This window comes from Macaca fascicularis, chromosome 4, assembly GCF_037993035.2.
Source record: "Macaca fascicularis isolate 582-1 chromosome 4, T2T-MFA8v1.1".
Taxonomy (NCBI): Eukaryota; Metazoa; Chordata; class Mammalia; order Primates; family Cercopithecidae; genus Macaca; species Macaca fascicularis.
Genome location: NC_088378.1, coordinates 45979938 through 46124116, shown reverse-complemented (window position 1 = coordinate 46124116; position 144179 = coordinate 45979938). Strand labels below are relative to the sequence as shown.

At 36.4% G+C, this 144179-nt stretch overlaps 1 pseudogene; it reads left to right on the top strand.

The window, feature by feature from the left end:
- The first annotated feature begins 94789 nt into the window (after positions 1 to 94789).
- LOC102129804 (high mobility group protein B1 pseudogene) lies at positions 94790 to 95684 on the top strand (annotated as a pseudogene).
- The last annotated feature ends 48495 nt before the right edge of the window (positions 95685 to 144179 follow it).

The following is a 144179-nucleotide window of genomic DNA, read 5'->3' as shown; positions in this document are numbered from 1 at the left end:
CAATGGAAACTTCATTTGGTGTCTGCTTCCATTTTACAGAGCTGAAGTGATTGCAAAAGAGATGTAAAGACAGAATAACTCTGATGATTAGCATCATAGATAAAAACGATTGCTTTCTGTTCATTTAGAGACTTGATAAAAAATGATTAAGGGGTACATAAATTAGTCATATTAACCAGAATAACTGTATTATATAACCATTTCAGAATTTGATTTATTTTAGGTTACCAGACACTTGATAAATGACAAGAATTTTAAGTATACTTGACTAAGCTCTGTCTTTTACTTGGGAAAATAGAAAAATGAAATCTCATATTAAATGATACTAGATTTTATGGTAATCATTTGAACTGTAATGTAATTCTAATTGGTTTACCAGTGAATTTTCTAGCGTTCTTATACCTAGCATTTTTGATGATCAATTTCCATTTTCTTTCATGTATTTCATTTCTCCTTTTATCATCTGTCTTTTAATATTGTGAAACTTGGTAATAATATATTCATTTGAATTTTATGAACCCAGTAAGTGTCTTTTTATGATGCCTTTTTCATTTCTAGAGAAAAAGGCATTCCCAACCTTAGGAGGTTATTCCTTTAAGCTTTTTATAAAAGCCAATAAAATTGGTTTAACTGACCTGACCCCTTCAATTTTAGTCAGGTTTTCATTTTACTGTCGCAAATAAAGGTACATATCAAGTTTTTAGTGGCTATCACAAGTTGAAGTACCAAAAATAAAAACTGAAAAAAATCCTGTGATATAAAAACAGATCCTATAAATGACAACATAGTATAATTGCAATGATATTATCCTCATTTGGATATAAAAGAGTGAAAAGGGGGTGTAATTTTGTGACTGCCCAGGGGTTTATATTATGACACCCTTATCCTCTAGGTATTTTGACATGTTTTATGTATTTATAATAATAGCCACCATCACTGAAGCACTTACATGAGATACCACCAATCTAAATGCAAGTGCTGGAAGATTCTGTACAGTGGATAGTAATAATTTTAGCACAGAACAAGTGCTCAATAAATGTCAGCTATTTTTATTACTCTTCTTATGCCATTTTTATAACTTTCTTTCTAAACTGAAATTAAATTTATGTATGGTGACGTGCACAAGTGTGCATTCTAAATGTACAGTTCAATGAGTCTTGATAAATGTGTATGTCCACATAACCCATACCAGCTCAAGACATAGAATATTTTCATCCACCTAGAAAAAGTTTTTCTTGCTTCTTTCCAGTGACTTTCTCCCACTTAGTAGAGGCAACTTCTATTCAGACTTTTTATTAGATTAGATAAATTGTGTTTATTCTCAAACTTAATAGAAGTGGAATTATATAATTTGTATTCATCTATTTCTGGCTTCTTTCACTTAAACTTTTTGAGATCATGCATATTATTATACATATTGATAGTTTGTTTCTAAGTAATATCTCATTGTATGACTATAACATATTTTGCTTATTCATATACCTGTTGATGAATATTAGTTGTTTTAATCTTTTGGGCATTCTGAATAAAATCCATCAAGTACATTCAGTGAAATGTAGGGAGGTCCATATAGCAGGATTTTTTTAGAACAAGGGAGGAAGTAGCGAGAGTGACAGACTTTGAATAGTTTGGTAATGGAGTTCGGTTTTAATCATTGGAAGGATGTGGGACCACTGAGGTAATAGTGTTTCAGATTATTTCAGAACTACTACTCTGGTGACAACAAGTTGAAAAACAAAACTTTCTATAAACTCTACCTCTGGGAAGGAAAAATATGCTGCTCAGAATTAAAACATGGGTTAAATATTTCAGGTGACAGCATAAGCCGTAAGGTGTGTATTTGGGGAAGGAGTTTTCTTTGGCCACTGTGGTACATGAAATAAGCAATGCCCAAGGTACCCAGACTAAGATGTTTGGGAATCTCTTAACTGAAGTGGAGACCATTGAAAAATTTTAACCAAGAGAATCATGATCTTCTTTGAGATTTAGAAAGATTATTACTGTGTTACTGCATGATGTATAGCAATTGTTCATTCACAGTAATGATGGTAAAGTTTCTGAATCAGGACAGTCACAGGTGAGTTAGAAATGAAGGTATAGATAAAAGATAACTAAGGCGTTAAAGCCAACAGAATTTAGTGTCATATTAGATGCAGTCAGTGAGGAAGAGAAAAGAACATTGAATGACTTTTGCTTGTGTTTTTGGTGAGCGATAGATACCATTAAAAATAGTACATATGTAGGAGGAAGAAAGGAAAATCATTTTCAAATTTGTAAATATTGAATTTAAGGTACCTGTGGTGTTTCTAGATGGACTGGCCAGTAGTTATTAGAATATTTGTGCTTGGAGGGCAGGAGACAAGCATTGTTCTAGAGAGTCATGGGCTTTTAGATGGTAATTGAGATCACTTGGGTAGAGCATGCCAACTGAAGAATGGTGGAGGCTAAAGATGGAACCCTTTCAAATAACAACATTTTGGAGTTAAGGAATTGAAGAATGTCAAGTAAGGTGACAGAGAAGGACTAATCTGTGAAATATTTCACTGAAGCCAGAAGAAGAAAATGTGATTTTACATATATCTCCTCTTGACCCTCTGACCCTTATTCCAGATGTTACTCCCTTCTGAATCTGTTAAAATCCTAAAGTTTCTTGATATTTTATGAGGTAGGATTTTTTTTTAATACCTTACAGAGTTCTTCCTAACCTCTTGAAACTTAGAAACAAGATTCTATTTCATTCTATATAGTCACAATTCCTCTTGTTAAGAACACACACACACACAGATGTATGTATATATACATAGGCACACCACTCCCTCTCACCCTCTCATCCCCTAGACCCCATATGTTTCCGATGTCTCTAGCACTTTATCCACCCTTATCTGTTCATCTGATCTATTTACCAGGTCAAAAGCACTTCTGCAGTTTCATAACCTTTCTGACAAAGTCAAATTCCTCATTATAAGTTCCCATTAAGAGTATTTACTATAAGCACAACTTTATTCTTTTCCCCCTGTTGTTAAGACTGTTCCTTAAAGCTTTTTTTAAGCAATTTGATTATAATAAATCTTGATGTGGTCTTTACACGTCAGGTTCCTTGAGCCTTTTAGATCTGTGGTTTGTAGTGTTCACATTAAAAAATTTCTGTTATTATGTCTTCAAAATTTTGTGCCCCATTTCTCCCATTTTTATTTACAACAAAGGTTACAACACCTAATATTGTTCAAGGCTTTTTTCTCTCTGTGCTTCATTGGGATATTGTTGTGCCTTCGAGTTTATTGATCTTTTGTTTTGCACTGTTTACTTTGTTCCTTTTTTATTATTATACATTAAGTTCTGGAATACATGTGCAGAACGTGCAGGTTTGTTACACAGGTATACATGTGCCATAGTAATTTGCTACACCCATCAACCCGTCATCTACATTAGGTATTTCTCCTAGTGGTATCCATCCCCTCGCCCCCCAGGCCCCCAACAGGCCCTGGTGTGTGATGTTACCTTCCCTGTGTTCGTGTGTTTTCATTGTTCAACTCCCACTTATGAGTGAGAACATGCGGTGTTTGTTTTTCTTTTCTTGTGTTAGTTAGCTGAGAATTATGGTTTCCAGCTTCATCAATGTCCCTGCAAAAGGACATGAACTCATCATGTTTTTATAGCTGCATAGTATTCCATGGTGTATATGTGTCACATTGCCTTTATCCAGGCTATCATTGATGGACATTCGGGTTGGTTCCAAATCTTTGCTATTGTGAACAGTGCTGCAATAAACATACGTGTGCACGTGTCTTTATAGTAGAATGATTTATAATCCTTTGGTTATATCCAGTAATGGGATTTCTGGGTTAAATGGCATTTCTGGTTCTAGACCCTTGAGGAATTGCCACACTGTCTTCCACAATGGTTGAATTAATTTACACTTCCACCAACAGTGTGAAAGTTTTCCTATTTCTCCACATCCTCTCCAGGATCTGTTGTTTCTTGACTTTTTAATGATTGCCATTCTAACTGGTATGAGATGATATCTCATTGTGGTTTTGATTTGCATTCCTCTAATGACCAGTGATGACGAGCTTTTTTTTCATATATTTGTTGACCAAATAAAAGTCTTCTTTTGAGAAGTATTTGTTCATATCCTTTGCCCACTTTTTGGTGGGGTTGTTTTTTTCTTGTAAATTCGGTTATGTTCTTTTTAGATTCTGGATATTAGCCTTTTGTCAGATGGATAGATTGCAAAATTTTTCTCCCGTTCTGTAGGTTGCCTGTTCACTCTGATGATAGTTACTTTTGCTATGCAGAAGCTCTTTAGTTTGTTTAGATCCCATTTGTCAATTTTGGATTTTGTTGCCATTGCTGTTGGTGTTTTAGTCATGAAGTCTTTGCCCATGTCTATGTCCTGAATGGTATTGCCTAGGTTTTCTTCTAAGGTTTTTATGGCATTAGGTCTTATGTTTAAGTCTTTAATCCACCTTTAGTTAATTTTGGTATAAGGTGTAGGGAAGGAGTCCAGTTTCTGTTTTCCACATATGGCTAGCCAGTTTTCCCAACACTATTTATTAAATAGGGAATCCTTTCCACATTGCTTATTCTTGCACTGGGTTAGAACATGCTCCTTCAGCTTGGAGGAGTTTGTTATTACCCACCTTCTGAAGCCTACTCTGTCAGTTCATCAAACTCATTCTCCATTCAGTTTTGTTCCTTTGCTGACAAGGAGTTGTCATCCTTTAGACAAGAGGCATTCTGATTTTTGGAATTTTCAGCCTTTTTGCACTGTTTTTTCTTCATTTTCATGGATTTATCACCTTTGGTCTTTGATGTTGGTGACCCTCAGATGGGGTTTCTGTGTGGACGTCCTTTTTGTTGATGTTATTCCTTTCTGTTTGTTAGTTTTTCTTCTAACAGTCAGGCCCCTCTGCTGCAGGTCTCCTAGAGTTTGCTGGAGGTCCACTCCAGACCCTGTTTGCCTGTGTATCACCAGCAGAGGCTGCAGAACAGCAAAGATTGCTGCCTGTTCCTTCCTTTGGAAGCTTCATCACAGAGGGGCACTTGTCAGATGCCAGCGGAGCTCTTCTGTATGAGGTGTCTCTCGACTGCTGCTGGGAGGCGTCTCCCAGTCAGCAGGCATGGGGATCAGGGACCCACTTGAGGAGGCAGTCTGTCCCTTAGCAGAGCTTTAGCACTGTTCTGGGAGATCCACTGCTCTCTTCAGAGCCTGCAGGCAGGAACGTTTAAGTCTGCTGAAGTTGTGCCCACAGCTGCCCGTTGCCCCAGGTGCTCTGTCCCAAGGAGATGGGAGTTTTATCTATAAGTCCCTGACTGGGGCTGCTGCCTTTCTTTTAGAGATGCTCTGCCCAGACAGGAGGAATCTAGAGAGGCAGTCTGGCTATAGTGGCTTTGCCTAGTTGCAGTGGGCTCTGTCTAGTTTGAATTTCCTGGCAGTTTTGTTTACACTGTGAGGGAAAAACCACCTGCTTAAGCCTCAGTAATGGCAGATGCCCCTCTCCCCACCAAGCCTGAGCATCCCAGGTTGACTTCAGATTGCTGTGCTGGCAGCGAGAATTTCAAGCCAGTGCATCTTAACTTGCTGGGCTCTGTGGGGTGGGGTCCACTGAGCTAGACTACTTGGTTCCCTGGCTTCAGCCCCCTTTCCAGGGGATTGAACGGTTCTGTCTCACTGGCATTCCAGGAGCCATCGGGGTATGAAAAAAGAAAAGAAAAGAAAAGAAAAGAAAAAACCAAAAAAAAAAAAACCAAAAAAAAAAAAAAACAAAAACAAAGCAAAACAACAACAACAACAAAACTCCTTCAGCTAGCTTTGTGTCTACCCAAATGACTGCCCAGTTTTGTGCTTGAAACCCAAGGTCCTGGTGGCATAGGCACCCGAGGGCATTTCCTGGTCTGCAGGTTGTGAAGACTGGGGGTAAAGCATAGTATCTGGGCCAGAGTGCACTGTTCCTCATGGCACAGTCCCTCATGGATTCCCTTGGCTAGGGGATGGAGTTCCCTGACACGTTGCACTTCCCGGTGAGGCAACATACCCCCTGCTTTTTCTTCCCCTCCGTGGGCTGCACCCACTGTCTAAGCAGTCCAAATGAGATGAGCCAGGTACCTCAGTTGGAAATGCAGAAATCACCCGCCTTCTGTGTTGATCTCATTGGGAGCTGCAGACCAAGGCTGTTCCTATTTTGCCTAATTTGTTCTTAATTCCTTCTATCAATTTTTTTTTTCTTCTTTATTGCTTATCTCTATAAGTCCCTGTATTAGTCTGTTTTCATGCTGCTAATAAAGACATACCTGATACTGGGTAATTTACAAAAGAAAGAGGTTTAATTTGACTTAAAGTTCTACGTGGCTAGGAAAGCCTCACATTCATGGCAGAAGGCAAGAAAGAGCAAATCATATCTTACACAGATGACAGCAGACAAAGAGAGAGAGCTTGTGCAGGGGAACTCCTCTTTTTAAAACCATCAGATCTTTTGAGACTTATTCAATATAATGAGAACAGTGTGGGAAAGACTTGCCTCTAGGATCCAATTACCTCCCACCAGGTCCCTTCTAGAACATGTAGGAATTCAAGATGAGATTTGGGTGGGGACACAGTCAAACTGTATTAGTCCCCTTTAGGTATTTGCTTTTTTAATATCTTTCATTTCTCTTTTCATTTCATTCATATGTTCTTTTATATCCTTGAACATTTTTGTAAGATTGATACTACATATTTTAGGTCTTTTTCTACTAATTACACCATGTTTGTCATTTCTGGATCCCATATTGCTCCTAGGTGTGAATCTTATTTTCTTGCTTCTTACTTATTTCCTGGTAACTTTTGACAGTATACAATATGTTGTAATTTTACATAGTTGGTAGTTGGATTTTGTTGTGTTTCTTTAAAAACAATTGTGTTTTGGCATAAGATAAAGTTACTTGTGAATCTATTGGCACTTTCAAGGCTTGCTTTTGATATTAAATATAGCATATCCAGAAAATAATTTGTCAAGGACCAATTTAATCCCACTAATAAAGTATGAATCTTCGTTAGAGGAATGGCTTTCCCATGACACTCTGGCAACTTTGCATATCTCCCCATAGATCATGCAGACAAAGGCTGGAAATTCAGTTCATTTGAAATTTGGCAGAATGCCTTATGATTCTTCCAGCAAATGAGAGGATGGGAGGCCTATGAGGAGCTCCTAAGTATCATCACCTACTCCCCTCCCCATCTCCCCTGGGTGGCTGTCTCGAGAGAGGGTTTCTCATTGTCTCCTAAGCTCTGATAGGTCATGAGGCTTTCTGCCTTGGACATCTTAGGATGTAGCTGCAGACTATAAAACTTCTTGGCTATAGTCTACAGTTTGCTATTTAGCCATGGGGTACCATGCAGCTCATAATATTGTCACAAAGCTACTTTTATTTCATTGCAGCTTTTGTTTGTTTGTTTGTTTGTTTGTTTTGTCAGTGGGACAGGAATTATGAAGAGCTGGCATTTTGGCTACTATTCATTTCACTCTCCATGTAAGTAATAAACTATATGAATCCAAATGTGGCTCATTTTATTTTATTGGTAGAGTCAGTATGACCTTGCCCTTGGCCTTGCCTTGTTTTGTATGTGTTTGACACCTTCTGAGGATTATCCAAATGCTGTCTTCTGCAAGGTCAATGTACTCTTGTTTGTTGGGATCAATAACTTTTCCCAGCCCTGTGTGAGCTCTAGGAATCGTTCAGACTTTGGATTTCTGATGATGTTTTTCTTAAGTCATATGGAATTTTATCCATGCATATACAGATCAGTACTCAGCCAAGAATTCCAGGAGATCACCCTGCTCTGGAGTTCTCCCTATGGGCAGCACCCTCCTCATACTCTGCTACCCAAATTCCAGCACCTCAGCCTCTCCAAATTCCAATCTCTTTCTTCTTAAAGTTTGAAGACTGCCATCCTCTGCTTGTGCTCCCTATCTCCATTTGGCAAGTGGAAACGAACTCCAGGCAGAAAGTCTGAGGAGAAGTGGCGTATGGACATAAGCAAGGAGCAACACACTCCCCTCAATACTCTTTCCAATCAAAAACTGGTTAACTTACTTTATATTCTATTTTGATTCAAACAGCAAGTCATTTTGATTTATAGTAATTTATTAAGGTATTTAAATTGTAAGCTTTGTGTTTTTTAAGTCTTATTCCATTTTTTGTAGAGGGTTTTCTTGACCCTCTTCCCATCCCTGTGTGTTTTGACTATTTTAACTAAATGCATCTCATTTACCCTTAGCTCTCATATTGCATGGCTCAATATCAGTTCCTGAAGCCCAGGCATTCTTAGTTTTATTTTGGGTTAGTCCCATAGACTAGCCCAACTAGCCTACCAAGTGGAATACCGAGTAATCTTTCTCAAGTGTACTCTTGTCCTAATCTATTTCTTATTATTGTCAAAATTTATCTTAGTAAGGCAGAGCTTTTACCAAGGATTACTTTTAAAAATATGTGTCATGGTGAGCCATGCTTTAGTAGGTGAAGTCTACACCCTTTAACTTGGCATTTAATTCCTCTGTTTTTCTCACCATGCCTCCCAATTTTTCAAGTACATATTTCACTGTATCTTTACACAGGCCTTATTCCAGTTGTTCTCAAATGTAACCAATGTTCATAATACTCATGCTGCTAATGACTGAATCCTAGGTTGCACTCCATAGCTACTGAACCAAAACCATTGAGAGTGGAATTCACAAATCAGAATCTTTAAACAAAAAGATACTTTGGTGATTCTGATATTCTACATTTTTAAAAACCACTGTCATAGTGTTCCAACATGAAACAGACATCATATATCCTTTCTTATTTGATTCATTTCATCTGGAGTATCCTCCTCCTTTTCTAGTCAATGAACTCCAATTGAAATTTTAAAATCTAGCCCCTAATTCCCTCATGTTGAAGTTCCAGATATTATGCTAAGTATTGTGCTTACATTCTTTTATTTTATGTTTAAACATTTCTAGAAGATATAAACAACTGATGCTAAGAAAGCTGTCCAAGATTGTACACTCCAGACAGCCACAATATCAGGATGTGAACTAAAGCTGTCTAAATCGAAAGTCTTAGTAAGGGCAGATGATATTTTATTGGGACCTACATCAATTATGCAAATCCAAGGCAATGATTTTGTGCTAGCTTTCTTGAACCATGATTTTTTGATCTCTAAAAAATTTCTCCTTATTTAAATGTGTATCTTTTACATTTGACTTAGTTTCAACTGTGTTTAGTTCTGGATTGGCTGCTCTGTCACTAAAATCGGCATTGAGAAAAAGAATTATTGAATTATTGACCCAATTTTTCAATCTGTGATTGAATTATGATAAATTTGATTACCAAACATATAGATACATGTCCTCGTATGTATCTAAGGTCATACGAAATAAGAAAATCTTGTTAGAAGCAATACTTTATCAGTAACATCAGGGGCTCAGGAAGAAGAGCCCTGGGAAGGGCAAAGGGCCCTGGAAGGTGAATGATTCAGTTTCTCAATTTATAAGGTGTAAAGGTAAGTGAAAATGGTTTTTATTCATGTATCAAGGGCAGAGAAACCATTTTTCCATTACCTTTTTTCTTAGATACATATTGAATCTGAGTCCTTGCTCTGAACTTTGGAATAGAAATCGATCTCTCTAGGGTTTAAGCCCAGTCTCCATTTTCCCTGAGTAGGGCTTTCTAGGGGTATTTACTCAATTCTGGGGTTCATCCTGTTTAAGTAAGTCTTTGTTTCATTATAGTCATAAAAATTCTTAGAATTCTATACATTCCTGTTTGAAGTCACTGGGCTAATTTTCCAGCACTGCCTTAGAAACACATCTTCAGTCATGCTATATTGTCTTAATATTTGTTTTTATGTTTGTACAAGCATTGCCTATTTCTTAACTGATGAATGAAGAAAACTCATTTCTGGGAAGCAACAATAACACCTCTTACATGTCCTGCTTGACATTGTCCCATGCAGACTTCTTATACAGCATTCCCCACAAGCACATTATTGTCAAAGCAAGCCAGTGAGATACAGAGAGATGGTACTTTCCCACATACAAATGCTAAAACCTATGTACACAGATGTCCAAAGATTTGTCCCGGTAGGATATTATTGTGGGGAGGAGTGAGTCAATAACTTAGCTCTCATGGTGCTCTACCCATTAGTATTTCATTTTTCACTATCAGATTTGACTGATAGATATTTTGAACATGACTGAATCATTCCTCCTGAGAACTACAGCAGAAGCAAGTGACCTGACCTACCTCCATCTGCATCCCCTCCTTCCCCTGCCACCTCAATATCTTAACCATGTGAAAAAAGTGAATAAAAACTAATCAGGAAACAAATATATAGCACCATTAAAGCATCTTGAAAATAAAATTCACATAATGATTCTGGGACACAAATGTTTTATTTTTATAGATAAAAGAAATTTTATCTAGATTGAAATAAGGGAATAATGTTAGATAAAAGAACCAGAATAAAATAATATATTCATTTTATCTCCCAACTTAGGATCTGACTAATAACATTTCAGCATTGACGTGAATTTGGTAATTTACTTAGTGGTACTCTGTTATTTTACAAATTCTTAGGAATTATGTGTATTAGTCTGTGCTCACACTGCTAATAAAGCCATACCCAAGACTGGATAATTTATAAAGGAAATTACATGGTTGGGGATGCCTCACAATCATGGAGGGAGGCAAAGGAGGAACAAAGTCATGTCTTGCATGGAGGCAGGCGAGAGAGAGAGAAAGGGAGAGAGAGAGAGAGCGCACATGTGCAGGGGAACTTCTATTTATGAAACCATCAGATCTTCTGAGACTTACTGACTATCACAAGAACAGCATGGGAAAGACCTACCTTCATGATTCTATTACCTCCCACCAGGTCCCTCCCACAACACACAAGAATTATGGGAGCTACAATTCAATATATTATTTGGGTGGGGACGCAACAAAACAATATCATTCCACCTCTGGCCCCTCTGAAATCTCATGCCCTCACATTTCAAAACCAACCACGCTTTCCCAACAGTCTCCCAAAGTCTTAACTCATTTCAGCATTAACTCAAAAGTCCATAGCCCAAAGTCTAATCTGAGATAAGACAAGTCCTCCTGCCTATGAGCCTGCAAAAGCAAGTTAGTTACTTCCAAGATGCAATGGGGGTACAGGCCTTGGGTAAATACAGCCATTCCAAATGGGAGAAATTGTCCAAAACAAAAGGGCTAAAGGCCCCATGCAAGTCCAAAATCCAATAGGGCAGTCATCAAATCTTAAAGTTCCAAAATGATCTCTTTTGACTCCATGTCTCATCCAGGTCACGCTGATGCAAGAGGTGGGTTCCCATGGTCTAGGGCAGCTCTGTCTCTGTGGCTTTGCAAGTTAGATGCCACCTCCTGGCTGCTTTCACATGCTGGTGTTGAGCGTCTGTGGTTGTTCAGGCACATGGTGCAAGCTGTTAGTGTATCTACCATTCTGGAGTCTGGAGGATGGTGGCCCTCTTCTCATACCTCCGCTAAGCAGTGCCCCAGTTGGGACTCTGTGTGGGGGCTTGTACCCCAAATTTTGCTTCTGCACTGCCCTAGCAGAGGTTTTCCATGAAGTTCCCACCCCTGTACTACACTTCTGCCTGGATATCCAGGGGTTTCCTTACATCCTCGGAAATCTAGGCAGAGGTTCCCAAACCTAGATTCTTGACTTCTGTGCACTCGCAGGCCCAACACCACATGCAATTACGGGAGCTACAATTCCAAATGAGATTTGGGTGGGGACACAGCCAAACCAAATCATCATGAAATAAGTTAATTCACTGGCGATTGTACAGCAGACAGGAGTTAATCATTTTTACTAACTAAATCTAAGTGATAATATGGAAAAAATATCAGACTTGTGAAAATCACAATACGATAAATGGCTCAATTTGTTAGAACACAATATGTTTTTCTTGTTTTGCAGTGTTGTACATAATTAGAGGGTCTTTAATGAAAAGGAAAATGTAGTTGTTTATTCATCTCTTTTCTTTGAAAGTTCCCTCACTTTTTCTTTTGAAATTTTATAGCACTTTGTACAATCTTGAAGCACTTGTAACAAATTTTATTACTCTATAGTTATTTATAGTTCTTTCTACATTCTTACTGAATGCAAATTCTTTTGGCCTGTAATATCTTACCACTGTCTAGTTAAAACATATTTACGGGGGGGCCTGCCCAAGATGGCTCAATAGGAACAGCTCCAGCCTCCAGCTCCCAGCATGAGTGACACAGAAGATGGGCGATTTCTGCATTTTCAACTGAGATACCAGGTTCATCTCACTGGGGAGTGCCAGACAATCGGTGTTGGTCAGCTGATGCAGCCCGACCAGTGAGAGCTGAAGCAGGGCAAGGTATCACTTCACCTGGAAAGTGCAAGGGGGAAGGGAATCCCTTTTCCTAGCCAAGAGAAACTGAGACAGACAACACCTGGAAAATCAGGTAACTCCCACTCTATACTGTGCTTTACCAATGGTCTTAGCAAACGGCACAGCAGGAGATTATATCCCACACTTCGCCTGGAGGGTCCCACGCCAATGGAGCCTCCCTCATTGCTAGGACAGCAGTCTGAGATCTAACTGCAATGTGGCAGCGAGGCTGGGGGAAGGGCGCCTGCCATTGCTGAGGGGTAAGTGGGTAAACAAAGCCACTGGGAAGCTCAAATTGGGTGGAGCCCACCGCAGCTCAAGGAGGCCAGACTGCCTCTGTAGAGTCCTCTTCTGGGGACAGGGCATAGTGAAGCAAAAAGTAGCAGAAATCTCAGCAGAGGTTAATGCCCCTGTCTGATAGATTTGAAGAGAGCAGTGGATCTCTCAGCATGGAGGTTGAGATCTGAGAACGGACAGACTGCCTTCTCAAGTGGGTCCCTGATCCCTGAGTAGCCTAACTGGGAGACAACCCCCACTAGGAGCAGACCTACACCTCACACCTCACATGGTGGGGTACACCCCTGAGACGAAGCTTCCAGAGCGAGAATCAGACAGCAACACTCGCTGTTCAGCAATATTCTATCTTCTGCAGCCTCCGCTGCTGATACCCAGGCAAACAGGGTCTGGAGTGGACCTCAAGCAAACTCCAACAGACCTACAGCTGAGGGTCCTGACTGTTAGAAGGAAAACTAACAAACAGAAAGGACACCCACACCAAAACCCCATCAGTACGTCACCATCATCAAAGATCAAAGGCAGATAAAACCACAACGATGGGGAAAAAGCAGTGCAGAAAAGCTGGAAATTCAAAAAATCAGTGTGCAACTCCCCCTCCAAAGGAATGCAGCTCATTGCCAGCAATGGAACAAAGCTGGATGAAGAATCACTTTGACAAGTTGAGAGAAGAAGGCTTCAGTCAATCAAACTTCACAGAGCTAAAGGAGGAACTATGTAACCAATGCAAAGAAACTAAAAACCTTGAAAAAGAATGGATGAATGGATAACTAGAATAATCAATGCAGAGAAGACCTTAAAAGAACTGATAGAGATGAAAACCATAACATGAGAAATACATGACAAATGCACAAGCTTCAGTAACTGACTCGATCAACTGGAAGAAAGAGTATCAGCGATTGAAGAACAAATGAATGAAACGAAACAAGAAAAGAAGTGAGGAGAAGAAAGATTAAAAAGAAATGAACAAAGCCTCCAAGAAATATGGGATTTTGTGAAAAGATCAAACCTACGTCTGATTGGTGTGCCTGTAAGTGATGGGGAAAACGCAACCAAGTTGGAAAACACTCTGCGGGATATCATCCAGGAGAATTTCCCCAACCTAGTGAGGCAGGCCAACATTAAAATTCAGGAAATACAGAGAACGCCACAAAGATACTCCTTGAGAAGAGCAACTCCAAGACACATAATTGTCAGATTCACCAAAGTTGAAATGAAGGAAAAAATGTTAAGGGCATCCAGAGAGAAAGGTCGGGTTACCCACAAAGGGAAGCCCATCAGACTAACAGCAGACCTCTCGGCAGAAACTCTCCAAGCCAGAAGAGAGTGGGGGCCAATATTCAACATTCTTAAAGAAAATAATTTTAAACCCAGAATTTCATATCCAGCCAAACTATGTCTCATAAGTGAAGGGGAAATAAAATCCTTTACAGACAAGCAAATGCTGAGAGATTTTGTCACCACCAGGCCTCCTTTACAAGAGCTCCTGAAGGAACCACTAAACATGAAAGGAACAACTGGTACCAGCCAATGCAAAAACATGGCAAAATGTAAAGACCGTCAATGCTAGGAAGAAACTGCATCAACTAACGAGCAAAATAACTAGCTAACATCATAATGACAGGATCAAATTCACACAAAACAATATTAATCTTAAATGTAAATAGGCTAAATGCTCCAATTAAAAGTCACAGACTGGCAAATTGGATAAAGAGTCAAGACCCATCAGTTTGCTGAGTTCAGGAGACCCATCTCATATGCAGAGACACACATAGGCTCAAAATAAAGGGATGGAGGAAGATCTACCAAGCAAATGGAAAACAACAACAAAAAAAGCAGCAGTTGCAATACTAGTCTCCGATAAAACAGACTTTAAACCATCAAAGATCAAAAGAGACAAAGAAGGCCATTATATAATGACAAAGGGATCAATTTATCAGGAAGAGCTAACTATCCTAAATATATATGCACCCAATACAGGAGCACCCAGATTCATAAAGCAAGTCCTTAGAGACTTACAAAGAGACTTAGACTCCCATACAATAATAATGGGAGACTTTAACACCCCACTGTCAATATTAGACAGATCAATGAGACAGAAAGTTAACAAGGGTATCCAGGAATTGAACTCAACTTTGCACCAAGCACACCTAATAGACATTGACAGAACTCTCCACCCCAAAGAAAGAGAATATACATTCTTCTCAGCACCACATCGCATTTATTCCAAAACTGACCACATAGTTGGAAGTAAAGCAGTCCTCAGCAAATGTACAAGAACAGAAGTTATAACAAACTGTCTCTCAGACCTCAGTGCTATTAAACTAGAACTCAGGACTAAGAAACTCACTCAAAACCGCTCAACTACATGGAAACTGAACAACCTGCTCCTGAATGACTCCTGGGTACATAAAAAAATGAAGGCAGAAATAAAGATGTTCTTTGAAACCAATGAGAACAAAGATACAACATACCAGAATCTCTGGGACACATTTAAAGCAGTGTGTAGAGGGAAATTTATAGCACTAAATGCCCACAAAAGAAAGCAGGAAAGATCTAAAATCAACACCCTAACATCATAATTAAAAGAACTAGAGAAGCAAGAGCAAACGCATTCAAAAGCTAGCAGAAGACAAGAAATAACTAGATCAGAGCAGAACTGAAGGAGATGTAGACACAAAAAACCCTCCAAAATGTCAATGAATCCAGGAGCAGGTTTTTTGAAGCAATCAACAAAATTGATAAACTGCTAGCAAGACTAATAAAGAAGAAAAGAGAGAAGAATCAAATAGATGCAATAAAAAATGATAAACGGGATATCACCATTGACCCCACAGTAATACAAACTACCATCAGAGAATACTATAAACACCTTTACGCCAATAAACTAGAAAACCTAGAAGAAATGGATAAATTCCTGGACACGTACAATCTCCTAAGACTAAATCAGGAAGTAGTTGAATCCCTGAATAGACCAATAACAGGCTCTGAAATTAAGGCAATAATTAATAGCCTACCAACCAAAAAAAGTCCAGGACCAGACGGATTCACAGCAAAATTCTGCCAGAGGTACAAGAAGGAGTTGGTACCATTCCATCTGAAACTATTCCAATCAATAGAAAAAGAGGGATTCCTCCCAAACTCATTTTACAAGGCCAGCATCATCCTGATACCAAAGCCTGACAGAGATACAACCAAAAAAGAGAATTTTAGACCAATATCCCTGATTAACATCGATGCAAAAATCCTCAATAAAATATTGGCAAACCGAATCCAGCAGCACATCAAAAAGTTTATCCACCATGATCAAGTGGGCTTCATCCCTGGGATGCAAGGCTGGTTCAACATATGCAAATCAATAAACGTAATCCAGCATATAAACAGAACCAAAGACAAAAACCATATGATTATCTCAACAGATGCAGAAAAGGCCTTTGACAAAATTCAACAGCCCTTCATGTTAAAAACTCTCAATAAATTTGGTATTGATGGAACGTATCACAAAATAATAAGACCTATTTATGACAAGTCCACAGCCATTATCATACTGAATGGGCAAAAACTGGAAAAATTCCCTTTGAAAACTGGCATAAGACAGGGATGCCCTCTCTCACCACTCCTATTCAACATAGTGTTGGAAGTTCTGGCTAGGGCAATCAGGCAAGAGAAAGAAATCAAGGGTATTCAGTTAGGAAAAGAAGAAGTCAAATTGTCCCTGTTTGCAGATGACATGATTGTATATTTAGAAATCCCCATTGTCTCAGCCCAAAATCTCCTTAAGCTGATAAACAACTTCAGCAAAGTCTCAGGATACCAAATTAGTGTGCAAAAATCACAAGCATTCTTATACACCAGTAACAGACAAACAGAGAGCCAAATTATGAATAAACTTCCATTCACAATTGCTTCAAAGAGAATAAAATACCTAGGAATCCAACTTACAAGGGATGGGAAGGACCTCTTCAAGGAGAACTACAAACCATTGCGCAATGAAATAAAAGAGGGCACAAACAAATGGAAGAACATACCATGCTCATGGATAGGAAGAATCAATATCATGAAAATGGCCATACTGCCCAAGGTAATTTATAGATTCAATGCCATCCCTATTAAGCTACCAATGACTTTCTTCACAGAGTTGGAAAAAACTGCTTTAAAGTTCATATGGAATCAAAAAAGACCCCGCATTGCCAAGACAATCCTAAGCCAAAAGAACAAAGCTGGAGGCATCATGCTACCTGACTTCAAACTATACTACAAGACTACAGTAATCAAAACAGCATGGTACTGGTATCAAAACAGAGATATAGCCCTCAGAAATAATACCACACATCTACAGCCATTTAATGGCAATCATTAAAAAATCAGGGAACAACAGGTGCTGGAGAGGATGTGGAGAAATAGGGATACTTTTACACTGTTGGTGGGACTGTAAACTAGTTCAACCATTATGGAAAACCATGTGGCAATTCCTCAAGGATCTAGAACTAGAAATACCATTTGACCCAGCCATCCCATTACTGAGGATATACCCAAAGGATTATAAGTCATGCTGCTATAAAGACATATGCACATGTATGTTTATTGCAGTACTATTCACAATAGCAAAGACTTGGAATCAACCCAAATGTCCATCAGTGACAGAATGGATTAAGAAAATGTGGCACATACACACCATGGAATACTATGCAGCCATATAAAAGGATGAGTTCATGTCCTTTGTAGGGACATGAATGTAGCTGGAAGCCATCATTCTCAGCAAACTAGCACAAGAACAGAAAACCAAATACTGCATGTTCTCACTCATAGGTGGGAATTGAACAATGAGATCACTTGGACACAGGAAGGGGAGCATCACACACCAGGTCCTATTGTGGGGAGGGGGTAGGAGGGAGGGATAGCATTAGGAGATATACCTAATATAAATGATGAGTTAATGGGTGCAGCACACCAACATGGCACATGTATACATATGTAACAAACCTGCACATTGTGCAATTGTACCCTAGAACTTAAAGTATAATAAAAAAAAGAAAAAAATACTTATTTGCATATTGAAAAATTATTAAAAATAAAGAATAATAAAAACCTTCTCAAATTCCTTTCTTCAGAGCATTAACCTCACAGGATTTTCTAGGAAGACGCATAATTTGACAGCACAATTGTGTAAATTTTACACGATTACAGGATAGAATCAGTCAAGTGTTGCTACCTAATATCCTTCTGTAGGATGGAGATAGCTTGAAAAATTGTTTTCCTTGCTTTTCTAAAATGTGACTTTTACTTTTTAATGTTTAAGTATTGTTAGTAAAGTTTTTATCTTAAGTCTTCATTGTAGTTTTTGAAATATGTTTCATTAAATGTTACTGAAGTTGAGATGTGTGATGAATTTGGGATGGGTGAGGGATTCAAAGAAAAGTTTTTAATATCCCATAGAACTATAGAAGTAGAATTCTACATAGAAATGTGTGGAATTCTGTACAGAAATGTCTGACCTTGCATAAGGTTGGTAGTACACACTACTCCATAAAATATTTCTTTTGATTCTTTTACCAATAATGAATTTTTGTGGATATATCAAGGATGTTTATCTTAATAATCTGTATCAAAATATAAATGTACTCACTACTTCTTTACCCGCTGAAACCCAAGGGATAAGTTTAAATGCTAAAGAAATTGGCGTTGAAAGTGTAGCAGAAGCAAAACAAATGTTAGTTAAATGGGAGCATTAGAAAAGGCTCAATGAAGAATCTCAGATCTTCATAGGAGATGTGGCAAAAAGTAAAATATAAAGTTCACCTACTTAACAATCTTACAGCTGGCCTGGCCTGGGTACAAGCATTTCATTTGTCATTAGCTTTCCTGTCTTAGCATTTATTCTCATTTCTTGAGAAGAGACCATATCTCATAATGACACTAAAGCTACTTTTCCTCTCATGGAATCAGTGTTAACAATAGCATATCCCTTTTGCAATCACTGTGAGTGGCAAGGCAAGTCCGCCCTCTATTCTGATGCTGTCTGAAAATGTTCTTCTGCATTCTGCTAGCACCAGGTTCATCTCAAGCCTCTGCTCACTCATTGTGTTGCTCTTAGCATTATATCTGCTGCATGGCTAGGAAGAGATAATAGCAAGTAATGAATATGTATTCTAAAAATACAAGCAAAAAAGGTAAGATTGTCTTTTTGTTAGAGTAGAATCTATTGAATCAAATTTACACTTGTCAAAAGATTCTAAATGGTTTTTGAAAAGCCATGGCAGAAGAGCTTTCCAAGTATAACTGAAGCCATTTAGTAGCTGGAAAGGCCAGAAATATCAGCCAAGGTCAAAAAACTTGAGAGAATTACATTTTATCTTTCGCTTTTCATGTGAACAATGATTCACCCATCAGATACTCTGAAAGAGGTTGTATTGTGTATGACTCTTAGATTAGTTGATATTATCGGAGTTCATACTAATTTCCTTGTTTGCTGAAATCAACTGGACAAAATATCTTCTGTTTAAAGCTGCAAAATGCTATCTAAATCCTTTGTATATTTATGAATGCATCATCTCAGCTAGATCCATGAATAGAGAGTTGTGAATTTGTGTTATTTTAAAAAATTTTCTTTTTGAAGTGAAGGTCTTGGCATAGTGAAATTTTGAAGAGTTCCTATATCAATCAATGTCACAGTAGGAAACATATGGCATACATAATTTGGGATACTTTGAGCACTTATAAATAGGGGGCTATCGTAAGGTGTGGATAGAGTGTAGGGAAATCATGTTGAATAGCACAATATCTTTGGGCTTGTACCAAATAAGGCACTAATTCCCCAAGCCTGGAAGTGGCAAGGAGAGGAAGCACCCAGAATTAGAAACAGAGGCCTGTGCAGAGAAGGCTACCTGCAAACTGAAGGTTGCAGCTGTGACCTTCAGATGAGAGATCCCATAGTGATCTCTTCCCCTCTCCACAAGGTGGGGAGCAGAGTATAAATATTCTGATCTCATTCTCCTTCCACTTTTTGTTCTCTTGCTCATATCCTAACTGGCAGAACCCAGGAATCTAATGGGCAAAGAAGCTTGTGATGCTTTCAGCCATTTAGGGTTGTCTCCAAGGCATCGAAAAAGATAGAGGAAGGTGGGAAATGAAGAAAAAAATATGTGTGTGTGTGTGTGTATACATACATAATTTTTTTATGTATATGTGTGTGTATGTGTATATATATAGGTATATATCTCAGTTCCACCACTATAATAAGGTTAAATTTTACCCCATTGACTCTCCTTTTCTTTGTAAAGTTGAGATGTGTATAGGTCATTGTAACTTTCACATATTTATTCCAATTCTAATTCCTAGATCTCTGGAGTATGATTTGTTATGCCTTAAATATTTTAGAGCACTCATTATTTTTCTTCTAATATTTATCTTTTCTTTAGTCTTAACTCTCCCAGTCTTCTCAGGAATTTCTCATATAACATCTTAACTGGTGTTTTAGATTCTAAAGGTAGCAAGAGGGTGGAAATGAGCCTAGTTAAAATAAAATAAAATTACACTTGAAAATTCTTTAACTTATGTTTACAACATGTACACATATCTTAGTGTGTGAGATATTAAATTGAAGGCCCATGACAAAAACAACAAAAGTAAAGTTTATACACAGATGTCTGAGCATTCAAGCTATTTTTCCTAAGTTCAAATGCATGGAGGTGAATGAAGAATGAATGGAAAATTCTAAAGTGTTCCTAATTGCTCACTGGGTTTACTTCTATATGTTTTAATATCAAACTCCTATAAGCTTAAGCTATCTATGTTTGTTTCTTCTTGTAAAGATTGAATGAGTGAGTGAAATCATGTCTTTGGGGAAGATGAACTAATAATAAGCTAAATGTGTATATGTTATATTTCTTAGATTTCTATCATATATAGTATCTACTCTCCTCCTAACTCTAATAAATCTCTTCTTGGGACTCTTCTTTTCCAATATTCCTTTTACAACAATTCATATTTAGGCTTAGTCATGATACCCTAGTTGTGAATTCCCCACGTAAGAGTATGTTGAAAGTAATATTTCAATGAAACCTATTGAAATCTAATGAAAAGAAATGTGATATAAAAGAAAAAGTCTTCAAGCATTGGATAAATGATCATCTCTATGGGGCAATGTAGAAAAGAGTCCTTCATTACACAGATGTTGGAATTAATGGCCACAAGGATATTTTAATTCACTATAATCAACAAATATTCACTGATTATCTGCTAGGTGACTAGCACCATAAAACAAAGTCATAATTACTAAGTAATACATGATCACTCACCTCAAGGATTGTGCAGGTTAGTAGATAAACAACATGTGCCAGAGTTAGAGGTGAGATTTGAAAAAGATGAATGGTGGTACAGAAAAACTGGTGTAGTGTTCCCTAGACACGAAGGTAAGGTATGTACATGTTAGAAATTCTTCACAGAAGATATGACACTCAAGCACCTTGAAGGAAAGGAGTGAGCAAAGGCCACTATGGAGAAAAACAGTTATCAATACTGTCATATGCTTAAGGTTGAAAAAATACAATGAAGTCATTACACGACTCATTGAACTTAGTGATTAGGTGTCCTTGGTAAACTTTTCCAGGGAGGTATCAGTGGTGAAATTCTGGCAGAAGTTCCATAGTGCACTAAAAGGTGACTGTGGGCTGGGAAGACAGAGAGTAGTCATAAGTGTAAACTGTTCTTTCTAGGTGCTTTGATTTGGATAGAAGAGAGAAAATATCAAGAGAGTCTTTGTTGTTGTGCACAGACAGGTGATCACAAGGAGCCAATAAGAGGGAACAAGTTACAAAAGCAAGAAACAGAGTACCAGTGGAGCACGTCTTGGCATGAGAGTGTGAAAAGTCAGATAATGAGCATAGGAGGAGGAATGAACCTTCCATGGAAAGGCAACATTTTTGAGAACAGGAGAAATAAGGGAGAGTGGATTCAGCTTTAGGTAAGTTTGTAGATGTGAATGCTGAAGAAGTTAACTTCTGATAGTCTAGTTGTTTTCTGTTAGTTTTTGGATATTGACCATGGTTGCAATTGTTATTACAGGAATGGGATAAGAAGTTGATAAGTGAGATAGAAAAGGTTGCTGGAAGCCTCTGAGTTGTTTTGAGCAGAACAGTGTTTTTTGTGTGAACAAAGGTGAACCTGAAAGAGCTCATCCTTCAAGATGGATCCTCATTGGTAACTAGGCCTAAATTTAAAACAAAGCTAATTGTCCATTTGCTGAGTAGAGGTCACAGACATACTCTGAGGTCCCCCAAAATCCCACACCGTTTTAACCTTGGGACTTTTAGAGTTCACTAACTTTGGCCAATCAGAATTCAGCTGCATCAACCAATCAGAAGTCAGCTGCATTTACTAGTTAGAGCTAAGCACTTACATTCTTCATTTGCATAAACAGACCTGATTGGGAATCTGGGAAAGAACTTTTGCTCCAAAACCTGAACCCTCTCTTTGTTCTGTGGAATGCACCTTCCTTTTACACTGAAGGTTGTTGTGCAAAGTATTCACTGTGAAAAAAAGTCTCTTTCCTCCAAATTCCTTTTCAGAGAACTTTTGTTCACACCTGAAAATTTCATGTGGAAGTAATAACCCTCCAGTACCATAGAATGTGGCTGATTTGGAGATAAGGATATATACAAAGGTGATTAAGTTAAAATGAGGTCATTAAAGTGGGCCCTGATCCAATAAGACTGGTGTCCTTATAAGAAGAGGAAATTTGGATGCCAATACATATGTATCTGTATACATACCTAGAGAGGGAAGATGATGTGAAGACACAGGAAGAAGACAGCCATCTGTAAGCCACCAAGGGAAACGGAATAAATTTTCCCTCATGGCCTTCAAAAGAAACCAGCCCTGATGATTTTAATTTTGAACTTCCAGTCTGCAAAACTATGAAAATGTATATTTTTGCTATTTAAACCAGCCAGTCTATGGTACATTGTCATGGCAGCCCTAGCAAATAAATGCAAGGGTTAACTAAAAATAAAAGCATATTTTTGCAGTGATATATTATTTTTTTTCTTCAAGATTTGGTGCCCCAGAAATGCAGAAAATTTATATTCTGTGTAGTGTGTGGCATGCTATTTCTATTTAAAGAAGTAAGATATGTGTCTGTCCATTGTCTTCACAGGGAAAAAGACAAAATATCAAGATGATGTCAAGTTTGGACATATCCATATACATATTTAACCTCATTTTGCATATGTACATATAAATATAGTTATCTATGTTATATATGATATATCTAGATAATGATGGTCATTTGTTATCTATCTCCTATGTACATAAGTATCCATAATTAATACAAAATTTAAATTGCACAGAAGAAAGTTGGAAAAATAGAAAGAAGAGTGACAGAAAGGCAGTTAAATAGGAAAGAAACAACTAGATATTTATTGATGGCCTATCCTCAGTCAGTATGTTAAGCGCTTTCACATACATTCCTACATTTACTACTTAAAATAGTTGCTAGGTTTCATGTTGTCATTTTTACAAATGGGGGAATTACATCTCAGAAAAAGATAGGTAACTAATCAAAATCATATAGCTATTACATATCAGAGCTGGGATTTGAATGTAACTCATCAGCTTTAAATAAGTGTATAAGAGGTATCACAATGAACTATGTAATTAATTGCTCAATGAATAATTTATTTTCCTGTGGCCTCCCTGTTTGTTTTCTGTGAAAGCAAATAGTTGCACAACAGTATTAGGTTAAAACAAACTCAGACTTTCTTTTTAATTCATTTTAATTATTAATAGACAATAGGAAACCAGTCGAAGCTCCCAATAAGTTACTGTGTATTAAACTATGGTGGGAAACTTCAAGATAAGGTGTGAATCTTTTTTTTTTTTTTTTTTTTTTTTTGAGATGAAGTCTTGCTCTGTTGCCCAGGCTGGAGTGCAGTGGCGTGATCTTGGCTCATTGCAAGCTCTGCCTCCTGAGTTCATGCCATTCTCCCGCCTCAGCCTCCCAAGTAGCTGGGACTATAGGCACCTGCCACCACGCCCGGCTAATTTTTTGTATTTTTAGTAGAGACGGGGTTTCACCGCGTTAGCCAGGATGGTCTCGATCTCCTGACCTCATGATCCACCCGTCTCGGCCTCCCAAAGTGCTGGGATTACAGGTATGAGCCACCGCGCCCGGCCAGGTGTGATTCTTAGAAGTAGCAAAATAAAAAACATATTATGTTTGATTACATTTTATATTATCTGCTGTGATAGTTACAGAAATATTAGCAAAAGATCAATCAAATCAAGTCTTGTTGTGGTTGTTAAAATGAATAAACTTATAATAGATGTAGTAAGAAATTTTTATATCTAGAGAAACATACAAATTAAGTTTAATATACACCATCATCATTAGGCATCTATAAAATATGTTTAGAATTACAATAATAAGAGCATCGTACATTCTTAAAATATTTTGGACAAAGGAATAGTACAACAGTAAATCTGGTTTTCTCTCTTGGGTAATCACTATGTAGAAGCAATATGATGTGTTCCAGTGAATCCCCTAAATTTCCAGAAGGAACAAAGTCATTTACCTCTTATCTTCATTATGTAGCAGCACATTATAGCATCATGAACACTAGCGTCCAATAATCAATGACTCCTGCCAGTATAGTAACTCCTTTCTTTGTCTGCCAGTCGACCAGCATGAAGATCCCCAAATGACCAAGCAGCTGCTCAGTTTTGGATTTGGTGGAACCTTTAACAGGGATGCTGGTAAAACAGCTTTCCCCACCCCTACTCCAGGAACTAGGACCTTTATTCCAGAAAAGCCTAAAGTTGTAGTAATGAAATCACTAATTCTCCCACAGATAACTGCAAATTATAATTAGAAATACTAACCCTAATTTCACCATTTCAGTCCCAGACTAATGTTTTCTAGCTGCTAAGTACACAGTCGTATATAATGGCCATTAGTTAAATAATATACTTTACCTTGAAGCCTTGAAGGACAATGTCCCAATCTCAGAGATGTCACTTCCAAATTGGTACTTAGCTCTGCCATCAGGAGACCACATGATGTATGGTGGAAACAGTACATTCCTTGGTTATTTATCATTGTCACCCCTCCTTCTAAAAATGTGACCCTTGGTCCTAGGAGATGTTTTTCGAGATTTATGAACCTTTGACTGGTGGTGCTTTGCAAGGTGTTGTGAGAAAGACAGACGGTTCTATGCCAAGAATAATTCAAGTCGGGGCAAATCACTACTCCCTTTAGTAGGTAAGAGATCTGATGTTTTCAACTTGCCTCCAAGTGGCTAGTTGGTCTCTTTGATGGATGGTATCATCATCCATCAAGTACTCAACATTGATCTCTGCTTTTGACAGATCTGACATTCAGCAGCAGCAGTACGTAGTTCTGATTGGCACGAGGGAGCCCATGCTATTTGGCCCATGTGTATTTTTATTATGACACCATTGTTTATCTATTTTTGAGTTCAGTGCTCAAGCACTGGGGTGTATGAGTACAGAGGCTGACTGAGCTTCCCTTGATGAGTCATCTAGAACTCTTTTTCTCTAATCTTCTGATAGTGCTAGTTGCTCTTACCAACCAGTAAAGTCATTTACCACTGTCCACTGTATATTATTCCTTGAGGAAAGTGTCCAGTTAAAAGTTCTGCCAACATGGAAGATTTCTCCTCACCGTTGTCTGTCAAGGGATACCCCTGAGAGAAAATGTAATGTGAAAGCAGTCCATATTTTACTCACTGCAACTATTATGACGCATCCATGAACAAAGCCTAAGGTTTTTTTTCCCTCTTTGTTGGCTGATTATGAGGAACGTCCTTAAAACGTAGGTGTAAGTTAACAGGTGCTGACATGACAGAGGTAAGAAGGCAGTCTTGTGCCCTTAGAACGTCTCATGCCCTACCTTGAATATGCCATTTCAATTATATAATTTGGTTGATCTGAAAGTAACCAGTTTATTAAAGGTGGTGCTAGTTACATTATCACTTAACATCTTGTATGGTCAGGATACCAGCCTTTGCTAGGGCTGTATAACATGCCGCATTTGCTTTGCTAATGGTGAGTAGATCTCTGTTGCAGACAGCTTTGCTCCAGGATCTTGAGATCCATGACGCAACTCTCTATATAGGGCTTGTCAGAAACTTCACATGAATTCTTATCTAACACAAATTATTTTAGAACCAGGAATTCTTCTAGGTTACATGTGTCAAAGGACAGGTGTGCTTGCATTGTGTTTTGAACATTTTAGAGAGATTCTTTTTGCTGTGGGATCCACTCAAAACTAATATCCATTCAAGTCATCCAATAAATGAGATGGAGGAGTATTTCAAGGTGTTGAATGTGCAATTTCCAAAGTCTAAAAGAAGTCTACTAAATGCTCCATTGTTTTTTTAGTTGTAGGTGTTTCAAAGTGCAATCATTTCTCATTTCCCGTGGATGATATGGTAGTTTTTAAAAAGCTGCAACATTTTTTTGCTATTCCTTTCATTTAGAGACTGAATCAAATTGTCTTTCCTTTGAATTCGGGCTGGCCTTAGTTACTTATTTAATCAATGTAATGCAGCCGAAAGATGGGGCTTTTGACACCAAGTGATAAGTAGTCTTGCAGTTTTTTTTCCCAGGCCTCTTGAGACAACCACTATTGGAATCTAGTTGACATGTTATGAGAAATCCCAAGAAGCCTCAAGAAGAGTTCCATGTGACAAGGAACGAAAATCCACAGCTGACAGTTTCAGCTGAGTTCACAATCAGCCGTCTAAACCTGATAGCCATGTGAGTGAACTTCCAGCCCAAGGTGATGCTACATGGAGCAGAGATGAGCTGTTCTTGCTATTTCCTGCCTGAATTTCATATTCATGAACAAAATTAATGATGGTTGTTTTTCTAAGTTAAAAAGTGGTTTAATATGCAGCAATGGATAATTGGAACAAGAGACTATCTTAGTATGTCTCATGGCACAGGATTTCTAAATACTTCAACAATGTGGCCGGCACTTAGATGCTTTTAGGATTTATTTCCTACTCTCTGCTACACTCTCTGCTACATGTGGCTTACCATGATGTAAAGAATATATGAAAGTTTCTGCTTACACTTCTGATTAATGTGATGTCATGTGTATCATAGACCAATGCGACGTTTTGTGGAATGTCATACAGTCCAACTGGGGAAGTACAGTATCTTAGGGAATTAACTAAAAATTAACTAAAATTAACATTTTCTGTTAGGACCTGGAGAATGTATCTGGGAACAGATCTTGGGGATATGGAAATGGAGAGGGCAGAATATAAAAGTGGATACATTTTTTTAACTGTAAAGCCACTCTCACACCTCATTATTTAATAGCCTACCATTGATACCTGGAGGTGGTCCTCATACATTCATGGGATCACATCGTGAAGCTTGGATAAAACAACGGCTTATGGTAAAAACATGGAGGTGCTGAAATATGCAATCATACATAGTAAAATAATTCATCTACAAATAATTTAAAATAAGGCAAAACTAAGTAAATCATGGTTAAGGGGATAATTCTTGAAACTAATAGAGTTGGATATATGGACATTTAATTTTCTTTTTTAAAAATTATTTTAGTCTATATCCTTTATGTAGTGTTCTCTTTACCTGCAATGCTAGAATAAACCAATTTTTGCTCTTATGCAATTTTCCAAAGAGATACTTCCTTTGATTTTTTAGAATATTTCACTCTGCAAAGTAGTAAAGAAAAGGTGTTAGTATTCTGTAGGCTTTAGAATGGTTCATAAGAAAGAAATACTTATTCACTGCAGTCATGGTTATATTTCATTTCCTATTATGTCTGCATTTGGATCTAAAAATGTTAAAATTATTCTATATTCAAATTCTTCAGTAAGTGATGAGAGAATTCTCATTTCCATGCATTATTTGTGGATATTGAAAATTATTTTTAAAACCAGTCATTAAGTTGAGAGAAATGGAAACAGAAATTAGCAGATTAAAGGAAAAGAGAAACTCAAAACCAGGAAGACATTCAGGAATGAAATCTTTCTTTAGTTAGACATCTAAAGCATTCATTCATTCATCCATCATTTATTCATTCATATAGTCATATATTTTTTCAATAAATACTTATTGGGCATCTCCCAGACACTGAAGATTTACCAGTGAACAAAATCTACATCCTTTCATAAAGCTATAGTCTAGCAAAAAGAAATATATTAAAAAGTTACAAAATGAAATATTTAATTAGAACCGTTAAAGTGTTATAAGAAGTGCAAAGAAAGCAACAGAATTTTAAGCAATCTTCCTACTTCTGCCACTGCCCTCCAATAATTCTTTTCACACCACATCACACATGTGTAATCCTTCAAGATATGTCATACCTCTGCTCAGGATCTTCCAATGGCTTTCTGTCTCATTTAGAGAAAAATTCTGTTTTTATTAGGTATTACAGAGTAACAAACCACCCCAAAATGTAGTGGCTTAAAATAACAATTTATTACGTCAAGGGTTCTGGGATTGGCTGCATTCAGATGTGTGGTTCTTACTTAAGATCTTTCATGTGATTGCAGTCAAATGCAGCTAGGGTTGGATTCATAAGGTTTGCTGAATTCATGGAACTGGACATCCAAGATGACTTCTTCATTTAGAGATCTGGTGACTTAGTTGTGATGGCTAAAGCAGCTGAGGGCTGGCTATGTTCTCTCCCAACATGTGGCTTTCCTCTTGGCTAGCTTGGACTTTCTCAGAATATGAAAATCTCAAGGTAGACTTCTTACATGTGGTTAGTTTCTCTGAGAGTGAGCATTCTAAGAGACACAGGTAGAAGCAGTACCTCTTATAACTAAGTAATGAATGCCACACTACTAGTTACACAGGGCCAGGCTAGGTTCAATGCAGAAGGCAGCGTCACAAAAAAGATGGTTCCCTTTGGAACAAACTTCTACAAATTCAAAACCCTTTAAATGATGGGCAGGTCTTGAAATTTTTGGTTTCACTGTTATTGAAACACCAGGAGTTCTGGTTAGGTCCTGCTGCTCACCACACAGAAAACCAATCACTGAGACAATGATTATTGCCAAGGAAGAAGGCTTTAACAAGGTGCTGCAGCCAAGGAGGTGGGAGATCAGTCTCAAATTCATCTGCCTGATAGATTAAATCTGACAGGTTTAAATAACAGGGAAGAAATTTGGGAGGGGTAATGAAGAAATCATGATGAATAAAGGACCTGAGCTCCTTGTCTAGATGCGACGATATGGTGAGTTTCAGTTCTTTAATACTTTTTGAGAGGCCTAATTGTCCTTTCCTGAGGAAGAAACTCAGATGAAACAAATGTAAATTTTAAGCTTTAAGACCAGAAGGGTCAATTTATATGTTTATTGGGGGGGCAGGATGGGAGAACAGACCAAACATAACAAAAACCACGAAACGGTCTACGGGTCTATTGAGTTGGTTTAAACGCTTCCCATTACCTCTCTGTCTTAGTTCTGTGTGCCTCCTCCCTTGATCATTAAATTCAGCCATATTGGCCTCCTTTTTGTTCCTTGAAAATGCTAGGTTGACTCACATCTCAAGGAGCTTTGCACTGTGATTTTCTTTTCTTTAGAAGATGCTCTCCCAGATATCCACATGACATTTTCCCTCATTTTAATATTTTTGCTTAAAAAGTCACCTTCTTAGTGAGACATTCTCTGATTACCCTATTTAAAATAGTTACCAGTACTGTCAAACCATGTTCCTCCTATAGCATTTTGGTCTTCATTTTTAGCTTCATTTCATTCTATTTAATCAACATGATGTATTATACATTTTTAAATAAAATTTTTGAAGTACTGTATACATACGACAGTCACAACCTATAAATGTACAGCTCAATGCATACACCAAAGTGAACCAATCCTTATAATCAGAACCCAGAACAATTAACAGAATATTAATTATCCCCTTCTAGTCACTGCCATGCCAGACAATGGTAACCATGATCCTGATTTCTAACACTATTTTTTCTACCTTTAAACTCTATATAAGTTAAATAAGACATAAGATTCATATTTTATTTTTGTGTTCAAATATTATACTTGTGAGATGCATTACTATCGATGCAGTTGTACTCTGCTTAATTTCATTGTTGTATGGTGTTCCATTGTATAAATTCACTACAATGTATCCATTCTGAAGAGCATTTGGGATTTTTCCAGTGTGGGGTCAATAATATTGCTATCAACACTGCTGTATTTTTTTTTTGATATTTGATATTATATATTTGTATAAACACTACCATATGTGTATTTGATATTACATATTCCTGTTTATTATGTATATTTGGGAGTAAAATTGCTGGGTTGCTAATATTCTATTTATTTGATTTGGTTATTGTCTGTTTTTCCCTTTCAAGATGTGAGTTTAATGAGTACAAAGGTTTTTGTCTATAATATCTAGAGTTTGGATACAGGAGACTTTCTTAGAGAAGCAAATTTGAATTGAAATGTTAAAGTTTAGTAGATAGTTTATTATATAAGAAGTTTGGAAAAAATCTTTTCTCAAGCAGAATAAAAATCCTATTGAAAAGCTTGGAGGTGGCAGACTATGTGCATTTGAGAAAATCAAAGACGTGTGTGCTGTTTAGGTAGTGAGGAGGTCAAAAAATGAGAGCATGTTTTAGAAGATTATAAGGGCTTTTATCAAGTCTTAAAATATTCTTACAGTTTTATTCATTATATTTAAACTGGTGGAAATGTGTTGCTTATAGGATAACTCATATTCATATTTTCATTTTTAAAAAAAGCCCTGGCACACAAGTGGGGTTATAAGTGGGGAGACAGACCTGACTAGGAGGATTTTCAGCAGGGTTAGTAAATAAACAATCAAGGTTGAAGAGAAAAGATGTTTTGAAAGGTATTTAGTATTTAAACTGGTAATTAATTGATCATGGTGGCTGAGATATTTTTCTAGGATGCTTTAGGCTTATTTTTGGGCGGGGGAACAGAGTAAGATGTATTTAAGACACTCGAAGGAAGATGTAGATGCATATATATCTCTAAGGAAGAGTATCAGCTGAAGATACAACATTGGGCGTTATTTGTAATATAGTAATTAAATATGATATCTTATTTGAAGATGCCTAATACCCAAGATCAAGATTGGAGAATTTTCAATATCTATATCTTATCTAGGGGAACATAGGGCAGCACATATGCCTAAGAAAAACACATCCAGAGATGCAGAAGAACAGCTAGGTAAATATAGAAGGGGAATGTTCCAAAGGAGGAAACTCAGTGACTAACACCATTATCATCACACACTTATAACTATCTGACATTATTTTTGTCCATTTGTTTGATGTTCATTATCAGTCTCCCACTTACTAGAATGTAAGCTCTATGAGAATACGCATGTGCTGCTTCTGTTCACATCTGCATTCTTAGTGCCTAGTACAGTGGTAGTACTCACAAGTATTTGTTCAATTAATGTTAATGAGAGTTTTCTTATTATGAAATTTCATATTTTATTTTTGTATTCAAATATTCTACTTGTGAGATTCATTACTATCGATGCAGTTGTACTCTGTTCAATTTCATTGTTGTATGGTGTTCCATTGCATAAATTCACTACAATGTATCCATTACATCCACCTTCTTACATAATAAACTATCTACTAAACTTGAACATTTCAACTCAAATTTGCTTCTCTAAGAAAGTCTTCTCTACCCCAACTCTAGATATGGTAGACAAAAACCTTTGTACTCATGTCCATTAAATTTAGCGATATGGTGGTTTCAGTGACATTTTCAAGAACTGTGCACTAGTAAGTTCTGACTGTGAGAATAAAATACCACAGGGTGTGTGGCTTAAACAACAAAAATTTATATTCTCATAATTTTGGCCATAGAAATCCCAGATCAATATGCCAACAGATTCAATTTCTGGTGTGGCCCCTCTTCTGAGTGGGCCAGACAACCACCTTTTTACTGTGTTCTCATATGCTGTTTCTTCTACGTTTGCATGTATAGAGTGAGAGAGGGAGCCCTCCTGTTGTGTCCGGAACTGGTGGGTTCTTGGTCTCACTGACTTCAAGAATGAAGCCACGGACTCTCGCGGTGAGTATTACAGTTTTTAAAAATGGTGTGTCCAGACTTTGTTCCTTCAGACGTTCAGATGTGTCTGGAGCTTCTTCCTTCTGGTGGGTTCGTGGTCTTGCTGGCTTCAGGAGTGAAGCTGCAGACCTTTGTGGTGGTGTTACAGCTCATAAATGCAGCATTGATCCAAAGAATGAACAACAGCAAGAGTTATTGCAAAGACCGAAACAATAAAGCTCTCAAGTTCTGGGACAGGACCCACCCATCCCGGTTGCCACTGCTGACTCGGGCAGCCTGCTTTTATTCCCTTATCTGGCCCCACCCACATCCTGCTGATTGGTCCATTTTACAGAGAGCTGATTGGTTCACTTTATAGAGAGCTGATTGGTCCATTTTGACAGGGTGCTGATTGCTGCGTTTACAATCCTTGAGCTAGACACAGAGTCACAGAGAGCTAATTCGCTAGATACAGGGTACCAATTGGTGTATTTACAAACCTTGAGCTAGACACAGAGTGCTGATTGGTGCGTTACAATCCTTGAGCTAGACACAGAGTGCTAGTCCTCCAAGTCTCCACTAGGTTAGCTAGATACAGAGTACCAATTGGTGTATTCACAAACCTTGAGCTAGACACAGAGTACTAATTGGTATACCTGCAAACCATGAGCTAGACACAGAGTGCTAGAAGAAAAAGTTCTCCACGTCCTGGCTAGGTTAGCTAGATACAGAGTGCTGATTGGTACACATATGATCCTCAGGCTAGATATAAAAGTTCTCCAAGTCCCCACCCAGTTCAGGAGCCCAGCTGACTTCACCCAGTGGATCCTGCACTAGGGCTGCAGGCAGAGCTGCCCGCCAGTACCCAGCAGTGACTGCACTCCTCAGCCCTTGGGCTGTCAAGGGGACCGGGCCAAAGAGCAGGGGGCGGCAACAGTCAGAAGGCTCAGGCCGCCCCGGAGCCCACCGCAGGGGGAGGAGCTCAGACATGGCAGGCTGCAGGTCCTGAGCCCTGCCCCAGTTGGGAGGCAGCTAAGGCCTGGCGAGAATTTGAGTGTGGCGCTGGCTGGCCGGCACTGCTGGGGGACCAGGCACAACCTCAGCAGCTGCTGGCCCGGGTGCTAAGCCCCTTACTGCCCTGGGCCGGCAACACAGCCTGGCCACTCAGTGTGTGGGGCCCACCAAGCCCGTGCCCGCACCCGCCGGAACTCACACTATCCCGCCAGCACCAGGCGCAGCCCTTGTTCCCGCCTCTCCCTCCACACCTCCCGGCAAGCAGAGGGAGGCAGTTTCGGCCTCAGCCAACCCAGAGAGGGGCTCCCAAGGTGCCGTGGCGGGCTGAACGGCTCTTCAAGTGCCTCCAGAGTGGATGCCGAGAGGGAGGAGGTGCTGAGAGTGAGGACTGCTAGCACATTGTCACCTCTCACTGTGTCTCTTCTAGCAACATGAATCCTATTATATCAGGGTTCTACTCTTATGACTTTATTTAACCTTAATTACTTCTTTAGGAACACTGTCTCCAAACAGAGCCACACTGCGGATTAGAGCTTCCATATAGGAATTTTTCTGGAGACACAACCTTCATTCCATAACTAGCTGCGTAATAGAGAAGTGGAAACTCATTTGGGCAGAGTTGGAGTGAATGGTGGGCCAGGAAGCGAAGTTAATGACTTTTCTTATGAGAAGTTTGCCTGAGAAGGCATAGAGTGAGTAAAAGCAACCGTTGGGAAATGTAGATTGAAGGTGGGTTTTTGTCGTTTGTTTGTTTATTTTATTTATCTGGTAGGAAGCATGAGATAAAGATAGCAAAAGAGAGCAAGGACAATAAATATCATGTGTTTTCTGAGAAGGCTGAGGGGATGAGATTCAGAGCACAAAGTGCTTGGCATTAGGTATGAAGATGTGTGTTTTGTAACAGTTAAAATGCAGGAAAATATGGGTGTAGATACATTGAGGTTTAGAGGCAGAAAGAGTAAGACTTCCCATCTGATATTTCCTGTCTTCCTCTATGGCGAGAAGGCCTGGGCTTCATCCAAGTGTTAAGTGTTACAGATTCAGTGGTGAGAGAAGGGTTTAATCAAGGAAACATATTAACTTCATAGGAAAACTGCTTTCAAGTGCATGTAATCATGCACTAAAGATGATCTCAGTTTGTTGCTCTGTTATGTGATTTATTCTCAAGGGATCCAGCTTGGTGAGTAGAGATAAGAGAAAGTAGATGGTTTCTACAGAGTTATTATTTGTGGGTTTGTTTGCTTGTTCATATATGTTATATTTTGTTTTAAGGCAGGTTTGTAAAAGAGAGGAACAACTTAATTAGGAAATTAGAGTAGCAGTTAAATATGTATATAGGGCTCATATAGTTTCTGGGGTTTAAAAAATTATCCAGGGTATTAAAAACATCTAGGAAATAATTTTGCCTTATGTTTCAAAGGGCATAGAAAGGATTAGCTGCATTTTAAAATGTCTTCTCTGTTATTAGTTCATAGCTTCCCATTCTTTCCCTTCATAATAATTAGTACTAATTGCAATATATATATTTATTTGTATTTATTTGTTCAGTGTTGGTATCTTTTAGTAGAACATGAATCCATAATTGTAGGGATCTGCCCCTCTTATATTGTTGGTGCTCAAGGATGTTTATTATGTTGAATGTAAGGAGTTCATATGATAATTTCCTCCTGAATATTAGCATAAAGGTTCTGTTCAAGTCCAGAATTTCTTCTTGTTATGTGCTAAATTGTTTTCAAATTGGTGTTTAGTGAAAACAGAGTAGACTTTGGAGTCTAAGTAATCTCATGTAAGTTTTACGGTCTCAGTTTTCTCATTTGTAGAAACAATGCATCAGAAAAGAAAAGGTTGCTATCTAGAGAAGAAATAACAATTGAAGTCACATCTACATTTCATGGATGATGGAGAATTTAATCTAAAATAACAAGGTTATGAAAGATTAGCTCTATGTAGTCGTAGGGAAAAAGTTGAGAAAAAAACAATTTAATTCTGTATAATAAAGAACTAAGAAATTGTGAGCAATATGTTAGTTCCCAGTAGAGTTGTTTTGGGGAGGCTCAGAAAGAGATTTGGCTGGAAGAAATGGAGTCTTGGAATTCTGGTGTCAGACTAGGGCTGTGGAACCTCATAGCTGGTTAAAAACTCTCTTGCGGAAGTGATAAAAATAATAAATGATGTGTGATATTTGATTTTAAATAGTTGATGATGTGTTTTGTAATTTCTCTTCCTCATCCAGAGACCTTGATGAGTTTGTTACTAATAGCTTGTGTGTGATTTACTGCCCTAGGTGGTAACTCAGATGAAAAGGTCATGATTTCCTATGGAATAACATGATGTTGTGAGATGACAGTAGTCACAGGACTGGTAGAGAGCCAGCCAGAGTAATACACAAAATTATAACCAACAGATTATCACATCAGCTGAATACTGGAATCCAAATACATATTGAGGCCTCTTGAGTTTTCAGAATTAGGAGAATGGGATAGGCTCATATTGTTTTACGTGACTACTTAAAGAATAATCCATGTCAGAATGTTTTAGGTTACATGGAATTCATAACATCTACATTGTAGGATTTGTTGCCAGGTCTAATAGATAATGCCAACACAACTGTTAGCATGTGCAGCAATTTTGTGTAGGTTAGAAAAAAAGCGTCCTCTTTTCGTGGATGAATTAGAAAAAGGTACCACTTTGGGATAGATGCATCCTGCTGTAAAGAGCATAACCCTAGCTAGACTGTGTAGGTTTCTCTACCTTTGTGGACAGTCACTTGTGAACAGTGCCAAAACTGCACAATCTTAGCATGGAAGCCTTTGGCTAATGTAAATGCCAGGTATAGAGTAGACACGCAACAGAAATGGTAACAACTAAAATTACTCTGGATTACATAAGACCGTGATTTAATGCTTATTTCTGGACATAATAACTGGTATGCTGACCACAAATGATTTTCCATTTTTTCCTGCAATAAATCTAAGTTCAAGTATCTGTATGTGTGTGTATGTACGTGTGTATGTATGTGTGTGTATCTATGCATCATGCGTATCTTTGCATGTGTGTGTATAAGCCTGCTTACAAAGTTGATTCATTGTATTTCTTTGAACTTGCTGATATAAAATACATGTAGAATAGAAACTTTGACTCATCTCCACTAACTTCTGCAAATGCAAATACATTCTACATTGGCAATAGAGGTTTTAATAGAGTTCTTTTAGAGAAGAGCTCACAAAGTATTTCAATTTAGTTTTAATTATCACTCTAGGATAGCTTTCCTCTCTCACTACAATCTGAGCTATAAAGACAGCTCAGACTCCTGGAATTGGGGTGACCTTGAGATCAGGCTTTGAGCTTTGAATGTTTTGCTACAAGCCAACCTCCTGCAGATCTCTCTGCAGTGCTATATTGACTCTTGTGAATGCAGTTTTGACTTTTGTGCTTTTGTGACCTCGGAGCACACCTGGAGACGTGCAACCATGCACTTTTTTTTTTTTTTTTGTCTTGCACCTCTCTACCTGAAATCCACATGCTCTTACTGCTCTGTAGTTAACTATCTTAGACATAATGTGGTTACATAAATCCTAAGTAGAACTAAGGGTATTTTAAGTGAAATATTACATGATTTGACATTATAGTTTCCAATTTCTTCTAGAATTTATTTACAATTCTCCTAATTACTTAGTAAACTGAAATTTTTCAGAGTAAGGAATTAAAACAACTTTCTTAATAGATAGTGCTATAGACTGCATGTTTGTATCCCCCACCCCAGATTCATATGTTGTAACCTAATCCCTATTGTGGTGGTTTTAAGAGATTGGGACTGTGGGAGGTGATTATGTTGTGAGAGTGACACTTTCATAAATAGGATTAGTGCCCTTATGCAAAGAAATATGAGAGAAATTATTTCAGTCTTGGACATGTGAGTATACCTTAAAAAGGATGCTGTCCACCAGCCAGGAAGCAGGCCCTCACTAGACATAGCCTCTTCTGGAGCCTAGACCTGGGACTTCCCTGCTTCCAGATATGTGAGAAATAAATGTCTCTCGTTTAAGCCACCAAGACTATAGTATTTTTGTTATAGTGGCCTGTCCTGTCAAAGATGAATAGCATCAGGCATTATTTATGTTTAACCTTCCTGGGAAGGACATAGATTTAGAAAATGAGTTTTGTAGTCAGTTTTGATGGGAAATATGCTTCTAGCTACATATAAATGTGCATCTAAATTCATCTAAATTCTCATCCTGCAAGGTAGTAGAAATGACATTTGTTAACTTGAATAGTAAATAATGGAATCACAGCATTTAAAAACATTAAAAACAAAGCTGATGATAACATTACACAGTTCAAACAAGATAAACAGGTTCTGTGTACATAGTAATATGGTGTTATTGCAATTGTTTACCCAGCTTTGATTTCCTTTTTATTCTTTCTAACAGAATGCTAACTTGGTTATGTATCTATCTCTCTCCCACACCATCTATGCCTCAGAGAAATCTTCACAAACTCAGCTTCAAGGATGGGTCAGAGTCTTGGAAACTGCATCTGCCAGGTCAGTGATCAGCTCAAGTTTAAGCTTATGATCCAATGTTGTCCAGTGAAATGTGAGATTAGTTTTACTTTTAGGAGTGTTTTGCTCAGGCCTTAAGTCAGTGAACCCAGCTCTCTCCCTGTGGCTAAATATGAGCAAGGAGATATAAAGTTACTGGCAGCCATTGTACAATCTAACTTACCACTGAATCAAAACAACCTCAAAGTCTGACCTACCTCTGGATTTGCTCTCAAGTGAGCTAATGTGTTTTCTCACTGTTAATCAAGTTCAGTTCACTGGGATAAACACTAAAGGAATGATAGTAAAAACATTGTCACCCAAATCTATACAGAGATAAAAACTGATAAACATTATGAAAGCAAAACAAAGCAAAACTACATTTGAGGAGGGAATATAGAATGGGCATTAAAGAAGGCTTCTTTGTAGAGATCACATTTAAGTCGAGATCCAAGTATAATTTTGCTAGGTGAAGAGCTGGGGCATGAACATTTCATGCAAAGACTCTGAGGTGGAAAATTAGGTGACACTTTTGAGGAACTTAAGAACACTTTCCATGGCTACCATCAAGGGTAAGGAGCAGGCAGGGAAACAGGAAATTGGTATAAAATAAGACTAGGAATATAAGCAATAGCCGGACACGACAGGTCATTTAGGCATAAAGATTTTTGGAGAAATAATAAATTCAATCAAATATCACGAGATTTTGTAAGTTTAATTGCATGTAGCTCTTTCTAGTTGTCCCTGGACCCATATTAATAACCACAACAAGGGAAGGGTGTTAGAAGGCAAATATGTGAACAAGCAAGGTATACGTCCCACTTGGTTCCATTATCCTTCCATTTTCTTTTTTTGTTGCTCGTAATACAATGACCAATATTTTGCTCTGGAGTTTTCTTTCTTTTATTTCCAATTTAATTAATTCAATTCTGAAATATGAGAAAAAAATTATACTGCCCAGTTTTTAACCTAAACCAGGAGTTCTGTTTGATTTCTGTGGGTTGGTTGGATAAAGATGACAAAGATTTATGTTCACTTATAAGCTTGTATGTATCTTTCTATTATAAATATGAGAAGGCATTTAGTTTGTGGCTTACTAAGGTACTATACATATATAACTCTTGAATAAAACCCCAGAAGAACAAGTAACTCAGAACAGTGAGCCTGCCTGCTGGTCCTTCTTTATCCTTGTACTCATGAGTTTATCATGAGTATGCCAGAATATCAATAAAACACTGGTGGGAAAACAGAGAAGCAGAACTTATTAAGACTGGACCTAGAAAATCTTATGAGGTAGGAGGTGGAATAGAACTCTGCAGGCAGTGCTTAGATACCAGACCAAATTGAGGACTAGCTAAAATGGGGAAGGGGTGGAAGCAGCTTTCCATAAGACATGCCCACTAGTGTGTCATGTCAGTTTACCATTGCCATAGTAACACCTGGAACTTACTGCCCCTTGGCAGTAAGTTGCCCATGGCAACAATCGGGCAACCCAGAAGTTACCACCCTTTTCCTAGGAATTTTTGTATAATCTGCCCCTTACTTTGCATGCACCTAAAAGTGGATATAAATATGACAGCAGAACTGCCTTTCAGCTGCTACTGTGGACACACTGCCAATCGGGTAGCCCTGCTTTGCAAGGAACAGTAACTCTGCTGCAGCTGCTGCTGTACATGGCTGCTTCAATACAAGTTGCTGTCTGATACCACCAGCTTGCCACTGAATTCTTTCCTGGGTGAAGTCAAGAACCCTCCCAGGCTAAGCCCCAATTATTGGGATTGCCTGCCCTGTGTCATTTATACAGGTGAATGGCTCTTCCTTGAGTGAGATGGCTAGTAGGAGTCTAAATTATAGGGTTCACTGAAGAATGATACCTTGTTCTTCTGTGTGACAGTTGAAATATAAAAAGTCTGTATCTGAGATACAGTAGTCAGATTCCTCAGGGAGGAAACACTCAAAATTAAGTAGAGAAGAATTTTATACTTTAGTAAGAACCATATGGATTATGGGAATAAAGTTTTCCCTCCTAAGCCCTTGCCAAAAAAAATAAAAAAATAAAAAAATAAAGCAAAGGTACTGTCAAAGGCTAAAAAGAATAAAAATAGGTTGATAATCAGCCAAGACTTTAAATCTAGCGGTAGAAATGGAAAGAAAGACGGTGAAACTCTTTGGAAGATGGCCAATTAAAAATAGAACAGGAGCCAGTTGTAACATTTTATTGTTTTTTTTGATTGATTAACGAGTTAAATAAAATACATGTTCAAAAATGTAGCTATAACAACAGAACTGCAATGATAACAAAAACTACAAAAGCTGTTACTGCTACCATGTATTTACACTAAGCACATTGTATAAGTATCGTCTCTCTCACATTAGAACTACCCCTGTCAGGTAGATGAGTAAGTAGTTAGCCATTATTCATTGGAGGGGAAAGAAATCTAAAATAAATTATTCTTTGAGGAATGTCCCTTATTACCTTACTGTGATCAAATTCACATAGTTTAAATATGTTATATATCTGACTTTTTTACTTGCAAGGCAAAAAAATTGAGAATTTAACTGTATTTCTATATATCATACATAATAACAACTTCTAAAACTTGTCCCACAAATTCCAAATACTGAATTAACCTGAAGGAAAGATCACTGCTGTGGACCACAGGCCCTGTGTTGTTGAGTACAAAGTGTTTGATAGGGATTTCATATAGCGTGACAAAATTAATTAATTACCAACTGACTAAGGGTCACTAGGCGCAAAGAAATTAAGGAATTTCCTCAATATCATAATTGGGGGATACCAACAATGATTAAATATTTATAGAGAGGATTGGAAGAAAAATAAGAAAAATAGAAACAATATTTTAGATAGATAATTACTATTTTAGATAGTAATACTCAAAATCTGTTAACTAGTTGTTAAAAAAAGGAATTTCCCAAACTTAAAATCTTTGTAAACAAACAGTTCATTTATAAAGGGTACTTAAGAAAAATGAAATTATTTACAAAGCAGGGATGCAACCTGAATCCAATAAACTGAATAAATTGCTGGCACCTGAATCCATGACCAAGCTGTTTCTCATTTATGGTTTCTGTTTTTCTTGGCCTCTCTTTCTATTCTGGCAAAATGTGGTGTTGAAATTATAATTGCAGATGAAGCTAATAATAACATGTTTTGCAGAAGCTGTTTCTAAAAAGGTGTAAAATCCCACACTGGTTTACCTTGTTAGAGTCAGTGAAAGCCAAAAATAATCAATATGACATGAAAGATTACTGCATTTCCTTTCAAATTTGCATAATGTTAGGGGAAAAGAGTCAAAGTCATTTTCACATGTTTTCTGGTTGGGAAAATATATATCAAGACTATTTGACTGAATTATATAGCAATAGTGCATAACTTAATTCTGTTTTGAATAGAAGACTTTGCTCTTTTTGGGCTCAGCAGAATGCTCTAGTTGGTTAGGTTGGTTTCAGAAATATATTCAGCAACTGACTTGTGGATGGTTGTAAATAATTTAATACAAGGCATCCACTTGCTTTCTAAATTACTTAAGTGCCCTGAACATGGATGGGTGGGCATATAGTAGCTGTTAAATAATAAGTACTTGTTTAAAGAATTAAGAAAACTTGTATAAAATTGAGATTATTTATTTATTTAATGATGCCAGCAGGCTAAAAAGCCATCTGTGAATTAGTATGGGCACAAAGATGTTAGTGAATTTTATAACATAAAAATAGAATCCTGTTTTGTTAGTTCACCTCTGTCCATAAAAAATTATGTAGTTTAACCCCGGAAAAGATGATTTATTTCATGCCAAAAGTAGATTCATTCTAGTAATGTAACAAGATTAGGATATCATTGAGGCTTCTTTACTTCATATTCAGTTATAACCTTTTAATAATTAAGAGAAGGCACTTCATAATATAATAATACAATTTTACATTTGCATAGTACATGACTCTACAGGTATAGTTACTATTTTAATTTTAATATTATCAGAAACAATTGACACAGACAGACCCTTTGACATATTCAGTTTTAGAGAAATAGGCAATTTCCTGTCATTGCTAATTTCCCATTGTAAATCCTTGGATACAGGTGCGTGTATAACCTGGGGCCCTGTGCTTGGGCATTTATCCTCTGGAATGAACTCTCCCTGTCTCTATTCTATATGTGACCCAGAAGATATGTGCAAAACTGCTTAATTATGAAAGAGCCTACCTTAGTTGCTAATTCTTTCTTTTCAATAACACTATTTATGGTATGATAGTTTTTATGAATACCTATTTAATGTTATTACAGCCTTTTTTTTTTTTTTTTTTTTTTTTTTTTTTGACAGTGTCTTGCTCTGTCCAGTCTCGCTCTGCCCAGGCTGGAGTGCAATGGTGCAACCTCGGCTCACTGCAACCTCCGCCTCCTGGGTTCAAGTGATTCTTCTGACTCAGCATCCCAAGTAGCTGGGATTACAGGCACGCACCACCATACCTGGCTAATTTTTTGTATTTAGTAGAGACACGGTTTCACCATGTTGGCCAGGCTGGTCTTGAATTCGTGACCTCAGGTGATCCGCCTGCCTCAGCCTCCCAAATTGCTGGGGTTACAGGCATGAGCCACCATGTTCAGCCCTGTTATTATATTCTTAAATTTGTATAATCTACATTTTATGTTGTGCTAGGTTTAAATTTTATTTTAAAAATTTCCTTGGAAAGATACCTATGTATGTGATTACAGAATAATTTTCAGAACACATTGTTGTCTGACACAAAATAAAATGAACTGTAAGAAGATAAAATGTGAAATCCTGTGTTTAGAGCTTAATACAAATTCAGAAAAATGTATCTTAGTTTCACATGAAAAAGAAAAAGATACAGGAATGCTTGATTTATTTTATGCTTCATTTGTGTGAATAGTGTAATTGTGTTGTCAATAGTGCTAATATGATCTTAGGTTACATTTACAGAAGTGGGATGTTTAGAAAAAGTCCAAGGTTTATTAGTTATTCCATACCTCAGATACTGAAGCAGCACAGCACACATACTTCATAAGAACACTTTGAAATCACATTGCCCAGGTATGACTTTTGGCTTCTGCACGTACTAGTTATGCAAACTTCGATAGGTTACTTAGCAAAAATCCTTAAGACCCAGTTTTCTCATTTTCGAAGTTTAGATGATGTAATACTACTTTCTTTAGAGTGATGTTTAAGAATTAAATGAGATATTTATTGGTATGTTTATTCATTAATTTGTAAATATTAACATACCAAGTAAGAGAGTCTCTTTATTTTTTAATGGCCTATGGAATCCTATTCCCTGAAACAGATACCTTATATGATCAGTTTATTAATGGAATGCATTCTGTACACCATCTTCAATGCAACTTGACTTTTCACTGTAGCCATCTCTGTGAGGTTGCCTGGTTTTCTACATTCTGTAAGTCCTGTAGCATAGAATTCCCATTAAGTGCTTTCCTTACCATTTAACCCTCACTTAAAAACTCTCCCATATTTGAGAGTTTTGCATTCTTGCTATATTACCTTATACCTACTGTTATGCCATTATGTAACCTCCTGATAATGACATTCTCATCCTTTGAATAAGGATTCCCAATCACATGACTGAAAGTTTTCTCTTGAATCTGTCTCTTGATAGCTGAATGGCCTGTGAAATGCAATGTAAATTCATATTTTAATTCTAAAATTATTAGTATATTTGCACTTTAAGGATATTCTTTCATTTTCTTACTCATTTGTTGTCATAAAGGTGAATACAATATAAAGTAAATCTATTTAGTGTACTGAGAATATTGTTTTGATCAAAAAATTCAAAAATAATTGACGATCTTCATCAAATAGTCTATGATAATCTACTTATAAACGAGATTGAGAGCCAGATTTATGCACTGTTCATTCATAAGTTTTCCATTTAATATTTCCTTTCTTGTCTGTAGGATTTAATGCCCTTATGGCAATATATTACTTGTTAATGGCAACATATCCAGTCAAATATGCAATTACTTTGTCCATATTTCTTTTACATTAATATACTTAAAATTTCAGATGTATGCTTTCAAGTAAAATTATAAAATTTTAAATGAATACTGTTATAATTCTACTGTAAGCAGGATTAATAGGCATAATATTGCATTTTATTATTATAAAAAGTTGAACTATTTCTTTTAATACTCATGGAGTTCACATACTAAGAAATACAGAACTTAGAAAACATAATATAAGATGTACAAAATAGAACTGACTACAATCAAAATTCAGGTCTGACAATGTATAAAAATTTAATTCCAAAATGATTGAAATTTCTAGACTTAGAAATTTAATTACTCCTCGCATGTTTTATATGAGTCCGAATTTTTTTATACAAGTGACTAAGACACTTGCCCTTTGGGTTTCATGTGCTAATTCCAATCAAACTTTATTCCTCTATCCATTTCTACCACTTTGAAATATCTTCAGAATTAGAATATTTAAGTCATTTAAATGTAAAACCCAAAACTACAAAACCCTAGAGGAAAACCTAGGCAATACCATTCAGGACATAGGCATGGGCAAAAACTTTATGAAGAAAATATCACATGAGATCTAGTTAAACTAAAGAGCTTCTGCACAGCCAAAGAAACTATCATCAAAGTGAACAGGCAATCTATAGCATGGGAGAGAATTTTTGCAATCTACCCATCTTATAAAGGTCTAATATCCACAATTTACAAGGAACTTAAACAAATTTACAAGAAAAAAACAACCCCGTCAAAAAGTGGGCAAAGGATATGAACAGACACTTCTCAAAAGAAGACATTTATGCAGCCAACAAATATATGAAAAAAAGCTTAAAATCACTAATCATCAGATAAATGCGAATCAAAACCACAATGAGATACCATCTCATGCCAGTCAGAGTGGTGATTACTAGAAGTCAAGAAATAGTAGATGCTGGTGAGGCTGTGGAGAAATAGGAACTATTTTACACTTTTGATGGTAATGTAAATTAGTTCAACCATTGTGGAAGACAGCGTGGTGATTCCTCAAGGATCTAGAGCCAGAAATACCATTTGACCCAGCAATCCCATTAATATTCCCAAAGGAATAGAAATCATTCTACTATAAAGACACATGCACATGTATGCTTATTGCAACACTATTTACAATAACAAAAACATTGAACCAACCCAAATGCCCATCAATGCTAGACTGGTTGTAAAATGTACCACATTTTCATATACCACTATGGTATATTTTCTTTAATATACATTATGGGATACTATGCAGCCATAAAAAGGAATAAGATCATGTCTTTTGCAGGGACATGCATGAAGTTGGAAACCATCATCCTCAGCAAACTAACACAGGAACAGAAAAACCAAGCACCACATGTTCTCACTCGTAAGTGGGAGTTGAACAATGAGAACACATGGACCAAGAAGGGAAACAATACACACCGGGACCTTTCAGGGACTTGGGGGGCAAGGGGAGGGATATCCCTGGGATGGATACCTAATGCATGTGGGGCTTAAAACCTAGATTACGGTTGATAGGTGCCGCAAACCGCAGTGGCAGACATACACCCATGTAACAAACCTACAAGCTCTGCACTTGTATCCTGGAACTTAAAGTAAAATTTTAAAAAGGTTTTTTTTTTTTTTTTTTTAAAGAGAATATGTAAGTTATATAGTCCAACATTTACCTTCTATTTTGCAATGCCTTAATCAAAATTTTCAATATGTTTCATGTTTCCTATTAACTTGTATTTATATTTGAGAGCAATAAATATTATAGTCATATTTATCAAAGTGAGTCTGTAGATCACCAGTCAAGATTATCACATATACAAAGTATCATGAATGTATGTCTGATAATGAAGAGAAAAATCAACCACTTTAAAATAACAGCACTAGTAGATGATAGAATTAGCAGACATGGACACTACAGCAGTTATAATTTTATTTAATGTGTTCATAAAGTTAAGTGAAAAATGTTAGCATATTAAAAGATGTAAATTGAATGAGGGTTAAAAACTGCAACGTCTGAGGTAGAAAAATGGGTGGCATTAGTGGCTGGTTAGATATTACAGGAGAAAAAAAATCTGTAGTTTAAGATATATATATATTAAAAAATACTGTTCAAAATGAAATGCAGATAATTTAAAAATGAAAATACCATTAATGAGTTTTGTGACAATAACAAGTTGGCTAAAATATATATGACTAGAAACTTAAAAATAAGAAGGGATAGAGGGAAAACCAAAAACATTTGAATTAATAATGACTGAACATTTTAAAATTTGGTGAAAATTATAAAACCACAGATCCAAGAAGCTGAGAACTTCAAATATTAGCATAATGAAGAAAATCACAAAGCACATAATCAAGAAAATTACAAAGCACATAATCAAATATCTCAAAATCAGTGAAAAAGAGAAAACTCTTAAAAACAACTAGAGGAAAACAATGTATTCCAAAAAAAAGAACAAATATAAAGATGTCAATAGATGTAAACCAAAAGACACTCGGATAATATCATTAAAGTGTTTGAAGACAAAAAGCTGTCAACTTAGAAATCTAAGCCCAGTAAAATATAAATCAAAGGGAAGGTGAAGTAAGGCCTCTTATGACACATAAAAACTGATATAATTTTTCACCTGCAGACATATACTGTAAGAAATGTTAGATGAAAAGACAGGAATAAAATGATGCTACATAGAAACATGGAATTAGACAAAGAAATGAAGAACACTAGAAATGGTAACACATGGCCAAATTTATACATGTGTTTTCTTATAACCTAAATCTCTTTAAGAATTGGTTTAAACAATAATAATAGCATTGTACTGTGGAGGCTATGACATACACTTTAATACAATGTTTGATAACAACACGAAGGTCTGATTCGAGAACTGTTATACTAAGATAGTTTATATTGCACATTAAGTGGTATAATATCATTTGAAAGTAGATTAAGATAATGTAAGGAAATGGACACTCTGAATCTGAAAGCAACCAGTTAAGTTTAATAGCTAATAATCTAACAAAACAGAATTATAAAAAATACTCAATTTACCCAAAATAAGGCAGAAAAAGAAGAAAAAGTGATAGAGATAAAATGGACAAATAAAACAAGATGATTGACTAAAAATCATATCATTAATTGTATTAAAATAAGTGGTGTAAATACCCTCATTAAAAGGAGAAATAGTCTGAATTAAAAAGACCAAGATCTAATTGTATATTGGTTATAAGAAGCACACTTTAAACATAAAGACATAGCCATATTACAAGTATGTAAACAGATCTATTATCCCAAAATTAATCCAAAGGAAGCTGCAAAAGGAATGTTAATCTCTGGCAAAATAGATTGCGGATAAAAAGTTACTATCAGGAATAAAAATCATTTCAAATAATAAAGAGCTGATCCACCAATAGCAGATATTAATCCTAAACATTTATATCTGTAATAACAGAGTTTCACATACAGAAAGGAAAGACTGATAAAAATTTCAGGAGAAAGTGAAAAATCCACAATCATAATTTAAGATTTCAATATTCCTTTCTCAATAACTAATTGATATGGTTTGTCTGTGTCCGCACCCAAATCTCATCTTGAATCCTAGCTCCCATAGTTCCCACATGTTGTGGGTGGACTTGATGGGAGATAATTGAATCATGGGGGCAGTTTTCCCAATACTGTTCTTGTGGTAGTGATTAAGTCTCAGTAGGTCTGATGGTTTTATAAGGGGAAATCCCTTGCACTTGGTTCTCATTCTCTCTTGCCTGTTGCCCTGTAAGAAGTGCCTTTCACCTTCTGCCATGATTATGATGCCACCCTAACCATGTGGAACTGTGAATTCATTAAAACTTTTTTTTTTTTTTTTTTTTTTTTGGTTACAAATTACCCACTCTTGGGTACATCTTTATCAGCAGTGTGAAAATGGACTAAAGCAGTAAATTGGTAAATTGGCACTGGTATAGCGGGGTGCTGCTGTAAAGATACTAAAAAATGTGGAAGTGAGGTTGGAACTGGGAAACAGGCAGGCATTTGAACAGTTTGTAGAGCTCAGAAGAAAACATAAAAATATGGGAGAGTTTGGAACCTCCTAGAGACTTGTTGAACAACTTTGAGCAAAATGCTGATAATAATCTGGACAATGAAATCAAGGCTGAGATGGTCTCAGGTGGAGATGAGGAACTTTTTGGGAACTTGAGTAAAGATGATTCTTGCTATGTTTTAGCAAAGAGACTGGTGGCATTTTGCCCCTGATCTAGAGATTTGTGGAACTTTGAACTTGAGCAAAATGATTTATGGTGTCTGGTGGAAGAAATTTCTAAGAAGCAAAGCATTCAAGAAGTGACCTGGGGGCTGGGCATGGTGGCTTACACCTGTAATCCCAGCACTTTGGGAGGCTGAGGCAGGTGGATCATGAGGTCAGGAGATCAAGACCATCCTGGCTAACACAGAAAAACCCCATCTCTACTAAAAAAATACAAAAAATTAGCCAGACCTGTTGGTAGGCACTTGCAGTCCCAGCTACTCAGGAGGCTGAGCCAGAAGAATGGCGTGAACCTGGGAGATGGAGCTTGCAGTGAGCCAAGATTTACCACTGCACTCCAGCCTGGGTGATTGAGTGAGACTCCATCTAAAAAAAAATAAAAAATAAAAAATAAAAATAAAATAAGTGACTAAGCGACTTGGATGTTGTTAACATTCAGGTTTAAAAAAGAAACAGAACATAAAAGGTCAGAAAATTTGCGGCCTGATGATGCAATAGAGAAGAAAACCCATTTTCTGAGGAGAAATTCAAGGTGGCTGCAGAAATCTGTGTAAGTAATGCAGATCTGAATGTTAGTTGCCCAGACAATGGGGAAAATGTCTCCAGGACTTGTCAGAGACCTTTGTGGCAGCCCTTCCCATCACAGTTCTGGAGGACTAGGAGGAAAAAATTGGTTCATGGACCAAGTTCAGGGCCCCTCTGCAGTATGCAGCACAGGGACTTGGTGCCCTGTTTCCCAGCCTCTCTAGCCATGGCTAAAAGGGGCAAAAATACAGCTTGGGCCATGTCTTCAGAGGATGCAAGTCCCAAGCCTTGGCAGCTTCCACATGGTGTTTAGCCCCAGGTGCACAGAAATCAAGAATTGGGATTTGGCAACCTCCACCTAGATTTCAGAATATTTATGGAAATACCTGGATGACAAGGAAGAAGCTTGCTGCAGGGGTGGGACTGTCATGGAGAACATCTGCTAGTGCAGTGCAGAAGGGAAATGTGGGGTCGGAGCCCCCACACTGAGTCCCTGCTGGGACACTGCCTGGTGGAGCTGTGAGACTAGAACCACCATCTTCCAGCCCCCAGAATGGTAGTTCCACCCACACCTTGCACTGTGTACCTGGGAAAGCTGCAGACAGTCAACACTAGGCCATGAAAGCAACTGGGAGGGAGGTTATACCCTGCAAAGCCACAGGTGCAAAGCTGCCCAAGATGATGAGAACTGACATCTTGTATCTGTGTGACCTGGATGTGAGCCATAGAGTCAAAGGTGGCCATTTTGGAGCTTTTTGATTTGATTGACCCACTGGATTTCAAACTTACATATGGCCTTTAGTCCGTTTGTTCTGTCCAATTTCTCCCATTTGGAATGAGTGTATTTATCTAATGACTATACCCTCATTGTATCCAGGAAGTAACTAACTTGCTTTTGATTCTACAGGCTCATAGGCAGAAGGGATGTGGCTTGTCTCAGATGAGACTTTGGACTATGGACTTTTGAGTTAATGCTGAAATGAGTTAAGTCTTTGGGGGACTGTTGGGGAGGCACGATTGGTTTTGAAATGTGAGGACATGAGGCTCTGGAGGGGTCAAGGAAGGAATGATATGGTTTGGCTGTATGAAATCTCATCTTGAATTGTAGCTCCCATAATTCCCACATGTTGTGGGAGGAAGCAGGTCGGAGATAATTAAATTATGGGAGTGGTTTCCTCCATCCTGTTCTTGTGGTAGTAAAAAAGTCTCACGAAATCTGATGAGTTTATAGGGGGAGACCCTTTCACTTGGTTCTCATTCTTTCTTGCCTGCCACCATGTAAGATGTACCTTTTGGAACTACTGTGAGGCCTCCCCAGCCATGCAGAACTGTGAGTCCATTACACCTTTTTTTAATTTGTGTCACCCGGTCTTGGGTATATCTCTATCAGCAGCATGAAAATGGACTAATACACTGAGATAATCTGAGACAAAGATAACTGATTGAGGTAATAAGAGTTAGTCTGTAAGGATAAAAAAGACTTGCAAAATACTCTTAATCATATGACCTAAATGGCATTTATAGAATACATTCCAACAACAGAATGCATATTCTTCTCAATTATTCTACCCAGAATAATTACCAAAATAGGCCTTACTGGGGGCCATAAAAACTAGTCTCCACCAGGTGCAGTGGGTCATGCCTGTAATCCCTGCACTCTGTGATGCCAAGTTGGAATTCCTTGAGTCCAGGAATTCAAGAATATCCTGGGCAATATATAGACACCTCATCTCTACAAAAAATACAAAAATTAGCACATGGTGACATGTACCTGTAATCCCAGCTTTTTGGAAGGTTGGGTGGGAGGATCCCTTGATCCCAGGAAGCATAGGTTATATTGAGCCTAGACATCACCATTGTACTACAATTTGGGTGACAAAGTGAGACCCTGTCTCAGAAAAAAAAAAATAATAATTATAATAAACTAGTCCGAACAAATTACAGGAATATTCAAGTTCTGTGAAGTATGTTCTCTGATCATGATGTAATTAAATTAGAAATCTAAAATGTAACTTGGCAATCCTCAAATATTTAGAGAATGTAAAACACACTTCAGAATAACCTGCTTAGTCAAGGAAGAAATCAAATAGGAAATTAGAGGTTATTTTGAAATGAATAAAAATGAAAATACATTATGAAAATTTGTGGAATACTACTCAAGCAGCACTTAGGGGAGAAATTTATGCTGCTAAACACTTATTTTAAAAGATTAGATTTATGTTAAATTAAATACCTCAACTTTCACTGTAACCAAATAGATAGCAAAACTAATTAAACTGAAAGTAAGAAATGAAATCATACAGTTAGAGTAGCAGTCAGTGAAATAGAAAACAGAAAATAAAAAGATAAAGAGAAAATTAATGAAATCCAGAGCTGGTTTCTTAAGATCGGTGAAATTGTTAAACCCCCAACTAGACTTATTTGTAAGAAAAAAAAGAAAACGTAATTACAGTGATCAGACATGGAAGCTTAACATCACTACAGACTCTACAGATATTAAAATGATTTTAAAGCAATTAATAACTATGCTGATAAATTTGGCAACATGAATCAAATGGACAATTCTTTGAAAGGGACGATCTATCATGGTTCGCTCAAGAAGAATAGGCAACCTAGGCTGGGCACAGTGGCTCATGTCTGTAATTCCAGCACTTTGGGAGGCCGAGGTGGGCAGAACACTTGAGGTCAGGAGTTTGAGACCAGCCTGGCCAACATGGTGAAACCCCATCACCACTAAAAATACAACAACAACAACAAATTATCCAGGCTTGGTGATGGATGCCTCTAATCACAGTTGCCTGAGAGACTGAGGCAGGAGAATCTCTTGAACCTGAAAGGCAAAGGTTGCAGTGAGCACTCCAGCCTGGGTGACAGAGTGAGACTCTGTCTCAAAAAAAAAAAAAAAAAAGGAATATGTAACCTAATATTATATCTCAAATATTATAGTGTATCTCAAATAAACATATATATGTTATGTATGCATAAAGGTGAATACGTATATGCTATTATATACCATTAGATAGCATTTTGTAGTACATGTTACTGCTATAAATATGTATGTTAAAGTAATTAAATTTGTAGTCAAATACCTTCCCACAAAGAAAATTACTAGAAAATTCCTACTAACATTTCAGTACAAATTAATAATTCTACACCATTTTTTCTGGTGACTGAAGAGAATACTTTCCAACTGACTGTGTAAGGTCTAAATTACCCTGATATCAAACAGACAGACATTAAAAGGAAAAGTACAAGTCAATATGTAATCACGAATATAGATGCCAAAATTTAAAAATATATAGCAAATTCAATGAAATAATACAGAAAAAAGATAATTATGACCAAAGCATATAACATCAATCTGTATAATTAATCATATTAACAAACTCAAGAACCCTAAACAGTAAAATTATATAATTAACACAATAGAAACAGAAAAATTAATTGATAAAACCCAAAATAAATTTCTGTTATAAACTCTCAGCAAAATATATATATAATGAAATTTTCTAGACGTGATAGAACTGCTCAAAGATGTTTATGAAAAACAGAGTTAACATCACACATATTGGTGAAAGTCTGAAAACTTTCCCCTTAAGATCAGGGAAAAGGACTATGCTTTCACTACTTGTATTCAGCTTTGTACTGGAGGTTCTAGCTAGTAAAATAAGGAAGAAAAAAATAAAATAAAATAAAAAACAAAAGGTATGCAGATAGGAAAGGAAAGAATAAAGCTGTCTTTATCCAGAGACAACATGATTGCCTATATATCTGATGACATCTGCGAACAAAATTTACTGGGATTAGTAAGTGAGTTTAGCAAGGTGTTTTATGGTTCAGAATATTCAATCTTATTAAGATGTCAGTTTGCCCTAAAATGATCTACAGATTAAACACAACCCCAGTGAAAATCCTACAATGTGTTATATAGAAATGGACAATTTGATTCTGAAACTCACTGAAAATGCTATGACAGCCAAAGAAGTTTGAAAATGAGAAACAAAATTGAATGATTAATATCACCTCTAAATAAGAAAAGAAGAAATATAGTAAACTGAGCCCTGTCCCACGAGCCTGCGTTTAAGTTTGACTTTAATTTTCAATCTGTTTTTTCATTGTTTATTATTCAAAGTCCTCAGGTAGTTGCTTTTTGAATTCTGTCTAGAGATGTAATCAGTAGATGATATAGGATGTACTAATGAGTTTATAATACCTAGGCTTTACTACCTTCCTTAAAATTTTTTTTAAAATAACCAACTTCTGATATTTTTGGTCCTCTCCTTTGTAGGTTTGCTTTATATTTTATTAAGTTGTGTTCATGTTTATTATTCATTTTCTTATTCTTTCTTTGAATTTAATGTCTACATAATGTTTTGATGCTAACGAAAGTTCTAGATGTCTAAATTTAATAGGACAAATCAAGTCCTTTAATCCGGTAGCACACAACTTGAACAAAGTCTATGAATTTATTTTTTCATCACCATCCTTCTAATAAAAGACACATGTTTAGCCCTTATTTCTGACAGTCTTCTCATTTTGTTTTCTTTTGTTTTGGTCATTGTGTTAGACTGTCATTTTCTGCAAGTGCTGGTGGATGATCTGTGTAATTTCAAGATTTGCTTGCCAAATGCATTATAGCATATTGGATAAAAACAAGGACTGCTGGGGTAAGTTAGACTTGGATTTAAATTTGTAATGTATCACATACTGAATCAGCTTTACAGTTTTGAAAATAATCTCTCACCCTTTCTTTGAGTTCTTTATCTATAAAATTGCAGTAGTAATATCTACTGGATATGGTATGTAAGGTTTCTAGCATGTACCTAGCATGTGGTAAGTATTCAGCTAAAAGTAGCTGTTTATTAACCTTAGGCCAGTGAATGTTTTTTATTGATGACATACTTATTCTGATGGTTTATAATATTAAATGGTTTTTATTTTCTAATGTTTTGTGCTTTATTGTTTTTAATCTTGTGTAATATCTGATTGGAAAAAATAGAGGAAAACACTAGTCAGATGTACAAGTTGGGATTCTGCTATGTGGAGAAATAATACATGCTGTCCCAGTGAGCAAGACATGTAGTGAAGAAAGAAGCTGGCATTTGGTAACTTCCTTGAAAGGTCCCATGTAGAGAAAGAATATTGCTGGATGTCTTAGTCCTGCCTATGTTGTGAATCGAAATATGCCTCCCCTGTGATTATTTAATGGACCTGATTCACTGGATGCTTCTCCACATGGTAAGCATTAATTTAGAAAGCTGATAAACATCACATATAGAGCATATTAATTGTGAAGGAAAACAGAACAAAGTTTCTGAAGTGAACTGATTGCAAATGTACTAATTTGAATTAGTGTTTGCTTCACTTAAGGCCTGTTATATGTTCTAATATCATTACATGTGAATAAAGAATTGATCTTAATTCTTATGTTTGAAAAGAAATGAAACAAATTCAAGTTTGGACTGTCTTCAGATTTTTGAGTTTTTGGAAAATTTAATTTGTTGTAAATGTAAATAATAAAAATAAAATCTGAAAGTTAATACTAAAGGATGGTGTAATAAATGACTCTCTTACTTATCAAAGGCTTAAAGCCCAATCTACTGCAGAAATTAAACAAAATATCATTCATTTTAAAGAAACAATAACTATATAGCTATATTATAAAATTCTAAGGTAGCAAATAAGTTTCTTAAGCTAACACACACAATAATCAATGGTATAAAACTGAATGTCATATGATACAGTTCATTGTCTTACTATAAGGCATGTTGCTTGAATTTTTCTTCTTTATATTTTCAGTCTAAAATTTATAATTACTGCAACAAATCATAACAGTTATGAAATTCAGCAGTGCTTCTTTGGTGATTTTTTTGCAGGCATTTTGCTTTTATTTTAAACTAGATTCTAAGTGACAGCTCATTATACTTTGAGAAATTTATTCTTGTTTGCTGGCTTTCTCTCAACTACATATTTTTCTAAACACGAATGGAATTAAAAATTAAGCCATTATTCAGCTTTTAAATAAGAATTGCTTTCCTTTTCTGAATTGCCTTCTCATTAATATTAATTGATTCAATTTTTTAAACTAATATTCACTGTCTATCTGCTCTTAAAATTGTAGAAGGCTTTTGCACATGCTATTCTTTTCCTGTTGTTATATTTCACTTTCAAGATTCAATTTATCTTGGTTAATAGGTTGTGTCATACAGGTTTTTTGATTTTGCTTCAGAGCAGGGGTCAGCAAACTGCAGCCTGAAAGCCAAATTTAGCCCACTGCCTCTTTTTGTACAGTCAGTAGACTAAGAATGGTCTTGACATTATCAAATGTTTTAGAAAATCAGTGCAAAAAAATCTCCATAAGTAAAAATAATATGAAGTTCAAATTTTCATATCTATAACTCCAATTTTTAATTAAAAAATTAAATATTTGTGAACATCTGCTTTTTCTCTTTGTTATACAAGTTCCCACATAGTATCCTCAATTTTGCTTCTGGGGCTGCAAATATAAATATTTACTATTTGGTGCTTTACAAAAAACTTTGCTAACCCTTGCTATAGAGAAATAGATTATATTGTGATTATATTGCAACTCTTAGGCTGTGCTTTTGTGCCATGCTTTTTTTTTTTTTTTTTTTTTTTTTTGGTCTCCACATTGTGAATAAGCAAGTTTTCTTGCCCGGGATATGGAGATTGTCCTGTAGAGATCTACTTATCTTTTCTGACTGCAAAAGTGCCAACACTCAAGATTTCTTACCCTACATCTCTGGTAGAACTGAATTTGGCAATATCATTCAGGAGCAGAGAGAGCGGTTCTTCAGAGTTCTGTACTAAAATTGCATCTTTCATGGCATTCGCCAAGATATATGGTTGAATTTCTTACCTTTCTTTCTTCCAACTTAAAGGAAAGTTTTGAGAATATATGACTTCGATGAATCTCTCTGTAGCCTTATGGATCTTGCCTTGCCAATTGAGTGCACCAATCCTAAAAGTGTTTTTTTGTTTGTTTGTTTGTTTGTTTGTTTGTTTTTACAATTTTTGTCAAGTTGAAATTTTTCCAATAACTCACAGAGAGTGGGTCTCTGGGAGATGTAGGGATGGGCATTTCTTAGGAAAGTACATCTGAGAAACAATGTGGAAGTTTTATTTATTTATTTAATTTCTTTCTCTCTTTTCTTTTCTCTTTTCTTTTCTTTCCCTTCCCTTTCCCTTCCCTTCCCCTCCCCCTTCCCCTTCCCCTTCTTGCCTTCTGCTAGTTTTTGAATGTGTTTGCTCTTGCTTCTCTAGTTCTTTTAATTCTGATGTTAGGGTGTTGATTTTAGATCTTTCCTGCTTTCTCTTGTCGGTGTTTAGTGCTATAAACTTCCCTCTACACACTGCTTTAAATGTGTCCCAGAGATTCTGGTATGTTGTGTCTTTGTTCTCAATGGTTTCAAAGAACATCTTTATTTCTACCTTCATTTCATTACGTACCCAGTAGTCATTCAGGAGCAGGTTGTTCAGTTTCCATGTAGTTGAGAGGTTTTGAGTAAGTTTCTTAATCCTGAGTTCTAGCTTGATTGCACTGTGGTCTGAGAGACAGTTTGTTATAATTTCTGTTCTTTTGCATTTGCTGAGGAGTGCTTTACTTCCAACTATGTGGTCAATTTTGGAATAAGTGCAATGCGGTGCTGAGAAGAATGTGTATTCTGTTGATTTGGGGTGGAGAGTTCTGTACATGTCTATTAGGTCCTCTTGGTGCAGAGCTGAGTTCAATTCCTGGATATCCTTGTTAACTTTCTGTCTCATTAATCTGTCTAATATTGACAGTAGGGTGTTAAAGTCTCCCATTATTCTTGTGTGGGAGTCTAAGTCTCTTTGTAGGTCTTTAAGGACTTGCTTTATGAATCTGGGTGCTCCTGTATTGGGTGCATATATGTTTAGCATAGTTAGCTCTTCTTGTTGAATTGATCCGTTTACCATTATGTAGTGGCCTCGTTTGCCTCTTTTTGATCTTTGTTGGTTTAAAGTCTGTTTTATCAGAGACTAGGATTGCAACCCCTGCTTTTTTTTTTTTTTTTTTTTTTTTTTTTTTGTCTTTCCATTTGTTTGGTAGATCTTCCTCCATCTCTTTATTTTGAGCCTATGTGTGTCTTTACATGTGAGATGGGTCTCCTGAATACAGCACACTGATGGGTCTTGACTCTATCCAATTTGCCAGTCTGTGTCTTTTAATTGGAACATTTAGCCTATTTATATTTAAGGTTAATATTGTTAAATGTATATTTGATCCTGTCATTATGGTGTTAGCTGGTTATTTTGCTCGTTAGTTGATGCAGTTTCTTCCTAGCATTGACGGTCTTTACATTTTGCCATGTTTTTGCATTGGCTGGTACCAGTTGTTCCTTTCATGTTTAGTGCTTCCTTCAGGAGCTCTTGTAAGGTAGGCCTGGTGGTGACAAAATCTCTCATCATTTACTTGTCTGTGAAGGATTTTATTTCTCCTTCACTTATGAAGCTTAGTTTGGCTGGATATGAAATTCTGGGTTGAAAATTCTTTTCTTTAAAAATATTGAATATTGGCCCCCACTCTTTTCTGGCTTGTAGAGTTTCTGCTGAGAGATCTGCTGTTAGTCTGATGGGCTTCCCTTTGTGGGTAACCCAGCCTTTCTCTCTGGCTGCCCTTAACATTTTTTCCTTCATTTCGACTTTGGTGAATCTAACAATTATGTGTCTTGGAGTTGTTCTTCTCGAGGAGTATCTTTGTGGCATTCTCTGTATTTCTTGAATTTGAATGTTGGCCTGCCTTTCTAGGTTGGGGAAGTTCTCCTGGATAATATCCTGAAAAGTGTTTTCCAACTTGGTTCCATTCTCCCCATCACTTTCAGGTACACCAATCAGATGTAGATTTGGTCTGTTCACGTAGTCCCATATTTCTTCGAGGCTTTGTTCATTTCTTTTTACTCTTTTTTCTCTAAACTTCTCTTCTCACTTCATTTCATTCATTTGATCTTCAATCACTGATACCCTTTCTTCTGGTTGATCGAATTGGCTACCGAAGCTTGTGCATGCATCATGTAGTTCTTGTGCCATGGTTTTAAGCTCCATCAGATCATTTAAGGTCTTCTCTACACTTGTTATTCTAGTTAGCCATTCATTTAATCTTTTATCAAGGTTTTTAGCTTCTTTGCAATGGATTCAAACATTTTCCTTTAGCTCGGAGAAGTTTGATCATCCGAAGCCGCCTTCTCTCAACTCGTCAAAGTCATTCTCCGTCCAGCTTTGTTCCGTTGCTGGCGACGAGCTTTGTTCCTCTGGAGGAGAAGAGGCACTCTGATTTTTAGAATTTTCAGCTCTTCTGCTCTGGTTTCTCCCCATCTTTGTTGTTTTATCTACCTTTGGTCTTTGATGATAGTGATGAACAGATGGGGTTTTGGTGTGGATGTCCTTTCTGTGTTAGTTTTCCTTCACGACCCTCAACTGCATGTCTGTTGGAGTTTGCTAGAGGTCCACTCCAGACTCTATTTGCCTGCATATCACCAGTGGAGACTACAGAACAGCGAATACTCTGGAACAGCAAATGTTGCTGCCTGATTGTTCCTCTGGAAGCTTTGTCTCAGAGGGGCACCCGGCCGTGTGAGGTATCAGTTGGCTCCTACTGGGAGGTACCTCCCAGTAAGGCTACTTGCAGGTCAGGGACCCACTGGAGGAGGCAGTCTGTCTGTTCTCAGATCTCAAACTCTGTACTGGGAGAAGCACTAGTCTCTTCAAAGCTGTGACACAGGGACATTTAAGTCTGCAGAAGTTTCTGTTGCCTTTTGTTTGGCTATGCCCTGCCCCCAGAGGTAGAGTCTACAGAGGCAGGCAGGCCTCCTTTAGCTGCAGTGGGCTCCACCCGGTTCGAGCTTCAGGGCTGCTTTGTTTACCTACTCCAGCCTCAGCAATGGCGGGCCCCCCTCTCCCAGCCTCGCTGGCACCTTGCAGTTCTATCTCAGACTGCTGTGCTAGTAATGAGTGAGACTCCGTGGGTATGGGACCCACCGAGTCAGGCGCAGGTTATAATCTCCTGGTGTGCTCTTTGCTGAGACCGTTGGAAAAGTACAGTATTAGGGTGGGAGTGATCCAATTTTCCAGGTGCCCTCTGTCACAGCTTCCCTTGGCTAGGAAAGGTAATTCTCTGATCTCTTGCACTTCCCAGGTGAGGTGATGCCTCACCCTGCTTCGGCTCACACTCTGCACCCACTGTCTGACAAGCCCCAGTGAGAAGAACCTGGTACCTCAGTTGGAAATGTGGAAATCACCAGTCTTCTGCATTGCTCACACTGGGAGATGTAGACTGGAGCTGTTCCTATTCGGCCATCTTGGAACCTCCCTTTCTCCTGGGGTGTTTATTCTAATTGGCATTGCAAAATTATTATATAACATATGTTATATTTGTTTTCAATTAGTGAGATTTTTGTATCAAAACTTATTCAACAATTATTTTGATTACACTTTTTTTAGTTATTGGCTTTTTATACCAGAACCTCTTCATCCCAAGCAATTTATACTGTTTCATCTCATGGCCTTCTAACATACATCAAGCCATAATTCTATTTTATTTTTTAATTTTTCTTTCTTTTTTAAATAATTTTTCTCTTTCTTTTTTTTCTCCCTTTTCTCCCTCGTCCTCAGGCTCCATCAAGTCATCATTTTAGAAAAGTGCATTACTTATAGGCTTTCTGAGAGCTTCTAAGCTGACTTCCTCTAGGTGTATTATAATTTGATGTACCACAAAGAAAGAAAGAAAGAAAAGGATTCTACCCGATAAACTCTGGCATGACATTGATCCAGAACATACACTAATCTTAAGCAAGTTAAAAATCTGAAACTAATTTGCATTCTAGAGTCAATGATGAAATTTAGCTGAAAACATCTTCCTTACTCTTCTGTGCATGAAGATCAACCTGGATATAGAATCCTTTGGGAGGTAGCACAGTGTAGAGTTTAAAAGCACAGAATTGGTCCTCAAAACCCAGCTCTGCTGTTTATTATTTGTGTGACCTTGGAGAAGGTCACACTTTGCTTCAGTTTTCCCATCTTTGAAATAGGGGTAATAAAATGAGCTAGCTCATAGTGTTATAATAAGCATCAAAAGAGTTCATATTGGAAAGCATTACTCTTAAAACAGTATGGATCATAAATATTAGTAACGTAAATAACAAATAAATAACATTCTCGAACTCAGTGAATTGCCTTCTGACATTGTGCATGGTAGAGAATTTTAAAGCCAGGTAGATAATAATTTGCCTCCCTTGGTACTGTTAGAATTTCCCAATTTTTAATATTGACCAAAAAATCACACACTGTCACTTGTTGGGTTGCTTATAATGATTTTCTATTTAAAGAAAATTTCTTTAGACATTCAGTGTTCTTGTATTCAGGTTAATGTCTGCTGTTACTTCTCTCTTTTTGCTGCTATTTCTCCTGCTATAATTCCTTTTCCTGCTTTTCTTCCCAGGCCTCCACCTGCTCATCTCTTCTCTTCTTCCTATTTCCTTTACCTAATGTGGTTGCTGCTGATGTTGTTAAGGTTTATAACGCACTGCATTTGTTGCCATTAATTCAATAACCACTCTAAGGAGAGATTGGCTCTCTCTCCTCTTTCTTTTTGCTTTTGACTTCACAATATTTATGTTTTATCTTCAGAATCTTTGTTTTGGGAGTTTTCTTCAATATACAATACTTATCTTGTATTTGAAAGTTATCAGTTAAGTCTCCATTGCAATTTTAAATGGAAATTTTATACTTTGTATTTCTTATAATTTCCTTTTTAATTATTTATTGAGACAGGATTACCCTCTGTCACCCAGGCTGGAGTGCAGTGGCACTATTTCTGCTCATTGCAGCCTTCACCTCCTGGGTTCAGGTGATTATCTGTCTTAGCCTCCTGAATAGCTGGGACTACAGCTGTGTATCACCAGGCTGGCTAACTTTTGTATTTTTAGTAAAGACAGGGTTTTATTGGCCAGACTGATCTCAAATTCCTGGCCTCATGTGATCCACCTGCCTCGGCCTCCCAAAGTGCTGGTATTACAGGCATGAGCCACAGTGCCCAACCAATATTATCCCTTATTTAAGGTAACTTCTTATTTCAAATTAACTTGTGGTCCCTAGTAGTTTGCTTTTGAGAATGTTTATAATTACCAATGCAGTTTCTTTAAATGTTACAGGTATATTCAGATTTCTTTTTTCTCCTTGTGTAAGTTTTGTTATATCATATTTTTTCTAGGAATTTTTCCATATCACCTAAATTTTTGAAGTGTTTAGCATCAGGATATTCATAATGTTCTCTTGCTATCTTTTTAATCTCTACAGCATTTATAGCTATGTCCTGCCTTTCCTTCCATTAATGTCTATCTGGATTCCTCTCCTCTTTTTTCCTCCTCTTACTCCTCCTCTCTTATCTCCCTTGTCCACCCCAATGAGTCTTGCCAGAAATTTGTCAGTCTATTGGTGTCATTTCAACTGAGACACTATTGTCTATCACTCCATGCTACACCCATGTGTACACATTATTTAGCTCCTACTTATAAATGGGATCATGAACTATTGCTCTGTGTCTGACTTGTTTCACTTAAAACAGTGGCTTCAAGTTCCAACCATGTTGCTGCAAAAGACTTGATTTATTTTTTTTACAGCTGAATAGTATTACATGGTATATACATTTACCACATTTTTCCCTATCCAGTCATCCACTAAAGGACACTTAGGTTCATTACATATCTTTGCTATTATGAATAGTGCTGCAATAAACATACAAGTTCAGGCATCATTTGATACAAAGATTTCTTCTCCTTTGGGTAGGTAACCCATAGAGGGAATGTTTGGATCACATGGTAGTTCTATTTTTAGTTCTTTGAGAAATCTTCATACTATTTTCCACAGGGATTATACTAGCTTACATTCCTACCAGCAGCATTATAAAAAGCTCTCTTTTCTTTGCATTCTTGTCAATATCTTTATTTTTTGTCTTCTGAGTCACAGCCATTTTAAGTGTTGTGATTTTGATTTGCATTTATCTCATGATTAGTGATTTGAACATTTTTTCATATGTCTGTTGGTGACTTTTATGTCTTCTTTTTTAAGACGTCTGCTTTTTTCAACTTTTAGGTTCAGCGGTATATGTGCAGGTTTTTGTTATATAGGTAAATTGCATGTCACAGGGGTTTGGTGCACAGATTATTTTATGCCCAACAGATAGTTTTCAATCTTCACCCTCCTCCCACCCTCCACCCAAGTAGGCTCTGTTGTCTGTAGTTCCCTTCTATGTGTCCAAATGTACTCAATGTTTAGTTCCCACTTATAAGTGAGGACAAACAGTATTTTGTTTTCTGTTCACTTAGAATAATGGCCTCCAGCTCTATCCACACTGCTGCAAAGGAGAAGATCTCATTCTTTCTTATGGCTGCATAGTATTCTGTAGTATATATGTATGCACAACATTTTTAATCCAATTACCATTGATGGGCATTTAGGCTGATTTTATATCTTTGCTATTGTGAATAATATTGCAATAAACATACACATAAATGTGTTTTTATGGTAAAAGGATTTGTATTTCTTTGGGTAGATACTCAACAATGAGATAGCTGGATTGAATGGTAATTCTGTTGTAAGTACTTTGAGAGATCACCCAACTGCATTCTGCAATGGCTGAACTGACTTATATTCCCACCAGCAGTGTATAAACATTCCCTTTTTTCCACAACTTTGGCAGCATGTGTTATTTTTTGACATTAATAACAGTCATTCTGACCTATGTGAGATGTTTTCTCATTGGGGTTTTGATTTGCATTTCTCCAATAATTAGTGAGATTGAGAATTTTTTCATATGTTTGTTGGCCACATGAATGCCTTCCTTTGAAAAGTGTCTGTTCGTATTCTTTGCTTACTTTTTAATGGAGTTATTTGTTTTTTGCTTATTAATCTGTTTATGTTTCTTATAGATTCTGGGTATTAGAACTTTGTTGGATTCATAGTTTGCAAATACTTTCTCCCATTTGTAGGTTGTCTGTTTGTTGACAATTTATTTTTCTGTGCAGAAGATCTTTAGTTAAATTAGAATCATTTTTCAATTTCTGTTTTTGTTGTAATTGCTTTTGGCATCTTCATCATGAAATTTTTGCCGGGCCTTATGTCCAGAATGGTATTTCCTAGGTATCTTCCAGGGTTTTTGTGGTTTTAAGTTTTGCATTTAAGCGTTTAATCAATCTTGAGTTAATTTTTGTATATGGTATAAAGAAGGGGTCTGGCTTGAGCCTTCTACATATTGTCACGGATCCTTGGGGTGATGCACTTCTGGCTGGAAACCCCTGAGGCTAGTCACACCTTTGCCCAAGTTTTGCTTGGGTCTGCTGGGCTTGTTCTGCCCATTTGGTCTGGAAGGCTGTGCTCAGTTCACACTACTGGCCTGAATCCCATGCCAGCCAAGGGTGAGCAGAGTGGTAAGGGTTGTGTGAGCAAGTGAGTGTGGGGTCCAGCCATTGTGCACAACCAGGCATGCTGGCTGCAGTGGGGTGGGCAGCTCCAGGCACTGGCCCTAGTGCTGGCTCCCTATGAGGCTGCAGTTGGAGCAGGTTGTATGCCAAGCAGCTTCCACAGCTGGCACCAAGGAATGCGGTGATGCCTGGAAGCTTGGAGATTCCAGGAACCACAGAGCCCCAAAGAGGGTCTCACACCCTTGGTTCAGGGAGCTCCTAGGTCTGGGCTCCCTGAAAGACCACAGCTCTTCTCTCCTTATTTCTTCTCTCATTTTTGTCACCTGCAATGTGGTGAGCAAGGGGCATGTTTCAGCCCTGTTTGTGTTACAACTCTTTTAGCCCAGCCATTCAGCAGATCTCGAGTTCTTGTCCTGCATCCAGGAAGAATGAGGTATGTGGACTACTGGAGGGTGAACAAGGTGAAGAGGAGCTTTATTGAGCGACCAAACAGCTCAGAGGATACCTGCATTGGGTAGATCCTCTCTGCAGGCAGGGTGTCCCAGTGAGTGTTCAGCTCTCAGCAGAGAGGAGACCCTGGAGTGGGTAGCTCTTTTCTGCAGCTGGTAGTCTGACATTTGCCCAACTCTCAGTGGTAAGGTCCCCTTTATCACATCTGGTTGTGTTTATTTGGATCTTTTCTCTTTTTTTATTAGTCTAGTGAGTAGTCTGCCTATCTTATTTATTCTTTCAAACAATCACCTTCCAGATTTGGTGATCTTTCCCATGTTTTTTCCTGTCAATTTCCTTCAGTTCAGCTCTGATTATGGTTATTTCTTGTCTTCTGCTAGCTTTGGAGTTGGTTTTCTCTTGTTTCTCTAGTTCTTCTAGGTGTAATGTTAAGTTGTTAATTTGAGATCTTTCTAACATTTCAATGTGGGTATTTAGTGCTATACTCTTCCCTCTTAACACTGGTTTGGCTGTGTCCCAGAGACCATTGTATGTTGTGTCTTTGTTCTCATTAGTTTCAAATAATTTTTATATTTCTGCCTCAATTTCATTATTTCACTCAAAAGTAGTTCAGGATCACATTGTTTAATTTTCTTGTAATTGTATGGTTTTTAATAATCTTCTTAGTGTTGATTTCTATTTTTATTGTGCTGTGGTCTGAGAGTGTAGTTGATATAATTTTGTTTTTTTTTTAATTTTTTGAATTTGCTAAGGATTGTTTTTATGGCCAATTGTGTGGTCAATTTTAGAGTATGTGTCATGTACAGATGAGCTGAAGAGTCCCTTCAGCTCACTGGTCCATTTGGTCAAGTATTGCACTCAGGTCCCGAATAGCTTTGTTGGTTTTCTGCCTTGATGATATGTCTAATACTGTCAGTGCGCTGTTGAAGTCCCCGACTATTGTCATGTGGTTATCTAAGTTTCTTTGTAGGTCTCTTAAGAACTTGTTTTATAGATCTGGGTGCTCCTGTGTTGGGTGCATATATATTTAGGACAGTTAGGTCTTCTTGTTCAATTGGATCCTTTCCCATTATGTAGTACCGTTCTTTGTTGGTTTAAAGTCTGTTTTGTCTGCAATTAGAAGAACAATCACTGTTTTCCATTTGCTTGGTAGATTTTTCTCCATCCCTTTACTTTGGACTTATGCGTGTCATTGCATGTGAGATGACTCTTTGAAGGAAGCATACCATGGGTCTTGTTTCTTTATGCAAATTGTCATTCTGTGCCTTTTAATTGGGGTATTTAGGCCATTTACATTCAAGGTTAATATTGATATATGTGAATTTGATCCTGTCATCATGTTGCTAGCTGGTTGACATTGTTTGTGTAGTTGTTTTATAGTGTCAATGGTCTGTGTGCTTAAGTGTTTTTTTTGTGGTTGCTGATAATGGTCTTTCCTTTTCATATTTAGCACTCCCTTCAAAACTTCTTGTAAGGCATGTCTGGTGGTAACAAGTTCCCTTAGCATTTACTTGTCCAAAAAGGATCTTATTTCTTCTTCACTTATGAAGCTTGGTTTGGCTGGATATGAAATTCTTGGTTGAAATTTATTTTCTTTAAGAATGCTGGATGTAGGTATCCAATCTCTTCTGGTGTATAGGGTTTCTGTTGAAACATTGGCTTTTAACCTGATGGAATTCCCATTGTAGGTTACCTGACCCTTCTCTCTTTGGCATATTTTCTTTCATTTCAACTTTGGAGAATCTGATAACTATGTGTCTTCAGGGTGGTCTCCTTGTGTAGTATTTTTCAGGGGTTCTCTGCATTTCCTGAATTTAAATTTTGGTCTCTAGTGAGGCTGGAGAACTTTTCATGGATAATATCTTGAAATATGTGTTCTAATTTGCTTGCTTTCTGTCCCTGTCTTTAGGGATACCCATGAGTCGTAGATTTGGTCTCTTTACATAATCCCATATTTCTCAGAGGTTTGTTCATTCTTCTTTAATCTTTTTTCTTTTCTGAGCTGAGTGAGTTATTTTGGAGAACCACTCTTTAAGCTCTGAGATTCTTTCCTCAGCTTGGTTGATTCTGCTGTTAATATTGTAATTTTATTCTGAAATTCTTGATGTGAGTTTTTCAGCCTTGTCAGATCACTTTGGTTCTTTCTTAAGATGGCCATTTTTTTCTCTCATCTTCCATATCATTTTATTGTATTCTTTAGAATTATTGGATTGGGTTTTGACTTTCTCTTGAATTTTGATGATCTTCATTCCTATTCATATTCTGAATTCTATTTCTATCATTTCAGCCACTTCAGCATGGTTAATAACCATTGATGGGGAACTAGTGTGGTTGTTTGGGGATAAGAATGTTCTGGCTTTTTGAGTTGCAAGAGTTCTGTTCTGTTTTTCTCTCATCTGTGTGGGCTGATATTCCTTCAATCTTTGAAGTTGCTGTCAGGGTGGTGGCAATGGCATCCATTCTGGTTCACACGTGCCAGCAGCCGTGGCAGCATGGGAGGGTGCATCATTGTTAGCTGGGATGGGGTGGTGGCAGACGTGGGACTGCTCGTGTCTGTGCATTTGTTTGAAGTGGCGGTAGTGGTGGTGTGGGGCAGAGGGCAGGGCCACTGGCATCTGTGTGCATGTTTGTATTGGCAGTGGTGTTGGCATGGGGGCAGGGAACTGTCAAGTATGTAGCTGTCAGCCTCTGTGCATTCGGACCAGCTGCATTGGTGGTGTGGAGTTGGTGGTGGGGCCACTGCCATTCATGTATCCATATACACCTAGGCAATGTCAACATGAGGGCAACATGCTGCCTGGCGTGGGACTGTTGGCCTCCATGTTCACATTTATGCTGGCAATGGCAGCTTGTTGAGGGGTGTGCACTCACAACAGCAACAGTGATGTGGTGGAGGGGAGGTGAGATCCTCCCGTGTGTGTGTTGTAGCAATGCAGTGGGGGTTTCAATCTGTGTCCCTGCCCATCTTTCTTCAATCTTCAGTGTTACTCTGAAATTCTTTTACTGACTTCTTAAATCGCTCTTTAATATTCAGCAATGCCTTTCTTTCTAACTTAACATTTATTTATACTATGTACATTCCCATTCAAGTAGTACATTAACTGTACTGTAGGACTTTTCCTAAGTGTTTTTTTTTTTTTTAATAATTACGTTTAGTTTTATTTTTCCTGACTATTTTTCTTAAATGGGTACATAAGATTTCAGGTTTTAAAAAATTTTCAGAAACATTTTATTTACATTTTGTTATTAATTTCTGAATTCATTATGTTATTTTCAAAGAATGTGATCTGTGTTATATAAATTTTAAATTTTAAATTTTTTGAGAATTGTTTTACAATTCAATATGTGGTACTTTTTTCAAATGTTTTTTCCTTACTTCAAAAATATGGAGCATTTTTAACCTTTTGCTTTCTTTCATATTCCACAGCTTGTCTATCAGTGAGTGCAGAAAATATTCATAGTCATTCTACTTTATACTCATGCCCAGATGTATAAAAAATGTAAAGATGTATGCTGAAACTTTAAAAAATCTTTCTTGTTCCTAGTCTCTCTTATTGGCTCTCTCATTTCTTTCTCTCTCATATTTTCCATATTCTTATCACTTTTATCACTCTGTGTTGCAATCTAGATAATTTCTTCAGATTTATCTTCTAGATCACTATCCCTCTCTTCCACCTTGGTTAGTTGTTTAAATCATTCATCAAATTTCTAACTTTAGTTTTTTCCTTCTTGTAGAAAGTATATTTGAATACTGGGTTGTTTAATTTAATTTTATTTATATTACCATATTATAATGGAATCACATTATGTGCTGTCTGGTGCTCTTTGGTTTTACTAATCTTCCAATTCTTAGCCATTAGTTCTCACCCTCATAATATTAATTATATTTGTCTTTCTAACATCAGTTACATAGATAAAATTCATTAATTTTGAGTGTATGATTAAAGAGTTCTCACAAATGTGTATAGCTGGGTAAGCATCACCATACTTACGATAGAGAACATTCCATCACCTCAAATTTCCCCTCATAACCTTTGGCATCAGTCAATCCTCTCTCCCATCCTAGTTGTTAGCAACTACTGATCTGCTTTCTGGCACTATAGTTTTACATCTTCTATATTTTTATATAAATTGAATCATACTGTATATAGTGTATAGTGTTTAATTTTTATATTGTATTATTTTTTATTTAGCAGTTTTTGTGATTCATCCTTTTTGTGTCAGAATCTTTTTTTTTTTTTTTTTTTTGAGACAGAGTCTCGCTGTCTCCCAGGCTGGAGTGCAGTAGCGCGGTCTCTGCTCACTGCAAGCTCCACCCCTCGGGTTTACGCCATTCTCCTGCCTCAGCCTCCCGAGAAGCTGGGACTACAGGTGCCCACCACCATGCCTGGCTAATTTTTTTTTTTTTTTGTATTTTTAGTAGAGACGGAGTTTCACCGTGTTAGCCTGGGTGGTCTCAATCTCCTGATCTCATGATCCATCCGCCTCAGCCTCCCAAAGTGCTGGGATTACAGGCGTGAGCCACGACGCCCAGTCAGAATTTTGTTTTATTAATGAGTAATTTTCCATTGAATGGACATACCACAAATTTTGAATGTATTCAAAACTGACAAATTTATTAACTTCCTATTGCTGCTTTAACAAAGCATCACAAACTGGGTAGCTTAAGCAACAGAAATTTACTGTTTTACAGTTCTGAAGGCTAGAATTATGAGATCCAGGTGTTGACAGGGTTGATTCCTTCTGAATTCTGTGAGGGATAATGTTTCAAGCCTTTTTCCTTGCTTCCAGTAGTTTTCTGGTAATCTTCAGCTTTCTTGGCTTGCAGACGTATCATCCCAATCTCTGCTTTTATGTTCCCATAGCATTCTCTCAGTGTGCATATCTGTCTCCAAATTTTCCATTTTTATAAGAACGTCAGTCATATGGAATTAAAGCCCACTCTAATGTTCACATCTTAATTTTACTACATGTGCAAAGACCATATTTCCAAATAAGATCTTATTCTTGAGGTACTGAAGGTTAGGGTTTCTACATATCTATTTTGAGAGAAAGCAATTTAAGCGGTAACAAACATTCTTGTTATTCCTATTTTTGGCTAAATAAAATTGCATTGAACATGTAAACACAAATCTTCAAACATATGTATAAATACTTAAGAGTGGGAATGACGGGTCATATGGTAAGTGTACGTTTAACTTTAAATGGTACATTCTAAGTGTTTTTAAAATTTTTAATTCTTGGCCAGGCGTAGTGGCTCATGCCTGTAATCCCAGCACTTTTGGAGGCCGAGGCCAGCAGATCATCTGAGGTCCAGAGTTCAAGACTAGCCTGACCAACATGGAGAAACCCTTTCTCTACTAAAAATACAAAATTAGCCGGGCGTGGTGGTGCATGCCTGTAATCCCAGCTACTGTGGAGGTTGAGGCAGGACAATGGCTTGAACCTGGGAGGCAGAGGTTGCTGTGAGCTGAGATCACGCCATTGTACTCCAGCCTGGGCCAAAAGAGCAAAACTCCGTCTCAAAAAAAAAAAAAAATTAAATTCTTTTTAGAAATGTATAAAATCTCCAGTTGCTCTATAGCCTCATTAACACTAAGTATTTCCAGTCATTTTACTTTTAGCCATTCTGGCATGTATTCAATCATATAACATTTTGAAAAAGTTTTCTTTTTTCAAATGATGAATGAATGCCACTGTGCATCTTGTTATGTGCTTGTTTGCAACTTGTATATCTTCTTAGGTGTGATGTATATTTAAATATTTTATCCATTTATAAAAAGTGTTGTCTTTACAAAAGTGAATTTTAAGTGTTTATTGTATATTCTGCACACAAGTTCTTCAGACATAGATTTTGCAAATATTTTCTCCTATTCGGTAGGTTGCCTCTTAGTTTTCACAGGGGCTTCATTAAAGATTCCAGTTTCCAGACCTGCCAGATAATAAATTTCTATTGTTTTAAGTCACCCAGTGTGTGTTACTTGTTTCAATGGTACCGGGAAACTAAAACATATACATATTTTTAGGATACTTTGCCTTTTATTCAGTTCAAAATACTTTTATTATTTGTTTTTAAATTGTATTTTAGATTTGGGCGTTCATGGGCAGGTTTGTTACATGGATATATTGCATAATTGTGAGGTTTGGGCTTCCAGTGAAGTCATCACCCAAATAGTGAACATTATGCTCAGTAGGTAATTTTTGAACATTCATCTCCCATTCACTCTCTCCTCTTATGGAGTCTCCAGGGTTTATAATTTCTATGTCTGTGTATACCAATTGTTTAGCTCTCACTTATAAGTGAGAATGTTTTTTTTTTTTTTTTTTGAGACAGAGTGTCTCTCTGTCACCCAGGCACAATCTCTGCTCACTGCAACCTCTGCCTCCCAGGTTAAAGCAGTTCTAATTCCTCAGCCTCCTGAGTGGCTGGGATTACAGGCATGTGCCACCATGTCCAGCTAATTTTTTGTATTTTTAGTTGGGGCAGGGGTTCCCCATTGACATGGTTTGGCTGTGTGCCCTCACAAATCTCATCTTGAATTGTTAGCTCTCACAGTTCCCACATGTCGTGGGAGGAACCTGGTGGGAGGTGACTGAATCATGGGGTTAGGTCTTTTCTGCACTGTTCTCATGATAGGGAATGAGTCTCACAAGATCTGATGGTTTCAAAAATGTGAGTTTCCCTGCATAAGCTCTTTTGGCCTGCTACCATCCGTGTAAGACTTGCTCCTCCTTGCCTTTAACCTTCACCATGTTTGTGAGGCCTCCCCAGACATGTGGAACTGTAAGTCTGATAAACTTCTTTCTTTTGTAAATTGTCTGGTCTCAAGTATGTCTTTATCAGCAGTATGAAAATGGACTAATACCAGTGATGTTGGCCAGACTGGTCTTGACCTCCTGACATAAGGTGATCCACTCACCTCGCCCTCCCAAAGTGCTGAGATTACAGGCGTGAACTGCCACAGCCAGCCCAATATTTGAATTTCTATTTCTTAGTTATTTCACTTAGGATGATGGGCTCCAGCCCCAGCCACGTTGCTGCCAAGGACGTAACTTCATTTTCTTTTTTAATGACTGAGTAGTATTCCATGGTGCGACATACAATATTTTCTTTATCCAAGCAATTGCTGGCGGACACTTCAGTTGATTCCATGACTTTGCTATTGTGAATAGTGCTATGTTACATAATAAACATACGAGCACAGGTATCCTTTCGATATAATGCTTTCTTTTCCTTTGGGTAGATATCCAGCAGTTGAATTGTGAGGTAGAATGGTAGTTCTATTTTTGGTTCTCTGAGAATGCTCCAAACTGCTTTCCACAGGGATTGAACTAATTTACATTCTCACCAACAGTGTATAAGCATTCCCTTTTGTCAGCTTCTTCACCAACCTCTTATTTTTTGCCTTTTTAATAATAGCTATTCTGACTGGCGTGAGATAATATCTCATTGTGGCTTTGATTTGCATTTTTCTGATGATTAGTTATGTTGAGCATCTTTTTTTTCATGTTTGTTGGCCGCTTGTATGTCTGCCTTTGAGAAATGTCTGTTCATGTTTTTTGCCTAATTTTTAATGGGGTTATGTGTGTTTTTCTTACCAGTTTGAGTTCTTTATAGATTCTGGATATAAGTCCTTTGTCAGATGCATAATTTGCAAATACTTTCTCCCATTCTGCAGGTTGTCTGTTTATTCTGTTGATAAGTTTCTTCTGCTGTGCAGAAACTGTTTGGTTTAATTGGTTTAATTAATCCATTTTTCCATGTTTGTTTTTGTTACATTTGCTTTTGAGGTCTTAGTCATAAATTATGCATCTAGGCCAATGTCCAAAATACTTTTAAATTTGCCTTATGATTTCTTTTTTACTCATAGTTGATAGATGATTACATTGTTTAATTTTTCCAATACTTGATAAATTTCCTCTTGTGATTGATCTTTAGTTTTAGCAATACATTTACATAACTTTTTCTTCCTAAATCTTAGATACCCTCAGAGTGTTTTACACTGCTGGGACATCTGTATTTGTCCTAATGAAGATTTCAAATGTTCAACAGCCATGTTTGGCTAGTGACTACTGTATTAGCATAGTCTATGTTTTCTCATTCTTGTGCTTTTAGCTTATCCAGGTACAGACGTCCCCCAACTTATGATACATAATTTATGATTTCTCAGCTTTACAATAGTACAGAAGCTATACACATTGAGTAGAAACCATACTTCTAGTACCCATACAGCAATTCCATTTTTATACTTCAGCATGGTATTCAATAAATTACATAAGATCTTTTTTTAAAATTTACTTTGAACTTTTCTCTTTGACCCATAAATTATTTAGACGTGTGCCACTTAATTTCTACATGTTCAGAGATTTTACTATCTTTCTATTACTAATTTCTAGTTTTCAATTCATTATAGTCAGGTAACATACTCTGTATGATTTTAACTGTTTTAAATTTGTTTTATGACCTAAAATATGACCTATCATATCAATGTTCCATGGACACTTGGAAAATGATGGATTTTCTGCTGTTCTTATACAGAGTTTTCTATGTAGGTTCATCAAATCATGATGGATCATTTTATTTTTCACCTTCATTTTTGAAGACATTCCTAGAATTTATAACTTTTTAATGGTCATTTGGTTTCAACACCTTGGACATAAAATTTTAATTCCTTTTGGCTTTATTCTTGCTGTTAACCATCATTTGAGTTGTTGTTCTTTTATTAAAGTAACCTGTATTTTTGTTCTGTCATTTACAAGGAATACTTTCAGAAAGAGAAATGCTTGTGATTTCAGAATGTTGTGCATCATACATGAGCTCTTATGCTCCTCTTTGATGGCAACCCATGTTCTAATTAGGCAAATTCCAAAATAACACTATTAACTAATTAAATTTCAGCATATTTTTGAATTAAATCACTTCAATTCCAAATAAGTTAAAGAAATTCTGGTGTCAAGAATATGTAATCACTACACATTTTTGTGAATCTCTACAAACCTTCCATCAAATTAATAGAGATCAACTGAGAACAAAAACAAAAAGACAGAAACAAACAAAAATAAACAACAACAACAAAACTCAATGCATCCATTGGCATCAAGACCACTGGCTGTGTAACAATAGTTGTACAGAGAAGTGTGGAGAGTCCTATCAGCAGAGGAATGCAGAAATTACCGAGAGTTCTTACCAGCCAAAGCAGTGCTTCTTAATGAATGAGAACTTAGGTGGTAAACCAGGAACTCTGAGAAACCCTTATATGTTCCAGTGTCTGATGAGTGCTATCAGACTTCACTTAATCACTTAGCAGCCCATGAGAAAATTTAAACAGTTTTGAACCAGTCTATGCTTGCTATATCCTCAGAAATATTCAACGTATAGTCCCTTTTAGAAGGACTTTTAAAAATCTCGTTTAGAATTTTGACCTGGAAAAAAAAACCAAAAAACAAACAAACAAAAAAAACCCTGCTAGAAAACAAGAATAACTGGGCAACGTATAAAAACTGAGAATCTCTGAGATTAAAACAAAAGAGTTCAGTCAGGCACAGTGGCTCATGCCTGTAATCCAAGCACTTTGGGAGGCCGAGGCGGGTGGATCACCTGAGGTCAGGAGTTTGAGACCAGCCTGACCAACATTTAGAAACCTCATCTCTACTAAAAATACAAAATTAGCCAGATGTGGTAGTATATGTCTGTAATCCCAGCTACTTGGGAGGCTGAGGCAGGAGAATTGCTTGAACCCAGGAGGTGGAAGTTGCAGTGAGCCAAGATTGCGCCATTGCACTCCAACCTGGGCAACAAAAGCGAAACTCCATCTCAAAAAAAAAAAAAAAAGAGTTCATACACTGAGTGAGTGGAATGGACAGATGTCTATAAAAGGCAGATTTTAGTTTTAAGAGGCTAGTAGAATATATTTACAAATTTTTAAAGATGACACCATTTTGAGATGTAAGGCTTTAAAGCATGGACAATTTAAGAGTAAAAACAGAAAGTTTTCATAAGACTTTCTATTTCTGAAAGACAGGGAATTGCCTAAACAAGTGGCACATTTTTGAAAATACAGCAGCTTTGACAGAGGAGAGATTTATGGAGTCATGAAATTGGAAAAACTACTATAACTTATCTTTACCTCCTACAAATGACCCAACTGCAAGGAGTTTAGGAAAACCAGTCTAATATACAACTGGGGTAGAAAGGTTAATGATAGAACTCAAAACATAGATATTACAAGGAAAAAAAATGTATGAACATGAATTGAGTATATTCCAACAAGATGAAAGTATACCAAAGTTAAGCCCAAAAAGAGGACGAAATATATTTTTTTCTAACCTATCACCTAAACTCACATGTAATTATTAAATGCTTGTTAATATCACTCACTATTTCACTATACCTCTACAGAGTGTCATTACAATTTAGTAGTAACCAGCCAACGTTGCTGTCTTTTTAGGCATTCCCTCTCTCCTCATGTTTTCTAGGTGCCTGCATTTTTGCACCTGCTGCAGCATTTCCTGCCCCTGGACATTTTTCCCGGTCACACTGTCAAAAGCTGTAACAATGAGTCATCATCTTGTGCCAGAATGGCATCTTCTGTGAGAGGGAAAGGAGTGAGCCATTCCCAAATTACCACTTGCATTCTTGGGCTACTCCTGGTATCAATGGAGCTAGTCTTGGTCTTCCGAGATGTAGCAGGTAAAGATTTTATTGGGGGAATGCCTCTGTGAGAGAAAATATAGAGTTAACCCGAGAAGGTTGGAAGAAATGACCAAGACAGCCTGAACATTCCCCTCAGCTTCGCTACACTTTAAACATCTTTCTTCCTGACTATAGGTCCCTGTCCTCCATTTTCTTAAAAATTTACTTTAGAAAGCTTAAAATTGTAAATGCTTCCTCTGTCTTTTTGTAATGTAAATCTTCTCCCAACCTCTTGCCAGTTCTAAAACCGACGAATGTCTTCCTCAAATACCTGGGAACCAGCTCTTTGAAATATAATCATCAAGAAAGATAGTGTCACTGTCTCTCCCAGTGTCTGTGCTAGGGTAGAAGTCTGACCATAATAAGGGCCAATTAGCAAACACAGATGCCTAATCACATTAACCAACCTCTTCCTAATGTCCTCCAGCACTTTTCCACTAGCTCACCCCAGGGCTAAATAGCTCTCCCAGCTTTTCTTTCAGAGGAGTTGAATTCCATCTCTCTTTCCCATTGCAATAATCTTGGGAAAAAAAAAAAAAAGTCTTCTTTGATTAATTAAGTCTGTCCAGTGAATTTTTTCTTTGAGAGAAGCACTAGACTTGATAGAAGTCTAGCTCTGAGTGAAGGAGAGGGAGCAAAGGTTGGTGAAAGACCCCTGGATTGCCTTATAGCTTAAAAAATGGTGATTCTATCGCAGAGCACTTAAGCCAAAGCTGTCTTGCAAAGGAGTCCCATGTTTCCCAGGAATAGGTATACCTTACTTACCATTCCTCTGGGGTTCAGTTACTGGTTACGGTCAGCCTATAGGAAGCTTGGTTTTGTTGCAAATGCCATCATGGATTTCAAAGCACTGTAGCTGGGGTCCTTGGTTCATCTTTGTCACTGTAGTTGGAGTTCTACTGCAAGTATATTCAAGGCAGCTACCCTATGTTACTTTACTAAAACTTTCAGTGTTCAGTGAGTTCACTGTTGGGCACTTTCCAAAGGATACGTTGCAACTGATTGGACTAGTGCCTTTCATTCTACAGAAGGCATGAGTTTGTGTTTATTCTCGTGAAGGAAAAAAACAGATGACCATATTGTGAAAAGAAAATAAAATTTCAGGACCTTCCAAATTTATTATGCCAAGGGGAAAAATTGAGCCCTGGAAACTGAGTTATGTAACATGGTTGTTTATCTTCCCTGGTGCATGACCATTGTTTCCTGACTTTTGTGTTGAGATGTTGTACATTAACTGGACTCCTTATTCTTCATCTAAACCTAGACTGAATTATGTTGGAAATAGAGACCCTTCTGATTGTTACCACTTTACAATAGTATGTTAAGTCATCCTTTTAAAGTGTACTCAATAGAAGCCAATCAAATCTTATATCTGTATGTTAGCCTTTGAATGCAGAATGTTGTAATCCTGTTCAGCACCAGTTTTTGCATATATAAACAATTTTTACTAGGAGCAGTGGTTAGCATTATTTGGCGATCATGTTTCCTAGACAGCCACCCTCATGTTTTGCACTTGAATAAACTCTTTGAACTAGATTTTGAGCCTTTTTATTATTTTAGGTTGACAATATTTTGCTATAGAAACCAGAGATAATTAACAGGAATATACAAATATAGCTAAGAAGACCAAGAAGTAAATTAGAGTTGACACTTGAACAACATTGGTTTGAACTGCATGTGTCCACTAATACACAGATTTTTTTCAATAGATATATTGGAAATTTTTGGAGATTTGCAGCAATTTGAAAAACTTGCAGACGAGCCACATAGCCTAAAAATATTGAAAAAAATGAAGAAAAATGCCTGTTATGAATGCATAAAATATATATAGATACCAATATATTTTATTATTTACTACCATAAAATATACACACATCTACTATTAAAAGTTAAAATTCGTCAATACAGTCATGCACACACTTACAGTCATGCACATGCTTGCATGCATATGGTGCCATTCATGCTTGAGATAAGTGTAAATAAATGTAAAAATGCATTACTAAATCACAACTATAAAATTAACTGTCGTACATACTATACTACTGTAATAATTTCATAACAACCTTCTGTTACTATTGGAGTGAGGTCAAGTGTTTGCAAGTATCCCCTTAAAATGCTGTATGATGCTAATCATCTCTGCATGAGCAGTTCATTTCTCTGGTAAATTGTATATCTCAGTGAAAAGGGATCTCATATTTCTCATGTATTTTACATAATGTTTAATGCAATAGTGTAAACTTTGAATAACACCACGGGACCTATAGGAAGTGCCATTAATGATGCTGAAAGTGCTCCCAAGAAGCAGAGAAACATCCTAACATTACATAAAAAAGTCGAATCTCTTGATTGAAACTATAGATTGATGTCTGTAGCTGCAGTTACCTGCCATTTCAGAGAGTTAATTCATCTTGTAAGCAGATAACATAATACAATATAGTACTGTAAATATATTTTATCTTCCTTCTGATTTTCTTAATAACATTATCTTTTCTCTAACTTACTTTAGTGTAAGAATACAGTATATGATACATGTAACATACAAAATATGTGTGACTATGTAATTGGTAAGGCTTCTGGTAAATAGTAGCCTATCAGTTAAGATTTTGGGGAGTCAAATGTTACACACAGATTTTGGTTGGGCATGGGTTGGTGCTTCTAACCCCACCATTGTTCAAAGGTCAACCACACATATGATATAGTTTAGCTTTGTATCCCCACCCAAACGTCATCTTGAATTACTATCCCCATGTGTTGAGGGAGGAACTTGAGGGGAGGTGATTGGATCATGGGAGCGGTTTCCCCCATGCTATTCTCATGATAGTGAGTGAGTTCTCACGAGATCTGATGATTGTGTAAGTGTCTGTTGTTTCTATTATTCTCACTCACTTCTCTCAGTGGCTGCCACGTAAGACGTGCCTGTTTCGCCTTCCACCATGATTGTATGTTTCCTGAGGCCTCCCAGCCATGCAGAACTGTGTCATTAACGCTCTTTTCTTGTTAAATTACCCAGTCTCTGGTATGTCTTCATAGCAGTGTGAAAACAGACTAATATAACACAGGAATCCAACTTTGTGTGCGTCCTAGAATTTCCTCAGCAACTTGTTCATTCTGAGAATTTTAATACTTCCCATGCATAACTACTGCCATTTTCGGCACCCTCATGGAGCCCTCCTAGCTAAATAGAGTCTAAGATGAAGTCTAACTCTTGCATATCTCTCAACCTGAAAACGCTCAGCCTTATTTGAGCTGAGTTATCCTGACACATCCAGACTTGGATAAAATTATCTATTGCAGAGCACAGGATCTGGCTTCTGACCAGTCTCTTAGAAATTGATTATGCATCCTGCAATGTGGGGTGATCAACTTCCTAATGGGGAGACCTTAACCAGTGAGATACTTGAGGAGAGAAGGAACTGAGTGGATAAATGATCCCACCTGTGGGTTACACAGATGCGAGATTTTTCCTTTCAGGCTTTCCACAGATATCCCCTGTGCCCAGTGAATGGACTTGATAGAGGACCTGCAGTTTCTATTATTGTTCTTGATACTTCCTGGAGCAGTAGCTTGTGTTGCAATACACCACATCCAATTGCATTGCATCCTTTCTCCCTTAACCTCATTTCATTTTTTGTTTCATCACTGCCTTAGCATCTCTTGGGTTTTCCGCTTTCAAGTGAAGTGTTAGCATTTTAATTACTGCCTCATACTCTTTTTTCTAGAGAGCCCTAATACTGAGTCTAAGATAATTCACCCTGTTGACAGATCTAAAAAACACAAATCTAAAAGCAAAAATTGTATAGTCTTTCCCATAGATATTTAAAAATGTATTTCGCACACACAGACACACACACACACATACTCTAGCCAGAATCCTATCCTACATAGTGGAGAAATGAGCACAGGTATTCCTGTTACATCAAGGAAGAAAAGCATGCCCACAATCACTACTTTGTAACATGTGATGGGATGAGTCACAGTAATTAGACAAGAGGCATAAGAATATAAAAGGGGCATGTAAAATTATTGCACATGATATAATGTTTAGCTAAAAAACAGACTGAAAACATAAGATAATTTAATTCATTTGGAGAATTAATTTAATATATGAAATTATAAACAGGCCCGGCACGGTGGCTCATGCCTGTAATCCCAGGACTTTGGGAGGTCAAGGCAGGTGTATCACGAGGTCAGGTGTTCAAGACCAGCCTGTCCAAAATGGTGAAACCCTGTCTCTACTAAAAATACAAAAAACAAAACAAAACAAAACAAAACAGAACAAAACAAAAAACCAGATAGCTGGGTATGGTGCCGGGCGCCTGTAATCCCAGCTACTCGGGAGGCTGAGGCAGAAAATTGCTTGAACTCAGAAGGCAGAGGTTGCAGTGAGCTGAGATCACACCACTGCACTCCAGTCTGGGCAACAGAGGGAGACTGTCTCAAAATAAATAAATACATAAAAATAAATATATAAATAAATAAACAAATAAATAAATAAAATTATAAACCTTATGTAAAAATAAGCAGATCAAAGTTATCATGGAGGAAAAGAGCACATTTACAATATCAACAAACTGATAACATACCTAGGCATAAAAATTTTAAAAATATGGTAACACTGTCTAATAATTTTAAATGTGCAAATAATCACAGTTATAGAATCAACAATGTTATAGCTAGGTATAAAAATTATAATAAATATGGTAACATTATCTAATAATTTTAAACTCCTGAAAGAAACAAGTTTTTTTTTTTTTTTCTTTTTCTGCATCTAGGCTAGCTGTTTTTAAAATAAGAGGACATAGGAAAAGTAAATAAACAAGCATAATCCTACAAGCACCCTAAAAATAAGAGCAATACATTTGAAATAGTCTTAAAAGTTATTAAAACATATTGCAAGTCTCTAATTAAAACAGTGTGATATTTTTACAGAAATAAACTATAGAAGGAAAAGAACAAAATAGAAAAATCAGCAATTAAAGAGAAGGGCACATGTAAATTTAGTATATGATAAAAATACTTTCTCAAAGCAAAAAGAACAAAAAATTATTAAGTAAATGATATTTGGTTAATGTGAAAGTAGTTTGGAAAAAGAAAAAATTGGATCATTTCCTTATGTCACACATTAAAATGAATTTTCAAGAAATCGGGGATCTAAATAAAAAGGTGAAGTTGTAGAAAAGTAGCAAGTGAAACAATAATAATAGATAGATAAATTTCTTTATAACTGTCAGTAGGAAAGATGTTCTTAACCATGAATCAAAATCTAAAGGTAAAAAAAAATCCTGTGGCATTCAAAATGGTTAATTTTTACTATGTAAAAATGTAAAATAATGACATGCAAATAAACATCACCAGAGTAAAATGGAAAATGAGGAAAGCTATTTTAGTATCTATAACTGCCCTTATACATGAAAAGATTCTAAAAATTGAGAGAAAAATGTAACAACATGATAGAAAGGCAAAATATAGAAACATATATTTCACAGGAAATATATAAGCAGGGCGTAAAATGAAAGGTGCATGACATCCTGCATAATAAGAAATTAGGCAATTAAATAAATAAGTGCAAGTTAAATAAACTTCAGATACAATTTCTCCACAATCACATTGATACAAATTCAAAAGTTTGACAACATACTTTGTGGTAAGACTTTGGAGACCCCATCACTCTCATACAGTGCTTGTAGTAATGCAAAATTATCAACCCAAGATGACTGCAAATTTAGAATATTTAGGAAAATCACATATACATTTATACTGACAATGAGCAATCCTACTTCTGTAAAATTATCAAAAAAGATAGGGTTACAAAAAATTAATTAGCATATGCATGAATTTCTCATTGTGACAATGTTTGTATTAACAGAAGCTTGGAAATAACATGAGCGCCCCTCAGAAGGAATTAGATGAATTCACTATAGCAAATCCACATAATGCAATGAAAACTATACAGGTGAAAAAAGGAATTGATGACTGTCTCTACCCAGGAAAATGGAATGATCTCTGTAATATATCGTCAAGTGGAAGAAAGTAAGTTTGACTGAGGAATATTAAGGACATTTACTAACCATAGATCACAGTATAGTAAGAATTATTGATCGATACTAATAGTGTTACCAAAACACCGGGGATTCTGTCTACATTCTGCTGCTTGCTGCCCACAAAGACAAACACTGAGACGATTATTACCAAGGAAGAAGGCTTTAATTGGGAGCTGCAGCCAAGGAGTTGGAAGAATAGTCTGAAGTCCATCTCTGTGACTCAATGAAATCAGGGGTTTATATAGCAGGGGAGAAATATAATGATATGTAGGAAAATAGGAACTTGGAGGGGTAAGGATGCAGTCGTGGTGAATGAAGGGACTGGCATCTCATTGTCTGGATGTAATGATCTGGTCAGTTTTGGCTCTTTGATATTTTTGATAGACCTGGGGGTCCTAACCTGAAGAATAAACTCAGATAAAACAAATGTAAGTTTCAAGCTTTAAAACCACAAGGGTCAATTTTTATGTTTATACAAAAACACTGTCTGTGGGACTATTGGGTCGGTTTCAACAGTAGTAGCGAAAGTAATTCCTTAATGTGTTCTAACAATGTGTTTCAAAAATGTTTCAAGATTTCAAGACTTTTTCAAATATTTTAAAATTTTCTTTTCACAATATTACTTTGAGACTGGTAGACTCAGTATCTCCATTTTAGAGATGAAGAAACTAAGGTTGAGAAAGTTTAGTTATTTGCTCCTGTTTATTCAGCTAGTGAATGAAACAAATTGGGATTCAAATTCACATCTTTCTGAATTGAAAGCCCACAGTCCAAAAACTATTCCCACTACTTGATTATATGCTTTTAATATGTGATGTTGCTTTATTAATATTAAATAATTATTTTTGTTTTTCCCAAATGATCAGTGATTTTGAAAGAAAAAAGATGAATTTGAGAAAAATAGTGTACTTTTATTAATTTGTCTTTAGGAGTTTCTCATATATGGCAATTTTATGGTTTGGCTATGTCCCCACCCAAATCTCATCTTGAATTGTAGCTCCTATAATCCCCATGGATCATGGGAGGGACCTGGTGAGAGATAATGGAATGCTGGGGGCGGGTCTTTCCCTTGCTGTTCTCATGATGGTGAATAAGTCTCATGAGATCTGATAGTTTTATAAAAGGCAGTTCCTCTGCACACAGTCTGTTGCCTGCCACCTTGTACGACATGCCTCTGATTCTCCTTAGCCTTCTGCCATCATTGTGAGGCCTCCCCATCCATGCAGAACTATGAGTCTATTAAACCTCTTTTTTTTTTTTCAATAAATTACCCAGTCTTGGGGTATGTATTACCAGAATGAGTACGGAATAATACAGGCAACATGCTGAAAGTTAAGCTACCAAAACATAGAATATTCAGCAGAATAAATTAATCTGGGCTATAAGTAATCCCGTTTAAGAAACTGCTAAAAGTTCATAGTTTTCTGGATGGAATAGATTAGCATTATCCATAATTTAGTAAATATAAGTGTAGCTGACTTACATACTTTTAATAATTAATATCAGAATATGTCTCTGCAGTTTTCTGAATATATGGATGAGACATAAATATTTCCTGAAGATACAATTTAATTTTAAAAAATAGTCATAGCCTTCTTTTGCCTAAAAGATATGTGTAAGAATCCCATAAAAATGTCCATGTCATGGTGCAGGTTGTTTTTAAAAAATAATTTGTGAGAATAGTAGCATTGATATTGCATCACTGCTAGAACTGAAAAGGGAAGACCTTCTATGGACAAGAGGGAATGATTTAGGATATAATCCTAAGGAAACTATAAAGCATCAAAAAAAAAAAAAAAAAAATCCCAGAATGGGTGAATCATTGTTGAAACCTTACCGTGTATGTAGAAAAACATTAAAAATATTATTTTCTTACATGTTGAGAGACTTTTCTATGTGACATAACTTTAGAGACAGTTCTTTGAATATGATAGAAGAAATTCTAGATTGCCTCCCTCCTGAAAAATCTGGGAGATTGTGAAATTTGATGTCATGAAATTATAATATGAAAAATTATGTACTAACCAGAGAGTTTTGAATATCCTAATAGGGCACACACTTGGCAATTTTTTGATCTTTAGGAGTCTATCCGAAAGTAACACTGAAATGTATATTTAATTTTACTGAAAATTTGTATGTATGTATGAGTGTACACACATACATATATGGAAAATATTATTTATTGATCACTACTACCTCTAAGCTCTGGCACATATTAATATTATTTTATATATTAATATTAGGAATCAAATACTCACTATGCCTACATTCAATCAGAAATTGAGTTAAATCAGGGATTAGTCCTTTTGATTCTCCTCTCAGCCTCCTCCAGCATTTCATTCTGCTTTCCCAAAGCTCTTAAAAAAATGACTCGTCTATTCAACTGATGGTTGGAGAGTCAGATGGCATTTTTCTCTGAAATTTGTGATTGTTACCTAAAAGCTACATAGAAGGAAGGGGAAGAACATACTTCTCATATCTCATATTTATGAAGGGCATAGGGCCACAGGAAGTCTGTAGTCAGTGTTTAGTGCATGTTATAGACTAGCATATGCCTGTCTTCTGAAGAAAAACACTCAACACTTTCCTTCATTCCTCTTTAGTTCAGTTTAGAAGATACAAAAATTATTATGATAGCAGGGGCAGAGGGACAGAATTGCAAAGTCACTAGAAAATACTGGAATGTAAGCTGGGGACTCATATCAAGTGCTTGTGAACACTCCCAGTTTAGGCTAGACTTGGATATTTAATATTCTTTAGATGTCTTGAGCACCACAGGATTCACGCAATTTCTATTATTCTGTGAGCTGGGTGACTTTAGCCCCATTTAAGGACCTGGCTGCTAATGATAAGATACTATTCCTCGTAAAATGTAGACACATAACAAGTAATTATACAAGGTACTATTATTATTCCTATTTTGCTAATAAAAAATTGATTCTGAAAGAGGTTAAGCTACTTGAGATGGGATTTAAAGATTATAATCTTCTTGCTTTCTAAATGCAAACAGTGCTCATGGAAGCTATTATGAAAACTCTCAATTCTGAAATATGAAAAATCTGGTAAGCAGCTCACCATTGCAAATGTGATGCCTGAAGAATGTTAATGGTCTCAATGCTGCTTATATTTTATTTCTTTACATTTTAGTGCATGGGGAAGAGTGTTTCCTGTCACTCTCTATTGTAGATATACCTTAAGTAGGAGACTTCAGGAAGCTGCTCTCCATCCTCAGGAGAGTACAGATGCCTCACAACTTACGATGGAGTCACACATATATCAGTAAGTTGAAAATATGTCAGAACTGTATTTAATATACCTACACTACCAAACATCATAGTTGAGCCTAGCCTACCTTAAATGTGCTCAGAGCAACAGGAACAAGAGTTGAGCAAAATAGTATAACACAAAGCCTATTTTTATAATAAAGTGTTGACTAACACATGTAATTTATTGAATACTGTACTGAAAGTGAAGAACAGAATTGTTGTATGGGTACTTGAAGTATGGTTTCCATTGTATGTGTATTGCTTTCACACCATTGTAAAGCTGAAAAATCCTGTATTCAACCACTGTAAGTTGAGGTCTGTCTGCACTGTATTCCGTTGTGGAGAATGAGAATTGCTTTATTCTTCCTAATATTTTCACTTGTAGATTCACCTGCCGATGGGGCCGAGGACTCTCCTTTTTCTTCCACTGACATGTGGAAGCTCACCAGAGCAGTGGGGGTCTCTCATCAGTGTAACAAAATGGACAAATTGCCAAATTCATCTAGAACAAGGCAAGGAGGGATGGTGAATGGAGCTAAACACTTAGGTTCTACATATTTAAATAGATATCCCCCTCCTACATGCTTTAACTGTCAATTTTAGAATGCTCAAATCTTAGTTAATAGTGGTGTCCTCTGTTTCTGTCCTTAAAGTTGAGTCTTCCCTGGTTGAACTCTCACTACACTCACGTGTGCACGTGCTCACAAACAAGCACACACACTTTCAGGTTCCGTGGGATACTGTTAGTGTTCGTTTCTTGACATCTTGTTCATCACATTAAAGTGACTGGTATTAGACTATGTTAAGAGTAAGCTTGTTTTCCGGAGTTCCCAATCACATCCCATACATTCAAAGCACTGCTACCCTCAGGTATATTTGCTAAATGTTTTAATCTCTCAATAAAGTGATTTGTTTATGCTTGTAGCAATACATTAGAGGCAGGAGAAGGATTAGGCACTCCTGGGACTCTGATCTGATCCTTGCATGCTGCCTAAGTTATGGAAAGGAAAGTAATGAAGATTTTTGTTGAATACTTGGTGGCTAATTAGACTTTTTATTATCCAAAGACTAATTGGTTTCTTATCCATTCTATTCATTTAAGGTGAAATACTAATTAAATGTTTTCTCCCCATGATTTTTGTGAGGACAACAAAACAGCTAATGAATGGAAGTGGGAGTTTCAGCATTTTAAATGGATATAAATAAATATATACAGGGAGTTTATATATTTTATTGAGGATTTAAAATGCAGATGGAGCTTACTCTGCATAGATTTACCATTATCAAAAATCACTAACATTTATAACAGGCTAAATATGCATAATGGGAGAAGAGAATTAAACCAGTGATGTATTAGAGTGAGGCTCCTTCTACATCCTCCCTGTTTCCTTCATGCTGCCTTTCTCTCACTTCACTACATCACAGTGCTTGAAATCCCAGCAGGCTTGTCTGTTCCTGCTGTGAGTGTGTGTGTGAGTTTAGGTTCCTTCAGGAGGCAAAGTCACACTAATAATAATTTTCTGTTAGTGGCAATTTGGAAAAAGTCTTATGTTGCTAAAGACTGCTGCATGACTACACGAAGAACTATGTATTGAAGTAGTTAGTATTTAAATGTGTTTTTGTGAAAGGTGCTCAGGCTTCCTTAGAAGGAAAAAAGTGATTTCTGTATACTTGGTTAAGCCCTTTTTTGCATGATAAGATAAATAAGGAGAAGAGTATATATGTTTTGCTTAACTTTTTATCTTGAAACAGTTTAAGACTCACAGCCAGCTGCAATCATATTACAGAGCTTATCGTTGTACCTTCTACTCAACTCTCTCCAATAATAACATCTTACGTAAGCATAGAACATTATCCAAAGCAGGACACTCATGCTGATACTATACTGTTAAGTAAACTACAGACTTTCTTCAGATTTCACCAGTTTTACATATACTTGTTTCATTTTGTTTTTTGTTTATAGCATGATACATTTTTTTTTTTTTTTTGTCAGATGGATAGATATAGATCCATATAACCACCACCACAATCAGGACACCACCACAATCAGGACACCACAATCAGGACACAGAACCATTCTATCAACACAGGAAAAGTCATACTCCTAGCTTCATCACTATAATTTTGTCATTTTGATAATATTAAATAAATGGAAATATACAGTGTGTAACTTTTCATGGTTGACTTTCTTCACTCAGCATAATGGGCTTGAAATACATGCAAGTAGAAGAGTATATCACTAACTCCTTCCTTTTAATTGCTGACAAGTTGTCTATATTATAGATATTTATTTACTTTTATTCATTCACCCACTGAAGGACATTAGGATTGTTCTCAACTTTTGGCTATTACAAATAAAGCCATTATGAACATTCATGTACAGGTTTTTGTATGGACATAAATTTTCGTTTTGTTGAAATAGATACCCAGGAGTACAATTGCTGGATTGTTGTATTATATTAAAACACCATACAAATACAAAGAGACACAACAAGGAAACTTTTGGAGGTGATGGATATGTTTATTACCTTGATAGTGTGATAAATGTAACTTTAGTTCATTTCCTTTATCTGGTGTATAGGATTCCATTGCATGAATATAGTAAAATCTTTTTGTGTGTGTGATCACAGACATTTAGACTACTTCCTTTTTTAAAAACATTTATTTTAGTTTTGGGTGTACTCGTGCAGGTTTATTATATAGGTAAACTCGTGTCACAGGGTTTGTTGTACAGATTATTTCATCATGCAGGTACTTAACCTAGTACTCAATAGTTACGTTTTCTGCAGTTTTCCCTCCTCCCACCCTCCACCCTCAAGTAGGCTTCAATGTCTACTGTTCCCCTCTATGTGTCCATGTGTTCTCATCATTTAGTTCCCACTTTTAAGTGAGAACATGTGGTATTTGGTTTTCTGTTCCTGTGTTAGTTTGCTGAGAATAATGGCCTCCAGCTTAATCCTGTTCCTCCAAAAGACATGATCTTTTTCTTTTCTTCTCTCTCTCTCTTTTTTTTTTTTCCTGAGATGGGGTCTTGCTCTGTTGCCCAGGCTGGAGTGCAGTGGGGCGATCTCGGCTCACGGCAACCTCTGCCTCCTGGTTTCAAGCAATTCTCCTGCCTTAGCTTCCTGAGTAGCTGGGACTGCTGGTTCATGCTTCCACGCCTGGCTAATTTTTTGTATTTTAGTACAGATGGGGTTTCACCATGTTACCCAGGCTGATCTCGAACTCTGGAGCACAAGCAATCTGCCTGCCTCGGCCTCCCAAAGTGCTAGGATTATAGGCGTGAGCCACCATGCCCAGCCGATTTTTTGCTTTTATATGACTGTATCACAGTCCATGGTGTGTATGTACCACATTTTAAAATATCTCATCTGTCATTGATGAGCATTTAGTTTTATTCCATGTCTGCTCCTGTGAATAGTGCTGCAGTGAGCATTTGCATGCATGAGTCTTTATGGTAGAATGATTTATGTATCCTCTGGGTATACCCAGTGATGGGATTGCTGAGTTGGGTGGTAGCTCTGCTTTTAGCTCTTTGAGGAATCACTGTACTGCTTTCGAGAGTGGTTGAACTAATATACACACCTATCAACAGTGTATAAGTGTTCCCTTTTCTCCACAACCTTGCCAGCATCTCTTATTTGAACACAAGCTCACAGCAACCTCACTCTCCTGGTTTCAAGCAGTCCTCCTGCTTCAGCTTCCTGATTCACTGGGAGCACAGGCACAAGCCACCACACTTGGCTAATTGAATTTATTTATTTATTTATTTATTTATTTATTTATTTTCGGTAGAGATGAAGTTACACTTTGTTGCCCAGGCTGGTCTCGAGCTCCTGCGCTCAAGCAATCCTTCTGCCTCCATCTCCAAGGCGCTGGGATTACAGGAGTGAGCCACAGCATCCGGCCCTCCATTTTCTTTTGTTTTACAACCAGAAATTCTATGAATATTCTTATGTATGTTTCTTTGTGTTTGTGTGCAAGAGTTTCCCTAGAGTTTATAATTAAGAGTAAAATTATTGAGTCTTACAGTAAATATGCAGTTTTCTGTACAATAGGGGCAAATTATTCTCAGTTTGGTTTTATATAATTAATTTCCTAGCAAAGCCAGGTGGTGTTTCTTGTTGCTCCATGTCTATAAACGCCTGATATTGATACACTTTTTACTTCCTGCCAAACTAATGAAAGTAAAATTTAGAGTTCTTATTGAGCTCTTACTAGTGAGATTCTTCATATTTTCATATATTTGTTGGTCACAGGCTGTCCTTATTTATTTATGGCCAGTTGATATCTTTGACATATTATCCCATGGAGTTTCTGTTGTTTTTCTTTATATATTTGGTGTATTAACATTTTGTGCTTCTATTTCTTCTATATGTCCTTCCTAGTTTGTGATAGTTTTTTCTTATGATTTAAAGAACAGTACTCTGAATATGAATGTACATGAATTAGCAATATTTTATGTACTGTGTTTTTTGGTCTTGTTTAATGTATTTTAAACTATTGTGAGAAAATAATATATTCTTGTATGGTTTCTTTTGAGAGTTCTAAAATGTTTCTCTTTACATTTAAGTGCTTAAGGCGTGAGGAATTTATTTTGATATCAACATAGAGATCTATTCCCAGTCCCACCATTGATAAGTATTATATTACAAATTATTAAATACTACTCCATCCTTTTCTGAACTGAAATGCCAATTCTGTCATCTATAAAAATTCCATAAACACATATCTGTGATTTTTATTCCAATACTATATTGGTTTAATACTTTTACTGAAGCCAGTGTTGCAAATTTTTGGCTATTCTTAGTTTTTTTTTCATTTCTACATATGTTTTAAGTTATGCTTGTCAAGTTCCTCCAAATACTTCACAACTACTGAGATTTTGTTTAGAATATTGTGAATGTATAGAGTAATTGAAGATAATTGATAGTTTCAAAGATATTAACATTTCTATATACCACATCAATGTGGTATATTTCAATACATTTCTATGTAATATATCTCAATACAATTTTGTAATTTGCCTATAAAGATCATACTCACATTTTATCAGAGATATGCCTGTGATACACACCCATACACATACAGAAAGCGTGGAAAGAAAAAGAGATTGAGTTGAAAGAGTCAGTTGAGTTGAGATTGAGAAAAAAAAAAGAAGTTACTATGTCAAGTAGAATCCTTGCAAAACTATGTTTTTTTCAATTTTGTTACAGACAGAAAAACATTGATTTTTGTATATTCATTGCATATTTAAGTTGCTAGATTTCTGCATTATTTACAAACATTTTAGATTCCATTGGATTTTCTATATAGATAGTAACATACTTTGTGAATACAACAGCTTTTTTTGTCATTTTCAATTTTCATAAATGTATGTCTTTTTCTTGACATATGATAGGGACTGTACCTTCTTTTATTCCTCATCTATTTCCAAAAAATGACACTGGTTTCTTTCCTGCTTTACTGGGAAATTCTTCTCACTTTACTCTGCTTTTTCTTTTTTCATTTTTCTAACCTCTGAATGTTGGATGCTACAGCAATCAGGACTTTGACTTCTTTTTTTTTTTTATATTTGCTTTTATAATTTTATTTTTTTAATTCTAAATTGATAATTTATAAGGATATGCATTTATGGGGTACAAAGTGATGCTATGTTTCATAAAAACAATGTGAATTATTATGTGAAGTTGGTTAGCATATCCATCATCTCAAATACTTAACTTCTTTTTGCAGTGGGAGCATTAGAAATTTACTCTCAGCAATTTTGAAATGTATAGTACTCTATTATTAACCATATTTACCATGCTGTGTAATAGAACTAAAAAATATATTCCTCATTTCTGGTATTTTTTACCATTTGGCCATCATTTCCCCATTTCTCTCAATCTGCAGCTACTGTAACCACCATCCTACTCTCTGCTTCTATGAGTTCAATGGTTTTGGATTCTGCATAGAAGTGAGAACATGTGGTATTCACTTTTCTGTGCCTGGCTTATTTCACTTAGCATAATGTTCTTCAATTCTATCCATATTGTCACAAGTGACAGAATTTACTTCTTTAAAAAGGCTGAATAGTATTATTGCATTGTGCTATAGAGCATGTTTTCTTTAGATATTTGAGTTCTAATCTTCTGTATCTATGTATATTCTTTAAGTAAACTCAGTTTCACTGCTTTAAGCACATAAGAACATTAATGTTTCTCAGGGTTATGCATCTAGGTTAACAGTCTTTCTTGAACTCACGACTTGCATATAACATTTTTTTTATTCAATACCTCTGATTTACATGTATATTAAGCATCTCAAACTTACCAGGCTTGAAAATAGAGCCTACAGATGAGAGAGCTGGACAAGTTGAAGTATAAGAGCAGGTAAGGGCCATTCTGTGAATTTCATAACAGGCATGAAGAAATTTTTTCTTTGTACTTAAACAATGAAAAGTTATTGATGTACTTTAAGAAAGAAATAGTAAGTTCAGGTTTGTAATTTTCAAAACTCTAGCCATAATATGTAGAATAGATTGAAGAGTAATATGAGTAGATAAAAAGTGCAGCTCAGAGACTTTATTAGGAATCCAGGTGAGAAATGATGGTGGCTGAGATCAGGGTAGTGACTGTGGAAATGGAGACAAAAAAATGTACTGGGCAAATGACTTTTGTATGATGACCATACTGAATGCTTACATATTGTTGGCTCTGTTTCTGACTTGTGTTTTATTTTTCATTAATTTATCTCCCTATTCTTACATCAATACCACACTGCTTCAATTACTGTGGTTTTTATGTGTTTTAATATTTGGCAATATACTTAGTTTTGTGCCTTTTTTCTTCAAATAACAAAAGCTATTTGTATTCATTTACTTCCTAGAACAAAGGTTGAAAAACAACAAATATTTTCCAGCTATTTTTTAATTAAAGCAATATTTTAAAATTAGAATAATTCATATAAAAATCGGATTTTTTTTCCTACTGAAAGATCAGAAAATCCAGCAATGCTGAGACTATTTCTTATATGGCAATAATTGGCACGTGCTGAGAGAGTGCTCTTGAGAGACAGGATAATAATATTATATATATATCACATATACGTGTGTGTGTGTGTGTGTGTGTGTGTATATATATATATTCAGATTTGCATGGGATGGTCTAGGTTGTAACTCTTACCTAGACTAATAATTACTCTTATAGTGTCCAAGTTAGGAAATAAAAAACAGGTTTACCCTGTCTTTGCATATTATAAATGCACTTTCATTTGACTTGATTTTGTTAGTTTAACTACTTTGACCTTATAAACATTTGAATTTAGAGATACTTTTCTAGATGAAATTAGAACAAATTTCTCAAGTTCTCCCAACACCACTTAATTTAAATGCCTATATGGTAAATAACAACTAATTTGGAAAATGTGTAGAGCATTTTATTTTTATTTCCAACCTCACTTCTATTATTATTCTTGAATACTTGCCAAGAAATTTGGTTTCCATTCCGAAGGTAGCTCTTTATTGGCTTAAATTAATCAGCATCTGGCACTTTCTTCATTGTAGTGACTAGTTAAGAACTGGCCACATAATTTAAGGTTAGCCAATTAGAATGGATTTCAGGATTTTTGCTTGAAGTTTGTAAGAGAGATACAGCTGTCTTTCTCTCTTCTTCTCTCTCCATGCCCTGCCCCAAATTGCCCACCATGAGGATGAGGAATATTCTAGCTCAGGGAGGTTTTGGCAATTGACTTGCAATCAGGAAAAAAGTCAATTTTAGCTTTAGAATAAAGCTAAAAACATGCCAGTAAGAAAATATTTAAAAATAAATAGATTTTAGACATAATTAAGTCAACAAATTAAGCCAACCTTGAATTTCACTTTTCTTCTGAACCTCCATACACGAGTGAATAAATACTCTCATCCACAATGCCAGTTTGACTTTGTTTTACGTTATTTTTCACATAAAGTGTTTCAATGATCACAGAGGGAAGTAAAGTTTGCATTTCATCTTCCTAGTCAGGAAAGGAATGTGGCTTTCATTTGTTTGTATTTTCTCTACATGCCTCAGTAAATATTTGTTTGTTTTTGATATATCCCCTGCCATCTTTATTATGTTTATTTTTAGGGATTTTCCTAGAAAGGATTACTATATTAATTAAATTTGCAGCACTATTTGTATCTTTAATTCTATGTACATTAGCCATGCATGCAAAAGAGCAAAGGAAGGCTTTGCTTAGAAATTCTTTAAAAATTTGAAATACAGGTAATATATAAGAAATAAATGAAGCTCAGTATATTTTCACTTCTGAGTGATATAGATATGAGAAACAATTTCTTACTTGAAAAATTGTAGAAGGCATCTTGGTAATGATACATGGCTTATTACATAAGTATTATATTGCAAATGATTCACAATATATTAGCACAGACTGAACACTGTAAAGTGATGCTTAAATTTAGGCCACAGGTGAAAACAAATAGGCTTTTATGAATACCAAATATATTGAAAGGAAATTTAAACTTTCCTATAGCCCTTAGCTTTTGTCAAATACATTTCTTAAACTGCTACTACAAATTGAAAATTCTGTAGAAACCTTTGAAAGATATTAAAACAGTGTGAATTAATGAGAAATTCATGCATTCTTAAAAACATTGCATTACTAAATTAAGTAAATACAGCGAACAAATGTTTTGTTGAGTTGATCATTTGCTGAAGTGATCATTTGCTGAAATAATCATTTGATGCATAGATATTTTGCAAAGTGCACCATTTCTGCTGCTAATAACATTCTTTCTCTAAAGTTTACTGTAAAAATTATTAGTTTTTTATGTCTTTTTCTCTGTGTTAATATCCAGTAACTCTGTACTTGATATTTGTCAATGAAAGTGCAGTAGAAAGAAACTGCATCTGCTTTATGAAATGCCTATCAAACACTCTATGGTCCTTAAACAATATCTAGCTTATAAAAGAAGAATAAACAATCCTGAAGTTTTGCTGTAGATGTCTCACTTTGGAAGTAAAACCTTCCTTTCCATGTGCCCTCTGTTTTGTCAAGCCCACAGTAAATATAAATATTTAACTTACTTTTAGAGCCAAAGTCCACAAGCTTCAAGTTCAGCGTTGCAGTGTAATTAAAATTGGCTTCCGAATTCTAGAGAACACTAAACTACAATTTGGCCCAATTCTTAGTAGACGGATTAATTATACTCAAGAGACTAATTACTTTTCCCATTTTGATGTTTTAAAATTGTAGTGTGGATTCTGTGCCTTGGGGTAATTAAGCAATTGTTTAGTTTTGAGGAATAACCCAAATGACTTCCATCAAAGGACTATACACTGTGAAAAAAATTGCTTTAAAGGCAATAATGCTAAAATACTAAAATCATTTCTTTTTTATAGTAATCATAATATTTAATTAACTGAAACATAGAGACATAATAATTATGACTAATTTTTAGTTTTAACACAAATGTTAGAGAAATGTCCAGTTTAAAAACTGATATTCATCTAAATGTAAATAAATCAGTTGAACAATTTTATTCCAATTAAGGTCATTTGGACTGCTCAAAATACTCTCCCACATAAAGTAATAGGCAACTAAACTTAAATTTAAAATTAATTAATCTATTTATGTATATTCTTATGACTTATTTTTATGAAAAGGATATATAAAGATAATAAAATACGGTATCTTTTGTTTGATTTTATCTTTTGAATCTTGCCTCATTCCTTTAAAATTGCACAAGTGAATTTCTCACTTTGTAGTCTTTTGATAGTTGTATTATCTTGACAAGATGCTAAACCTGTATTTATATTCTAACTGTAATAATAATGTAGTGACATTATTCAACAGCTTATCTTCAAAGGGCTCAAAGGCTGTAGATAACATGTTATCACACTCATCACAGCATTCTTATGAACTCTGAGGCTTTCTTTTCTTTTCTTTCTGTTTGAATTAAATAACTCCAGCATAGGGTGTTGAGAATGAAAATACTTCATTTTGGAAGCATTAAGAAGAGCACAGTTAAATATTTCCTTAAAGTATAAAATGGAAAATTTGAATTTTTAAGATGTTATCAAAAGTTTCACAGACATTTAATTCAAAAAGATATTCCAGTTAATCTAATTCAACTTCTGTCAGAAAGCAGAATAACCCTTCCCATTATTCCATATATAGTATCACTCTGTGTCTTAAGTTCTTCTGTGTAACTAAATAATATCTTCTGGAATAAAGTATTTCTACTTCCCTAAAATATCTTTTTAGAATTGAGCTGAAATTGATCTAAATGTAAATTTCACTTTCAGCTGTCATTTTTCACCATAGAACGATATATGATCTCTGTTACAGTAGGTAGTCAGGCAAGGGACGCCCCCTCACCACCAACTAGGAATGTTAGGTGCCCATCAGGTGATAGTCAGGCGGTTGCTAACTGTCTCTCTCAAATAATAACTGGTTGCAGCCAGCACCAAGGAAAGGCATTGTCCCCATAGGTAGAAAATACCTGAAACAGGCCAGGCGTGCTGGCTCACTTCTGTAATCTTAGCATTTTGGGAGGCCGAGACAGGCGGATCACCTGAGGTTAGGACAAGACCAGTCTGGCCAATGTGGTGAAACCCCGCCTCTACTAAAATACAAAAATTAGCCGGGCATGATGGCGGCTGCCTGTAATCCAAGCTACTAGGGAGGTTGAGATGGGAGAATCACTTGAACCCTGGAGACAGTGTTTGCAGTGAGCCAAGATCAAATCACTGCCCTCTATCCTGGGCAGCTGAGTGAGACTCCATCTCAAAAAAAAAAAAAAAAAAAAAGAAAAAGAAAAAAGAAAAAAAAGAAAAAAAAAAGAAAAAAAAGAAAAAAAAGAAAAGGCCTGAAACTAGTGATAAGCAGCTTCTGGATAAGATGCCAGGAGTTGAGTGGGTGTGCTCAAGCATGTGCATTAAAAGGTAAAATAGCGGAGTTTAACAGGTACATTACCTTCCAGGGACATTCCACTGGTAATGGAAGAATGCCTCAAGTGAACATGCATACAACTCCACTAAACACACTGTGCATGCTCCCCTCCACATGTGCATTCCCTCCACAAGGCCATTGCACATGTGGACAACCCACCCCACGGGAAGAATCAGGGGAGAAGGGACACAAGATCCTGGAAGTATGCTGACATCTAAAACCCCCATCAAAAGGTCAAATCCCACGCTTGTCCTCCAAGATGTCCACTTGGCCGTCTTCCAAATGTACTTTACTTTCTTTTCATTTTTGCTCTAAAGCTTGTTAATAAACTTTCACTCCTTCTCTAAAGCTTGCCTTGGTCTCTTATTCAGTCTTATGCTCCTCCATCAAATTCTTTCTTCAGAGGAGGCAAGAATTGAGGTTGCTGCAGACCTGTAAGGAATCACCACTGGTAACTCAAATATGTGGCACCACTAACATATCTAACCATAATCCCAGGATTGAAGCATTTCGGTGAGCAGATCCAGGCTTAATGACAGATATGAACTGTGGAGGAATTTACAGTCTCTAGGTTTTTATAGACTACAAATAGCCAATATCTTTTGAGTATGGGGAAGGTTTTGAAAAAAGAATATTGCATTAAGATAATAAATTGGATTGGAAAGAGCTTGAATATAAACAAAAGTTTTACATAATAACCTAGAAAAAAAGACATAAATACCTGAACTAGTACAATAATAATAATGATTGAGTGACAGCCATTGCAGTACATTGAGCTCCATAGTGATAGCGCAGGGGCAAGTGAGAGCCAGATGGGCGCTGGGCGACTCGGTGCCTTGCTGAGGAAAAATAACTAAACATGGGCAAAGGAGATCCTAAGAAGCCGAGAGGCAAAATGTCATCATATGCATTTTTTTGTGCTAACTTGTCGGGAGGAGCACAAGAAGCAGCACCCAGATGCTTCAGTCAACTTCTCAGAGTTTTCTCAGAAGTGCTCAGAGAGGTGGAAGACCATGTCTGCTAAAAAGAAAGGAAAATTTGAAGATATGGCAAAGGCAGACAGGCCCGTTATGAAAGAGAAATGAAAACCTATATCCTTCCCAAAGGGGAGACAAAAAAGAACTTCAAGGATCCCAATGCACCCAAGAGGCCTCCTTTGGCCTCTTCCTGTTCTGCTCTGAGTATCGCCCAAAAATCAAAGGAGAACATCCTGGCCTGTCCATTGGTGATGTTGCGAAGAAACTGCGAGAGATGTGGAATAACACTGCTGCAGATGACAAGTAGCCTTATGAAAAGAAGGCTGCGAAGCTGAAGGAAAAATACAAAAAGGATATTGCTGCATATTGAGCTAAAGGAAAGCCTGATGCAGCAAAAAAGGGAGTTTGTCAAGGCTGAAAAAAGCAAGAAAAAGAAGGAAGAGGAGGAAGATGAAGAAGATGAAGAGGATGAGGAGGAAGATGAAGATGAAGATGAAGAAGAAGAGGATGATGATGAATAAGTTGGTTCTAGCGCAGTTTTTTTTCTTGTCTACAAACCATTGAACCCCCCTGTACACAACTCACTCTTTTTAAAGAAAAAAATTGAAATGTAAGGCTGTGTAAGATTTGTTTTTAAACTGCACAGTATCTTTTTTTTGTATAGTTAACACACTACCGAATATGTCTTTAGATAGCCCTGTCCTGGTGGTATTTTCAATAGCCACTAACCTTGCCTGGTACAGTATGGGGGTTGTAAATTGGCATGGAAATTTAAAGCAGGTTCTTGTTGGTGCACAGCACAAATTAGTTATATATGGGGATGGTAGTTTTTTCATTTTCGGTTGTCTCTGATGCAGCTTATACGAAATAATTGTTGTTCTATTAACTGAATACCACTCTGTAATTGCAAAAAAAGAAAAAAAAAAGTGATATTGTCCTTTTGATATTGTCCTTTTCATAGGTGTGAAATTTTTCTTCTTGAGGAGAAGTTAGTCTTTTGCTTTTGCCCATTTTGAATCACATGAATTATTACAGTGTTTATCCTTTCATATAGTTAGCTAATAATAAGTTTTGTCTACACACCCTGCATACCATAATAGGGGTAAAGTTAAATTGAGATAGTTTTCATGCATAACTGAACATCCAAAATCTTGATCAGTTAAGAAATTTCACATAGCCCACTTACATTTACAAACTGAAGAGTAATCAATCTACTCAAAGCATGGGATTATTAGAATCAAACATTTTGAAAGTCTGTCCTTGAAGGACTAATAGAAAAATATGTCCTAACTTTTACATGAGGACTCTATTCTTTAACTGCCATTACCATGCAATGGCAGTTAAAGTTTGCAGTTCCCACATTAAAGAAGACCTGAAAATGTATCCCCAAAAGCATGAGCTTAAAATACAAGACTGCCATATTAAATTTTTTGTTGACATTAGTCTCAGCGAAGACTATGAAAATGCTGGCTGCAGATGTCTTTTCCCATTTATCTCAATATGGACTGCTCAGGAAACAAGACTTTCCATTACAAGTATTTTTAATTAATTGGGTCAGCTTTTAAAATGAAGATGCCACATTCAAAATAGGGTATATTTTCCTATATTATGGTTTGCCCCTTTATAAATCCAAGTAGATAGGAGGAAAGAAGACACTTAAACTTTGCATCTCAGTATGAATTATTCAATTTATTTGAATGATTTTTCTTTACAAAACAGTTTAGCAGTTTAGGGAACAATTTGACAATTTTGTGGTTTTCGAGATTATCATTTTCTTAAAGTGCCAGTATTTTAAAATAGCATTCTTGTAATTTTACATGCTTTTGTGATGGAGTGCTGTTTTGTTATATAATTTTGACTTAGATTCTTTCCATTTGCATTGGTTTATGTAATTTCAGGAGGAATACTGAACATCTGAGTCCTGGATGATACTAATAAACTAATACTTGCAGAGGTTTTTTTTTTTTAAAAAAAATAATGATTGAGCAAAGGGGAGGGGTTTTGAATTTTTCGGAGTTAGTTTAGAAGATCTGGTGACTCATTAGATGTGGGGAAGAGTAGTATCAAATTTTGAGCCTGATTGACATAAAAAATTATAATGATATCAATAGAATAACTCATTTACTCAATAGTTATCCCTCTAAGATAGCAAACAAAAGCATATTCAATCCTTGTGAGGAATTACAGGGTTTGGTGCCACCCTTAAATACCTAAAAATGCAGGAGTGTGGTCCCAATTATATTCCCATTTTGTTCACCAATCTTGTCCCTACAAAGACCAGAAAAATCGTGGTGGATGTCAGTGGTATCATCATCCCAGTCCAGTATATTCATGACCTCAAGAAAATAAAATTAGATGAGCAGAAATTGTCAAGTTGGTTGAAGGCCTTGGTAAGAAATATATTCTCCATAGAATGAGAGTTGAACCATAAAGACTTGGTTAAGTAGTTAAGGATCCAGTAGTTCTGGTATACCACGACATCTCTTCTAAAGTACAGGACAGATTTTTGCATCTTGCTGTACCACATGGTAAAGAAAATGCAATGCCTGACATGCTGCTAGGTCATTAAGACAACTTAATCCATACCAGAACTACAGTTCCGGCTCATACAAAAAGTGAAATGAAATGCCTTTCAATTCACCAGCTTCAGTGGTTTCCAGAGCAAGAAAGGCTTTGAATCAGTCTCAGGCTGTGGCTTATGTAACAGTACCACTTGATTCATATAAACACTGTCATGAAGAATACCCTATAATATTAACAGTATCTGAAGAAACATGCAGGAGTAGTTTTACAGCAAGCCCAATGTAGACTCCTCAGATTCTGAAGCAAGGCTGCGTAATTTTTAGTGAAAAATTATATGCCTTTTGTGAAAAAGCACCTGATATGCTGCTGAGTCTCAGTGGAGAATTGGAATGCCTGACCATGGTTCATGATATGACCATGAGGCCATAATTGCCCATTTCCATCTGCATTCAGTCAACTTCAACAAGTCACAAGATTGAGAGGCCCAGCAGCAACCCATCGTAACATGGAAGTTGTTAATCTTAGTTCAGACATAACCATGGCTGGAAGAAATAAAACAGTTGCATCCCCATGTGACCCAGACATCCACCCTTCAGTTTATGCCTATGACCACATGGGATGCGCATCCCTTATGACCAGCTGATAGGGAAGGTGTGATGGTTAATATTGAGTGTCAACTTGATTGGATTGAAGGATGCAAGGTATTGTTCCTGGGTGTGTCTGTGAGGGTGTTGCCAAAGGAGATTAACATTTGAGTTAGTGGACTAGGAGAGGCAGCCCCACCTGTGATCTGAGTGGGCACCATCTACTCAACTGCCAGTGTGGTTAGTATAAAAACAGGCAGTGGAACGTGGAAGGACTAGACAGGCTGTGTCTTCCGGCCTCCGTCTTTCTCCCGTGCTGGATGCTTCCTGCCCTCGAACGTCAGACTCCAAGTTCTTCAGCTTTTGGACTCTTGGACCTATACCAGTGGTTTGCCAGGTGCTCTTGGGCCTTCAGCCACAAACTGAAGGCTGCACTATCGGCTTCCCTACTTTTGAGGTTTTGGGGCTTGGACTGGCTTCCTCGCTCCTTAGTTTGCAGACGGCCTATTGTGGGACTTCACTTTGTGATTGTGTGAGTCAATACTCCTTAATAAACTCTCATATATATATATATATATATATATATATCCTATTTATCCTGTCCTTCTAGATAACCCTAACTAATACAGAAGGAAATTTTAAAAAGTTTGGTTCACAGATGGTTCAGTTCATTATGTGTGTGCAAGCTAAAAACTGAAGTTGCACTTTGGTTCCACTCAGGGGTAGTTCTGAAAGACAGAAGTAAGAGGAAATCCTCCTCAAAGGCATTACGGATGGTGAATTTGATTGTCAATTTTGGGCAGAAGAGTAGACAGCTGAGAGTACAATCATGAGTGAAAGCAATTGCTCTGGTTGTTTGGCCTGGCGATATGAAAAGAAAAGATTGGAAAATCAGAGGCAAGGAGGTTTGGACTATAGGCATGTGGACTGATCTGCTGGCAAGGAATGCAATGTACAACATCTCATTGTCTACTAGGTAGTATTCATCTCAGAAGGGATTCAATAACACACTAAACAGCATGATTCTGCTAGTGGCCCTAGCCTAGCTTCTGCATCAGCTACCCCTGTGCTGACATAATGGATGTCTGAATATGGTAGGTATGGTGGAAGAGATGGGGCCTAGACATGGGCCCAACAGGCCAGGCTCCCATTCACCATAGCTGATAACTATACTGACACTGTTAAATATTTACTTCCCAGCAAATAAGCCCAACACATAATCACTGATTCAGCATCCCACTGGAAGGGATTTACCAGCCTTTTGCTGGCAAGTTTACTCCCTGGGGCCCCTTTTGCCATGAAAGGTGCAGCAATTTATTTTGACTGAAACTGGCACAATTCTGAATATGGGTTTCCCTTTTCTATCCAGAGGTTCCCAGTTACCATCTCCTATGCAAGTGCTCAGTGTGCTTGTTCCACTAACTTAGGAGTCTAACATTGAATTACATTGATCAGGACAAGAAATCCAATGAACAGCTAAGGAGATGCAGAAATGGGCACAGGATCTTGAAGTTCACTGGTCTGATTACATCTTGTATCTCAAAGAAGCTGACAGCCTATGAGAGTGATGAGATGGCCTATTGAATGCAAAGCTGAGACTCAGATTAGAGATGATACACTGCAAGCATGGACGATTATCCTCCAGAATGAAGAGTACACTATCAATTACCATTCTAAAGTGGAGAGTCCTCAAATAATAAAATACAGGGTCTGGGAACCAGGGGACAGAAGTGTGAGCAGCTCTGATGACTGTTGCCTCTAGTGTCCTATTTGAGGAAATTGCTTTTCCCAACTTCACAACATCGAGCTCCGTAGGTATAAACATTCTTACTCCCCCAAAAGGGAAAACTTACACCAGGAGAAACAAGAGAACCGGTAAACTTTCTGTCATGGCCACCAACCAGGAACTTAATTAAGCTTTTTGGGTCAAGGGGCTTGCAAGCAAGTTAAGAAAGCCAGCATTATGGAAGGGATAATTGACTGTGATCATCAGGAAGAATTAAGGCTGCTGTTAATGTTGAGGGAAGAGAAGAATATATGCGGTCCCCATGTGATCTAGTGACCCATGTAGGTAACAATAAAAAGACAAGTGCAATAGAAACAGCCATAGAAGAGCAAGGTGAATGGAAGCTCAAACCCCTCAGGTATATAGGAAGGCCACTTAGACCAACAGAATTACTGGCTAAGGGTAAGGAGAATAGAGAATGTATGGTAGAGGGAGATGATGATATTTAGTTATAGCCTTAAGAACAGCTGCTGTGATGGGGGATTGCTTCATTTACTTTCCTTTTCTAAGTTCCCCCCAGGGAAAGAGGCCCATTGGAATCCAGGTGGAACTACTCCCAGAGCTTATGTCGAAAAGTAGAACTAAAAGGCACAATGAGTAAATAGTGGATGATACCACGTGTTACCCTATTTCTCCTCTTCAGAAATGAAGCACTTACGTCCCCGGTTGTGAATGTTATCTGCTCCCAGTCCTCAACTTCCCAGAACTGCACTCTCTGGGAAATGTCTTCTACTTAAGAGAGCTACTTCCTGTGAGTCCGTGTGTCTTTTGTTGTTCCTGGGAACAGGCCTCTTCCAATGAAGTCTGTTCACTGGAGGAGTACAAAGGTCTAGCCTCTTGCTCCAACTTGGGATAACTCTGATGGACCATTCCAGCTTCAGATCCACTCATGGGGAATTCACATGAGATTTTTGCTGTCTAAGCATGGCTGCCTAATGCCTCCCCTGAGAAATCTGACTTATTTTCCTTTTTCCACAGGTGTTTAGCCAAAGAGCCCTCCTTTAAACATGTAACATTTTGACTTCCACCTCAAAGTCTAATTCTCAGGGAAAACGACCTACAGCATCAGATGTCTGATGATGTTGAACACATTTTCATGTACTTACTGCTAATATATTTTTTGTGAAGTGTCATCAAAGTCTTGTCTTCTTTTAAAAATTTGTCTCTTGTTTCTTTTTTGTAGTACTGTTTCATTGCAGTTTTTAAAAGATATTCTGGAAGCAGTTCCTTTATTATGTCCATATGTATTGTGAATAATTTCTTTTCTTAACGGTGAGTAGATGCTTTAAGTTTTAATGTTCAATTTATCAGTTTTTTATTTTATGATTACTTTTTGTGTGTGTCCTCTCTAAAAAATCTTTGCCCACCCCAAGGTGGTGAAGATTTTACCTTAATATTTTTTCATAAAAAATGTATAACTTTTGTATGTTGAGCATTGGGGTTTGAGGTACCTTGTTTTTTATTCATGTTGCAGCACCGTTTGTTGAAATGGCATTCTTTTTAAAATTAAATTGTCACATGACTTTGTTGAAAATCAATTGACTTTTTATGCATGAGTCTATTAATGAACTCTCTTCTGCTCCACTGAACTATTTATCTCATCATATTTTCATACTACATTGTTTTGATTACTGTAGCTTTACGGCAAGTCAACTTCCATTACTTTCTTCTTTAGTAAAGATTGTTTCAATGACTATGTCTTTTTAGCATTTTATATAACTTTTAGAATAGACATGTCCATTTTTAAAAGTTGAAATTTTGAATGAGATTGCATTAAACATACAGATCAGTTTGGGGAGAATTGATATCTTCATAACATTGTCTTTCAATCTATTAGCATTATATATCTCTTTATTTATTTAGATTTTATTTTCTCTCATGAATGTTTTATAGTTTTATGTTTAGAGTTTTCCACATTTTTTGTTAAACTTATATTTAATACTTTATTTTTATTATTATGCTACCTTATTTTTTCAAAATCATTCTCCAATTGTTTGGCGCTAGAAAATAGACCTATACATGACTTTGTATATTGATATTTTACACTATGTCTTTGATAAATTCACCCTTAGACTTACTCTTTTGGTTGTGTATTACCTAGATTTTCTATTCAAATTTTGTCATCTGCAAATAAAAAAGTTTTACTTTTTTTTTTATTTTCATGATGTTTATTCCTTTTAATTGCTTTACTACACTTCGGACTTTCTGTACAGTCTTGAAAGGGCATGATGAAATGGGACATTCTTGTCTTCTTCCTCAATTTATGTGGAAAATATCTAATCTTTTATCATGTAGTATCATCAGAACTTACACAAAGATTGGTAGATTTTTCTGAAGAACCCTTATCAGAATGTCGCCTCCTATTTTTTGTTAGCTGACGGTTTGTCTCATGATTGGGTGTTGAGTTTTTTCATTTTTTCTTTTTCTTTTTTTTAACAAATGATCACGGAATTTTTCTCCTTTGTTCTAATAATATGGTGAATATATATATGTATATATAGATATAATTTGTTATATAAAACTTACTACTGTAAAGAACAATGAGTTCTAGACTTAGGATACTTTCAAATTATTCTCCAAGGTAGACTGTTAAATGCCATTCTGCTACAGGCAGCAGATTCGATGCACTCCAGCTCTTTGTCCATTCTCATCCATGTTAGCTCTATTTCAACTCAGACTTTAGTTCATGCATCAGACAATATTTGCTACATTTTAAGTGCAACAATATTTAATACAGTGATTGCACTTATGAACATTTTGAAGGGTTGGAGAAGGGGCTCTTCTCTGAATCTCCAGCATTGATTCACAGGAAACACCACAGAACTGGTCTGCTGAGGAAGCTGCTACCACCAGCACATTTAAGAAGTTGGGGAATCAGACAACTGCTCTCCAATTGCTGCTTACCTCATTGCACCACTTTAGCCTTGATCTTAGGATCAGAAGTCTGCTATGAATATTTATTCCAGTTCTATATCAACAAAATGAATGGCTTCTATGCAATGTTCTCTTTTCCTACCAAAATCACTCTCAATACAAGTTTTGAATAAGTGCACCTCATTTGTGAAAATAAAGCGTTAGCTTTCCAGCATCTGCGGTATAGGAATGCACACCAAAATAGGAACAGATGCTGGAAAAGATAACTTGTCATACCCATTAGAAGAATGTACTCCAAAGCTTCAGCTGTCCCAACCAAAAGAGAAAAGAGTGTGTTTGGTAGAAATGTGGAAAAAGAGCAGTCTCCTGTCTTCTCTCAGTGGATAGCTTTTCACCAAGAATCATGCTTTTGTGTTTTGCCTTTCTAAGGTTTTACTTGGAAGATTATTTTTCTGTCAAGTATATACACTGGTATATATTTTAAATTTAAATTAAGGGCTATTAACTTGAATTTTGTTTTTTTCTGGCTGAGAATGTTTTTAGAGACCATAATTTAAAATGCTATAATATAAACACAGAAATAAATAATAACCTAGGTAACACAAGCCTAGAATGCTGAGATCACAGTGCCTGCAGTAAGATGACTCACAATGCCTTATGTTTATCAGTTTGCAACAAAACCTGTTTTTTTCCAAATAGTTCTGTCAAAATAGATAAATCAATAGCTTTATTAGACATCATCAGTTGACAGAAGAGTATATTCTCCTTTTTTTTCAGAGACATGCTTTAAGGAAGTAAGGCTTAAGAACTAATAGATTTAGTTTTTTATTGTGAGGAATTATTACTCAAAAATAAGCAACACATCCTCCAGAATGTTTTATAATACCTTAAAAAATGAAGTATTGGAAATCATGTGGGATCAACAAAGGTAATTAACTTCAAGGATTTGAAATAACATGGAAATAAAATTACTAGATTTTATAAAGCAGGAACATATTAACTTACGTAATAGACATCTCTATCTTGTGATTTTCAAGATGAAATTGAGATTATGAAGCCCTTGAGGTGAGAACATTGGTCACAAATAGATAAAACTAATTATAATCTGTTTTCAACTTCTTCAGATTTGGGCCTTTTGCATCACATAGTTGTGTTGAGCTCAAAAAGAGTAAAGCAGTAGTTTTATTTTGATATGATTTATGGTATAAATAGCATGTACTTCAATAAAGCACAATGTTCTAAATATTCTTTAAAATATGTAAAAACATTTTCCAAGAGATCTCATTTTTACAGATGAAAAAATAGAATAAATAGAAACAGACACATATAAGAAATATTGTGGGAAGAAGAAAATATGTTTATCTTCATTCATTTGTATATACTAGTATCCCCTTTAGTAATATTAATTATCCACAGTAACAAAATAATGCCCCTAAAAATTAGACTTCTTCTAGATGTATGAAATCAGATATTGTTAAACATATGATTTTATTCTACTGCGTTAGTGAAGTTAGCAGATGCTCTTCTCACAAAACAAATATTTCACTGCTTTTCTTTGCTGCTGTTGTTGCTATTAAAAGCTATTTGGAAGAAAAATTTTATCTTTCTATCCACCAGGTTTTTTTAAAGACCACTTTGTCACTATCATTTCATTAAATATATTAGAAAATTTTATTGGCATCATGAGAAATGAAAAAAAAAAAAAAAACCATTGATGTGAGATTTATCTTATTTTAACAGATATAAAGAAGAAAACTTTCACAAATGCCTTAGCGGCCCCAAATATTAAAGTATTCTCTCTAACTTCTCTCATATTTACCCCACTTCATCATCAGAACAACCCATAGCCTGCAATAAATGTAAAAAAGGGACAGACAAGGATGTTTTTATAGGGAGTCTAAAGGATATTCTTTTTAATAATCACGGTTTAGCACCACCAACTATGTCACAGTTCTGAAACATTCAGGAGCTGACATGTGTTTCAAAGGCTTTAAGTTCTTTCTATTTTATATGTCAGAAGGGAAATCTAGATTTCTATCAATGAGCTAGAAAAATTTATCTACAGAGAAATGTAAAATGTTTGGTTTGTGTTATTTCTCCCTAAAGTAGGACTCTGATACAAACAATGTAAAAACAAGCAGGAAGGGACAAAATTAAAAAAATAATTTATTTTATGGCTCAGGGTTTAATATTAGCCTTCTATGTGGTTCAACATTAGTATCATCGGTACATTCAAGTCCATGAACACTGTCTTTCTGCAGACCTCTTTTTCATTCCCAAAACTCACTTAATGAACCTAGCAATAATGGTGGTATGAACAACAGGTAGTCAAATGAGATGTAGAACCTGACTTTGGAGGGATGTGGGGTCAGATGATCAGCATTTGAGGTGTCTTTGTTCACTTGCTTTTACCACCCGGACCACAGGCATCCTGTTTTCTCACGGAGGAGGAGGGCACTGCTCTGGTTGTATTACAGAGCAAAGTTTGGCCCACATTTTCAATGGATGGAATCACTGTTTAGTACAAGGACAAGGTTCATGGGTGTGACTTTCTCCTCCTTTTCTCCCTTCTACAGGATGGAATAATAAGGGCCAGACACTGCTCTTCCATGGAAAAATGTTGAGATGTCTCACAACCCCCAACCTCCACATGATCTACTTGGAATTAGTAGTGGCGATGTTGGCGCCACATTTCAACTTTTCATCTCTTGCTCTATATCTATCTCTGGTTCTATCTCTTCAATGCTGGGTGAATGTTCAGTTTTAAAAGAGAGATATCTTTATGATCTGTTTGAGCTTGAAACTATTTAGGCCTGAAGTATTATAGGACAAAGTTACATAGTAAAGTCAGGCACAGTAATGTTCTATAGGTTGAGTTAATAATTCTCAAGCCTGAGATCATCTGGTGGAAATTGCAGCTTCTGAAAAATAGTATGTTTGAAGACCATATGCTGGCTGATAATTGTAGTCTGAGGGACAAGATTCAGAAAAACCTGGATTTCCTAGCTGTAATGTTTAACAGCCTTACAATTTCATCCCTTATTTTACGTACCTCAGAGCGTTATTTTAAACCCTTTGGTTTTTATTCCTACATAGAACTCTTAAAGAATCTTGGCTTCTGGGTCAGAGAGTTAAGAGAGATAACAAAAGATTCAGAAGAAATAAAAAGTACCCTATGAAAAGATCAAAAGAGTAAAGTATACGTATGAAGATGCATTATAAAACAATTATTTAGGTGTTGTCAAATTATAAAATTATCTTTCAAATGTAAATATGGATCTAGTGCTATAATTAATATTGGCAAGTCACTTTTAAGATGTCAAGCTTCAGTACTTAATTTCATAAAGGGCCTTTCAAATGATGATATTTACCTTATAAAATAAACTAAGAGGGCTTTAGGATAAAGTTCAGAATATGACTTACAAGGATATCAATGAGAAATGCCTTTACACTGTTCCAAACATAGAAAATCACATGAGTGTTTTGGTGAGAAATTTTGAATAACTTCGAGGATATACAAGTCCTGATACTCAGAAACAGTAGTTTTAATTGCGGTTTAAATTTTGGAGACTTTCCCAGCTATTCCAATACTTATTTAAAGTAAATATGATATGCATACACAGTGCAATATTGTTTTGGCCTGATTAAGCAGTGATAGCTTATACTGCCTAGATGTCATTAATAAGTTATTCCTCTTCCAAGTCCCCAAATTCAGCTACCCAAACATATAACTTCTACCTCCAAATTGTCTTATTTTCTTTTAGATTTCCCATGCTAATGACTTATTATATTTTGTTTATGCCACTGCAAAAGCCATTTTGCTTGCTAACTCTAGTTCCATTATCATTCAGAATTATCTTAAATAAATACAATTTGTATTTTAAGACTTTTTTCTTTTGTAATTGAAGCCAAGCAAGCCAGAAACAGAAAGAGGAGTACACTTAATCCATATTAGGAACTGCAGCTCAAAAAGACATGCTGCTGAATTGTTATCGAGGAGATAAGAAAAAGAAAGTAGAATTCAGGTGAATAGTATCCTTAATTAATATGGAAGAGTCTGGAACATAAGCTGTTTAGGGGCAGGAGATGGAGGTGTTGAATAAAATAGAAGACAGAATTCAGAAATGGACGTGCCTACTCAACATTTGGAAGCTGATGTTAGAATGCAGGAAAGAGGTTTTTACAATTAATGAATGGAAATCATTCCTTTGCAGTTATCTCTTTGGCAAGGTGTTTGTGATAATGCCAGTCTTAGAAGAGTCAAACAGAGATTCATCGAGAAAATAACTAGTTTATTTGTTTCAGTTTTGTTTTTGGTGTGACGAGGTGATATCTGAGCCATCTTCTCTACCCTAATTTTTTTAGATGCATTATGTTACTATAACTTCTCACCTGTTTAAAGTACTTCTCCATTCTTCACTTACTTTTGCTTAATATAGATGATTATTAAAAACCTGAGGTGTGAGTGTTTTTATACCATTAGAAAGGTGAGAAACCCCATTTAACACTTCTGCTGTAGCCTTCTGATTACACCTAGAAAATTGCTGGATTGTTGCTGTCTTACAAATTGATGAATGGGATCGGGTATACAAACAGAAGGATTATTATTTGTTTTCCAAATAAGTGAATGACGTGTTGGCCTAAATGATATGCAAGCAATGTAAAGTAGTTGAAGCAGCTTCCCCAGAATATTGAACATTGCAGGGCTTATTCTGTCAGCTAAACTGAAATTGTTTCAGGAGGCGACTTCAAGGGTGAGCCCCAAGGACCTCTCCTAGTTATCCCACAAGCAATATTATTAAATAACTCAACAGAATATTTCCTTTGTTCTATCATTCTTTAAGTTAAAGCTAAATAGTAGTGGGACTTTATACAACCATATTGCATCCCTATCCACACTAAACAGAGATTGCTTGCAAACAACATCAACAACTCTCTGAATCCCTGTGAATTCTGTGAAGTAATAAGATACCTAGGGTGGAATGCAAAGTAGTTCCCAATGGAGAAAATCAATGATCCTCTGTTTCGTATCCTGAGTTTAAATCAACTGATTTGTCTAAGATTCCTGGTTAAGAAAGGAAAGATGGGTTCATTAAGAAAATTAAAATCCAAGTTAAAAGGTAGTAGATCCTATTAGGAGAGAAATGCTTACAAGACTCACCCTATTTTAACAAAAATATTTTCTGTTTGACAGCTCAGGTTGAGAAGAAAATGCTAATTGTATAAACAAAGAAGAAATAAGTGTGAGTGTACATTTACATCCATTTTCTAATGCTTATAGTACAGTTTTTTGGCTTTAAAATAATGGGCTTAATGAACTTTGTCATCAAAGAAAATATTTTTTACTCAACGTTTCCACTGCTGTAAAATAAAATTATTTTGTGATAAGGTATAAACATAACTTTGACCTATATTAGTGAGGGCTAAAAAAAAAAAATCTAAGATCACCATACAAGTATGTATTCAGTTTCCCTACTTTCCACATGAATCTTCTTGAAACTTTTAGTGGACAGAGTAGAATATAAATTCTAAAATCGTAACGTTTAAACAATATGAATATTGACTGATTCATAGATCCTCTGTCTCTGGCTGTTTGGGAATGTTGCCATCAGCCGACACCAACATAATAATTTCAGAAGATAATTTGAAGGATTAAAGTGGAATTCTTCCCAAAAATTCTAAGAAGGGAATGTTGACACAGAACAGATTGGAGTATTTAGCCAAGACTTGCATTACAAAATAGGTCAGCTTTTTAGATCATGTTTTCTTTGAAGGCGCAGAGGGCAGATGACAAGAGGGAAGGAACCAGAGCATGGCTCCTCTTTAATGGTAAGAATAAGTCTTTGGGTGATGCAACAGTAATTGTGGTTTTTGCCTTTGAGAGTAATGGCAAAAACTGCAACTACTTTTTGTACCAACCTAATACGTGTTGTTTTTATAAGTTGACTCTCCTAAAATTTCCGCAAACTCCCATTTAGAAATACAAATGACACACTGCCTCTTCTACTTAAGCTGTTCAGGAAATCTTGCAAAATAGCATTCTTCCACTGTGTGGATAAATCTCTAGCTGGCTATTGTTCAAGGAAGTTCTGGAGGCGTAGATAATCGGTCTCTGGAGAATCCTCAGGGAAGAAAAACAAAGAGCACCATCATAAAGAGTAGATGACACTCTTGATAATCTATAAAGGTAATGTTATGGTTGCAGTCACTTGTGCTCATTATGGGCATTACAGTTTAGTGATTAAGAGAGAAGGCTCTAGCTCATGTTATCTGGTTCTAAATTTCTGTTCTACAATTGACCAGCTATGAGACCTCAGACATAGTTACATAGCTTCTCTGTGTGTCAATTTTTATATCCTTATGGTAAAAATAATAGCTACTTCATGGATGATTGTGGGGAAGATTAAAAGAGTCGATACATAAAATACACTTGAAAATAATGCCTTTGACCTGTCCACAACTGCCAGCACCCATGCATGTTGTCCAAGGCCCTGCAGGTTGACCCATCACACTAGCTACAGCTGGCACCCACATGTACTATCCAGGGGTCTGAGGAGAGTCCCACCCTGTACTACACTGCAGCTGCCAGTGCTTGTGCAAGTCATTGTGGGGCTGAGGATTGACCCACTGTATTAGTCCATTTTCACGCTGCTGACAAAGACATACCCGAGACTGAGAAATTTTCAAAAGAAAGAGATTTAATGGACTCACAGTTCCACTGGGCTGAGGAGGCCTCACAATCACGATGGAAGGTGAAAGTCACATCTCACATGGAGGCAGACAAAAGAAAAGTTAGCTTGTGCAGGGCAACTCCCCTTTATAAAACCATGGTACATGTGGGTACCATCAGGTCTCATGAGATGCATTCACTATCACCAGAATAGCATGGGAAAGACCTGTCCTCATAATTCAATTACCTTCCATTGGGCCTTTCTCACACACATGAGAATTATGGGAGCTACAATTCAAGATGAGATTGGGTGGGGACACAGACAAACTGTATCACCCACCTTGTGTGCCACTGCCAGCACCCATGTGCATCATCCACTGGGTCAATCCCTAGGTTTGAGGGCTGCCCTCCCTTGCCTGCTGCTGGTGTCCACACATGGCCAGAGGACCAGGCATCGAGCCACCCCACGTGCTGCTGAAAGTGCCCATGTACACCATCCATGGACTTGAGGACATGCCCTCCCTGCCCAACAGTGCCACTGCTGGCATGTGTCATCCAGGGACTACGGATAAGACTGCCCCACCCACTGATATTGCTGCCAGTGTCAGATCCATCTGTGGGTATGCCCACCCATCACAGCTGGCACCTGTGTGCAGTATCAGGGAACCTGAGGACAGGTCTGCCTCACCTGCCACCACTGCTACTGCCTATGTGTATCATTCAGGGGTCTCCACATCATCCCTTTCTGCCAACTACTGCTGGTGTCTGCACATGCCACCCGGGAGACTGAGGACAGACTCAGCCCACCTACAGCTGCCACACTCATGCCTGAGGACTGGCCCACTTGGTATCTCTGTCCACAGCAAAGCCTCACTATAATCTTTGTTAACAACTACAGTCTAAGCCACTGAGGATCTCACAGATACCAGTGTCACTGATTACAGCTGAAGAAATCATACGGGTCTCTCTACTACTACACCCACCCAGAATCTAAGTCAAAGCACCCTATAAAACCAACACTATAGACATATAGTCAGTGCTGTGTTTTAAATATCAAAGTTAAAGAGATGATTTTTCTCATATTCCAAAAATTTTTTCAAGCCATACAATTTTAAGGTTTATATTTGTGCCACGCTTTTCTTGCCTGATCATTTTTCTCTTGAATTTTGAATTATCTTTCATTATTGAAAGAAGGGCAAATGAAAAAAACACACTTCTCCATATTATTAATAGTCTCCAGGTCACCATACTTGTTAAATGACCTGGCATGTACTGAATTATTTCTAGTCTTACTTCACAATTATCATTTGTCATGCTCCAAGTTCATTTTGTTATTCTTTCAGAATTATTATAGGTCCATTATATCTCCAATCCTATGTCCTGCTTGCCCCTCTTCCCCCCAACCCCATGTTTTATTGTTGTTTGCTTGGGCATGGAAATGTTATGTTAAAAATGTTTTTCCCTTAAAAACTTGAAAACTTAGCTGATTATCTTCTAGCATCTAATACTTAAAAAGCTGTTTTGGTCTTATATCTGCTATTTGTAATTATTTTGCTTTTTGTTCTCTGTAACATTTTACGCTCCTCATTTTTTCCTTGAAGTTTTATGAATATAAGTACTTAAAAGAAATCCTATTTGCTATTTTGTGGTTTTTATTATCGGCAGGCTTGTGCCTTTCTCCAGACTTAGCAAATATTTTTCATGTGACAACTTCCCTCCACTTTTTAAATTTCTTTGATGCATCTCTCTGGTACCCTATTACATCATAGTGACTTTCTGAATTGATCTTCCATGACTTCTAGCTTTTTTTTTCACATATATTTTATCTCTTCATCTTTTGGCCCTAATTGCTGGATAATTTGCATGACATTTTCTCTTAATGTTTATTTAAATGTTTATGTTGCCAAATTTTCTCTAGATTACATCGAGGTACAAATAGCTCTAGAATCTTAGTGGCTTACAAACAGTGGTCTACTTTTGGTTAAGTGCTACATGTTGGCTCTGGTTCTATGTGTCTTGTTTCCTTCTGGACCCAGGATGAAGATACAGCCAGTTATCTGAGACCTTCTGTTTTCATGGCAGTGTGAGAGGAACAATGGTGGATTCATGCAGTAACTCTTAATGCATCTTCTTAGGCCAAGCCTAATATTAGTGAGGTGGAAGCAGGCCAGACAGTACCCAGTAAAGCAAATATTTTGATCTTATACTATACAGCAAATATTTTGAGCCTAGAATATGGCTATCATATGTTTTTATCTTCTTTTTTTTTGCTTTGTTTTGTTTTTATATTATTCTTCTCTGATTGATTGCATGATTTTTAAATCTTTCTGAGAGTTACTTAGATTTTTTGTTGTTCTTGCCATTTCCTTCTTTTCAGTAAATTGTTTAAGTGTGTTTCTTCAACAATTTTTCCTTCCTTTCTTTTGTTCCCTCCCTCCCTCCCTCCCTCCCTCCCTCCCTCCCTCCCTCCCTCCCTCCCTCCCTCCCTCCCTCCCTTCCTCCCTTCCTTCCTTCCTTCCTTCCTTCCTTCCTTCCTTCCTTCCTTCCTTCCTTCCTTCCTCTTTCTTTCTTTCCTTCTCTCTCTCTCTCTCTCTTTCTTTTGAAACACGGTTGCACTCTGTCACCCAGACTGGAGTGCAGTGGTGTGATTTCAGCTCACTGCAACCTCCGCCTCCAGGGTTCAAGGGAGTCTCCTGCCTCAGCCTCCTGAGTAGCTGGGATTACAGGTGCAGGCCACCACACACGACTAATTTTTGTGTTTTCAGTAGAGATGGGGTTTCACTATATTGGCCAGGCTGGTCTTGAGCTCCTGACCTCAGGTGATCTACCCACCTCAGCCTCCCAAACTGTTGGAATTATAGGTGTGAGCCACTGTGCCTTGCTTCTTAGACAAATTTTCTATCATTTATGTTGATTATTTATATTTTTGCTGTTGGTTTTCCTCATTTGCCTGATGATACCTGATCATATTTATGAAAAATGATTTGCTCAATTAATTAAAGCATTAGGAATCAGTTTCCTACACAATTAACAAATTAATTTTTAATAATTATTTAGAGTAGTTTTAGATTGACAGTAAAATTGAGAAAAAGGCATAGAGATTTTCTGTATACTCCCCTTAATTGTCCCATTCATGCATAGCCTCCCTCCATTTCAACATCCCCCACCACAACAGTACATTTATCACAATTGATGAACCTACATAGACACATCATAATCACCCAAAGTCCATTGTTTACATTAAGGTTCACCCCTGGTGCTGTGCATTCTGAGTTTGGACAGATGTGTAGTGACATAGATCCACATTATAGTATTATATAGAGTACCCTAAAAATCTCTGTGCTCCACCTATTTATCCCCCAACCCCCAACCACTGGCAACCACTGATCTTTTCATTGCCTGTTTTGTTTTGGCTTTTATAGAATGTCATAGAGTTGGAATCATACAGCATGTAGCCCTTTCAGATTGGCTTCTTTCCAGATTCATTTTTGAATAAGGAGATATGTGTTTGTGTGTGTGTGTGTGTGTCTTGACAGTTATATTAAACAGGAGCAAAAGTCAAGAAATTCAAGAGAATGGAATTTCAGCTCCAAATGCCAAGCTTGGATGTAACATCAACTCTCGCTCTGGAAGTCCCAGCCTCCACTTGCCCATTGCCAACAGTTGGCTTCATTATATAGAAATTATTTTTTGTCTTCAACTGGAAGTAAATGCTAATAGTGGAAGGACAGGACTGTGCATAGTAGATGTGTGTGTAGGGGGCCAGTGAGAGAGAAATCCCAAATTGATTCTATAGCCACTTCGCCAGCCCCTTACTTTGGCTGCCAGTCCCCTGGTGCTCCATGGAGGCTCTACTGAATTTCAGCTTTATCTTTACATGCCCAGTGCTCCATGCACCTAAGCTTTGAGTTAATCAATTTTGTTGCACTAATTCTTTGTTCTACCCAAATTCATAATACCTGATTTGCTGAGGTATCTTTTATTGTTTTCAGTACCTTTATACATTCATTCCTTTGTGTGTGTGTGTGTGTGTGTGTGTGTGTGTGTTATTAACATTTTATTATTGTATTCTTTTTTATTTATTTATTTCTTCTTATTATACTTTAAGTTCTAGGGTACATGTGCATAACGTGCAGGTTTGTTACATATGTATACTTGTAGACATCTTCTCCTTTTGATATAAATGATACTTTTAGCAGGAAAGAAAAGAAAGCATGAGAGCTCCCTGTCATCTTGAACTAAAATTGGCTATTGTTACGGCTCAGAAAAGGATACCCCAAAATATAAAACTAAAAAAGCATCCTTGGCCGGGCGCATTAGCTCACGCCTATAATCCCAGCACTTAGGGAAGCCGAGGCGGGCGGATCAGGAGGTCAGGAGATCGAGACCATTCTGGCTAACACGGTGAAAACCCACCTCTACTAAAAATACAAGAAATTAGCCGGCTGTGGTGGTGGGCACCTGTAGTCCCAGCTACTCTGGTGGCTGAGGCAGGAGAATGGCATGAATCCAGGAGGCGGAGCTTGAAGTGAGCAGAGATCGTGCCACTGCACTCCAGCCTGGGCGACAGAGCAAGATTCCTTCTAAAAACAAACAAACAAACAAACAAACAAACAAAGCAGCTTCAAGGCCTCTGACCATCCTCCCATGACCTCATCTCTCAGTCCATACTGTCTTTCCCAAAGCACAGGATATTTTCCGAAGTTCCATTACCTATGCAGAAACCAGATTCTCAAAGAGAAACACAATTACCTTTGATTCCTTCCTTAATCAGAGAAGATTAAAACTCATATCACAGAGAAAGAGACTGAAAAGTAAACATTACATCTAGAGTTCAGACAAACTTCGTCCCAAACCAATTGTTTGTTCTCCGGTCACATTCAATTCCCAAAGAGCATTACCTCCTTAACATTATCTGACAATTGGGTCTGCTCATTTCCCCTAGAAATCATTTATTTTTATATACCCCATCTCCACTTCCCCTATGTAAAAGGGCATATCAGCATCTTACCCTGTGGGTTTATTGGGTAATCATTCTCTTGCGATTCCTCCATACTATGCCTGTTAAAATAACTGTGTATGCCTTTTTCTCCATTTAATCTGCCTTTGTCAGTTCACTTTCAGTGAACCTTCAGAGGAGGAAGGGTGTAGTTTTCCCTCTTTGCTCCTATTGTATGCATATTTTGAGAAAAACTACTAACTTCCCCATCCAAATAATTGTATTAATTTACTCTCTCAATATTCATGTGTAAAGAATGACAATTTCAACACTTGCCAATAGGGGATATTACAGAATTTTATAATTATTGCCAACGTAACGGGAGTAACACGTTATATTTTTGTGATTTCAATTTGCATTTTCTTGTTACTAGTAAGGCAAAATATGTTCACGATGTTCATTTAGCCATTTATGTTCTTCCTTCTAATTATCTACTCATTTCCTTTGCCAATATATTTCATATTTAACTTTACCAATTTTAGAATAATTTTCTATTTTTCTTATTCAATATTTATCTTTTAATGTTATGATGATGTACTTTGTCACACAGATTTTTTAATATACTTGAAATCATCTATCCTTTATGATTTTTAGAACATTTTATCTAACTGCAGATTAATATATTTTATCTTCTATTTTCTTTCTTTTATGACTTTTAATACCTTTAGATTTTTTACATGTGTATGTGTGCACATGTTTATGTATATATATATAAACCTTGTTTTAACATGGTTACTTTATATCATTTTTTTCTCCCTTTTTTTCCCAACACCAACATCGAATTGTTTTACCCAGCATATTTTGGTACCTGATAATTAAGATTTTTTAAATTAATTTGGTTTAGTACTTTCTAAGCTCTTTACTTTTGAAGACTTGCCCCTTATGCTAGTCTTGAAAACTTTGTAAATTAAGAATTTCACTGTTCTTCTAAAAGTGTTTTTTTACTCTTCCTTGTACCTTTCCTCTTCCAAATGAAAAGTAACTTTTCTAGTTTGAGAAATTTACCTCAAATGGCATTTTTGAAATATACTATCTTTTTTTTTTTTTTTTTTTTTGAGACAGAGTCTCGCTCTGTCACCTAGGCTGGAGTGCAGTGGCGTGATCTCCGCTCACTGCAAGCTCCACGTCCCAGGTTCACGCGGTTCTCCTGTCTCAGCCTCCCGAGTAGCTGGGACTACAGGTGCCCGCCACCACACCTGGATATTTTTGTTTGTTTGTTTTAGATGCAGTCTCTCTCTGTCGCCCAGGCTGGAATGCAGTGGCTGGATCATGGCTCACTGCAAGCCCCGCCTGCCAGGTTCACACCGTTCTCCTGCCTCAGCCTCCCAAGTAGCTGGGACTATAGGCGCCCGCCACCATGCCCGGCTAATTTTTTGTATTTTTAGTAAAGACAGGGTTTCACTGTGTTAGCCAGGATTGTCTCGATCTCCTGACCTCATGATCCGCCAGCCTCGGCCTCCCAAAGTGCTGGAATTACTGGAGTGAGCCACCACGCCCAGTGGAAATATTCTATATTTTTAAAAAATGTGTGAAAAAAACATTTCTTACATCGACTATTTTAATATATTAATCTTACATTTTCCAATTATTCAGCTTTCTTATATGTTCCTCAGTACAAATTATTCTTTACACTAGGCTTGGACATTTCAAATAAGGGTTATTACTAGGTCCTTTACAGGCTTGTATTGCATTTGTAAACCTTCTTGTTCTTTTTTATTTACATTATTCTATTAATATAGATGAATAGAAAAACTTGAGTTTATATGTTGAAATATCATGTAAGAGATCATGATTTTTCAACTAATGTCTTGTTTCTCTGTAGACTGTTGTGTAAGTACAAATTACAATGATTCCTTTCTTCCTTTCTAATATTTGAAAGTCCTATTATTTATTCTGTTTTATTTCTTTGGAAAGTACTTACAAAACAAATTAGATATTTAATGTTTCTTGAAAACATGGAGACTCTCACAGATTGGGAGAATTTGCAAGATGCATATCTAATAAAATACTTTGCTATCCAAAATATTAAAAAAAAAAAAAAAACCTCTTAAAAATCGACACTAAGAAAATAAACAACCTGATTAAAAAATGAGGAAAAGACCTGACAGACACCTCACCAAAGTAGATACATAGGTGGTAATGTTGTAGAACTTTCTCCTCAGTTCAGCTAAAAACTGGGATCTTGTCACACAACCAGAAAAAAGATTAGATTTGTAGACACATAGATGGATTAGAAAAATGGAATTCATTGGATGAAAAGGAAAAAGACTCCCAGCAGAATGAAGGGGTTCCTGTTAACAGCCCCCCATCTCACAGACTGAATCCCAGGTCACCATTCAGGAACCGGAGAGGCCAGGCTCCTCTCCCCTGGACAGAGCATGAAATTCCTGAGGCCCCACCCCCTCCTTTCAGTGTGCAGGCTGGTTGGAAATCTACAGAGAACCCTTTTTACTTGGCTGTCTCATTCCCCTCTCTAAAGAAGTACATCTAACTGCTGTTAGAGTAAATATAAGGATAAGGATGAAGACCAATCTTAACTGCCTCCTGTGACAGACACACTGTTTTGAAAAAACAGCAGTCAGAGCTCCCTCAGAGGCCTATGTAAGGGACCCCAGCAAAAGGGCCCATTGTCCGAAGCTCCAGTTGCATGACCATTTGGAGTTTCACGTCCTGAAGGCAAGAAAAGACAGACTGGGTTATTAGAAAACATATATCAAAATTAAACAAGGGGTTGTTAAGGATAGCTCAGAAGTCCCAAGGCCTTTTACCAGTTTGCACAGGGAGAGATAGGCCAAAAGCCCAACTGGTAAAAAACAGTTTACCTTTTGCTGGCATGTCAGGCTTCTGGATTCCCTTGCCCTGAGCCCAATCCTATGCCAACCAGTTTAAGGTTTGGGAAACTAACTCTTCCCAGTTTGGAGGATGCAGCTGAGAGGAGTGTCCCATAGTATGGAGACAATTACCTATTTGTGAAGAGAGGACAGAGGAGGAAAAAGAAAAAAATAGGGCATTTTTTCAAAGGAGTCCCAGGGGTTCAGGATGCATTCAAAAGGAGTACAGAGAGAAGATAAATAACTACTTATCTAGAAAGAGGGAAGCAGGTGTCCCTGGTTCCCTTCTCTTCCTAGCAAATACCTGAGGCACGTGAGGGAGAAAATGTAAGGCATTCCTCTTTCTTTCCTCTGTCCTTGTATCCCTGAGTCCCAGTGAGCACGACAGGGCACCACCCATGGGTGTTATAGTGGCTTTCACCCGTATTAACAGAGGAGCCTGGGGTGGGAGTATCCATTCTTATCTACATACACCCTATCCCCCTGAGATACGGTCAGTATCTTCGAATTCCTTAGACCTCATTTATGCCATGAGTATTAGCATGACCTTTATCCATGAAATGAGAAGCTTGGCTTAATGAGCAGGAATCAGCCATGCTCACCGGCACTGTGTCTCTTAACTTCTGTTATTGTCTGCCTCTGGATACCTCAGATCCAGTTTTCTTTCCTGGGGTTTTGACCCAAAGCTTAGAATTCAGTTTGGGACAAAAATGTGTCAGGTTGGGAGGCGGGGGGTGGGGAGGGGGCATTGCATGGACTCCTTATCATAAGCCTAATGCTAAGGTGCAACTGTGGAATTGAGTCTTCCTCCAACAAGGGAGAGGAAAGGATGTCTTGTGACATGCCCCAAAAACATGTGGCTATAGTTATGCTTGTTAAGATTGTGGTGCATGGTGCTTGGCTTTTGTTAACTCTCTTGGTCTTACTTTCCCCAGAGGAAACCCCTGGGTGATAGGCACCCTATTTATTTCCCTTACCTGGCAGGATTTACAGGATAATTGCTCAGAACTAGAATATTGATCCAGATTTCTACATTACCCATCCTTTTTGTTCTTTCTGAGCCACATCAAGATTGCTGGATGGTTCACAGGAACAAGAAGAGTTAGTCTAAAAATGTAGGCAAAAACTTAAAAACAACTAATGAGCTTAGAATTTAATGACAAGGTATGATAAGTTTTGAAAAATAACATTTCTATCTCCAGTCCTCATTTTTGTTAAAAAAAAAAAAAAAGGTCAAGATAGGACTGAGTTGTTTGCAAAATAGATTTTAGACATATACTTGGCCTTATTTTTTGCGTAAATTGCAGAAAGAATAACTATTTCTACATGGGTCTTTTAGATTGACTTTGACGGCACTCAGTTCCACAAAGAATCTCAAATAAGACACTTTTACGCCAAGCACAACCATGGGTTTGTATCCTCAAATACCTGTCAGTTGGAAGATCCTCTCTTCTTAAGGTCCCACGATAAACTTGGAGTTCCTGGGTCTGTTAGAAAGTGACATTACTTACTGATCATAGGTCAGGAATCCTGTACAGGAACTGTGTGGACAAGGGTATGAAGCCTGTTTTTTCCCCAAGGGGCTTGTATCAGCTCTGCAAGATGAGCTTGATTCTTTAATGCATACCCTTCTAGTCAAAGCCTTGGTGAAAAAAACCAGTTTCTCCAATTGCATCTTATTGCAAAGAACAAAAAAAAGGTTCCTATTGCACTGATGCAAGCAACTATATTGCAGTAAGTTAAGAACACTCACAGATAGTTTCCAATTTCTAGGGAAACCAGGCAGAGAGAAACAAACATGCTCCAGATTTTCTTCACAAGAGTATACCTTACTCAAAAATCAAAGGCTGTAAGTAGTTAAAAATAAGTTTCCTTGACTCTGAAAATCAAAGCAAGGATCAGCAATATTCCAAGCAAAGTAAATAAAAAAAGATTGCTTCCATTCCTGAGTTCATTCAATTCGCTTTTGTGTTGCTTGGTATCCATGAACATTTCAGCTCTTCATGAGTCCTGTACATTTTTCCTTTATTCCAATGTCACAGTCTCCAAAGTTATCTAAGCCTGTATTTGAAAGCACCTGTGAAAGTTTTATAGTTTATTATAAACCATCCTTTGAAAAGGATTTAAACAAGACAATAATTATCTGTGAATAACAAAATGTCCAGGGTAGTTACAGTTAGAAACGCAACTGACAAAGTTTGGTTATCTCCTTGATTTACAATAACAAATTTAATTATGATTGTATTACTTAGACATTAGAATTTTAGAAATCCTACACAATTCTGGAACATTTATTAGTATTATTCACCAAAATATAACCTAAAGAAGATTGAACACCATTTTGGCAATCCCATGTAACTAAACATGTCAAATAATCCCATTTACCTTTTTTCCAGATACTCCAGGGGCCCTTCTGAAGCATCTGAAAAGCCAGGTGTCAGGAAAGACAATTTTGAAACTGAAGTTTGATTTTTGGGAAGCATATTAAATATGTTAGAGGATTAAAACATTTGATGTTATGAAACAGAATTCCAGATTACCATAAGTTATTTATTTTGCCAAAACAATGACTCAGAAATTTAAAAATCAAAAACCTTTCATAACCCTTTACAAATTTTTGCTAAAGAGCAGATTAGCGCTTTAAGAGTACCTTGTGCTTTTATTTTAATGCTCAATTTACAGAAAAAATATATAATACCTTTTTAAATTTAGTCAGTATGTTCATACATGGAATTTTTGCAAGATTTTTACAATCATTCCAACACTTCTTTAAATTTTTAGCTTTATCTTATCTAATTTAAAACAATTCTTTAACCCTAGGCAATAATTTACATTTTTATGCCTTCTTATAAACTTTTATTAAAAACATATTTTACTGTTCTTACACACCTTACATGTAAATCTATTTCCAGTAGTTTCATTTCCTGTTTTAATGGTAATTTTTAGCAACTTTTAACTTTAATGTGAAGCTTGGTAAGTTGTTTTGATTATGTGGTAGGTGCAGCCAGGGTTTGACTTATTCCGGCATAATTAAGGGCATGGTTAGTTCCATTTATCCCCAGGCGTTACCAATTGTGAAGTCAGCAAATCAGAAAGTTCTCAAAACCAATAAGGCAGTTTAAACAAAATATTTAGTGAACCTAGTGCCTAACCCGCACAATTTAGTCCATCTATTTATATTTTGACAACATTGTATTTTGCCAATAATCTTTAAGGCTGTTTTTATTTCTCAAACATTGAAGTCATGGGAACTGAAAGGTACCACAGCTTTTATCTTCCCTTTAAAAAATACTTGATCCAAGTAATGTCTTCCTTTAGGCCAATAAATTAGAGTTATTTTATAGACATCACACACAACATGTATATAACTACACAGACATACAGAAGAAAACTCAGTCCCCATAGGATATTTAATTTGCCAATCTCCTATTGGTATTGTTGGCTGCCTCGTGCTTTTAACTTCTGGGGTTCTATGAGGAAAACAGAGGTCTCTCCCCTCTCATGCATGCATTCAAAGTGGCAAGGAAAAAAAAAGAAAAATAATTCAGTTGACTGAGGAAAAAAAAAAAGATTTTTCCCACAAAAGAGCCAAGAAAAGGAGAACATAAAGGCCTTTAAATATAACTATAACTTGGATATCCACTTTTAATTAAGTTGAGTGTTCCTTAAGAAAATTTTTTTAACTCCTTATTATCTGACTTTACCCATGCCAAGCATCCAGTATTTCTGGCTTTAAAACTTTATTAAAGGCTCAGAGAAAGGACAATCCAAAGTGGTTCATGGAGGGGAAGAAAATCAACAAATAGCAAAAGGTCATGCAGATATCATACCAGAAAGGACTCATTCCCTAAGCCAGGGTTGAATATGGGCTGCGTAGAGGCTAAACAAAGACTTGCCATGGGATTACAGGCCACAACCCCAAGGATGTAAACAGGATGAAGGCCTGCAGTAAAGTTTGCTCTGGATCATGCAGAAAGACACGCAAAGCACACCAAATTGGCAACAGCTTAAGACTTACCTCACAAGTTCTTTTTCACAATTAAAACTCTACAGAAAATATAAACAGTGATCCCTATTATTCTCAGTCCAGCAAAATGTCTTCAAAAGGGAAAAAAAAAATCCTCATTTATAAGTCAACTACTGACAGGGTAGAGAAGAGAAAAGGATGCCTGGAAGAAGAACCTCTTATTCTTATGCAAATGATTCCTGCACCAGGAGAGAAACTTAATTGCTATGTGATGGAGCTGGACTCCCTGACTGTGGAAGGGGGGGATTCCATGGGTGTGTGGGAGGGAATGCCAGTCAGCCTCATGGGGCCCTTGGGTCATGTGTCCAAGCCCTGGCAGGGAGGAGAGGATGGCAAGGAGCTCCGCTTGCCCATCTGTCCTGAAAAAATGAAGGAAAAGGCCATGGAAAGGCTGGGTTGGTCTGAGGCTGACATTCCCAACCCCCAGGAGCAATGAGGAGTCAGGGAACAGTTTCCTCTACTCTCAGATAAAGTCTGAGGGAAAAAAGGCTTAGAAGCAAAAGAGAAAAATATTTTTTGATTTACATCATCTCACTTACCCTTCTAAAGCCCCACATTGGGCATCAAAATGTTGGACTTTCTCTTCAGTTCAGTAAAAACCTCCTGGGTTCTTATCATACGACCAGGAAATATTAGGTTTGTAGACACATAGAAGGATGAGGACAATTGAATTTATTGAGTGAAAAGGAAAAATACTCTCAGCAAAGTGAGAGGGGTTCCTATTAACAGGCCCCCATCTCACAGATTGAATCCCACATTATCATACAGGATATGGAGAGGCCGGGCTCCTCCCTCTTGCAAACAGCATGAACTTCCCAAGACTCTGCCCCATTCTCCCAGTGCACAGGTCGGTTGGGACATTCTCTGGGGAGCCCTTTATACTTGACTGTCTCAGTAAATAAGGCTATTAAAAGATTCTCCACATCATATATTATTAGGAATATGCTAATTAAAACAACAAAAAGATACCACCACACATTCATTAGAATTGCCAAAATTCACAATGCCAACCACACCAAATGTTGATGAGAATGTGGGCTAACAAGAACTCTCATTTATTGCTGGTGGGAATACAAAATGGTGTAGCTACTTTGGAAGACAGTTTTGACATTTTTTACCAAAGTAACCACATTCTTATAATACCTTCCAGCAATCACACTCCTTGTTACTTACCCAAAGAAGTTAAAAACTTGTCTACGTTGAAACTTACCCATGGATGTTTATATGAGCTTTATTTATTATTGCCAAAACTTGGAAGCAACCAAGACCGCCTTCATAGGTGAATGTAAAACCAGCTTAACTGTCCCATAGAACTGATGTTTACCATTTTTTTGATAAATGTAGAAATTGACCCTCCTAGTCATAAAACTTGGAACATTCATCTGTCTTATCTGAGTTCCATCCCCTGAAAACTGACCTCAGGCTATGCAGATAGTATCAAGAAATGAAACTCACCAGATTACCACATCCAAACAATGAGATGCCAGAGCCCCCATACCTCATAATTTCTGTTTACCAACTCCTCTTCCTTACCTTTTTCTAACTTCTGTTTTCCCACATGCAGTTATATTTCTTCCCTGCTACTTAAATTCATAATTTTATTCAGTTGGGGAGATAGATTTGAGACTGATCTCCTGTTGTCCTTGACTGCAGCACCGAAATAAAGCCTTCTTTGGCAATACTTGTTATTGAAGTGACTAGCTTTCTGTGAGAGCAAGCAGTAGGACCCAGACCAAACCCCTGGCATTTTTGTAACTGTTACGTGCGTCAGTTTTAAGAGACCACCAAACGAGCTTTGTGTGAGCAATAAAGCTTTTAATCACCTGGGTGCAAGCAGACTGGGTCTGAAAAAGGAGTCAGCAAAGGGAGATGGGGTGGTTCAGTTTTATAGGATTTGGGTAGGTAGTGGAAAATTACAGATAAAGGTGGTTTTTTACTGCAGGCAGGGGCGGGGTCACAAGGTGCTTGGTGGGGATCAGTTAGGATGGGGCAGGAACAAATCACAATGGTAGAATATCATCAGTTAAGGCAGGAACTGACTATTTTCACTTCTTTCGTGATTCTTAAGTTGCTTCAGGCCATCTGGACGTATACATGCAGGTCACAGGGGATACGATGGCTTAGCTTGGGCTCAGAGGCCTGACAGTAACAAATTTTGATTCCCTGCTCAGGACGGTATTACTTATAGCTCAGCTGCCAAGGGCCAGGAGTTTCAGAAGACCTCCTAAACAGCTGCCTGACTTTTTTTTTTTTTTTTTTTTGGCCAGAGATGGATTTTGATCTCTCTCCCTCTGTGGCCCTCTGGCCCCAATTGCATTTCTGATCACCTAGGAAGAACAACCTTTGAAATTTGCCATCCACATTTGAATTGGTGAGTGTCTTTTTTGGGTACCAGACAACAAGGTCTGCTCCTCTTGATTTGAGGAATTCTAAAGGAATTTCCATCTGCAAGTAGGACAAGCCCAACTGAATGAAAGAGCAAAGCACTTTGTTTCAGTCTGGACACTCTTGGAGCTTAGTGGCTGTTGGATTATGTATGGTGATTGTTTTTATATGTGTCCTGTTGATTGTCAAAGTGGGATGGAGTTTCTGCATTCAGGCTTTTATGTCACTGTTCTAAGCAGTGTCCTGTCTGGTCAGCATGTGATGTTCTTTTGTGGTGTTTGGCCCCAGTGTTGTTTTGAGCGTGGAGAGATTTGGTCTTAAAAATCAAACTGCCTTGGAAACTGCTTTACCCAAAATTTTGGTTAACAGCTTCATTTGAATTACCTATTGGGGCAAACAAAGTTTATCCATGTGAGCATATTCATAAACCAGTGAGTTCGTATTGCTCTCTCATGGCTAGAGATCTGAGATAAAAGCTATTGGATATTTGTTTTTGTATACATGTTTAGATATATTTATGTGTATGGACATGAATTATGTTATTTCTACCAAATAGGTTTATAAATAAAATGAATTATGTTATTTCTACCAAATTGGTATATAAATAAAATAATGCTCATAAATTAAGTAAATATGTGGAAGTGCTTTTCAAGGGCATGTGACTTAAGTAAATCTTTAATAAACAAGCTGTGTTTAAAATTATTGGTGAGATTAAAATAGAAGTGTCCTTGGAATGGTCAGCATACATTTTTTATCTAGGTTTTATATTTGTCTCTGCTAGATATTAGAGTAGTCAGGATTTGACACAGAAGGTTATAAAACTACAAACCTAGCCAAATCCAAAGTAATTGCTGTGTGGTCTTTTTGATAAACAAAACTAACTTAATGCTGTTAGTTTAATGAAAACAACTGACTCTTCTGAGTGACTGATGAAAATACCCATGTACTTAAGTTTCTTACATAGCTGAATACCTAATATGCACAGGGTATAAAAATGGCTAGCAAGGAGATAATGACTGGCTTTGTCTAGTATCTGAGTTCTCATAAGTAATCTAGATAAATGGCTAAAAATGAACGAAATGTAGATGGGGTAAATGCTGTTGGTAAACTTTTTGTCTAATTTAAAATCTTAAAATTGTTTTGGATAGTCACTAGATTATCTAGGTCATTTCCAATTAAGAAGGAGTTATGATATGGGGAAATATTTTTTTAAATAGTGGAATGGTTTTCATCTAAATAATTCTAATATCTCATAGTCCAAATAATTGTAACTTACCAGATCACTGCAACCAGTCAATGAGACAGCAGACTTCTCATTCATCATAATTCCTTACCCCTCCTTGGCTTTCTGTGTGGCAAGCAACAGGACCTAGACCAAACCCCTGGCGTTTCAGTAACAAATGGGCAAATAAACTGTAGCACATCCAGATAATGAAATGTCAAGCCATAAAAAGCTATTGGGACATGTAAAGTCATGGAGGAAACTTAAATATATATCAGTAAGTGACATAAACCAATATGAAAAAGTTATACACTGTGTGATTCCATCTATATTACATTCTGGAAAAGGCAAAACTATGGGGACAATGAAAAAATCATTGGTTGCTAGGGGTTGTGGGGGGAGTGAGGGATGAAAAGTCAGAGCAGAGAGGATTTTTAGGGCAGTGAAGCTATTCTGTATGATACTATAATGATTGATAATATAGTAAACATTTGTCAAAACCTGTAGAATGCACAAACCAAGAAAGAGCTTTGGTGTAAGCTATGGACTTTGGGTGATAATGACGTGTTAGTGCAAGTTCATCAGCTGTAGTAAATGTAACCCTCTGTGGGGAGATGTTGTAGTGAAGGAGGCTTTGCATATATGAGGAATTGGCATATACAGAACCTCTCTATATTTTCTAATTAAATTTGCTGTGAGCCTTAAAAATACTCTAACTATTAAAGTGTGTAAAAAAGACAGAATTTCAGTAGTGACGGCAAACAGAGACTTGTCTTTTTTTCTAGACTGTATTTAGAATATTTCTGTATAAGAATAATGTTTATGATGCTTGCTTTTTAGCTTCTAGTAGATAGTTAAGGATGTTCTCATAGCTTCTGTCATTATTTTTATTGTTTTTTTTACAGGTTATTAAAATTTGAAGAAGCTCAGAATAAAAGGACTGCTTGTTTATCCATGATTTGGCATTGTTAGAGCGTTTGAGCGCATTAGAATCTCTATCAAAAATCACATGCACTTAGATTTATTCGTTTTTATTTTTTAAGGCTGGATAGTATTCTATTGTTTATATCTGCCACATTTTCTTTTTATCTATACATTTATTTATAGGCACTTCAATTTTTTCTTGGCTATTGTAAATAATGCTGCAATAAACATGACAATACACATAACTCTTTGATATACTTAATTCAATTACCATATATATATATATATATATATATATATATATATATATATATCTCCAGTAGTGGGATTACTGGTAGTTATACTGTTAGTGTATGGTATATGTATATGATAGTTATATACATATATGTTAGTATATGGTAGTATATGGTACAGTATATGGTAGTAATACTGTTAGGTTTTTGAGGAAACTTCATACTGTTTTCCATAATGGCTGTACTAATTTATATTCCAACCAATGATATATAAGGGTTCCTGTTTTTCTATATCCTCATTAACACTTGTTACCTTTTATCTTTTTGATAATAGCCACTCTAACAACTATGAAGTGATTTTTTTGTGATTTTAATTTCCATTTCCATGTGATTAATGATGTTGAGCATTATGCTAAGTGACATAAACCAGGCATGGAAGGAAAAATACTAGATAATCTCACTTGTATGTGGAATCTTAAAAGCCTAACTCTCAGAAGTAGAGAATAAAATGATGTTTACCAGAGGGTAGAGGGGAGGGGTGGACTGGAAAAGGAGAGGTATTGGTTAAAAGGTACAAAGTTTTAGTTAGGAGGAATAGCTGCTGATGATTTACTGTAAAGCATGGTGACTATAGTAATAATAATGTATTGCATATTTAAAAATTGCTAAAAGAGGGCATTTTAAATGTTTTCACCACAAACAGATGATAGCTATGTGAAGTGCTAGATATGTTATCAGCCTGATTTGATCGTTTTACAAGGTACACATGTATCAAAATATTATACATTCTCCCAATGAATATATAAAATTATTATTTGTAATTTAAAAATATACAAAATGGCACACCCTTAGTGTTGATATTGCCAAAATCTTTTTGATTTAATATTTACTAAGCAACATGTAATATGCAAGAATATGTTATACAAAATTTGGTGATTCTAATGAAAACTGGGAAATTTAAAGGGAAGGATTGCAATCCATTGTGCTGCAACATTAAAATTAATGATATTTTGTATTCAGGAAACCAAACATGTATGCAGTTTATTGGACAGGAAAGAGTTAACTCAGCAGGCTTGTTTGACTCACATCCTGCACATTTTAAAGAAAGATCTGTCTTCAGGATTGGCCCTTAGCCAGCTACTTGGAGATAACCTCTGATCCCTTACAATATTCTGCCTGAAAACAGTGTTTTTATATCCTTGAGGCCTTGGGATATGTTGTACCAATTTGACCAGATGTGTTTATCCTAGCCTTGTGATATATGTTGAATGTCTGTTTTTCCTTTAGGGTGAGAGGCCTGGGATCTGTGATGTGGGCACTGCACATCTACATGACTGACTACCATTAAAAATTCTGAATATCAAAGTTCAAATGAGCTTCCTGGTGGCAAGACTCTGCATGTGTTTTCACACAATGTTGCTGGGAGAGTTGTGTCCCTGTGTGACTCCACTGGGAGCTGACACCTAGAATCTTATACTCGGCTTCTGGACTTCACCCCATTCATCTTTGTTTGCTGATTTAAGTCTCTGTCCTTTCATGGTAGCTAACCATAACCTTTTATATAACAGGTTTTCATTGACTGTCTTGTGGGCCCTTCTAGTGAGTCTCTGAGTCTGAGGGTATCTTGTGGACTTCTTACACATTTATGTATGAACATTCCCAAGTTTTGTCAAAATGTCAATTATAGTGTATTCCTGTATATATTTTAAAATGCAGTTGTGAAAAATATCATCATGGGAATGCTGTGCTTCAAGTTATTGCATATAGTCTAATAACTTTGGTTTCCCAAACAATAGCTGTATAAAATTTGCCAGATATAGATACAACCAAAATTGATTAATTTTTGAATAGGACGTTTACTTTCAGTTTGCAGGTTAGGTTTATCAGAGTTAGAATGAAAGAGTTTGAGGGAAGGGTGGAGATTTATTTAGGATTAAAGAATACACAGATCACTGTCATTACTTTTATTTTGGAAAATACAATAACATAAAAATTGTTACATTTTTATGTTAAAAATAAAGTTTCATCTAGTTTATCATAAATTTTTAATCAAGGTGGTATTGGACACTTTACACTGCTATTCATATGTTACACAGAGTAGCTAAAGAACATTTTAAAATGTTGGATCACCCTTGAATTACTGGTATAATCATGCTGGATTATAATGTTATGCTTTTTATGCTTGATTATTTGCTCATAATATATTTGAAATTTTTACAAGTAGGGTCAAAATAAAAGTAATTTTTCTTGGAAAAATTTACCTAATGGAATTTACTCGTGCATATATATATTTTTGTATTTAGTGTTCATTGATTTCCAACTATATACTATTAGAATGGCTACAATTGAGAAGATGGACAATAACAACAGTTGACAGGAATATGAAAAAATTGAAATTTTCATGCATTGCTGGTATGAATGTGAAATGGTACAGGCATTTTGGAAAACAGTTTGGTTGTCCCTTAAAAAGTTAAACATGGGTTGCCATGGTGACGTGTGTCTTCAGTCCTAGCTACTTGGGAGGCTGAGGAAGGAGGTTTATTTGAGCACAGGAGTTTGAGGCTTCAGTGAGCTGTGATCATACCACTGTACTCCAGTTTGGGCAACAGAGAAAGACCCTGTCTCAAAAAAAAAAAAAAAAAAAAAAAGGTAAACATGAATTTATCATAAACCCCAGAAATTCCAATCCTAGGTATCAACCTAGAAAAATAAAAGCAACAAAAAATATTTCCACACAAAGACATAATGTGAATGTTCACAGTAGCAACTTTCATAATGGCCAAAAAGTGGAAACAATTCAAATGTCCATTAGCTGGTAAATGGATCTATGAACCATTGTTTATCAACACAATGAAATACTATACAGCAATAAAAAGGGAAAAAAGCATAATTACATAGTACAAAATTGATAAACCTCAAAAGCATTATGCTAAGTGAAAGAAGGCAATTACAAAATACCATGTATTATATGATATACATTTATTGGAATGACCTGAAAAGGCAGATGTACAGATACAGAAACCAGATTAGTTGCTGCCATGTCTGGGAAAGGCATGGTTTAAGTGTGAAAAGGTATAAAGAAACAGTTTGGAGTGATGCAAATGTTTTAGAGATGGATTGTTGTGATTATACAATTCTATAAATGTATTACCAATTAATACAATTGATAGATTTATTTTTATGTAAATAAGACTTGAATAAATCTGTTTTAAAAATTAGATCAGATCCAGCAGAAGAGGGGGTTAGTAAACTAAAGATAGAAGAGTTAAGATATTTAAACTGAGGTTTATGGGGGTATGAACCACATGAACTTGTGTAGACAATGTAATATAGACAGTGTAATACATATACATATGTGCATATATCATGGAGCAGAGGATAACATAGCATGCATTATGTAAGAGAGAAAGAGAAAGGAACAGATGAGAAACAGTGTAAGTTTCTACTATGCATGTATATGAAGTACAAGAGAGGAAAAATAATGAAATGGCATTTAAAGAACTATTTCCTTGGAAGGAAACTCTGCATAGGTAGAGCTAATAATGTTATTAAAACAAAATGAACAAATTCAATAACAGAGGCAGAAAACAGATTAATTTAAATGGAACAATGATATGAATAACTATTCATCTTTCAATGTAAATTATGAAAACAGATGACATTTAATGGTATTTGTGACAGGCTGAGAGAAAATGTATCCACCTAGAATATTACAACCAGTTGAAATATCCTAGAAAATGAAGGTGGCCATTATGAATAGTGGACTATAAACATATTTCTATATGTCTTGTTGAATCTTTTTGGAAAATTTACATCAGAAAGAAACATTTGTTTAGCTTTTTTAGATACTGTTAAACAATACAAGTTAGCTGTTTTATCAGTTTACAGAATCAGCAGCAATATGTGAAAATTCTTGTTTTTTAGTATCCTTCCCAATATTTGGCATTACTTTCTATTTTCTGCCATTCTGTATAGTGTGTTGTGGTATCTCATTGGGTTTTAATTTACATTTTATTAATGAATAATATTTTGAACATATTTTTACATGTCTATTGACCATATGGAAATCCTATTTTGTAAATACTCAATATTTTTTTTCACATTTTGAAATTGGCTTAGCTCATTTTCTTTCTGATTTGTGTGAGCTTATTTGCAGCAAATGGCATTAATAATAATGTTACTAACAAACACCATTATTTGAGTTCCAAATTAGAAACAACCCAAATGCCCATCAACAATATAATAAATACATAAAATCGGATACCTTATACATGGAGTGCTACATGAAAATGAAAATGAATGAACTACCAGAACATACAACAACATGAATGAATTTTACAAACATATTTTAAAGTACAAAAAATCAATCACAATGGAATATATAGTTTTCTGCAGTAGGCAAAAAATCTATGATGAAGGCTTAGAAAATTGTTGAACTTTATCAAGGAACATTAATAAATGAATGTAGAAATGAGGGAGACTTTGTTTCTGGAAGCATTCTACTTGATCTGGCTGATTTTTACATGGCTATGTATATCTTAAACACATTCATCAAAGAAGTACATTTATGGTTTTGTCTTTTTTTTTATTTTTTATTCTAAGAGTTTACCCTAACATAACAGAGAATGACAAAATATGTGGGGCTATTTTAATGCCTCAGCTTAACTTTCTGACTAATAATACCACTCAAATTTGACAAGGCAAATAATAGAGGACTATTCAACTGATTGAATCAATAACAGATTTATTTTATAAATGATTTACTGATAACCCATTAAAGTTTTCCACTAAATCTGGTCAAGTTATTTTTAATTAATAAGAAAGTGAGTTTTTAATCATTTAAAACTTTGATTTTTAAACACAGGCTGACAGGAAGAAAATAATTTGTTTGAAACAAAACATAGATTTCTATTTTCTGGCATGAAACTCTTGCAATTATAACAAAGAAGGTAGGTCACATGTTAAAAACGTTTGAAACTATTTTACTCTGTGAACTTATGTGGGAATTTTTCTTTCCATCAACATGCTATAGAAATATTATTTGATTCAAATATGAAATTGCATTGCTTCTTAGCACCACTATCATGCTTCACTTAAAATGTGTCTCAAACTTGTAATATCTTTTTTAAATTTTTATCTTGTAGCTAGCTGTGTCATTAATTTAAAATGATGTGCTATTTGTGCACAGCAGTTTTGATACTCAGATAGGTCATTTCTCTACTTAAAGGGACTTCTGAGTTGTTGGCATAAAATTGTGTGTGTTTCAGTGACATGAGAAGTTTTATTTTATGAAGCTTCACAAGAAATTAAAACCCAGTAAGTTGTACTATGAGCATATGGAAAATTAAGATAGAAACAAATTTATTATATTTTCTTTGAGAGGAAGCAGAGGTAGACTTTTACATTTTTCAACATACATTAGCTTGCTGCATCATTAATATTTATAATATGAGAATTGTTTGCAACATATTTAAAATGTACATTATCTAAAATAAGAAAACTTTATACTAAACCTTATATTAAAAATGTAGAGGGGATAAAGATTTAAATGTATAGAGATGGCTACATCCAGATAAAGAATAATGATAAACAACTGAAATATGGTATTTTATCTTGACTGAATGTTTTGCTTAAATATTGAAAATATTAATTTCTACCATTTATTAGTTTTATTGACGATTTCGTGTCAGTGTGAAGATCTTCCAAGAACTTCAGATGTTGTTTTCTTTCTAAAGCAACTGAACTAGACTCTTTTTGGAGACCATGCCTGTTGGTGTTCACGACTTTGTGTAGTCCCCTTCCACATAGATTCTGGAATTGCCATGAGATATAAGTATGATCCAAACACACCTAATAAGAACACATGTATTGGGACATGCTGTGTTCTTTTAAAATTATCATACTTATGATCCAGACACTATATAAGGTAACACAAGATAGATACATGAAGATGTTTCATGGAGAGAGAGAGAGAGAGAGAGAGAGAGAGAGAGAGAATGACAGAGGGAGAGATTATGAGGGAGAGAGAAATAGTCTTCCAGCTCAAAGTGTTTATTTTAAACAGAAAGAACCATTTCCATTTTGTCCATTCTTTGTCACAATTATATGGTGTAGTCTCTATAAGAAAGAATGCATACATTATTAAAACAATGGACACATTCAAAGTAGAAAAATAGACTGTAACTAGATTTTTGCTTTATATTCATAAGGAAATAAAGAGTAAGAGATAATTATCTTATAGACTATTTTTTGAAACAAAGAAATAAAAATTAACCAAAGACTTGACTCTATACTCTGAAGCCTGTGCTGACTCCAGAAGTTCTATTATAGTTACCCTTAACAATTAGACACCAAAGACAAGTAAGACCAGAAGAGTTGGGTATGGAGACTAGGGAGTTAGAACAACAAGATATTTGCCAATTTCACTGTTCAAAAGCAAGCTAAAGTTACCAGAATCTAAGGATACAACTGAGACACAATAAAACACATTATTCATGAAAGTTTTTAAGGTATTTCAAGCTGATAAGAGTGATGAGTAGCATCTATTAAATCAAATAGGTATATAAGGACAAGTATAAACACAGTAAGAGTTTATGAGAAGAATAGTAGCGATAACAAAACTACCGAGTACAAGTCTAGAATAGGGACATTTTTATTCTGGCTTCCTATGTGTTCTGTTGCCATCTTAGATTAATATTTTCAAATCCATACATATACATAATCAGTGAATAAGAGAAAGGAAGGATTAGGGGCCTGATACTAGGCTCCAGCTCAGACAGAGGCAGAGGAGCTAGAGTAAGAAGATGCATGGCATAGTGACTACCCTTATTTCTCCCCCTAAGCCCATGCCAGCTTTAGGCATCTGTTTTAAAACTAGCATGCTGACCTCTATGCAGGAAGAACAATGATTGTCAGGCTCTTGTCACTCAGGTATGTGGTAATGGGGCTAGAGATAGTCCTCACTGCATTGATCTTCATTCAATTGGATCCTTGATAATGGGGGAAGGGCTGTGCTGTGCTGGAAGAAAAATGTCTGAGCCTATGTCAAAGAGTGAATAGCCAAGAAAAACTCATTATTCCACCTGTGGTGAGGGGCTTTGAGACATAAAACCTTTGCAGTAATTTCTCTATCTCTTTCTATTTTATATAGATTTCAGAGGAATCTGTGAAAGAAAAAGGATGGATTAGGACAATTCCCTACAATATCATGATTTCAAATATGAAACTCAATGTGGGTTCAGGAATTTTGAGAATGAGTACGTTTTGAAGCAGACAGGTTATTATGGTAGACATAGATTACAAAGGTCAAATAGTTACTTGTTTTCCTTGGGGTATACTTGGTGGTCTCTGGAAAAATCATTCCTACAGTCCTCAGGATGTATGTCTCAGGAAATGAAGAAGATATTTAATGAAAATATTAATACAGTTCAAAAAGGGTACTTGAGACATTATAAATAAATATATTCTCACATGGAGATGATTTCAAATTACAGATTGAGTCATAAAACGTATTTTGTTTCTTTGACTATAAAAAATTGTTAAAATGCCTTTGAAAGTTGCTATATGATTTTATATTTCCACCAGCAATGAATGAAAGCTCCTGGTGCTTCACATCTTTGCCAGCATTTGGTGGTATCAGTGTTTTGGCCATTCTAACGGGCATGTAGTGGTATCTCATTGTTATTTTAATTTGCAGATTCTTAATAATATATGATGTTAAGCATCTTTTTATATGCTATGAATTTTTTTTCAGGAATATAAAATGAAGTCCTGGTATTTTGGTTAAGTCAATTTATATAACACAAATGCAGGTAAAAAATAGCAATAGCATACAAAATAATAAAGTGGTAGCTAAAAGGAAAGTGGAATTGGGCCATGACCCCATTTGAAAATGTTCATACTGTTCTCACTACAATCTTTATGGACCACTGGTAAGTAGGAAGTTAAAATATTGAGTACCATTTGTTGATATGTAACAAATGCTGAGCTGTTTGCAACTGCTGATAACGTCTAAAAAGTTTGATATAATCATAATCCAGAATATTGATTCAAGAACATTATTTATGGATGAGTTGTCAAAATAAAAACAACTTGAAAGAAGCAAAATATTATAACACACACACACATATATCCCTCCATCTTTCTATCTCTTAAAGTTAATTTTCCAAGATAACAGAACATTAAAATCCTGCGACCATTTAACACTTCTTGTTTTCCTAAATAGTTAAGTATGAGATAAAGCATGGTGACAGTGTCTAACAAATGATTGATTTGTGTCCCACTCCTTCCCGGGAGATGTTAGAAAATATAAAAATAAGTTCTCTCTCTCAAATTCAAGAATAAATCTTTTGGTAAATAATCGCAAATTTAGTTTGGGAGTTCATTTTGAGTAAATCTCTCTCACACTAAATTCCCTTATCCCTTTTCCCCCTTCACTCCTCTTTACCTATTTTACGTTTTCTTTCCCAAGAGCAGCATGAAGAATTTACTGAAAAACAGTAGCTTAAAATTTATGTGTAGACCTCCAGTTTAAACAGGATGAACTATTCACACTTTGATTCATCCCCTCTGCTCCAACCATAGAAGTGAGCTTGCCATGTAGGGAAGGAATGTAAAGTAGTGAGAGAGATGTGTCTTCAAGAGTATGGACTGTTGGGAAGCAGGGATGAAAATTTGCCCCACAGAAGGTGAAGTACTGGAACTGATCCCACTGCTGCAAATCATGTGTTGGGATTGATCTAAACACTACCTGAGGATCTGAAATCTATAAAGCTGCAGATCTAAAAAGGGAAGAGTACACAGAATAGTCACCAGAGATGAAATGTTTTCCTCCTGTCTCAAGTTTGATTTGACAATTTATTCTTGTTGTTGTTGTCGTTATTGTTCCAAAAGCTTATAAGTACATATATACGTCTTGGATTTGGAATGATGTCCAGTAGTTTGGCTGAAGAAAAGAACAAAATAGTTTGCTAGTTGTGGGGGTAGAAGAGAAATAGAGATAGAGATGAAAAGAGAGATAGGGAGAGAGAGAATCAAAAGAAATCTACACGTTAAATTTTCAAAACTAGTGATGAATATAAGTGCTATCAAGAACCACCCATAAAAATCAAGAGTTTATGATAAACATTTTCAAGATGAAATTACAATAATGGAACAGTTTTACAAAGATGACAAAATAAGTTTATTTAGAAAATTCAGAAAGACAAATAAAAATATAACAACGTAAAAAGTGTTTTAGTTTTCTATGGATGCATATTAAATTGCCATGTTTTAGTGGCTTAAAACATGTGATTATTGTCTCACAGATTCTGTAGGACAGAAATTTAGGTATTTTTCAATTGGGTTCTTGATTAAGTGTTTCAGATGGCTGCCATCATTATGTTAGATGGGCTGGGCTTTTCTCTAGAGGCTTAATAGGAAGAAATATCTTGCCAAACCCATTTGATCTTGGCATATTCAGTTTTTTGGAGGCTTTAGGACCATAGTCCCTAATTTCTTGTTTGCTGTCAGCTGAGTACTGCTTTCAGCTTTTAAAGGTCATTCTCAGATCCTTGCAAATTGGTTTCCACCATAAGCAGTTCACTTATGGTGAAAAAGCATGAATGCTTTTTCAATGTCAGCAGGAGACTCCAGATTCAAATCTCACCCTTTAGGCAAGGCCTGGACCCTCTTTTATAGAGCTCACATGATTAGGTCTGACCGATGACCATCTCTCTTTTGATGAACTTAAATTAACTGATTATGAACCATAATTACATATGCAAAATCTCTTTACATTTGCCATATAATGTAACCTCAGCACAGGAGTGAAGTCTCAACATAGTCAGGAGTCCTAACAAGGAAAGGGGATTATTCAGGTGTGCTTACCATGTGGTAGAGATTTTAGGAACCATCTTAGAATTTTACCAACCAATCAGCTTTAACTAGAAGTCCAGCATATACTATTTGGCCTAAAAATCTTTACATGTCCTTCAAGTTGATTTTAAATTAACGTATTTACTGAAAATGAGGGAAGATGTAAGAGAATTAGACCTTTCATGCATGATATCTTAACTGAAACTATAATAAGATGTGTAAAATCAAAGACCTGCATAAGGTACAAAATCTATTACTTCTCCAGTGTAAAATTGAATGTATCATATTGCCTCAGATGTTTGAAGTAACATCGAAGTTATAAGCTGAAGCCTCAGGAGAATTGGATAAATCCTCTCCAAGTTATGAGCTGCATTAGGGTTCTAAAGCTGCCATAACTAAGTGCCACACACTGTAGCTTAGAACAACAGAAATTTATTGTCCCAGTTCTGGAGAATAGAAGTCTAAAATCAATGTGTCTGCAGGACTGTGCTCCTTCTGAAACCTGTAGGGTAATACTTTTTCATTGTGCTTTTCTAGGTTCTGGTGGTGGGTTGCCAAATTTCAGCATTCTTTGGCTTGTAAGTGAGTCACTCCAGTCACACAGCTGTCTTCTTCCTGTGTGTCTTTACATCATTGTCCCTATGTGCATGTTTGTCTCTGTGTCCAACTTCCTCCTTTTTATAAGGGCACTAGTCATACTGGATTAGGGTCCATTCTAGTGACCTCATTTTAATTTGATAATCTCTGTAAAGACTTTATTGCAAAATGCAGCCAAATTCTGAAGTACTAAGGGCCAGAACATCAGTGTATCTTTTTTGGGAGACAAAAGTCAACCCATATCACGATCATCATTAATCTTAGCTGTTTAGGTACTGCAAATGTTCACTGAGTTTATATACTATGTCCATGTCCATTCCTCTAGCATGGTGTCACAGTCTTCAGGTGAAACGCAATCTTGTCATATCAACTTTATTCTTCAACTTTATTCTTAAATATCTCTCAATCCTTAACATTTTTTTCACTGCTACTACTATGCCTGCACTTAACTTTTATCATCTCTAACTTACACTATTACATTGTAACTGGTCTTACATTCACTCTTGACCTCATACAATCTTTTTTTTCCCCCACTGCGATCAGCAGTGTCCTTCAAACAAGTCACATCAACTTACCAACTTGTTCAAAATTCTTCTAAGACTCCCATTGTTCTAAGGCTACAGAACAAAATCTTTTCTTTTCTAGTAAGACTAAGTGAATTGATTCCTGCCTACCTGCTTCCTCAGTCATATTCTACTGAAAATAGTCATATTCTTGCTCTCTTTTCATCAGCTACTGAGGCCTTCTCATAATATGTTGGGTGTACAATCTACCACAGGGTCATTGTATGTATTTTTATTTCCCAGGAGTGCTGTTCTCAACTTCTCTTTCTTCCTTAAATTGGAGAACTCTGATTAATCCTTCCAATCACGTCTCTAACCTCACTTCCTCAGAAAAGCTTTCCCTGATCTTCCACAAAAATATCTTCCTTTCCTTCTGAGTTTTTCTCAGTTAGGAAATTATACCTTAATCAATGTGATTATTTGAAACACATTCTTTGTTCCATGAAATTGTGTACTTTTTGAGATTAAAGACTGTGCCCTTAATTTCTGCCTTAGGCATAGTGTTTATCAATTAGTAAATGTACATATTTGTTGGATGAACAAAGGATTGCACTCCATGACACTATTTGTGATCACAGTGTGGGCCAAGTTTAGGCAGACAACAGCAAGGAAAACAAAGAGCTGACCTGGATCAGCACTTTCTGTCCTGGGCATTAGAAACCTGTGGTATACTAGAACTCTGGAGCAGTTCGCTTTGAGCTGAACTAGTCAAGTCATTCTGGTTATATTCCTGAATGCCTAAGGACTATAGTGTTCATAGTGTTCAGACAGAGGAAACTAGTCTGCAGGAGAAAAAAAGAAAGGAAGCAAGAAGGAGAGAAGGAAGGAAGGAATGAGCAATAGGCCTTTCAAAAGAAACGGAGATTCCGATAACATGGTCACTGAGAAACAAAGAAAAGCTTTGGTTTCTAGTTTTTCTATTCCCAACTCCCATGCCCTTAAGCTGTGTTTGCTGCATTTGTGTTGTGCAAAATTCTCCTACTTGTGCATGCCGTGAACTTCCAATTTAGAATAAATCTGTTTGAGTAGTCAAATATGCCTTCACTCCACCAGTTCATATTTCAATTTTAAATAAAAAAAAGACTATGTAAAATAAAGCAAAGGAATAAACATAAGCAAATTATTTCAACTACAAACATTTTAAAGACCTGGTGCCATAGTCTTGTTGAATAAATATGTCTAGGATTATATTTTTATAACAAAGGACACAGCAGAGCTCATCTGAGCATGATTCACAAAGGATTAGAATTCTTTTAAGCTTTAAGTTTGAATAAAGAAAATTGTACTTTTTAGTAGGTTCTTCCTCTCAGTATGGTTTAAAACTACCCTATAAATTTATTTTGAATGCTCTGAGATGCATTTGATAATTCTTTAAAACTTTATATTTTTAGTGCAACATTATTTTGAGTTTGGTGTTAATGATACTCAACTGTTTATCTCTCTCCAAATGTACCCAAAGAACCCTTCCATTGGCGTCTCCCACTGAGCACAAAATATGCTAATATAGTCATTAGTGTTTCTAATTTAAATCCATTAAGAAGGGGAAGATAATATTGAAGATGTTACCAATTTGCAAAATAACCTAATTTATATGCATTTTCTACTCTATTTCTCAACTCTAGCTATGTTGGCAGAGCAGTAAAATGAATTTAAAGTGTTTTCTCAAAATATCCTGAGACCATTTAAAGTAGAAAGACTCTAGTGATTCAACTATTCTGTAGAGCTAAAAGAGGAAATGTTGGCAGTTTCCCACAAAATTAAAACATAAAAGATGCCTACATACATACATGTATAGCATAATGCTCTCCTTCCTAGGCTTTCTTAAATCACCATTCCAAGTTATTTATCTCTTAAAACCCTCCATTTGTACCATATTTATTTGCTTTATGTTCAATCCAGTAATGTTGTTGTTTAGATTACAAACCTTTTCTCAAATATGTTTTTGAGAATGTTTAAAGTTGTCAAGTATTAATGGCATTTGAAAGATTTTACAATTTTCACTCATGTAGATAATAGGTAGATAGAAACTATACAGAAAAAACAAAGCAATATGCTCTAGAGATTGTGGATTTTTGGAAGCATTCGTTCCATAAAATAGAGTATGGCCTGTGACAGGCATTGATTTATCTATGTTATCGTTTTACAACAGGGGCTATAGTCTCTGACCCCAAAAGCAATCTTTATGCTTTCTAGAACCAACAAGTTTGAAAATCTTGTTGTAAGCTCAGATTGCATTTCTGATTCTACCCTTAAAAATATTACGTTGAATGACCTTGGAGGAAATTGCTTGTGTTCTCCAGTCTTATCTATTTTCTAGGAAAACAATATATGTAATTGCGACTAGATAATTTTAAAAATTGCCTGTATAGAGGTGAATGCACTGGCATTTCATTTTGTTATTTATGATGTTCTCTCAGTTTAGGATATATATAGAAATTTTTTTTTCCCAGATGAAAATGTATTATATTTATGTGATGTTTGAATGAGACACAGACAGCTTTATTTTGGATTTCAGTTTAATATATGACTTATTCCCCTTCCAAAATAGACTGAAACCCACACCAAGGACGTCACGCAGCTTGCCATAACATTGGAAACCACGAACCAATTTTTTGTTTCTGGTATAAACTTTTAATGCATATGGAAAACAGAATGCCTTTTATATAGCTTAGTCCTTCTTCTTTAATGCTTGTGAAATGAATAATTGACATGTAAGCTAATTTAAAAGATCGATCAAAAACATGAAAAACAGTTTTTTAATAAGTAAATTTACTTATGAAATGCAGAAAAAAAATATTTGAGAGTATAGAAAGATAGTTTTTGTCTTATTTTAGTCCTATCCTATTTAATGAAGCCACCTTATGTAGCATCTTGGCTCAGATTGGAAATGACTACTGAGGAAGTTCTGGGGAGAGCCTAAAGAGGGAAAAGCTGCCAGGAAGGCTCTAAAGAGACAGGGGAGGGGAAGGCTGTTCATTTCATTCAGCATAGCATGATGCTCTCCTTACATAAAATGCTGTTTTTCATTTTTACTTATTTAAAATCTTCTTCTGCAATTCCAGATCAAATCTCATCTTCTCCATAAAATTATGTCTGGATGCCTTGCTATCCATATCATACGATATTGGTATCATCATAGTAATATTTACCTCTGACATGATGTGGCAGGCATTTTTACAAGCATTTTCAAAGTAATAATTTACTGAATTCTCATATCTAACCTCAAAGTTAGGTTTCCATTTTACAGATGAGGATGTGGAAGTTTCTGGAAGGTAAGGATTTGACCCTTAGCTTCAAAACTAGAAACCGTTAAAGTTGGGGTTAGAATTCACAGAGTATCCAGAATGAGTACACTTAATCCTTATGTTTACATTCCATCTTTTTCTTTGAAGTCTTAGGGTGACTATCTATTTTAAACTTCTATTCTTTTTTATTTTATCCAGTTATCTTTTTCATACAATTATCTCTTACTTAAGGGAGTAGAGTGCAAATTTATTGAATTCAAGGACACAGGAAAGAATCCTGTAATGATACTGAAGGAGTTACTGAGTTTCTGCTAGATTAATGAGACTGAAAAAACCTCAGAAGCTGTTGGGCAGCTGGTCTCCTTCAGTACATTTCCATAATTTACAAGAAATTTTTCAGTCGTGGTGCTGTGGTCTTTTGGGGCTGGATAATTGTTTTGGGCTGTTGGCTGTACACATTGTTGGATATTTACTGGCATCTGGAGCATCTACATGCTAGGTGCCAGTAATGCTGTCTTCTCCCATCCAGAATTGTGAGAACATGTCTCCAGGCTTACCCGTGTTCCATGGGACACAAAATCAACCTTGGCTGAGAACAACTGCTCTTGACTTTTCTTGCCTATTATATGGAAAAAAATTGCAGAATAGTAAAACTCTTTGCATATTCTGCTTCTGTCACCATTTGACCAAGTTCAACTTTCCAGATAATGTACATCCTGTCTCTTCGTTCGTTTTCATGGGAACCTGTGAGCCGTTTCAATACATCACTCGGGAGTCCCTCTAGACTTACTTCCTATTAAAGCCAAACACAAACCATTTCTTCAACTTTTTAAAAGAGAATATTTCCATACCTTTCAACATCTTGCTTTCCCTCTTGCTCAGGCTGTCCAGATCATCCATGATTATTGTAAAATATCTAACTAAAAACTAAAGTAGTTGTTGGACACCCCTGTTTTTTGTCATTGGAACATTTAAAGCCTGTATCTGCAATAAAATGTTGCATTAAATTTATTCTTTTCACTGATCTTATATTTAGCCCAGAATTTTTATTAAAATATGTTGTTTTAATTATTTTTAGGTTAAAAAACAAGTTAATTTGTAAGATTAATATATGGATGTAGAAATTAGTGATAAATATTTAAAATTGCTCCTGTAAGTGATAAGTTCAGTTGTTTCCACAGTAGTCGTCCATCTGTGGTTTTGCTTTCTACAGTTTCAGTTACTCTCTGACCAAAAATGTTAAAGTGGGAAATTCCAGAAATAAACAATAAGTTTTAAATTGTGTGCTGTTTTGGGTAGTGTGATGAAATCTCTAGCTGTCCTGCTTCATCCCACCAGGATGTGAATTATCCTCTTGTCTGGAGGAACTATTCTGTATATCCTGCCCACCTGCTAGTTACTCTGTAGCCATCTTAGTTATGAGATTGACTGTCTCAGGATTGAAGTGCCTGCGGTCAAGTAACTCTCTTTTACTTAATAATTGTCCTAAGTGTAAGAGTAGTGATGCTGGCAATTCGGATATGCCAAAGAGAAGTCATACAGTTCTTCCTTTAAGTAAAGTGATGAAAGTTCCTGACTTAATAAGGAGAGAAAAGAAAACTACATATGCTGAGGTTTCTAAGATCTAAGGTAAGAACAAACCGTCTATGTGAAATTATGAACAGCATATTGTCATAATTATCATAAGTTATTATTTTTAATCTCTTACTGTGTCTAATTTATAATGAAAATTATTCATATGTATGTATATATAGGCAAAAATGTATATATAGGCAAAATCATAGTATATATAGGACTCAGTACTATCTGTGGTTTCAGACATCCACTGGGAGTCTTGGAACATATCCACTATATATAAGAGTGGACTACTGTATATTTTAATACTGTATATTTTAAGGTATATATGTATTTTTTTCCTGATGTATTCTTTCATTTCCAATGACCTGCATGGTACCTGACAAGTAAAGTGCTGGTTTAAATTCAGGGCAGTGGCTGTCTGGAATTTTGAAATTACTTTAAGGGTTTAGTAATTTCTATGAGATCTAAAATTAAAAAGCAGATATAGGATGTGAGTCTTCATTAATAAAAACCCATTGTAGCTGGATTATTTGGATGAAGTCTTCATCAGTTCGATAGGCAGTAACGTAATGGACCATGTGTTGGTTTTTTCACCCAAAATGACTCCAGTAGCTCTTCTGCCTTTGAAAAGGGGAAGGAAGTGTGGGAAGGACTGCAGCTTGTCGTTTCAATGCCAGCTCAGCTACAGGACAATAGAACACCAGTTAGAGTTCTTTGGCTTTTGATTCTAATCCTTGACTCCTGGATGGCACCTCAGGACCAACCTGGGGCCTGGGGGACCTCACCACCTTGAAGAGAAGGACACAGACCTGATTGGCTTTGAGACTGGTTGATTGTAAAGCCCCAGGGCCTTGAGCAAATGTAAGTAGCAGCCAGGGAGTGGTTACAGCAGGCCTTGGTGGGAACTTAGTGTTGTGCTGACTTTAGGTCTGACCAAGCACGTCATAGTGGTGGTGGTGGCCACAGGGGTGCTTGTGTCTCTCTACCCCAACCTTTAAGAGGCTTAGAACAAAGAGAGAGAGAGACACACACACACACACACAGAGAGAGAGAGAGAGAGAGAGAGAGAGAGAGAGAGAGAGAGAGAGAAAGAGAGAGACTTTCTATATTTTGAAGAAGTAAAGGAAGAGAACAAAAGTTTCTGCCTGGTAATCTAGAGAATTCTCTCAGATCATATCCAAGACCCTCAAGGCAATAACTCTAAGAGTCTGCAAAAATTGCAGCATTACTGGGATTGGGGTGTCCCTTGAAGAGAAATAGCTGAGATCTCAAAACCAAGTCTTTGCAAATATCTGAAAAGTCTTTCCAAAAAGGACAGGTACAAATAAACCCAGACAGGAAAGACTATAATAGATACCTAACTCTTCAATGTAGATACCAAAGAACATCTACAAACATCAACACCATTCAGGAAAACATGACCTTACCAAATGAACTCAATAAGGCACCAGGGATCAACCCTGGAAAAACAGAGATATGTGACCTTTCAGACAGAGAATTCAAAATAGCTGGTTGAAGAAACACAAATAAATTCAAGATAACACAGGCAAAGAATTCTATCACATGAATTATTTATGGGATATAAAAATCAAAATAGTTGAACTCATGGATATAGAGAGTAGAAGGATGGTTATCAGAGGCTGGGAAGAGTAATGGGGACTGGGAGAAAGGTGAGGACTATTAATAGGTTAAAAAATAGTCAGATGAATGAATAAGTTCTACTATTTGATAGCACAAAAAGGTGAGTATAGTCAATAATAACTGTACATGTTAACATAACTTAAAGAGTGTAATTGAATTACTTGAAACTCAACACATAAATGCTTGAGGGGAATGGATATCCCTTTCTCATGATGTACCTATTTCACATTGCATGCTTGTATCAAAACATCTCATGTATCCCATAACTCTATACAGCTATTATGTACCCAAAAGAATAAAAAATATAAAAAGAAATGTCCTTCAGTTTAGGATATTAGTCTTTAAATTTTATTCACAAATTGAGTCAGTTCCTTTTCCTCTCTTTCTTCTTTGAAGTTGTCTTTTAAAATATCCTACCTCATTAGACTAGTGTTATTTTGTATGTTATCTTACCTCTTTTGTTTTAGTTTTGCCCATGAGTAGTTGTTCTCAAATTTATCTTCCAAACCTTCTGTGAAAAGTAAATTATTTTAATCATATTGTGAGTTTGCCAAACTATTTTTGTTCTTGCTGCTACTTGAATGAAATCCACTTTCTCTAGTCAGCTACGTCAATAGCCACTGTCTGTCTATTTTTCAGTTTTCAGAGTGGTGTTGCTGCTTTTTTCTTTCCTGTTCTCTTTACCATGAAGAGTTAGCCAATTTAAAACTTATTTTTAAA